Here is a 144,179-nt window from a genome sequence, read left to right on the forward strand (position 1 = left end):
ACTTTTCAAAAGCTTTTGATACGGTGCCACACAAAAGGTTGATACATACGTAACCCAGGACGTAGATCTGGGTATTTATTATGATGGAATATAGGCTGAACTGGATGGACAAATGTCTTTTTTCGGCCTTACTAACTATGTTACTATGTTACTATGTTACATAAAATGAGAATAATGGGGATAGGGGAAAATATGTGCAAGTGGGTTGAGAGCTGGCTCAGGGATAGGAAACAAAGGGTGGTTATTAATGGAGCACACTCGGACTGGGTAGCGGTTAGCAGTGGGGTACCACAGGGGTCCGTATTGGGCCCTCTTCTTTTTAACATATTTATTAATGACCTTGTAGGGGGCATTCAGAGTAGAATTTCAATATTTGCAGATGACACTAAACTCTGCAGGGTAATCAATACAGAGGAGGACAATTTTATATTACAGGATGATTTATGTAAACTAGAAGCTTGGGCAAATAAATGGCAAATGAGCTTTAATGGGGATAAATGTAAGGTCATCCACTTGGGTAGAAGTAATAAGATGTATAATTATGTGCTTAATTCTAAAACTCTGGGCAAAACAGTCAATGAAAAAGACCTGGGTGTATGGGTGGATGACAAACTCATATTCAGGGGCCAGTGTCAGGCAGCTGCTACAAAGGCAAATAAAATAATGGGATGCATTAAAAGAGGCATAGATGCTCATGAGGAGAATATAATTTTACCTCTATACAAGTCACTAGTTCGACCACACTTAGAATACTGTGCACAGTTCTGGTCTCCAGTGTTTAAGAAAGACATAGCTGAACTGGAGCGGGTGCAGAGAAGAGCGACCAAGGTTATTAGAGGACTGGGGGGTCTGCAATACCAAGATAGGTTATTACACTTGGGGCTATTTAGTTTGGAAAAACGAAGACTAAGGGGTGATCTTATTTTAATGTATAAATATATGAGGGGACAGTACAAAGACCTTTCTGATGATCTTTTTAATAATAGACCTGAAACAGGGACAAGGGGGCATCCTCTGCGTTTGGAGGAAAAAAGGTTTAAGCATAATAAAAGATGCGGATTCTTTACTGTAAGAGCAGTGAGACTATGGAACTCTGCCGTATGATGTTGTAATGAGTGATTCATTACTTAAATTTAAGAGGGGACTGGATACCTTTCTGGAAAAGTATAATGTTACAGGGTATATACACTAGATTCCTTGATAGGGCGTTGATCCAGGGAACTAGTCTGATTGCCGTATGTGGAGTCGGGAAGGAATTTTTTCCCCCAATGTGGAGCTTACTCTTTGCCACATGGTTTTTTTTTGCCTTCCTCTGGATCAACATGTTAGGGCATGCTAGGTTAGGCTATGGGTTAAACTAGATGGACATATAGTCTTCCTTCAACCTTAATAACTATGTATGTAACTATGTAAGCCTACCTCTCACACACAGCTCTGCACCATGCCCACCTCACACACAGCTCTGCACCATGCCCACCACACACACACAGCACTGCACCATGCATACCTAACACACACAGCTCTGCACCATGCACAGCTCACACACACAGCTCTGCACCATGCACAGCTCACACACAACTCTGCACCATGCACAGCTCACACACACAGCTCTGCACCATGCACAGTTCACACACACAGCTCTGCACCATGCAGTTCACACACACAAAACTCTGCACCATGCACAGTTCACACACAGCTCTGCACCATGCCCACCTCACACACAGCTCTGCACCATGCCCACCACACACACACAGCTCTGCACCATGTATACCTCACACACAGCTCTGCACCACGTACACCTCACACACAGCTCTGCACCATGTACACCTCACACACAGCTCTGCACCACATACACCTCACACACAGCTCTGCACCACGTACACCTCACACAGCTCTGCACCACGCACACCTGACACACAGCTCTGCACCACGTACACCTGACACACACAGCTCTGCACCACGTCCACATCACACACACACAGCTCTACACCACATACACCTCACACACACAGCTCTGCACCATGCATACCTCACACACAGCTCTGCACCACGTACACCTCACACACACAGCTCTACACCACGTACACCTCACACACACAGCTCTGCACCACGTACACCTCACACACACAGCTCTGCACCACGTACACCTCACACAGCTCTGCACCATGCATACCTCACACACAGCTCTGCACCACGTACACCTCACACACACAGCTCTACACCACGTACACCTCACACACACAGCTCTGCACCACGTACACCTCACACACACAGCTCTGCACCACGTACACCTCACACACACAGTTCTGCACCACGTACACCTCACACACACAGCTCTGCACCACGTACACCTCACACACACACACAGCTCTGCACCACGTACACCTCACACACACAGCTCTGCACCACGTACACCTCACACACACAGCTCTACACCACGTACACCTCACACACACAGCTCTACACCACGTACACCTCACACACACACAGCTCTACACCACGTACACCTCACACACACACAGCTCTACACCACGTACACCTCACACACACAGCTCTACACCACGTACACCTCACACACAGCTCTGCACCACGTACACTGTTGTGAATTCTGTTGTCAAGCTCCCTCCTGTGGTCATGAATGGTACTTCGGCTGGTTCTGTCCATGGGCTTCCTCTGGTGGTTGTGAGTGGGGCTGCGGCTTCTGAGTTTCCTTCCACAGGTGACGAGGTTAATTCGTTAGCTGGCTGCTCTATTTAACTCCACTTAGATCATTGCTCCATGCCACCTGTCAATGTTCCAGTATTGGTCTAGTTCGCTCCTGGATCGTTCTTGTGACCTGTCTTCCCAGCAGAAGCTAAGTTCCTGCTTGTTTTTCTCTGGTTTGCTATTTTTCTGTCCAGCTTGCTATTTTGATTTTTGTCTTGCTTGCTGGAAGCTCTGGGACGCAGAGGGAGCGCCTCCGCATCGTGAGTCGGTGCGGAGGGTCTTTTTGCGCCCTCTGCGTGGTCTTTTTGTAGTTTTTGTGCTGACCGCAAAGTTACCTTTCCTATCCTCTGTCTGTTCAGTAAGTCGGGCCTCACTTTGCTAAATCTATTTCATCTTTGTGTTTGTAATTTTCATCTTAACTCACAGTCATTATATGTGGGGGGCTGCCTTTTCCTTTGGGGAATTTCTCTGAGGCAAGGTAGGCTTTATTTTTCTATCTTTAGGGCTAGCTAGTTCCTTAGGCTGTGACGAGTTGCATATAGGGAGCGTTAGGAGCAATCCACGGCTATTTCTAGTGTGTGTGATAGGATTAGGGATTGCGGTCAGCAGAGTTCCCACGTTACTGAGCTTGTCCTGTATTATTATTAACTATCAGGTCTTTCCGTGTGCTCTTAACCACCAGGCCCATTATTGTCCTAACCACCAGGTCATAACAGTACACCTCACACACAGCTCTGCACCACGTACACCTCACACACAGCTCTACACCACGTACACCTCACACAAACACACAGCTCTACACCACGTACACCTCACACACACAGCTCTGCACCACGTACACCTCACACACACAGCTCTGCACCACGTACACCTCACACACAGCTCAACACCACGTACACCTCACACACACAGCTCTACACCACGTACACCTCACACACAGCCCTGCACCACGTACACCTCACACACAGCTGTGCACCACGTACACCTCACACACACAGCTGTGCACCACGTACACCTCACACACACAGCTGTGCACCACGTACCTCACACACACACAGCTCTGCACCACGTACACCTCACACACACACAGGTGTGCACCACGTACACCTCACACACACAGCTCTGCACCACGTACACCTCACACACAACTCTACACCACGTACACCTCACACACACAGCTCTGCACCACGTACACCTCACACACAGCTCTACACCACGTACACCTCACACACACAGCTCTGCACCACGTACACCTCACACACAGCTCTACACCAAGTACACCTCACACACACAGCTCTACACCACGTACACCTCACACACACAGCTCTGCACCACATACACCTCACACACAGCTCTACACCACGTACACCTCACACACACAGCTCTGCACCACGTACACCTCACACACACAGCTCTGCACCACGTACACCTCACACACACAGCTCTGCACCACGTACACCTCACACACAGCTCAACACCACGTACACCTCACACACACAGCTCTGCACCACGTACACCTCACACACAGCCCTGCACCACGTACACCTCACACACACAGCTGTGCACCACGTACACCTCACACACACAGCTGTGCACCATGTACACCTCACACACAGCTGTGCACCACGTACCTCACACACACACAGCTCTGCACCACGTACACCTCACACACACACAGCTGTGCACCACGTACACCTCACACACAGCTCTGCACCACGCACACCTCACACACACAGCTCTGCACCACGTACACCTCACACACACAGCTCTGCACCACGTACATCTCACACACACAGCTCTGCACCACGTATACCTCACACACACAGCTCTGCACCACGTACACCTCACACACACAGCTCTGCACCACGTACACTTCACACACACAGCTCTGCACCACGTACACTTCACACACACAGCTCTGCACCACGTACACCTCACACACAGCTCTACACCACGTACACCTCACACACACAGCTCTGCACCACGTACACCTCACACACACAGCTCTGCACCACGTACACTTCACACACACAGCTCTGCACCACGTACACCTCACACACACAGCTCTGCACCATGTACACCCCACACACACACAGCTCTGCACCATGTACACCTCACACACACACAGCTCTACACCATGTACACCCCACACACACAGCTCTGCACCACGTACACCTCACACACACACAGCTCTGCACCACGTACACCTCACACACACACAGCTCTGCACCACGTACACCTCACACACACACAGCTCTACACCACGTACACCTCACACACACAGCTGTGCACCACGTACACCTCACACACACAGCTCTGCACCACGTACACCTCACACACACAGCTCTGCACCACGTACACCTCACACAGCTCTGCACCATGCATACCTCACACACAGCTCTGCACCACGTACACCTCACACACACAGCTCTACACCACGTACACCTCACACACACAGCTCTGCACCACGTACACCTCACACACACAGCTCTGCACCACGTACACCTCACACACACACACAGCTCTACACCACGTACACCTCACACACACAGTTCTGCACCACGTACACCTCACACACACAGCTCTGCACCACGTACACCTCACACACACACACAGCTCTGCACCACGTACACCTCACACACACAGCTCTGCACCACGTACACCTCACACACACAGCTCTACACCACGTACACCTCACACACACAGCTCTACACCACGTACACCTCACACACACACAGCTCTACACCACGTACACCTCATACACACACAGCTCTGCACCACGTACACCTCACACACACAGCTCTGCACCACATACACCTCACACACACAGCTTTGCACCACGTACACCTCACACACACACAGCTCTACACCACGTACACCTCACACACACAGCTCTACACCACGTACACCTCACACACAGCTCTGCACCACGTACACTGTTGTGAATTCTGTTGTCAAGCTCCCTCCTGTGGTCATGAATGGTACTTCGGCTGGTTCTGTCCATGGGCTTCCTCTGGTGGTTGTGAGTGGGGCTGCGGCTTCTGAGTTTCCTTCCACAGGTGACGAGGTTAATTCGTTAGCTGGCTGCTCTATTTAACTCCACTTAGATCATTGCTCCATGCCACCTGTCAATGTTCCAGTATTGGTCTAGTTCGCTCCTGGATCGTTCTTGTGACCTGTCTTCCCAGCAGAAGCTAAGTTCCTGCTTGTTTTTCTCTGGTTTGCTATTTTTCTGTCCAGCTTGCTATTTTGATTTTTGTCTTGCTTGCTGGAAGCTCTGGGACGCAGAGGGAGCGCCTCCGCATCGTGAGTCGGTGCGGAGGGTCTTTTTGCGCCCTCTGCGTGGTCTTTTTGTAGTTTTTGTGCTGACCGCAAAGTTACCTTTCCTATCCTCTGTCTGTTCAGTAAGTCGGGCCTCACTTTGCTAAATCTATTTCATCTTTGTGTTTGTAATTTTCATCTTAACTCACAGTCATTATATGTGGGGGGCTGCCTTTTCCTTTGGGGAATTTCTCTGAGGCAAGGTAGGCTTTATTTTTCTATCTTTAGGGCTAGCTAGTTCCTTAGGCTGTGACGAGTTGCATATAGGGAGCGTTAGGAGCAATCCACGGCTATTTCTAGTGTGTGTGATAGGATTAGGGATTGCGGTCAGCAGAGTTCCCACGTTACTGAGCTTGTCCTGTATTATTATTAACTATCAGGTCTTTCCGTGTGCTCTTAACCACCAGGCCCATTATTGTCCTAACCACCAGGTCATAACAGTACACCTCACACACAGCTCTGCACCACGTACACCTCACACACAGCTCTACACCACGTACACCTCACACAAACACACAGCTCTACACCACGTACACCTCACACACACAGCTCTGCACCACGTACACCTCACACACACAGCTCTGCACCACGTACCTCACACACAGCTCAACACCACGTACACCTCACACACACAGCTCTGCACCACGTACACCTCACACACAGCCCTGCACCACGTACACCTCACACACAGCTGTGCACCACGTACACCTCACACACACAGCTGTGCACCACGTACACCTCACACACACAGCTGTGCACCACGTACCTCACACACACACAGCTCTGCACCACGTACACCTCACACACACAGCTCTGCACCACGTACACCTCACACACAGCTCTACACCACGTACACCTCACACACACAGCTCTGCACCACGTACACCTCACACACAGCTCTACACCAAGTACACCTCACACACACAGCTCTACACCACGTACACCTCACACACAGCTCTGCACCACATACACCTCACACACACAGCTGTGCACCACGTACACCTCACACACACAGCTGTGCACCACGTACCTCACACACACACAGCTCTGCACCACGTACACCTCACACACACACAGGTGTGCACCACGTACACCTCACACACACAGCTCTGCACCACGTACACCTCACACACAACTCTACACCACGTACACCTCACACACACAGCTCTGCACCACGTACACCTCACACACAGCTCTACACCACGTACACCTCACACACACACAGCTCTGCACCACGTACACCTCACACACAGCTCTACACCAAGTACACCTCACACACACAGCTGTGCACCACGTACACCTCACACACACAGCTGTGCACCATGTACACCTCACACACAGCTGTGCACCACGTACCTCACACACACACAGCTCTGCACCACGTACACCTCACACACACACAGCTGTGCACCACGTACACCTCACACACAGCTCTGCACCACGCACACCTCACACACACAGCTCTGCACCACGTACACCTCACACACACAGCTCTGCACCACGTACACCTCACACACACAGCTCTGCACCACGTATACCTCACACACACAGCTCTGCACCACGTACACCTCACACACACAGCTCTGCACCACGTACACTTCACACACACAGCTCTGCACCACGTACACTTCACACACACAGCTCTGCACCACGTACACCTCACACACAGCTCTACACCACGTACACCTCACACACACAGCTCTGCACCACGTACACCTCACACACACAGCTCTGCACCACGTACACTTCACACACACAGCTCTGCACCACGTACACCTCACACACAGCTCTACACCACGTACACCTCACACACACAGCTCTGCACCACGTACACCTCACACACACAGCTCTGCACCATGTACACCCCACACACACACAGCTCTGCACCATGTACACCTCACACACACACAGCTCTACACCATGTACACCCCACACACACAGCTCTGCACCACGTACACCTCACACACACACAGCTCTGCACCACGTACACCTCACACACACACAGCTCTACACCACGTACACCTCACACACACAGCTGTGCACCACGTACACCTCACACACACACAGCTCTACACCACGTACACCTCACACACACAGCTGTGCACCACGTACACCTCACACACACAGCTGTGCACCACGTACACCTCACACACACAGCTGTGCACCACGTACACTTCACACACACAGCTCTACACCACGTACACCTCACACACACACAGCTCTGCACCACGTACACCTCACACACACAGCTCTGCACCACGTACACCTCACACACACAGCTGTGCACCACGTACACCTCACACACACAGCTCTGCACCATGTACACCTCACACATACAGCTCTACACCACGTACACCTCACACACACAGCTCTGCACCATGTACACCTCACACAGGTCTGCACCACGTACACCTCACACACACACAGCTCTGCACCACGTACACCTCACACACACACAGCTCTGCACCACGTACACCTCACACACACACAGCTCTGCACCACGTACACCTCACACACACACAGCTCTGCACCACGTACACCTCACACAGCTCTGCACCACGTACACCTCACACACACAGCTCTGCACCACGTACACCTCACATGTAGCGGCACAGCTGGCGGGGCGCACGGTCTCCTGAGATAGCTGGGAGTCACTGACTGCCCGCTGTGAGTGTATCAGCCCCTGCAGCTTGTACATTCCCCACTGCCTCGCACTGTACAGCTCAGCACCAAAGCCCGCCACACACACAGCATGCACTGATTGTCTATGGGTGCAGTGCACCTGGTGGAGCTCTGTGTGACCAGGCGTGCACTAGTGTAGTGTTCGTGATTCCCGTGCTCCATAGTCCACGGACCTCTATTACCTGCTCGTAGGACACATCACACACACTACAAGAAACTAAGAGAAACTTCCCCAGCTGCAGCCGGACTCCGCCCACACAGGTTACTGGTCACATGGCGGTGATGTCACCAAAGGTCCTTTAGCTACGAGCATCCTGCCCCCGAGTCTGAGTGTGTAGTGTGAGGCGCGGACGGAGAGCGGAGCTGGGGCCAGGATGGAGCTGGAGAGCAAAGTGAAGAAGGTGAGAGGGGGCAGCTGTGTGTCACCCCTACCTGGGTATTATAGCACCACACCTACCTGGGTATTATGCACCCCCGCCTACCTGGGTATTATAGCCCCCCCTACCTACCTGTGTATTATATCCCCTCCACCTACCTGTGTATTATATCCCCCCCCACCTACCTATGTATTATAGCCCCCACCTACCTGGGTATTATAGCCCCCACCTGCCTGGGTATTATAGCCCCCACCTACCTGTATTATAGCCCCCACCTACCTGTGTATTATATCCCCTCCACCTACCTGTGTATTATAGCCCCCACCTACCTGTGTATTATAGCCCCCACCTACCTGTATTATAGCCCCCACCTACCTGTGTATTATATCCCCTCCACCTACCTGTGTATTATAGCCCCCACCTACCTGTATTATAGCCCCCACCTACCTGTGTATTATATCCCCTCCACCTACCTGTGTATTATAGCCCCCACCTACCTGGGTATTATAGCCCCCACCTACCTGTATTATAGCCCCACACCTACCTGTGGCCTGTCCCCTGCATTGTGCACTGTAGGGTGTGTGCACTGTGTGGTAGGTGCTGCAGTTGAGCCCATGTATATAGTATATGTCAGGCATGGCACACTGCTGCCCCTGTACCCGTCCCATCCAGGGGGCTCAGTCCCATGGGCTGGGTGGGTGTTAGAGCGGCCGGGTACACGCTCTGCACCAGTAATGACCTGTTGCGCTAATGGATCCTTATTCACATGTTTCATTTCTATAGGATTTTTTTCTGCAGGCCAAACCTGCTCTTTTCACAATAAGACACTTCCAAAAAGCAGGTTTTGCTTAGTTTTTTTGTCTTCATACTTTTGTCTCTTCTGCACACTGATTAAGTTTACTTCATAAAAAAAATCTGTTTCTGCTTCATCATTGTGGCACCAAAAACTGATACATGTGTTTTTGCAGCATTTTTTTGCACCACCCATTGAAAGCAACAAAAATGCTGAAAGAAGTGACATTCTGCATTTTGCAAAACCCAAGGTATTGGACAAAATACTGGGGACAAATAAAACAAGCGTCTGCATGAGATCTACTGGTATTATTATTATTACTGTAAAACACTGCTGAAAATCTGTATAAAAAAATCACTGAAAAAGGCAACATGTGAACATAGCCATAGTGGAAACTTCCTGGTAGCTTTTTCTGCAGCAGGCGGTGAGTAACAGTATTGACCCAGGGATGGTAACCCCGGCCATTGTGTCAGGCAGATCGGCTAATGGGGACATTTTTAACTGTTTTGCTGCCACAAACTTTCATTTTTCACCTTTTGTTAACCACTCAATAATTAATGTTTAGCTTGAGAATAGGCACAACTTCTGCCTTCAGACTTCGTGCACATATATTGAATTATAAAGGGTATATTGACTTGATTTTTGGTGCAAATTAGCAGAAAGTGTTCCACCTATGCAATATCTGGAGTGTAACATTTCCCTCCTCTCTATGGCTACGTTGACATTAGCGTTGTGCGCCGCTGCGTCGGCGACAAAACGCACGCAAAAACGCAGCGTTTTGCGACGCATGCGTCTTTTTTGCCGAAATTTGGACGCAAGAAAAATGCAACTTGTTGCGTTTTCTTGGTCCGACGCTTGCGGCAAAAAAGACGCATGCGTCGCACAACGCAACAAACAAAAACGCATGCGTCTCCCATGTTAAATATAGGGGCGCATGACGCATGCGTCGCCGCTGCGTCGCCCGACGCAAACTAGCATAACGCTAGTGTGAACGTAGCGAACCCAGTCTCTAAACTATATATATTTTCTGCTGTGAAGTACATTGAGGTGTATAGACAACCGTGATTTTACATACATGAGAATATCACATGGTCTCTGAGCCATTAAACCATTTTCACCTGAATCCTGGCATAAGACTGAAATGTCGCAAATGTTTTTGCAGCTCTTGCTGTCATTATGGCAGCCTTGCCAGCTTTATGAAAAGTCGGCAATCTTCAGATGGGGCACAGCCAACGCATTCATTTATGGCAAGTAATGGTGTAAATAATGTCAGGATGACTGGAGTACATTTCTTACTACTGGCACAAGGCAGGTGATAGAGCCACTAAATTCATGCAGAGATGCACATCTCAGCCAATTTCTAGACTTCTCAGAACCACAGTCCATGGACTGTGCCTCCTGAGCTGAATTTATCAGCCTCCATGCCTATGGCTGGGAACATGATACCCACAGTCCGTCCACACATCATGTTGTGTCACACCCTTAAAAACTAGTGTGCAGAACACAAGTCTTGACTCGGGACCATAGAGCCCGTTTCATCTTTTGCGATTTATTGAAGTTATATGGTTCACGAATTTGAAGCAAAATCAAAAATGCCTTTTTTTTTCATTTTTGCAGTTTTTGCTATTTATTTAACACCAAAATTTGCAAGTTCTCTAAAGAGTTACAAAAATGTGCAAAATTTAAAACTCCAGTAAGGTGTGTCCAAAAATGCAACATTTGGTTTGTCGCATTTCATGAATCTGTCTCAAGCATCTGGATATGCAAAATTGTCCTGGAAAAATAAGACTCATAAGGGCGTAGACAGACGGCTGCATAACTTCTGCGAGGATCGCGTTGCAATCCTCATACTGGCCCTGCACCTCTCCTAACCTGAGCTTGACTGCTGCATACAGATTTTTCACAGTAGCTACCCATATCGTTCCCTATTTACTTATGCATCACTTATATAGCGCCATCGTATGCTGCAGCGCTTTGCAGATAATATCTGCACTGTCCCCATGTGAAGCTAAGTTGTGCGCCCCAGTCCGTATGTCTTTGGAATGTGGGAGGAAACCCATGCAAACACGGGGAGAACGTGCAAACTCCTTGCAGATGTTGCCCTTGGTGGGATTTGAACCCAGGACTCCAGCGATGCAAAACAGTGCTAACCACCGAGCCAAAAGGCTGCTCAATGCAATGTAGAGATGCTTTTTTTTTTTTTTTAAAGAGGGATTTATAAGGGGGGTATTTATTATTCACCTATACACATGCCACATCACCAGTTTTTTTTGCAGCTAATCGCAGTAGGCAGCGCTTAATAGATGGGCATTACTCCTGCAGACAGATTTGTATATAGTGTGGCAGAAATTAGACAGAAATGTATTGAGCAGTATTGTGGACTCCACACCCATGACACATACAAGCAGGAAATGACTAACCGCCACAGATCTCCGCTGATAACTGAGAAGGAGTGTAACTACCGTATGTGGCCTTCTGTAATGTGGAGGGCAGGTATAATAACCTGGTGGCTGAAGTGTCCCATCCTGACTAATCCTCTGTCCACTACACTATTCTTATGTGGGGTGCAATTTAAAGAATATAGATTTTCTAGTTAACTATTCCATGTACCGTAATTGTTAGTTTATGTTGGCATCCTGTGATCTGGTGTATTACACACAGCTACATGAGCATAAGGGTCTTATTTCTGGCTATGTCAGGTTTTGTTGTGGGTATTTTTTTTTTCCCTTTAATTTGGAACACATAAATCAAGCTAAGTGCAGCTCTTGCATGAAGACTATAAAAGAGCCAAGTGTCTCTGGATATCCTAGAAAGTTGAAGTACCCTGAATCCCAGGACTCTTGACCGGGGCTTATTTTATACTATCATAGTTGTTTTTTTTTGTTTTTTTTCCAAGACCAGTAGTTAAAATACTATTAACCTCTTAATGACCGGGCCATTTAAAAGGAAGAAAAAAAAATCTGACTAGTGTCAATTTATGTGGTAATAACTCTGGAAGCTTCAACATATCCCATTGAGTTTGACTGTTTTTTTTGTGACACATTGTACTTTATGGTAACTGCAAATTTAGGTTGATATGTTTTGCATTTATTTATCAAAACGTTTAAAATTGTGCAATTTTCAAACTTTTAGTGTATTTTTCCACTGTCCGTAAACGCTGCGGCTTGGACACTGCCTACAACTGCAGCATCAAACCCGCGTCGCCCAGATGTTACAGCATAGTGGATGGGATTTCAAGAAATCCCATGTCCACTATGCGTACACGGATGCCTCCAGCTTAGGCTACGTTCACATTAGCGTTGCGTCAGGCGCAGCCGCGGCGACGCATGCGTCATGCGCCCCTATATTTAACATGGGGGGGGGCGCATGGAAATGCGTTGCACTTGCGTTTTGTGACGCATGCGTCACTGTGGCACATGCGTCAGGGCGCAGAGGACGCTGCATGATGCAGTTTTTTCTGCGCCAAAAACCATGCAAAAGTGGACACATGCGTCATAAAACGCTGTGTTGTGCATGCGTTTACATTTGCGTTGTGCGTTGCGTTGCCGACGCTGCACCGCACAGCGCAAATGTGAACGTAGCCTTACCTGCAAAGACTGACATGCAGTGCCTCTTTCTAGACCGCTGCATTTTTATTTATATAGCTGAGACGCTCGGTCCCCGCTGCGTAAATTACCCATTGACTTTCTAGTCACATGCGTACTAAGTGCGGGAATGCAGCTTACTACACATGTATAGCTAACATAGAAAAACTAAAAAAAAACGCAACATGAAGAGCAGACTCACCAGAACCTTGACAAATGCACTCGCAGGGTGCAGCAGACCCCTGATAATAAATGCTAAAGCAGCACAGGTGCAAGCTACTGATGAGAGCAACCACCCACTCGCCCAAACATTAGAGGGGTTGGCTGCCTAGTAGCAAAAATGCAAACAGGTAAGGCTTGCATAAAGGTACCTTCACACTCAGCGACGCTGCAGCGATACCGACAACGATGTTGATCGCTGCAGCGTCGCTGTTTGGTCGGCGTCACACACGCCGATTCAGCGATGTCTGCAGGGAGTCCAGCGACGAAATAATGTGCTGGACTTTCTGCAGCGACCAACGACATCACAGCAGGATCCTGATCGCTGCTTTGTGTCAAACTGAACGATATCGCTAGCCAGGACGCTGCAACGTCACGGATCGCTAGCGATATCGTTCAGTGTGACGGTACCTTAAGACACTATTCACACAGATAAATGTGATGCACAGTGTCTGGACAACCTATTGATCACGCCCATAGTATTAGCAGGCGGGCCATCCAGAGATAGATATATACTCGAGTATAAGCCGAGATTTTCAGCCCATTTTTTGGGGCTGAAAGTCCCCCTCTCGGCTTATACTCGAGTCATATACCGGGAGGTCGGCAGGGAAGGGGGAGTGGGGGCTGTGTAATTATACTCACCTGCTCCTGGCACGGTCCCTGCAGTCCCTGGCTTCCCCGGCGCTGCAGCTTTTTCCTGTACTGAGCGGTCACATGGCACCGCTCATTACAAAAATGAATATGCGGCTCCACCTCCCATAGGGGAGGAGCCGCATATTCATTGCTGTAAATAATCGGTAACTGACCGCTCAATTACAGGAAGAAGCTGCAGCGCCAGGGACTGCAGGGACCGCGCCAGGAGCAGGTGAGTATACGGGGAGCGCAGCGCTGCGCGATATTTACCTGCTCCTCGCTCCGGTGCGGCTCCGTCTGCAGCGTCCTCTAGCAGTGACGCTCAGGTTAGAGGGCGCAGTGACGTAGTCAGTGCGCGCCCTCTGCTGAGCGTCAGTGCTGGAGACGGATTTTTATTGCAGCACCAGCAGCATTCTATATGGCACAGCTTTATAAGGAGCATCTATGGGGCCATAATGAACGGTGCAGAGCAATATATATGGGGCACAGCTTTATAAGGAGCATCTATGGGGCCATAATCAACGGTGCAGAGCATATATATATATATATATATATATATATATATATATATATATATATATATATATGGGGCACAGCTTTATAAGGAGCATCTATGGGGCCATAATCAACGGTGCAGAGCAATATATATGGGGCACAGCTTTATAAGGAGCATCTATGGGGCCATAATCAACGGTGCAGAGCAATATATATGGGGCACAGCTTTATAAGGAGCATCTATGAGGCCACAATGAACGGTGCAGAGCAATATATATATGGCACAGCTTTCTATGGAGCATCTATGGGGTCATAATGAACGGTGCAGAGCATTCTATATAGCACAGTTGTATATGGAGCATCTATGGGGCAATAATGAACGGCATGGAACATCTATTTTTATTTTTGAAATTCACCGGTAGCTGCTGCATTTCCTACCCTAGGCTTATACTCGAGTCAATAAGTTTTCCCAGTTTTTTGTGGCAAAATTAGGGGGGCCGGCTTATACGAGATATATATATATTTGTATTAAATAATGGTGTGCCCTGTTTTAGTTGGAAGTACAGTACATGTGCATTGCAGGTCTTGCGATCAGCTGATTGTGAGAAACTGCAGTGCACGTGACCGCTGGGGCCCGAGCTATCTCCGGTCATCATCTTCAAGCTCAGCAGTGTTCTGGATGTCAGGCTGAATGGTAACATAATACCACCGTTGAGCCAAAGGCATCCAGATGTAGCTCAGTTGGACTCGTCATGGGACAGTATGTATATCTTCTCGGTGGACAGGTAAGGAATATTGCTGCTTTTTTATTCTAATTCTCTTCCAGGAGACAAGGGTGTCGGTGGAATAAGGCCGGGTTCACATTAGCGTTCAGGGGCTCTGCGGTGGACTGCATACTTCTCCGTTAAGCCTTGCCTATTTCCACATACTTTTTCATGCGTACCTATCTTTAACATTGGGAAAGCAAGTTGCTTTCCCGTGTGGGCGCGTCAAAGCGACACATCCGCATGTCCTGCGTACCCAATGTTAAAGATAGGTACCCGGGGTGCATGCAGAAGTAGGTGGACCCAAACGGATGAAGTGTGGAAGTGGGCGGAGCTTCAGGGAGGAAGTACGCAGCTGTCCGCAAAGCCCCGGTACGCAAGTGTGAACTTAGCCTTAAGGCCCCTTCACATTAAGTGACGCTGCAGCGATACCGACAACGATCCGGATCGCTGCAGCGTCGCTGTTTGGTCGCTGGAGAGCTGTCACACAGACCGCTCTCCAGCGACCAACGATACCGGTAACCAGGGTAAACATCGAGTTACTAAGCGCAGGGCCGCGCTTAGTAACCCGATGTTTACCCTGGTTACCAGCGTAAAAGTAAAAAAAAAACCAAACACTACATACTTACCTACTGCTGTCTGTCCCCGGCGCTCTGCTTCTCTGCACTCCTCCTGTACTGGCTGTGAGCACAGCGGCCGGAAAGCAGAGCGGTGACGTCACCGCTCTGCTTTCCGGCTGACCGACGCTCACAGCCAGTACAGGAGGAGTGCAGAGCACAGCGCCGGGGACAGACAGCGGTAGGTAAGTATGTAGTGTTTGGTTTTTTTTACTTTTACGCTGGTAACCAGGGTAAACATCGGGTTACTAAGCGCGGCCCTGCGCTTAGTAACCCGATGTTTACCCTGGTTACCAGTGAAGACATCGCTGGATCGGTGTCACACACGCCGATCCAGCGATGTCCACGGGAGATCCAGCGACGAAATAAAGTTCTGGACTTTGTTCAGTGACCAACGATCTCCCAGCAGGGGCCTGATCGTTGGTCGCTGTCACACATAACGATTTCCTTAACGATATCGTTGCTACGTCACAAAACAACGATATCGTTAACGATATCGTTATGTGTGAAGGTACCTTAAGCGATGCAGTAAGTATGGATTAATTAAGATCTATTCAAGGAGTCTGTGTCACTATTTGAATTAAAATACTTTATTCTGGGTGTCTGTGCTTATTTACCATGTTCATAGATTGTAAGATTGTGAGCAGGGCCCTCATTCCTCCTGGTATCTGTTTTGATCTGTGTTTGTTATGCTTAATGTCTATTGTCTGTACAAGTCCCCTCTAAAATGTAAAGTGCTGCAGAATATGTTGGTGCTATAGAAATAAAATTATTAATTATAGGATTAGTAATGGATAGGGGTCTTATAGACGCCTCTCCATTACTAAGCTGAAGAAAACCTAAAGTAGGAAACATTGCATGCATAGAGAAGAATTGATGCAGGAGATGAAGATGGCTGTCTATTTAGTGATTGCATAATTTCCAAAAGCAGCTAATTTAAAGCTTTGTGCAGAATCCATAAGATGCCATGACCCGGATTCGAATCCATAAGATGCCGTGGGCTTGATGTTACCTTACAATACAAAGGTGACATCAACCCCACAAATATGAACCCCGCTTGCGACCGCTACAGGGCAAGTGGGAAGAGCCGGGCAAAGTGGCACAATTTGCGTATCTTTGGATGTGCCAATTGTGGGGTGGCTGCCGGCTGCTATTTTTAGGCTGTTGAGGGCCAAAATCCATGGGCCTCGCCAGCCTGAGAATACCAGGCCGCAGGTCTTTGCTTTTTCCTTGGCTGGTTAACAAAAATGAGGGGGACCCCACTCAATATTTTTGGAGGGGATCCCACTATTTTTGCTAACCATCCAAGGTAAGTAGACTGGGCAGCCTGGTATTATCAGGCTGGTAAGGTTCATGGATATTGGATCCTGACCAGCCTGCTTTGCTCTGGCTGCTTAACAAATCTAAGGCGACTTCATGCTATTTTTTTTAAATGACTATTTATTTATTAAAAAAGGACTGGACCTTTCTCTGTGCTTTCCTCCACTTTGTGTCTTGTACTTCTGGCTGTGTCACAACATTCACCATTATGTAAATTAGCACATATGCGTAGTAAGCTGCATTCCCGCACTTAATATGCATGTGATTGGGAAGATAATGCGGTTTTGCCGCATCTAAAGGTACCTTCACACTGAGCAACTTTACAACGAGAACGACAACGATCCGTGACGTTGCAGCATCCTGGATAGCGATCTCGTTGTATTTGACACGCAGCAGCGATCAGAATCCTGCTGTGGCATCGCTGGTCGTAGCTGAAAGTCCAGAACTTTATTTGGTCGTCAGATCGGCGTGATTCGTCATGTTTGACAGCAAAAGCAACGATGCCTGCAATGTTTTTTCACAGAGCTAACAACCAGCGGGAACGATAAGTACGTCACTGGATCGCTCCTGCATCGTTCTGGAGTTGCTGTGTTTGACATCTCTACAGCGACCTAAGGCTACTTTCACACTGGCGTTTTTTGCCAGACGTCGCAATTCATCGTTTATGGCAAAAAACGCATCCTGCAAAGTTGTTTGCAGGATGCGTTTTTGCCCCAGAGATTAACATTAGCGACGCTTTGCCACACGTCGCAACCGTCGTGCGACGGTTGCGCCGTGTTGTGGCGGACCGCCAGGAGCAAAAAACGTTACATGTAACGTTTTTTGCTCCTGACAGACCGCTTTTTCCGACCGCGCATGCGCGGCTGGAACTCCGCCCGCACCTCACAATGGGGCAGCGGATGCGCCGGAGAAATGCATCCGCTGCACCCGTTGTGCAGTGCGTCAAAAGCTAGCGTCGGAATCTCTGCCCGATGCATTGCGACGGGGAGAGTCCGACGCTAGTGTGAAAGTAGCCTAACAGCGACGCTCCAGCGATCTAGTTTAGGTCGGATCGTTGTTTATATCGCTGGAGCGTCGCTAAATGTGATGGTACCTTAATGAAAGTATGGGTAATTTACACTGCGGAAACTGAGCGTCTCCACTACATAAATTAACATGCTGCAGTCTAGAAAGACGCACCGCATGTCCGTCTCTGTGGGTGAGCTGCGGGCATCAGTGCACGCATAATGGACGTGGGATTTCTTGAAATCCCATCCATTATGCTGTAACATCTAGCCGCTGTGGGTGGGACACTGTGGATGTATGCAGCGTCCAACCCGCATTGTTTACTGATCGTGTGCACATACCCTAATATATCTGCAAGACAGGAAATCTTTTTTTTTTTTTTTTTTTTCCCATTTCCTTCCCATAAGCCAACTTTCAACTAGCTTTATTTCAAGTGACAGAAAAAACTCATCAGAAACGCAGGTGACCTCCCAGTGACCTCAGATGCAGATTTGCGTCAAATTCTGAAGAAATACTTGGCACTCATATGTGTGTTCAAGAACTTTATTTATTGAGTGAAGAATTTCCAGACATGAATGAGACGTTTCAATCAATACCTGTCCACTTCTAAGACAGTGGACACTGCAGACACCCACACAGCGCGCTGCCACACAGATCTCCTCCTCTATCCAGTTACTGGTGAAGGTCAGGTATTGAACGAAACGTCTCATTTATGTTTGGAAATTCTTCACTCCAATAATTTCTTGAACATGCCTATACAAGTGCCAAGTATTTCTACATCACAGCTGACTGATTTGGTTATCCTACTTGTGCACCATCAGAATTCCAGAAGTGCCATGTTTTCTTAATTGCCTACATCCTCAAGAAACACTGAACCATTCCTGATCGTGTGCACATACCTTTAATGATTATCTCTTTAATCCAGATAGTCCTAACACACAAAAACATTAATAAATAACATTTCCCTCATGTCTGCTCTACATCATCACCTTTTGTAAAATATTCTTTTATTTTGTTCGCATTTTGCAAGGTTTAAAAATATAGCAGTAACTTTTAATTTTTTTTTTTTTTTCAAGGAAATTTACAAAACGCTTCTTTTAGTGACCTGTTCAGTTTTGAAGTGACTTTCCGGGTCCTATATTGTTATGTTTGCTAATGACAGGTGTTATGAAGGCAATCCAGAAACACAGTGTGCTTAGCGATCAGAGCGCACACAGTGATCTGACAAATACCCAAAAATACAAGAACGAGCTCTGAGACGTGGAAACTCTGTAGACTGCACACCTGATCCTATCCTAAACACAACTAAAAGCGGCTGTGGATTGCGCCTAACAACTACCTAGGCAACTCGGCACAGCCTAAGAAACTAGCTAGCCTGAAGATAGAAAAATAGGCCTGACTTGCCCCAGAGAAATTCCCCAAAGGAAAAGGCAGCCCCCCACATATAATGACTGTGAGTAAGATGAAAAGACAAAACGTAGGGATGAAATAGATTCAGCAAAGTGGGGCCCGATATTCTAGGACAGAGCGAGGACAGTAAAGCGAACTTTGCAGTCTACAAAAAACCCTAAAGCAAAACCACGCAAAGGGGGCAAAAAAAACCCACCGTGCCGAACTAACGGCACGGCGGTACACCCTTTGCGTCTCAGAGCTTCCAGCAAAACAAAAGACAAGCTGGACAGAAAAAAATCAACAAAAAAGCAAAAGGCACTTAGCTATACAGAGCAGCAGGTCACAGGAACAATCAGGAGAAGCTCAGATCCAACACTGAAACATTGACAAGGAGCAAGGATAGCAGCATCAGGCGCAGTTAAGTAATGAAGCAGTTAACGAGCTCACCAGAACACCTGAGGGAGGAAGCTCAGAAGCTGCAGTACCACTTGTGACCACAGGAGTGAATTCAGCCACAGAATTCACAACATATATATTGGAAAACCCCCAAAAGTGATACCATTTTAAAATCCACACCCCTCAACATATTCAAAATTGGTTTTGGGTAGTTCATTAATCCTTTCAGGTTCTTTTCAGGAATTATTGCAAAGTGGCATGACAGGAATGAAACAGTTTATTTTTACCACCTAAATGTTGCTAACTTCTGAACAGGCCGCTATAGCCGGCAGACTCTTAGGCCATTATTTGGCCATAAATTGCCTCAGCAAACATCAGTACCGCACAATCAATATCTCAGGGTGCAGATGGGGTTAAAGAGGGAGCCCCCACACTCTGCTAACCATCTAGATGTCGTAGTCACTATTGACAGCAGCATTTAAGGGGTTAAACCAGGGGTTTGAACCAGTTACAGAAGAAGTAATCAGGCTCCTTGCATCTTCTCGCCCGACCACTTGCACCAGTGCCCCCATTCCGTCACATCTCCTCCAGTCCCTTTCCCCGGCTGTCACCCCTCACCTAACAAAAATATTCAACCTTTCTCTCTCTTCCGGTATTTTTCCCTCCTCCTTTAAAGGGAAGGTACCGCGTTTGTAGATCATTAATAAATCACTGTAATGTAGCATAACATGCTGCTATAACCAAGTTTTAAATGCATGTGAAACAGATTTTGTGTGTTATGAGTTTAAAGAAGGCACTGGGGGCTGACATCTTGGTTTCACAGCAGTAGCAGGGCACTATCAGTGTCATAATATGGCACCCCATGGACATAGGGTCCACAGCGGTCTATTATCTCCTATCTCTAACATTGCAGCAGCATTAGCAGTGAGCTGGGCACGCCTCTGTGGGCTGCACAACTCACTGCTGTAGGTGTGACTAGCTGCCATTTTATTATAGTCCTGTGCTATCTGCCCAGCTCCACTTACTCTATCGCAGGACAGAAGAAGCGCTCACTGGAGCCGGAGGATGGAGAGTGGGGAGTGCGGCTGATTTACCCTGTGCTCCTCTGTACGCCAGGCACTGCACGTCCTGAGCAGACATCCTCTGCTCCTCACACACTGCTCTGTGTCCTCCTCCTCCTCCTCCTGCTGTCTCCACCTCCCCACTCACACACTGTCCCAGTGATCTCCGGTAAGCTGCACTCACAGCCTGCAGAGAGGGAGCTGACTCCTGCAAAGAGCAGGACAGCTGACAGGACCGTGATTAAGGTGGGGGAAGGGGGATGGCAATAATGTTAGTCACAAAACAGAAGAGAAGTCGCATGCACACAACAGGGATCACATACCCTTCCCCCATATATCTCTTCTGTGATCTCCCATAGGCCAGCACACTGCTCTCCTGAAATACTCTGTGCTGCAGTCACCCTGTTCCCCTCCCCATATATCTCCCTCTGTGACCCTGGAGGTGACTGTCTCACACCCCATGTGTGCTTTCCATCCCTCCGTGCCTGTTCGCGCTCTCCCCCTGCATGTCTCTCTCCCCATAGGTCGCTCTCGATCCTATGCACTCCTCTCCCCCTGCATGTCTCTCTCCCCATGAGTCGCTCTCCCTCTTCCGCTTGCATGTCTCACTCCCCATGGGTCGCTCTCCCCCTGCATGTCTCACTCCCCATGGGTCGCTCTCCCTCTTCCCCCTGCATGTCTCACTCCCCATTGGTCGCTCTCCCCCCTGCATGTCTCACTCCCCATTGGTCGCTCTCCCCCCTGCATGTCTCACTCCCCATGGGTCACTCTCCCTCCTCTCCCCCTGCATGTCTCACTCCCCATGGGGGGGGCCTTCCTAGGCTGTTTGCATAGCTTTTGCTGGTTATTATAGGGGGACCCCACGTAATTTTGTTTGGGGTCCCCCATTTTAATAGCCAGTAAAGGCTAAGTATACAGTTGTGTGAGTGTCAGCGTGCGCACACTCCCACCATAGACCACCACACTGCTCCACCGTATATCTCTCTCTGTGATCCCCCCCCCCCCCCCATAGACGAGCCATATGGATCACGCATAATGCTGCCATAGCTATCACATAATACTCCCATAAAGACCACACATTATACCGCCATATATATTTATGGCATAATACTGCCTGTTATGATTAGGTAATTCAGTACCACAATGGACATAGAAGTCAGAGCACATACAGTGACCTGACAATAACCCAAAAACATAGAACGAGCTCTGAGACGTGGAAACTCTGCTGACCGCAATCCCAACAACACTAGAGGCAGCCGTGGATTGCGCCTAACACTCCCTATGCAACTCGGCACAGCCTGAGAAACTAGCTAGCCTGAAGATAGAAAATAAGCCTACCTTGCCTCAGAGAAATACCCCAAAGGAAAAGGCAGCCCCCACATATAATGACTGTGCGTTAAGATGAAAAGACAAACGTAGAGATGAAATAGATTTAGCAAAGTGAGGCCCGACTTTCTGAACAGAGCGAGGATAGGAAAGGTAACTTTGCGGTCAACACAAAACCCTACAAACAACCACGCAAAGGGGGCAAAAGCCCCTCCGTACCGACTAACGGCACGCAGGTACACCCTCTGCGTCCCAGAGCTTCCAGCAAGCAAGAAAAACCAAATAAGCAAGCTGGACAGAAAAAACAGCAAACAAAAATAACACAAGAGCAACTTAGCTATGCAGAGCAGCAGGCCACAGGAACGATCCAGGAGGAAGCAAGTCCAATACTAGAACATTGACTGGAGGCCAGGATCAAAGCACTAGGTGGAGTTAAATAGAGCAGCACCTAACGACTTAACCTCAACACCTGAGGAAGGAAACTCAGAAGCCGCAGTACCACTCTCCTCCACCAACGGAAGCTCATAGAGAGAATCAGCCGAAGTACCACTTGTGACCACAGGAGGGAGCTCTGCCACAGAATTCACAACAACTGCCATATAGATCACACATGATGCCGCCATATATATTTTTTACATAGTACTGTCATATAGACTACACTTGATGCGGACAAGTATTGTGTGATTTTTATGACGGTATTATATGTGATCTGTATGGTGGTATGTTTGATAAGTATGGTGGATTAATGTAAAAAATATATAACTATTATATGATATCTATATTGTGGGATTATGTGTGATCTATGTGGCAATATGTGACAATTATATGGTGGTTTTATATGTGATCTACATGGTGGTGTGTGTGATCTATATAACGGTATTGTGTGTGATCTATATGGCGGTATTATGTGAGAAGTATATGGCGGTATTATGAGAACACTATGGCGGTATGTGGGATCTATATGATGGTATTATATGAGAACTAGATGGCGCCATTATGTGTGATCTATATGTCGGTATTATGTGAGAATTATATGTTTATAGCCTAAGAAGGAGTTAATACCCATGGATCTTCCCAGGCTATGAATATCAGCCCGCAGCTGTATATTTAGCCTTTACTGGCTATTAAAATAGGGGGACCCCCAAAAAACAACGTGGGGTCTCCCTATAATTAATAACCAGAAAAGGCTATGCAGACAGCTGCGGGCTGATGTTAATAGCCTAAGAAGGGGCCATGGATATTGCACCCACCCCCTTCCCCGGCTACAAACACCAGCTCAAAGCCACCCCTGAAATGGCACATCTCTAAGATAAGCCAATTCCAGCACTTAGGGTACCGTCACACTATAACATTTCGATCGCTACGACGGTACGATTCGTGACGTTCCAGCGATATCGTTACGATATCGCTGTGTCTGACACGCAGCAGCGATCAGGGATCCTGCTGAGAATCGTACGTCGTAGCAGATCGTTTAGAACTTTCTTTCATCGCTGGATCTCCCGCTGTCATCGCTAGATCGGTGTGTGTGACACCGATCTAGCGATGCGATCCAGCGATGCGTTCGCTTGTAACCAGGGTAAACATCGGGTAACTAAGCGCAGGACCGCGCTTAGTTACCCGATGTTTACCCTGGTTACAAGCGTTAAACTAAAAAAAAACAAACAGCACATACTTACATTCTGGTGTCCGTCAGGTCCCTTGCCGTCTGCTTCCCGCACTGTGACTGCCGGCCGTAAAGTGAAAGCAGAGCACAGCGGCTGTGCTTTCACTTTCACTTTACGGCCGACAGTCACTGAGTGCGGGAAGCAGACTGCAAGGGACCTGACGGACACCAGAATGTAAGTATGTGCTGTTTGGTTTTTTTTTTAGTTTAACGCTTGTAACCAGGGTAAACATCGGGTAACTAAGCGCGGTCCTGCGCTTAGTTACCCGATGTTTACCCTGGTTACCCAGGGACCTCGGCATCGTTGGTCGCTGGAGAGCTGTCTGTGTGACAGCTCCCCAGCGACCACACTACGATTTACCTACGATCACGGCCAGGTCATATCGCTGGTCGTGATCGTAGGTAAATCGTATAGTGTGACGGTACCCTTAGCCTCTCTCTTCCCACTACCTTGTAGAGGTGTTAATTGGGTAATATTTGTGGGGTTAATGTCACCTTTGTATTGTAAGGTGACACCAAGCCGGCTTAGTAATGGAGAGGCGTCAATAAGACACCATCCATTACTAATCCTATAGTTAAGGGGTTAAATAAACACACAGACAGAATAAAGTATTTTAATTAAATAAAACACCACACAGTTTCTCATCTTTGTTAGTCAGCTAATCCATGCAACCCTCAATCTCCTGAAAAAAAAATAAAAAAAATAAACCAGCTGTGTACTCCCTGTTCCCGCGCGCACACAATATACGCAGATACACACGGACACCCGCACACACATGCACATATTCACAGCTCACACAGTCTCCGCCCACACACTCTCCCTCCTCCCTATCTGCAACGTTTATCGCACGCAACTCCGCAGCAAAACCTCAGATTTTTACAACTGCAGTTTTGCTGTGGATTTGCCTAACTCAATGGTAGTCAATGGGTGCAGAAACATTGCAGATCCGCAAAAGAATTGACATGCTGCGGAAAATAAAACCCTGCAAATCCGGGCATATTTTGCCGCAACATGTGCACAACAATTCTCAATTTCCCATTGACTAACATTGGTTGTGCACTACACTGCGGGTTTGATGGAATTCCGCGCATCCAAAAACACTGCGGAAACGCATCAAAATCATCCAAGTGTCTCACCCCTGCTATTCCATGTGTATCTCTCTCCCCATCACGCTCCATGTGGCTCACCCCTGCTGTTCCATGTGTATCTCTCTCCCCATCACGCTCCATGTGGCTCACCCCTGCTGTTCCATGTGTATCTCTCTCCCCATCACGCTCCATGTGTCTCACTCCTGCTGTTCCATGTGTATCTCTCTCCCCATCACGCTCCATGTGTCTCACCCCTGCTGTTCCATGTGTATCTCTCTCCCCATCACGCTCCATGTGTCTCACTCATCATTCTACATGTCTCTCTCCCATCAATCTCTCTCGGCCATACCAATGTATCTCTCCCCTCCCTCCACAATGCCTGGCCATTCTTTGCAGACCTGGATCTCCTTGTTATCTTACTGATGGATGAGTCACAGACAGCTCTGCTCAGACAATGCTGCTCCATACACACCACATGTCATCACTCTTCCTCCAGTCCTCCATGCTGCTGAGCCCACTGTGTTCTGCTCCTCTGTAAACAAGCTGTGCTTCTGATGCAGTAACTGCTGGTGATATCAGGTTAGACTAGGTTCACACTTGCGTTGTGCAGTCCGTTCAACACATCCGTTAAACGGACTGCACTAACACAAGTGCCAACTTTGGCACTGCGCTAGCGCAGATAGAGCATCTGCTAGCTCCATCTGCGCTAGCAGTGATGGACCCGGAAACGCTGCAGCCCGCGTCTCGGGTCAGTCAGTCAATGACTGCACATCGCTAGCGCACGCCTATTGTGGGAATGCGCTAGCGATGCGTCCGCCATTGAAAGTAATGGCGGCGTTAACTGACTGCGCTACACCGTGTTATGCCGTGGTGTAACGTAGTCCATTAAAAGGGTCACACTAGCGCAGTGTGGACCCAGCCTTAGGCTACTTTCACACTAGCGTCATTTGGCCTCTGTCGCAATGCGTCGTTTTGGAGAAAAAACGCAACCTGCAAAGTTGCCCGCAGGATGCGTTTTTTTTCTCCATAGACTTTCATTAGCGACTCACTGCGACGGATTGCCACACGTCGCATCCGTCGTGCGACTGATACGTCGAGTTTTGGCGGACCATCGGCACAAAAACGCTACATGTAACTTTTTGTGCGTCGTGTCCGCCATTTCGGACTGCGCATGTGCGGCCGGAACTCCACCCCCTCCTCCCTGGACCTTACAATGGGGCAGCGGATGCGTTGAAAAACTGCATCCGCTGCCCCCGTTGTGCTTTTACTTCACAGCATGCGTCGGTACGTCGGCCCGACGCACTGCGACGGGCCCGTACCGACGCTAGTCTGAAAGTAACCTTACAGGGCAGTCACACACAAAATGGCGCTGCCCTGTGATTCTGCTCTTCATTCTGCCCCAGGGATATTAGACCACCCAAAAGGGAGGGAAATGGTGATGTCAGCAGTTACTGCCCCAATTTTGCTGCTAACAGTAAAGCTGGTAAGTCTTACTATAGCTGCTTGAAGTCTAAAACGGAAAATGCTCCCCCTAGTGGTAAATATATATATTTGTAAGAAAATATATAATATTTTTCATATAGAAATGTTTGCGAACATTAATAAATTTTATTTACTATTTTAAGCTTAATTTCACAAAAAAAAAACTACAAGAAAACTGGTGGCACCTTCCCTTTAAGCTTGCCATCATACAGCCATTACTTTAAAAAAATCCCTTGAGCAAAACTGTGCTGCTAATTATAGATCTGTCTCTAATCTTCCCTTCATCTCTAAACTCAAACACCTAGTCCACTCCCGTCTTATCCGCTATCAGATAACTCTTCTCGACCCTCTTCAATCTGGTTTCCGCTCTTTACACTCTACTGAAACTGCCCTCACTAAAGTCTCTAATGACCTACTAACAGCTAAATCTAATGGTCACTACTCCATGCTAATTCTCTTGGATCTGTCCGCAGCATTCGATACTGTGGATCATCAGCTCCTCCTCACTATGCTCCGCTCCATCAGCCTCAAGGACACCGTTCTCTCCTGGTTCTCCTCCTATCTCTCTGACCGATCCTTCACTGTATATTTTGCTGGTTCCTCCTCCTCTCACCTTCCCCTTACTGTTGGGGTTCCTCAAGGATCAGTCCTAGGCCCCCTCCTCTTCTCGTTGTATACTGCCCCTATTGGACAAATAATCAGTAGATTTGGTTTCCAGTACCATCTCTATGCTGATGACACCCAATTATACACTTTTCTCCTGATATCACACCTGCCTTTTTAGAAAACACCAGTGATTCTTACCACTGTCTCTATCATGTCCTCCCTCTATCTGAAACTGAATCTGTCAAAAACTAAACTCCTCGTGTTTTCTCCCTCTATTAACCTGCCTTTGCCTGACATTGCCATCTCCGTGTGTGGTTCCACCATTACTCCCAAGCAACATACCCACTGCCTTGGGGTCATCCTTGATTCTGAGCTTCCCTTCACCCCCCACATCCGATCATTGGCTCACTCTTCCTATCTCCATCTCAAAAACATTTGTAGAATTCGCCCTTTTCTTACTTTCGACACTGCAAAAACTCACTGTTTCACTCCTTCATTCTCGTCTGGACTATTGTAACTCTCTTAATTGGCCTCCCTCTTACCAAACTCTCCCCGCTCCAATCTGTCCTGAATGCTGCTGCCAGGATTATATTCCTCACCAACCGTTACACCGATGCCTCTACCTTGTGCCAGTCATTACACTGGTTACCCATCCACTGAAGAATCCAGTAGAAAACTATTACCCTCATCTACAAATCACTCTATGGCTCAACACCACTCTACATCTCCTCCCTGGTTTCAGCCTACCACCCTACCCGTGCCCTCCGTTCTGCTAATGACCTGTGGTTAACATCCTCAATAATCAGAACCTCCCACTCCCATCTCCAAGACTTTTTATGTGCTGCGCCAATTCTTTGGAATGCACTATCCAGGTTAATAAGATTAATCCCCACAGTTTTAAGCATGCCCTAAAAACGCATTTGTTCAGACTGGCCTAACGCGTTAACGTAACTATCTCTGTGTGGCCCATTTAAAAAAAAAAAAAAAAAACCTTCAGGTTCCTCACATAATGTTCTTATATATTTCATGCAGTTAATAGCCCTCTGTGTCTCTACTGTTATATATTTAGGCTGATAACCGGTTCATGCAGCTTTACATGAACACCCTATCCTTACACTATGGCTGGTCCAAACAACGAAAGCAATTGTTACCATCCACCTCTCGTCTCCTTTTCCTATAGATTGTAAGCTTGCGAGCAGAGCCCTCACTCCTATTGGTATCTATTTTGAACTGTGATTTTTGTTATGCTGTAATGTCTATTGTCTGTACAAATCCCCTCTATAATTTGTAAAGCGCTGCGGAATATGTTGGCGCTATATAAACAAAATTATTTAAACCAAAAATACCAATGATACCAATAAAAGTAACATTTAACTGAGACATCAGTAGGTTAAATGTTTTTGAATATCTATATTGAATCAGGAGCCCCATATAATGCTCAATACAGTTCATTATGGCCCCATAAGATGCTCCATATACAAATATGCCCCATATAATGCTCCATGCAGTTCTTTATGGCCCCATAGATGCCCCTTATAATGCTCCATGCAGTTCATTATGGCCCCATAGATGCCCCATATAATGCTCCATGCAGTTCTTTATGGCCCCATAGATGCCCCATATAATGCTCCATGCAGTTCTTTATGGCCCCATAGATGCCCCATATAATGCTCCATGCAGTTCATTATGGCCCCATAGATGCCCCATATAATGCTCCATGCAGTTCTTTATGGCCCCATATAATGCTCCATGCAGTTCCTTATGGCCCCATAGATGCTCCATGCAGTTCATTATGGCCCCATAGATGCTCCATATAACATTGAGCCACATGTAATGCTGCTGCTGCACTAAAAAAAAAAAGACATACTCTCCTCTCGTCGCTGCTCCTCAGCGTCCCGTTTCTCCGCAGTAACTGTCCAGGCAGAGGGCGGCGCGCACACTAATAAGTCATCGCGCCCTCTGACCTGAACAGTCAGTGCAGAGGATGCAGAAGACAGAGCGTCGGTGGAACGTGGAAATGTGAATATGAAATGCTCACCTGCTCCTGACACGGTCCCTGCATGTCCCACTGTCTCCGGGCGCGGCAGCTTCTTCCTGTAGTGAGCAGTCACATGGTACCGCTCGTTACAGTAATGAATATGCGCCCCCACCCCTATGGGAGTGGAGTCCATATTCATTACTTTAATGAGCGGTACCAGTGTCCGCTGAACAGGGAAAGAAACTACCGTGCCCGAAGACCGTGGGACATGCAGGGACCGAGTCAGGAGCGCCGGGAGTATAAGCTGAGAGGGGCACTTTCAGCCCATTTTTTTGGGCTGAAAATCTCGGCTTATACTCGAGTATATATTTTCCTCAAATCGACTGGTCTGCTCAAAATCGTGGAGACATGTCCGATACTGATGCAACTGTCGGATCAAACGCTAAAATGCATGTCTATGGGACCATGAAAAAAAATGGCAGCACATAGATGCCATTTGTGTTGTCTGTTTTTCATGGACTGATTGATAGAAGCTGGAGAAACCTCAATCAGGTTTTTTATTTTTTTGCATCTTCATCCAAAAATAACTGATGAAACTCAGTCCAAACTCTGATGCAGCGGCGTAACAACCACTGCCCCACTGGGACCAATGAGTAATGGGCCTGTCAACGCCAGCAGAAATTTCAACTGGATGTGTTTTTTCAGACACACATTCAGTTGAAGTGTATTGCAGTGCACAGACACACCTGGTCCTCACAAATGTCTCCTCGTGTACTGGCCTGTCTCCTGGTACCGTATCTGCTCCATACTCTGGACACTGTGCTGACAGACCCAGCTACCCTTCTTGTCACAGCGTGCATTGATGTGCCATCTTGGATTAACTGCACTACAAGAGCAACTTCTGTGGGTTGTAGGCATTGCCTCGTGCTACTGTACCTCTAGGGGTGAAAGCAATGACAAAATGCAAAAGTGGCCAAAATAGCCAAAATGATGGCAAAAGAGAAATAGTTCACTCCTTTTAGGCAGGTTTCACAAGTCCGTTATTTTCCAGTATCAGAAAAAAAAACTGTACCGGAGATGGCTGTGTGTAATACTTGCGGCACACGAGTAGCAACCGTGTGCCGCATCAGTACCCCACGGACGGACGCCAGGGAATAAGCAGTACAGTAAGCACTGTTCCCTGGCGCCGGGTGCTGAAGACGGCACTCATTCTCCCCTTCTCTGCCGAGGATCAGCGTGAGCAGGGGAGCATGATGAGTTAATATTTGACCAGTATATGAACTTTAACCCCCAAAACACATTTCAACATCATTGCAGTCCTGCCTTAAAAGGAGCAGCTAACATTGTTTTAGTGATTGATCCATTAACACAGGTGTGGGTGTTGATGAGGACAGGGCTGGTGATCAATCAGTCATGATTAAGTAAGAATGACATCACTGGACACTTTAAAAGGAGGCTGGTGCTTGGTATCATTGTTTCTCTTCAGTTAACCATGGTTATCTCTAAAGAAACACGTGCAGCCATCATTGCACTGCACAAAAATGGCATAACACGGAAGAGTATCGCAGCTACAAAGATTGTACCTCAGTCAACAATCTATCGCATCATCAAGAACTTCAAGGAGAGAGCTTCCATTGTTGTCAAAAAGGCTCCAGGGCGCCCAAGATAGACCAGCAAGCGCCAGGACCGTATCTTAAAATTGTTTCAACTGCAGGATCGGACTACCAGCAGTGCCGAGCTTGCTCAGGAATGGCAGCAGGCTGGTGTGAGTGCTTCTGCACGCACTGTGAGACGGAGACTCTTTGAGCAAGGCCTGGTTTCAAGGAGGGCAGCAAAGAAGCCACTTCTCTCCAGAAAAAACATCAGGGACCGACTGATATTCTGCAAAAGGTACAGGGATTGGACTGCTGAGGACTGGGGCAAAGTCATTTTCTCTGATGAATCCCCTTTTCGATTGTTTGGGACATCTGGAAAACCGCTTATTCGGAGAAGAAGTAGTGAGCGCTCCCACCAGTCTTGTCTCATGCCAACTGTAAAGCATCCTGAAACCATTCATGTGTGGGGTTGCTTCTCAGCCAAGGAAATCTGCTCACTCACAGTCTTGCCTAAAAACACAGCCATGAATAAAGAATGGTACCAGAATGTCCTCCAAGAGCAACTTCTCCCAACCGTCCAAGAGCAGTTTGGCGCCCAACAATGCCTTTTCCAGCATGATGGAGCACCTTGCCATAAAGCAAAGGTGATAACTAAATGGCTCATGGAACAAAACAGAGATTTTGGGTCCATGGCCTGGAAACTCCCCAGATCTTAATCCCATTGAGAACTTGGGATCAATCATCAAGAGACCGGAGGACAAACAAAAACCAAAAAATACTGGCAAAATGCAAGCATTGATTATGCAAGAATGGACTGCTATCAGTCAGGATTTGGTCCAGAAGTTGATTGAGAGCATGCCATGGAGAATTGCAGAGGTCTTGAAGAAGAAGGGTCAACACTGCAAATATTGACTTGCTGCATTAACTCATTCTAACTGTCAATATAACCTATTGGTACTCATAATATGATTGCAATTATATTTCTGTATGTGATATAAACATCAGACAAACACTAATAAAAACCAGAGGGCAGCAGATCATGTGAAAATATAATTTTGGTGTCATTCTCAAAAATTTTGGTCATGACTGTATGTAAATAATTAAAAAAAAAAAAGTGTGTTCCCCTGCATTTGCTATAACCAGCCAGGAAACCCCCCAACTGTCCGCGCAAGGCTGGTTATCAAGAATAGAGGGGCCCCACGCTGTTTTTTTGTTTTTGTTTTTCAATTTTTTTTTTTTCAAAACAGCGTGGTGTCTCGCCAATTTTTGACAAACAGCCTTTCTAAAGCTGACAGCTGGGGGGGTTGGTTTTCTCAGGCTGGTAAGGGGCCATTGATATAGGACCTTTTTAGCCTAAAAATAGCAGCCCACAGCTGCCCAGAAAAGTAGCATCTATTAGATGCGCCTATTCTGGTGCTTTGCCCGGCTCTTCCCACTTGCCCTGTAGGGGTGGCAAGTGAGGTTCATATTTGTTGTGTTGAAGTCACCTTAGTATTGTCAGGTGTCAAGCCCACAACTTAGTACTGAAGAAGCATCTATAACAGGGGTGTCAAACTGCATTCCTCGAGGGCCTCAAACCATGCGTGTTTTCCAGATTTCCTTAGCATTGCACAAGGTGCTGGAATCATTCTCTGCAGGTGATTAAATTATCACCTGTGCAATGCAAGGAAATCCTGAAAACATGACCTGTTTGCAGCCCTCGAGGAATGCAGTTGGACACCCCTGATCTATAAGACACCTATCCATTACTAATCCTATAGTTGTATTGTAAATAAACACACAGCCAGAATAAAGTCTTTTATTAGAAATAAAACAGAGGTTTCCACTTTTATTTAAAAATAACAAATGCAGTTATTCTCATCGAACGCCTAATTCTACTGAATCCCTCGTCTCCTGTAATAAAGCAAAAATAAAAAGCAACAATATCCGTCTGTCCCAAGCCGTAATCCATAACTGAGGGATAAATAGTTTTCACCCTGGATGGTGCAAGATGTGACCGTCCAGGCTGAGAACCACTGGTGAATGAGCTGCTGTGAGCACAGCCTCAATGACCAGCGGTAACATCATCTAGGTTACCGCCGATTAGTGAGGCTACATTCTCAGCAGGGCTGAACTGCGGGACTTCAGCACCATGGGAAAAAGTCAGTGATGAAGTCACCGCAGTTCAAGCGCAGTGTCTTCACAGCAGATCACCGTGAGAATTCTTTTTAATAGATTTCTAATGTTTTTGAAAACCTGAATTTTGGGCTTGTATGACTTTATATTAGTTATATCTTGGGCTAGAATTAAGATGAAGATATGGGAGAGGCATAATTTTGTTCAAAATTATGCAGGCTTTAATTTAGCAAATTGCAATACTATATATTTTTTTATTTTATTTTTGTGTTTTTTTGTTTTTTTTTTGAAGCGTCAAATTCTAATATTTTGATGGACATTTTCAGAATAACTATGCTATACATTTTTCAAAAAATGCATGTGTTCTTGGTTACATTTGTTCAGGGATTCAAGTTGGGATCTCGTATTTCAAAGCATAGTCTTAAACTATTATGGTAATAGTAAGTCATTAAACTTAACTTTTATCATCAATCTGTCTTTCTTACTGGGGAAATGTAATCTTATCAACAATCTCATGGTAACAATGGTCGTTTCCTTTTGTGTCAGAGTTTGTATGACTGTTATTAACTCAGGTGGACCCAAATCCCATATTTGATCTTTGTTTACTTTTAATACTGTATGTCTGGTTTGCTTGGATGCACAAAGGACGGTGATGGACCAGAGGGTGCAGAAAAGTCACTTCTACTTTTTCGTTGTTATAGTCTTTGAGTACATTAGCCAGCCATCAGTGCCTCTCGTATTCACAGGTTACAAAACCGGTTATGTCATTCGTTGGCAATCCAGTGCCATCTTCAAAAACTTTATGGACTGGTCGTTGCTTAGAGAAAAAATCCTTGTTTTCATTTCTGTTTCACTTCATGGAATGACAGTGTGCTATTGCCGAGTCCCTGTGATGGGTTCTGCTTCCTGTAACCGAGGTTTTAACAAACTCGACTCTTCTACATAGTCCTGGTTTGTACTGTACATAAACTGGATTTTAGAAATAGTTTTCTCACTCCAGTTGAAAAGTTGCTTGGATGTTAAGCTTTGGTGTGAATATGCCCTCTGGAGGCTAGCTCAAGCTGCAAGATGTTTCACTGTGCTTCCTAAATCATCATATTCACCTTTGGAACTAGCTGTGGCAAAAAAATGCCATTCAGCTTCCTCTCCAAAATCTTTCTTGTGATGGCATAAATTTACAAAGTTTTTCAAATTTTTATACTGTGCAGAAGAGCCATCCGAGAAGTAGCAGACCTTGCTCAAACTTGGTAGGATGTCCGTTTTTATCACTGAAATATATGCATGTGTGTATATATGTACTGTATTTACACTACCGTTAAAAGTTTAGGGTCACTTAGAAATTTCCTTATTTTTGAAAGAAAAACAGTGCTTTTCCAATGAAGCTAACATTAAATAATTTAGAAATACATTCTATACATTGTTAATGTGGTAAATGACTATTCTAGCTGCAAACGTTTGGTTTGTAATGCAATATCTTCATAAGTGTATAGAGACCCATTTCCAACAACCATCACTCCAGTGTTCTTATGGCACTTTGTGTTTGCTAACTGTGTAAGAAGGCTAATGGATGGTTAGAATACCCTTGAAAACCCTTATGCAAGTATGTTGGCACAGCTGAAAACAGTTTGGCTGATTAGAGAACCTATAAACCTGACCTTCCTTTGAGCTAGTTGAGAATCTGGAACATTACATTTGTTGGTTTCATTAAACTCTCAAACTGGCGAGAAAAAAAGAACTTTCATGTGAAACTCGACAGTCTATTCTTGTTCTTTGAAATGAAGGCTATTCCATGCGACGAATTGCCAAGAAACTGAAGATTTCCTACAACGGTGTGTACTACTACCTTCAGAGGAGAACACAAACGCTAACCAGAGTAGAAAGGGAAGTGGGAGGCCCCGCTGCACAACTGAGCAACAAGACAAGTACATTAGAGTCTGTAGTTTGAGAAATCGACGCCTCACAGGTCCTCAACTGGCAGCTTTATTAAATAGTACACGCAAACCGCCAGTGTCAACGTCTACGGTGAAGAGGCGACTCTGGGATGCTGGCCTTCAGGGCAGAGTGACAAAGAAAAATCCATATCTGAGACTGGCTAACAAAAGGAAAAGGTTAATATGAGCAAAAGAACACAGACATTGGACAGTGGAAGATTGGAAAAAAGTGTTATGGACAGACGAATCCAAGTTTGTGTTTGGATCACACAGAAGAACATTTGTGAGACGCAGAACAACTGAAAAGAAGAGTGTCTGATGCCATCTGTCAAGCATTGTGGGGGTAATGTGATGGTCTTGGGTTGCTTTGGTGCTGGTAAAGTGGGAGATTTGTACAAGGTAAAAGGGGTATTGAATAAGGAAGGCTATCATTCCATTTTGAAAGCCTATGACATAACCTGTGGACAGCGCTTGATTGGAGCTAATTTCATCCTACAGCAGGACAATGACCCAAAGCACACCTCCAAATTATGCAAGAATTATTTAGGGAAGAGGCAGGCATCTGTTATTCTATCTGTAATAGAGTGGCCAGCACAGTCACCAGATCTCAACCCCATTGAGCTGTTGTGGGAGCAGCTTGACCGTATGGTATGCAAAAAAGTTCCCATCAAGCCAAATCAACTTCTGGGAGGGGCTTCTGGAAGCATGGGGTGAAATTACTCCAGATTACCTCAGTAAATTAACTGCTAGAATGCCAAAGGTCTGCAATGCTGTAATTGCTGCAAAGGGAGCATTCTATGATGAAACCAAAGTTTGAAGGAGAAAATTATTTCAAATAAAAATATTTTTTCGAACCTTGTTAATGTCTGGACTAGATTTTCAATTCGCTTGGCAACTCATTTCATTAAAGTATGAGTTTTAATGGAAAACACAAAATTGTCAGGGTGTCCCTAAGCTTTTGAACGGTAGTGTGCATGGCTCCTCCGTCGTCCTCCATCCTTCTCTGTTTTTCCCAGTCCTTCTCATCCTGCTTGCGCTGTCGCTGCACGTCCCTGCATCTCTCTGTTGTCCCAGGACCAGCAGCATCTTCTTGTGTTCAGCGGTCACGTGATAACGCTCATTAAAGTAATGAATATGCGCTCCACGCCTAAGGGAGTGGAGTCGCGTCCATATTCATTTCTTTAATGAGCGGTACCACGTGACCGCTGAACACAGGAAGAAGCTGCAGAACCCGGGACAACAGTGATGCAGGGAGGACTTGCAGCGATTGCGCGAGGAGTGGGTGAGGATTTTGTGACAGCCATATATATAATATCCTGCGCCATCTTTGTGGAGACCTGTGTGTTGTTTATTTTTGTCTGTTTTTCTTTTTTCTCTCTAGCAAGGTGGCACCGCTTGTCCCTGCTCAGCAGAATCTATTGGATCGCCAATAGCTGCTACTGCACATTAAAATGCACATTATACATGTGATCATGCTGCAGCACAGGCGCCACCACTGGCGCCTGTCTGCTTAAGGTGATTTTTATTTTCAGTATGTGTGTATGTAAAAAATATATATATTCGGCTACGACCTGACACTGTCTGTAGGTTACTGTGCACAATCCTGCTGACAGGTTCCCTTTAAGTTTGAGTCACTCCCTTTTTTTTCATAGTTAAAAATAAAAAAAAATGCATATTTGGTAGTTCATACTTTTCATAAGCATGACATTACTTGAACCAAATGGTAAATGCCATCACTACACCTCTGAATAAAAAATGGTAACACTTTTTTTTTTTTTTTGTTTACAAAATGGTATCAATACAAATGTCAGGTTGCCACTCAAAAAAAACAAGTCCTTACGATGCTCCAATGATGTGGAGGGGGTGCAGGTCTCGGGAGATGGCTACATGAATAAGACTTTTTTTTTTTTTTTTATGTTTGGCATTTCACTTTTTTTTTTTTTTTTTCCTTACATGTTAAAATGAATGGTGTCTTAAAACTACAGCTTGTCCTGCTAAAAACTTATGTGGTTATATTGAAAGAAAAAGAAAAAACAAGTAGCTATGGCTTTTTAAAGTAAGGGAGAAAAGTGGAAAAAAATGAGAATTGGCTGTGGCGGGAGGTCATTAAAAAGCATGGTTGAGATTGATAAAGAATAAACCCTCTTCAGCATACAGAAGAATTTGGGGTACTGAATGAAGATGGTGTGATTTGGGAGTTTCAATTTATTGGCTTTCAACTGAATCTTTTAGTTCCAATAAAGATGATTTGGCACGTCAGTGATTTCCGTAATGTGTAACTGAGAACGTCATAGAAAATATTTGGCTTCAAGCTCTGTCTCGTATGTCTTAAGATGATGAAAGCAAATAATGCAGCCAGGGACCTTCCCGCTCTGTTGGCTGAGCATGTTTTATTTCATCTCTGCTATTCTTTTCAGCTCTGCATACAGATAAGTGCAGTGATTTACAGAGGCCCTTTCTAGCTAATGACTAGCATTGCATTTAACACTTTGCACATAATAGATGCACCACTTAAAAAATGCTTCAATGGTAGCCATCGGACAAGTTGTAACCAGGGCTGTGGATTTTGAGTCTGTCTATTTTGGTGTAGTTGTAGGATGTGTTTCCTGTAATGCCGGCATGTACGGATTATTATAGGGTCTCCCAGCCTCTAATGTTCCACTCAATGCTCTTAAGCTTACTGGCCATTATACCAGAATACAGTATGGAAAGGGAGTGCTTAGTCGGCCGCCAGTTATGTGGGCTCTCCTGCTTGAAGGGGTGAGAGAGGCCTGGGGTTGACATCGTGGGTGGACCGCGGCTATGGGAATCGCCTCGTCTGATTTGGCAAGATTTGTTTTGCAAGTTATGGTGGAAAATAAGTATTTGGTTACCTAAAAACATGCAAGTTTCTGGCTCCCACAGACCTGTAACTTCTTTAAGAGGCTCCTCTGTCCTCCACTCATTACCTGTAGTAATGGCACCTGTCTGAACTTATCAGTATAAAAGACACCTGTCCACAACCTCAAGCAGTCACACTCCAAACTCCACTATGGTGAAGACCAAAGAGCTGTTGAAGGACACCAGAAACAAAATTGTAGCCCAGGCTGGGAAGACTGAATCTGCAGTAGTCAAGCAGCTTGGTGTGATGAAATCAACTGTCGGAGCAATAATAAGAAAATGGAAGACATACAAGACCACTGATAATCTCCCTTGATCTGGGGCTCCACGCAAGATCTTACCCCGTGGGGATAAAATGATCACAATAACGGTGAGCAAAAATTCCAGAACCACACAGGGGGACCTAGTGAATGACCTGCATAGAGCTTGTACCACTGTAACAAAGGCTACCATCAGTAACACACTATGCTGCCAGGGACGCGGATCCTGCAGTGCCAGATGTGTCTACGTGCTTAAGCCAGTACATGTCCGTGCCCGTCTGAAGTTTGCTAGACAGCATTTGGATTATCCAGAAGAGTATTGGGAGAATGTCATATGGTCTGATGAAACCAAAGTAGAACTGTTTAGTAGAAACAAAACTCGTCGTGTTTGGAGGAGACAATGCTGAGTTGCATACAAAGAACACCATACCTACTGTGAAGCATGGGGGTGGCAACATCATGCTTTGGGGCTCTGCAAAGGGACCAGGACGACTGATTCGTGTGCATGAAAGAATGGGGTCATGTATCTTGAGATTTTGAGTGCAAACCTCCTTCCGTCAGCAAGAGCATTGAAGATGAAACATGGATGGGTCTTTCAGCATGATAATGGTCCCAAGCACACTGCCAGGGCAACGAAGGAGTGGTTTCGTAAGAAGCATATGAAGGTCCTGGAGTGGCCTAACCAGTCTCCAGACCTCAACCCCATAGAAAACCTTTGGAGGGAGTTGAAAGTCCGTGTTGCCCAGCGACAGGCCCAAAACATCACTGCTCTAGAGGAGATCTGCATGGATGAATGGGCCAACATACCAACAGTGTGTGCCAACCTTGTGAAGACTTACAGAAAACGTTTGACCTCTGTCATTGCCAGCAAAGGATATATAACAAAATATTGAGATGAACTTTTGTTAATGACCAAATACTTATTTTCCACCATAATTTGCCAAGTGGATCTTCCCGAACGGACTGGTGGTTTTCTGGATTTGTTTTTTCGTTTTGGCTTTCATGGTTGTGGTCTACCTGTGGTGTCGGTTGCAGGCCTCTCTCGTCTTTTTGGGTGGGAGAACATGCACAATTAGGGGCTGACTAGATGCTTTTCCCCCCCACTGTATATAAATTCAGTATTAATCTCATTATACCATTATAATACAAATATACCAGTCCACCACTCTCATCTCTTTTTCTCCCACAAGAATGTTCCAGGCCTGCCATAATGTGCCCCTCGGAGCACAAGTCTGCCTCTGTGACAAAGCCGCTGCTCCAAGTCCAGTGGAAGCGTAGGTCTCCATCTACTGAGCAGTACTCAGCGACCTGAGCGGAAGTACAGTTAGGTCCATATATATTTGGACAGAGACATCATTTTTCTAATTTTGGTTATAGTCCTTACCACAATAAATTTTAAGCAAAACAATTCAGATGCAGTTGAAGTTCAGACTTTCAGCTTTCATTTGTGGGTATCCACATTAAAATTAGATGAAGGGTTTAGAAGTTTCAGCTCCTTATCATGTGCCAACCTGTTTTTAAAGGGGCCAAAAGTAATTGGACATATTCAATAATTTTAAATAAAATGTTCATTTTTAGTACTTGGTTGAAAACCCTTTGTTGGCAATAACTGCCTGAAGTCTTGAACTCATGGACATCACCAGACGCTGTGTTTCCTCCTTTTTGATGTTCTGCCAGGCCTTCACTGCGGTGGTTTTCAGTTGCTGTTTGTTTGTGGGCCTTTCTGTCTGAAGTTTAGTCTTTAACCAGTGAAATGCATGCTCAATTGGGTTGAGATCAGGTGACTGACTTGGCCATTCAAGAATATTCCACTTCTTTGCTTTAATAAACTCCTGGGTTGCTTTGGCTTTCAGTTTTGGGTCATTGGTCGTCGTTTCATACTACAAATGGACAATCAGTTTGGCTGCATTTGGCTGGATCTGAGCACACACTATGTCTCTGAATACCTCAGAATTCATTCGGCTGCTTCTGTCCTGTGTCACATCATCAATAAACACTAGTAACCCAGTGCCACTGGCAGCCATGGATGTCCAAGCCGTGTTTTACAGATGATGGGGCATGCTTTGGATCATGAGCTGTACCACGCCTTCACCATACTTTTCTCTTTCCATCATTCTGGTAGAGGTTGATCTTGGTTTCATCTGTCCAAAGAATGTTATTCCAGAACTGTGCTGGCTTTTTTAGATGTTTTTTAGTAAAGTCCAGTCTCGCCTTTTTATTCTTGATGCTTATGAGTGGCTTGCACCGTGCAGTGAACCCTCTGTATTTACTTTCATGCAGTCTTCTCTTTATGGTAGATTTGGATATTGATACGCCGACCTCCTGGAGAGTGTTGTTCACTTGGTTGGCTGTTGTGAAGGGGTTTCTCTTCACCATGGAGATTATTCTGCGATCATCCACCACTGTTATCTTCCGTGGCCAGGTCTTTTTGCATTGATGAGTTCACCAGTGCTTTCTTTCTTTCTCAGGATGTACCAAACTGTAGATTTTGCCACTCCTAATATTGTAGCAATTTCTCGGATGGGTTTTTTCTGTTTTCGCAGCTTAAGGATGACTTGTTTCACCTGCATGGAGAGCTCCCCTGACTGCATGTTTACTTCACAGCAAAACCTTCCAAATGCAAGCACCACACCTCAAATCAACTCCAGGCCTTTTATCTGCTTAATTGAGAATGACATAAGAAAGGGATTGGCCACACCTGTCCATGAAATAGCCTTGGAGTCAATTGTCCAATTACTTTTGGTCCCTTTAAAAACAGGGTGGCACGTGTTAAGGAGCTGAAACTCCTAAACCCTTCATCCAATTTTAATGTGGATACCCTCAAATGAAAGCTGAAAGTCTGAACTTCAACTGCATCTGAATTGTTTTGTTTAAAATTCATTGTGGCAATGTCTATAGCCAAAATTAGAAAAATGTTGTCTCTGTCCAAATATATATGGACCTAACTGTATCTTGTCACCAAGTAATATAGAAGTCACCATTGTAACAAAACGCTCCAGACAACCTTGTGATTAGGATGACCAGTATGTCTCGGTCCCCTTGAAGGACCGTCGGCGGCCATCTAGCTGGGTCCTCTAAGAAGTGAGTAGTGCCGGATGCCACTACTTAGTTTGCACCATTGCATACTGGATATGGATATCACTACATCCAGAAGTTGATCTTTTCTGAGTTCCGGTGGTCTTGGAATGATGCAATTTTAGCCCCATTGATGGTGATTTCTAGTGCTCTTTGTAGTACATCGTCTCTAGCTCTGTATTCCAAATTTTTACCAGCACGGTGCGCACTCCCCGGCCCTCTGTGCGCTCTTTCTACAGCGTACAATTGTCTTTTTTTCCAAAGTCTGACTGTATCCATGCTTTATAGTATGTAGTGTGACGTGTTCCTTCAGCTTACTCCGGCACAACACCACACGTACATTGTTTAGCTGGAAGCGATTTTCAATCTTTTCCGCTTTAGTCGCCAATACAGATAGTGATTGATTGCGTCTGCGGAGCTTCATAGTTACGTATGGCCATACAGTACACACCTAGCAGGCGGCATTGCAGTATACAGCACTAATCTCTGAGACCCTCCATTTCTGATTCCTTCATTTTGATTGTAGACAATTTCTGCACAGTACCTACTGTATGTACCAGCCTGGCAAGTCATCATACTACTTGGAGGGGTATTTGGGGAGCTATTACACTGTTTGGAGGGCTACATTGTAGGCCATAATACTAATTGAAGGGTTATTTATACTATTTGGGGAGCATCATACTTAAAGTGCTATGTAGGGCTATAGTTATATTTGGAGGACGATGTGGAGGCCGTTATACTGTTTGGATGGGTAGTGAGGGTCATTATAATCAGTGCAGGTCATTATACAGTGTGGATGGTTGAATGGAGAGCCACTATACTGTATGGAGAGTCACTATACTATGTCCAGCTATCGCCCAATATCGCTGCTCCCATTCGCTTCCAAACTCCTGGGGCAGCACGGCCACACTGAACTTTCCTCCGCCTCTCATCTAACTTGCTCTTTTACAATCTGGTTTCCGAGCCCATCACTCAACTGAGACAGCCCTGACCAAAATTATTAATGACCTACTTACAGCCAAAGCTAATGGACAATTCTCCTCCTCCTAGACCTGTCCTCTGCCTTTGACACAGTTGACCACTGCCTCCTACTACAGATCCTCGCCTTCTTTGGCATCAAAGACCTTGCCCTATCCTTGATCTCCTCATCCCTTCCTACCGCACATTCGGCGTCTCCCACTCCCACACTACTTCCTCATCCCACCCTCTCTCTGTTCGAGTGCCCCAAGGCTCTGTTCTAGGACCTTTACTCTTCTAAATCTATACACTTGGCCTGGGACAACTCATAAAGTCCCATGGATTCCAGTACCACCTTTATGCTGATGACACTCAGATCTACCTCTCTGGCCCCAACGTCGCCTCTCTGCTGTCCTGAATCCCGGAGTGTATCAGCCATATCCTCCTTCTCCTCTCGCTTCCTCAAACTCAATGTGGACAAATGTGAATTCATCATCTTTACTCCATCTCACAGATCTTCCTTACCTGACCTATCTATCGCAATTAACGACATCATGCTCTCCCCCGTACCAGAAGTCCGCTGCCTCGGAGTAACCCTTGACTTTGCCCTGTCCTTCAAACCGCACATCCAAGCTCTTTTACCTCCTGTCGCCTCCAGCTCAAAAATATTTCCAGAATCCATCCTTTCCTCAACCATCAATCTACTAAAATGCTTGTGCATGCCCTCATCTCCCGCCTCGACTACTGCAATGTCCTTTTCTTTTTGCCTCTCTGCTAACACCCTTTCATCTTTCCAGTCCATCCTTAACTCTGCTGCTTGACTAATTAATCTCCTCGCTACTCTTCCCTTTCCCCCCCCCCCCCCTCTGCAAATCTCTTCACTGGCTCCCATTCCCTCAGCATATCAAGTTCAAATTTCTAATACTAACCTACAAAGCCCTCCATAACCTGTCTCCTCCATATATCTCTGACCTAGTCTCCTGATATCTTCCCTCACACAACCTCCGGTCCTCCCAAGACCTTCTCTCCTCCACACTTATTCGCTCCTCACCCAACCGCCTCCAAGACTTTTCCCGAATATCCCCCATCCTCTGGAATTCTTTGCCCCAACACGTCCGACTGTCAACCACATTCAGATCCTTCAGACGGAACCTGAAAACCCACCTCTTCAGGAAGGCTTACAGCCTGCAGTGACCCCGCTACCGCCTCACCAGCATCGGACCTGCCCAATCTACTGTCTCCTTCCTCACCATCCTGTAGAATGAAAGCCCGCAAGGGCAGGGTCTTCTCCCCTCTATCAGTCTGTAATTGTCAGTTTACTGTAAGTGATGTCTGTAATTTGTATGCAACTCCTTCTCATGTACAGCACCATGGAATCAATGGTGCTAGATAAATAATAATATAATAGTTGGTATACAATGGACTGATTCCGACTCCTAAAACATACAATAAATTGGGTTCAGTAGAGCAGAATGTGCTGTGAATGTTATCATAAGAATTTGGTAAAGTTCTGAAATTTCCTGTAAATGTCTGTTTCTGATCTAAAGATCTTCGCTTTTAGTTGAGATAAATCTGTGCTGCACTTTGTGTACTTGCTCAGTAGTGAAGAATTGCTGTGGGGCTGGAGTTGGAAGTCAGGTAAAATGAGGAGTCTGAGTCGGTGGGTTGGCTTACCAACTCCACAACCCTGGTTGTTACTCACTCTTAGACCAAGTTCACGTGTTCAGTAAAGTAACACTCTGAACTGTGATTAAGAACCAGTCGTTTGAAATGTGCAACGCTTTGCTTTTCCCGGGTTACTTGCCTTTTTTCTAAACTAATGGTTTTACACCGTAATTTTAACTGTTATACATTCTACTTAAGATTTTTGTTATTAATTATTTACCAATGGATCTGTTGCTGGATGCCTTTCCTTTTTTGATATTGCTTGTTTGCTGCTAACACAAACTTCTTTCCGTGCACGGCCATTGGATTCCACTGCGGTGAGCTGGATTTTTTTCTACATAGTTTTGTTATTCATTCTACACTTAGGCTACACAAGTCTTCTCTGCACTGTATGGTCCTGGACAGTAGTCTCTGTACGATATATCTTCTACCATCTGCACCAGCTCATCATGTAGCTGCATGTGTATTTTTATATTATTGCCATATTAGCTGGTTTTCAGCTGAAATCATCAATCTAAATGGGCAAATTTGTTTGATCCCTCTGTTTACTTGCCCATCAGGGGATAATACATTATATCTACACACACCTGCTCTGATGCATACCACACATCTAATGGGCAGATACACATTTGTTAGGCCCGTAGGTACCTTTAAACTGACTAGTGTAGGAGAAAGATCTACAAGGCAAAGGATGGATTGTAACACTACGAAATATTCCAGAAGTTTTGATCATCTACTTCTGAAGATCAGTGACTTAGATGTGACCTAATAAATGCATACAAATATTTCAGTAGACAGTGGTGGAGAGAAGCTGGGATTGTGATCTTGTCGTCTTTGAAGGAGTTTTTCCTTTTTCATTTCAAGTTTGGAAGAAATGTTTTACTTTTTCCTACCAATTTATGAGGCAATTACATCTTGTGCGGGGGGTGGGGGGGCTTAGTCTTTCACAGTGGGAATTAATTTTTTTCTTTCTTTATTAAAGATGGGCACTATATATCCTGAATAGAAACACTGAAATAATGTATCAATCTGTTCAGGCTATATCTTAGTTATTTTGTGGGTTCGCTTTGTCAAATCGGACTTGTATAATAATAGTTCTGGCACACCATTAACTTGTTGACTTTGAGAACAAGGAATAAAGCAGCCTCTTCACATTCCATTGTGGAGTTGTTTATTCATGGTGTATACTCGACATCAGAATATGACAACTAACAGAGCTAATGTATTATAGTAGTTAGCAGTAACATTATAGCCTCCTGCCTAATGTTGTAAGTACAGGATACTAATTGCACCTAAGCTGCACTGAGCTATGGACTCCATATACCTCTTAAGATGCCCTGTATTATGTGGTACAGGAGCATTATCCTGCTGAAAACGGCCTCTGCTGTTATGGAATTTTATTGGTAGGTAAGGGGTGTATGTGTACTTGGTCCTCAGCTATGTTTAGGTATGACATAACTAGGACCCGTGGGTTCCCAACAGAACAGTTCTCAGTGCATTACAATGCCACTGCTAGTTTATCCTTTTCCCATACAGCATCCTGGTACCATCTTTCTCCAGGTACAGTGACCTGTGAAAATATTCACCAACACCCCACCCCCCCCTTGGCTTTTTAACTATTTTGTTATTTTACATCCTGTGTTCACATTTTTTTGTAATCCAATTTGTGTGCGATGCATCAGCACTAAAGAGTCCAGGTTGGCAAAATGAGAAAAATATGGGCATAAATCAAATTCATGTTCTCAAAAAACTAAAAATTGGCATGTGCATATGTATTCACCCCTTTTGCGATATGAAGCCCCTAAACATTTTTGGTGCAAGCAATTATCTTCATAAATCATATGCTTAGCAAAAGGAAGTCCGCCTGTGTGCAATCTACCGTAAGTGTCACATGGTCAGTCGGTGTATATACACACACAGGCCACAGAAGCTGCAACAAGAAGCACCAATAACCAAACACTGTGACAATATAATCCATTATCTTCAAGTGGAAAGAACATGGTACCACAACAAACCTGCTGCACACCCAAGAGAGAGCCGCCCACCAAAACTCTCAGCCCGGGAAAGGAGTGCATTATTCAGAGCAGCACAAAGACAAAAGGCAACACTGAAGGAGTGTAGAGTTCCCAAGCAGAGTGTGGAGTACCTGTCCATATGATCACAATAAGCCGTACACTCCAATGAAGGTGGCTTTTATGGAAGAGTGGGCAGGAAAAAGCCTTTGTTTACATACACAATTTGTAGGGCTTGGTGAATGTTATGTCTGGCGTCAAACCAACACAGAACACTATCCCAGAGTGAAACATGGTGGCAGCATCATTTATCGGTTGCAGGGACAGAGAAAACTGTCCTAGTTGAGGGGAAGTTGGATGGTGAGAAATACGGGTATATTCTTGAGCAAAACCTGTTTCAGTTTGTCAGTGACTTGAGACTGGGACGGAGGTTTACCTTCCAACAAGACAGTGACCCAAAGCATAGTGCTAAAGCAACATTCAAGTAATTTAAGATACGTAAATTTATTGCTGTGACCTAGTCAAAGCCCTGTCTGTGGATACACTCCCTGACAAATTATGTCACTTATCCACCTTATGTAAATAAAAGCTTATGGCCTGACGTCAAATTCATCCATTGGTTGAATAAATTATTCTTTTGAAAGCTGAAACTATCCGAAATGTGGTTTAGGTTAAGAAAATTAAATGGCATCAATGCAGAAGTAATGATCAGTTAATGGACACAGAATGGATAAATTTTGCAAGACAAAAGTTTTGTCGCCCACAGAAAGTAATGTGATATTCAAACAAATAATTAACTTAAAATACATATATGTTGCATAACATTGGTGAATGAAGTTGTGGTGCTATTAGTCATTTAATATTTTGTGTGACTTCCATGAGCTTGAAGGACTGCGTCCATGCGGTTCAAGAATGATTCATACAATTTATTAATGAAGTCATCGGGAATAGCAAAAAATGCCTCCCAGAGTTCATCTAGATTCTTTGGTTTTGTCTTCCAAGCTTCCTCTTTCATCCTACCCCAAACATGCTCAACGATGTTATTGTCTGGTGACTGGGCTGGCCAGTCCTTGATCACCTTGATCTTTTTTGCCTGGAGGAACTTTGTTGTAGAGATGGATGTATGAGATGGAGCACCATCCTGCTGCAGAATTTGACCCCTTTTATGATTTGGAATGTAAGAGGTAGCTAATACTTCTTGATATTTTAGGCTATTGATATTGCCTCCCACCTTGCAAATGTTTTGCCACCCCCACACTGAATGTAACCCCAGACCATGATCTTTCCACCACCAAAATTAACTGTTTTCTGGGTGTATTTTGGATCCATACGGGCTCCAGTAGGTCTCCTGCAGTATTTGCAGCGGCTGTGGTGTAATTCTACTGAAGATTCATTAGAGAAATCCACTTTTCCAGCGTCCATCTGTTTAGCAGGCTGTGGGACTTTGCAAATGCCACGTGGTTTTTTATTTGACCTTTGTTTAGTACTGGCTTCTGGGCACTGATTCGACCATGGAGGCCATTTCGAGACAGAATCCTACAAACTGTTCTAGTTGACACAGGGACTTGAGGTGACCAGGCCTGTTGGAGCTCTGCTGCACTGGAAGAGGGGCTTGCTTTGGATTTTCTAACCAACAAACGTTCCTCCTGAGCAGTTGTCTTGCGGGGTCTGCCGCACCTGGACTTGTCAAACACCTCTCCAGTCTCCTCAAATCTTTTTTGAATTCTTTGTACTTGATGCTGAGACACATTAAAGGTACCAGCCAGCTCTGCAGTGGATCTGTTCTTCAGCCTCTTGATAATCCAGGCTTTGGTCGTAAGGTGGATGTTTGGCTTGTTGTCAGAGCTCAAGTTGCAGTTCGTGAAGGTCTGGGGCGCTGGGTTTCTTTTTATACACACACTAATCGATCATTTACTGAACACAAGTGAGGATGTAAACTAGGATTGGGTGCATTATATGACCAGGCGACAAAACTTTTGTCTTGCCAAAATCTGACCATTCTGTGTCCATTAACCCCTTCATGACCCAGCCCATTTTGACCTTAATGACCTGGCCGTTTTTTGCAATTTTAACCAGTGTCCCTTTGAGGTAATAACTCAGGAATGCTTCAACGGATCCTAGCGGTTCTGAGAATTGTTTTTTTCGTGACATATTGGGCTTCATGTTTGTGATAAATTTAGGTCGATAATTTTTGCGTTTATTTGTGAAAAAAATGGAAATTTGGCTACAATTTTGAAAATTTCAAATTTTGAATTTTTATTCTGTTAAACCAGAGAGTTATGTGACACAAAATGGTTAACAAATAACATTACCCACATGTCTACTTTACATCAGCATAATTTTGGAAACAAAATTTTTTTGCTAGGAAGTTATAAGGGTTAAAATTTGACCAGCGATTTCTCATTTTTACAACAAAATTTACAAAACCAATTTTTGTTAGGGACCACCTCACATTTGAAGTCAGTTTGAGGGGTCTATATGGCTTAAAATACCCAAAACTGACACCGTTCTAAAAACCGAACCCTTCAAGGTGCGCAAAACCATATTCAAGAAGTTTATTAACCCTTCAGGTGCTTCACAGCAGCAGAAGCAACATGGAAGGAAAAAATGAACATTTAACTTTTTAGTCACAAATGATATTTTAGCAACAATTTTTTTTTATTTTCCCAAGGGTAAAAAGAGAAACTGGACCCAAAATGTTATTGTACAATTTATCCTGAGTACGCCGATACCTCATATATGGGGGAAACCACTGTTTGGGCGCACGACAGGGCTCGGAAGGGAAGGAGCGCCATTTGACTTTTTCAATGAAAAATTGGCTCAAATCGTTAGCGGACACCATGTCGCGTTTGGAGAGCCCCTGTGTGCCTAAACATGTTACCCCATTTTGGAAACTAGACCTCCCATGGAACTAATCTAGATGTGCGGTGACCACTTTAAACCCCCAAGTGCTTCACAGAAGTTTATAATGCAGAGCCGTGAAAATAAAAAATCATTTTTCTTTCCTCAAAAATTATTTTTTAGCCCACAATTTTTTATTTTCACAAGGGTAACAGGAGAAATTGGACTCCAAAAGTTGTTGTCCAATTTGTCCTGAGTACGCTGATACCCCATATGTGGGGGGGAACCACTGTTTGGGCACACGTTGGGGCTCGGAAGGGAAGTAGTGACTTTTGGAATGCAGACTTTGATGGAATGGTCTGCGGGCGTCACGTTGCGTTTGCAGAGCCCCTGGTGTGCCTAAACAGTAGAAACCCCCCACAAGCGACCCCATTTTGGAAACTAGACCCCCCAAGGAACTTATCTTGATATGTGGTGAGCACTTTGAACCCCCAAGTACTTCAAAGAAGTTTACAATGCAGAGCCGTGAAAATAACTTTTGAGGAAAGGAAAAAATGATTTTTTTTTTTTTGTTTTAGTAAGCAATTTTTTATTTTCACACTGGTAACAGGAGAAAATGGACCCCAATAATTGTTGCCCAGTTTGTCCTGAGTATGCTGGTACCCCATATGTGGGGGTAAACCACTGTTTGGGCGCACGTTGGGGCTCGGAAGGGAGGGAGCACAATTTTGACTTTTTGAATGCAAGATTGGCTGGAATCAATGGTGGCGCCATGTTGCGTTTGGAGATGCCTGATGTGCCTAAACCGTGGAAACCCCTCAATTCTACCTCCAACACTAACCCCAACACACCCCTAACCCTAATCCCAACTCTAGCCATAACCCTAATCACAACCCTAACCCCAACACACCCCTAACCACAACCCTAATCCTAACCCCAACACACCCCTAACCATAACCCTAACCACAGCCTTATCTTAACCCTATTTCCAACCGTAGCCCTAATTCCAACCCTAACCCTAAGGCTATGTGCCCACGTTGCGGATTCGTGAGATTTTTTCGCACCATTTTTGAAAAATCCACAGGTAAAAGGCACTGCGTGTTACCTGCTGATTTACTGCAGATTTCCAATGTTTTTTTTGTGCGGATTTCACCTACGGATTCCTATTGAGGAACAGGTGTAAAGATTTGACATGCTGCGCCAAATACAACACAGTGTTTCCGCGTGGTATTTTCCGCACCATGGGCACAGCGGATTTGGCTTTCCATAGGTTTACATGGTACTGTAAAATAAATAAGGCAGCACACTGCGGCACTAAAACATGAAACATGAAAATTGAACTGCATTACCTCACTAGAAATATGAAAAAATGAAAGCGTTTAGCGCATCAATTGGCCAATTCATGTGTACCTGGTAGGCCACATTAGAGCATCTCTCGTATACCAGGTCCTACACTTTCCTTTCCTCGCTGAGAATAAACGTCTTCAACTGAATGGGTACCTGTGAAACTGAGATTAAATTTCTCTCTCTGTGGAGGGGTAATGGACCTGCTGCGATTAAAACACCTGTGGCTAAGAGGCGGAGTGCTCAGTCAGGAGGCTAGTGAATACAAATTTAAAAAACATACATGGTACTGTAAACCTGATGGAAAACTGCTATGAATCTGCAGCGGCCAATCAGCTGCGAATCCGTAGCAAAATCCGCACCGTGTGCACATAGACTATTTCTAACCCTAATTCTAGCCCTAACTCTAACCCTAGTTCTAACCCTAGTGGGAAAAAAAATATATATTTTTTCTTTATTTTATTATTGTCCCTACCTATGGGGGTGATAAGGGGGGGGTTATTTATTTTTTTTTGATCGCTGTGATAGTGTGATAGGTTCTATCACAGCGATCAAACTGTACCTGTAACGAATCTGCCAGCCGGCAGATTCCGCGGGCGCACTGCGCATGCGCCCACCATTTTGGAAGATGGCTGCGTCCATGGAGCACACAGACGGACACCGGGAGGGACACCGAAGGTCGGTAAGTATGGGGGGGGGGGGATCAGACAGCGGGGGGTGGAGATCGGAGCACGGGGGGAGCTGACAGGAAGGCGGAGGACAGCAGATGACCGGACGGAGGGGAGGAGATCGGTGGCGGGGCAGATCGCGGTCTCCAGCCATGGCTGATGCTATTGCAGCATTGAAAAAGACAAAACACGGCACTCAAGGATCCTGTGTGGTGCCCAAGTCAGGTTTCCAGCCCGTCAATCCAATAGTAATAAATCACTTGGCACTCAAATGGTTTCTTTCAGATGAAAAAGTGAACATCCCATTTATTTGTGCATCCAGTTCAAAGATTATTTAAACGTTTTCGGTCAAATCACAAGACCTTCATCAGAAATATCTTTAACAAAACTGGAAGCATAGGACAATGGGGTAGAAGGAGGGAGTGTATCCGCCGCTGCATATGGCGCTCATAGACGTCCGGTCCGTCTTGCTGTGTGGAGTAGTCCCAGCGGCCCCCGGACTACTCCACACAGCGCGACGGACCGGACGTCTATGAGCGCCATATGCAGCGGCGGATACACGCCCTCCTTCTCCCTTCAGGATCTGTGAGACTTTCCAGGTGCGCTTTCCATCCCGGGTTGCCTAGGCTCATATACCCCATTGTCCTATTACTATCGCTCTGATTGAAAGTGAAAGTGAAACATCACTTTCAACAGTCAATCGGAGCGATCGTAGCAACCCGCCCCCTCCCCCTCCCCCCCCATCCCCGGGCTCAAGTACCATTCCACCTGTCCCTGCAGGACGGGTGAAATTATAGTTAATCCTTTCACCCGACCTGCAGGAGCGCGATCCGACCATGACGCATATACTGCCTCACAGGTCGGATTGGCACAGGTTTTCATGATGCATACGCTGCGTCGAAGGTTGGGAAGGGGTTAACTGATCAATATTTCTGCATTGATGCCAGCTTATTTTCTTAACCTGCACATTTCAGAGGGTTTCAGCTTTCAAAAGAATAATTTATACAACCAATGGATGAATTCTGTCAGGGAGTGTAGTTACTGGTCACTAGAGGAAATTGTCCAACTTGAAGTAGCTGAAGCAGTTTTTCCTTGAGGAAAGGGCAAAAATCCCAGTGGCAAGATGTGGAAAGCTCATAGATTTATCCAAAGCTACTTGCAGCTGAATTACCGCAAAAGGAGGCTCTACAAAGTACTGACTTTAGGGGAGTGAATAGTTAAGCACACTGAAGTTTTCATTTAATTTGTCCTATTTGTTGTTCGCTACACAATACAGAGAAAATCAAATGTTCACAGTTGTAGGCATATTCTTTACATGAAGTGATGCAAACCCTCAAAAAAGAACTGTGAAATTACAGGTTGTGAGGTAGTGAAATACAAAAAATGCCAAGGGTGGGTGAATATATTCGCATGCCACTGTGAATGATAATCATGCACTTTGTCGGCAATTCATTAGACCTGACCACCTTCTATTGCTGCATGGTCTTGTTCTGATACTCATATGCTCATTGTAGGTACTTTGAATTTTGAGCAGGGATCACTATAAGCTTTGGTTTGTGGTTGTAGTGCACTGTGTGTTCTAACACCATTGTATTATAGCCTGCATTAACTTTTTCAGCAACTTTTGTACTAGGTAACTCTTTTGTGGGATGAGACCTGACCCGATATGCTTCACCGAAACTTTGACTAAAATAGACCTTATTATTAGTCATTGGGGTCTGTTTGTGACCATTAACTGACCATATGTTAACCCCTTCACGACATTTGATGATGTACCTGTACATCTTGGTCAGATAGGGGTTCCAGACCTTTGACTTATGGATACGGCATGGGGATCATGCACGGCACAGGAGCTATACCTGCATGATCGCTGCCGGGAGCTCAGTTTACATGATAGCCAAGCCCTGGCAGTCGCTGCCAGGAGTGGTGAGGGCAGCATTTGTGATGCCTGCCCGATTGCAGAATTTGGGAGGCTAGGAAAGGGGGGGTAATCGCGCTCCATTCTGATTGGCATCCCCTCAACATCCTTGCGAGGGCCTAATCGTTGCCATGGCAACCCGAGGTCAGCATGACTACCTCCGGGTCAGCCAGCCAAGAGCATAGCCTAACAGCCTTCCGTCAGTGTAATACTGATAACTATAATGCATTAAAATACTGGTGCATTGTGATGCATTACATCCGCAATAAGAGTAATGAAAGTTATAGTTCCATTGAAAGACTAAGGGTGTTTCCACGGTCGGTCAGGATTTGACGCAGGTGAAATCTGCATCTGAGGTCACTGGCATGTCCCCTGCGTTTTTGATGCTTTTTTTTTTTTACATGCGTATTTGAAGCATTTTTTCATTGCATGCGGATTTTTTTTTTTTGTCACTAGAAATAAAGCTAATTGAAAGTTGGCTTCTCTGAAGGGAAAAAAAAAATTAATTTCCTGTTTGCAGATATATTGTGGATATGTTCACACGGTCAGTAAATGCTGCGGGTTGGACACTGCATACATCTGCAGCATCAAACCTGCAGCGTCCAGCTGTTACAGCATAGTGGATGGGATTTCAAGAAATCCCATGTCCATTATGCGTACACCAATGACCGTGGCTCACCCGCGGGACAGACATGCAGAGCGTCTTTCCAGACTGCTTCATGTCTATTTATGCAGTGGAGACGCTCAGTCCCCACTTCGTAAATTACCCATAATGGGTATGTTTCCACAGTCAGGACCCGGCATCGCTTTGGACGCAGCACATGTCCACTGTGTCCAAAGCGCTGCAGGCTTTTGAACGCAGGTGAGGCTTTTGAACGCAGGTGATTCCACATGTGTTCACTGAACGGTGGAGAATCACCGCACCCTATACATTGGACAGGAAATTTACCACAAGGTAAGACATTATTTAAATTATTTATGTATAGACATGCTGCGGTCTGGAAAGACGTAGCACATGTCCCTTTATGCAGGGATGCTGCTGACGTCTTTTAACACATAGTGGACATGGGATTTCTTGAAATCCCATCCTCTATGTTGTAACATCTGGCCGATGTGGGTTTGACGCTGCGGATGAACGCAGGGTCAAACCCGCAGTGTTTTACTGACAGCGGAAAGATACCCTAGTTGTGGTAATAAAAATGTTAAAATATCTCTAAAGAAAAATAAAAAAAAATATTCTGCTAATAAATAGGTATACAGTGTGTCTGTAGAGTCATGGTGCACTTTTGACCAGTCACTGGAAAGCAACAAAAAGTGATAGAAATGTGAAATCTGCTCCAAATAAAAGAAAAACTCTCCCAGTTTCATACCTATTCAGTGCAGTTCAATGTGGGCTCCATTTGTTGCCCTACAAACACCGAAACGATAGTGAAGTTCTTGCCACACACGGTTAAGGCCGTCTGTTTTAAGTGATTAATGTCGTTGAAAAAATATTTAGAATTGAGTCCTCAGTGGTTGATACATTTTAATGGCTAACTGAAAAGATGGTAACAAATTGCAAACTTTCGAGACTACACAGGTCTCTTCATCAGACAAAGACTAAAAGAAATTCTGAAGAATCACATATGTACAACATGGCACAGAAAAAAAAAGGAAAAACCATGGATAAGACAGGTGACATGAAGCAGAATTACCATGGATGATACAGTTATGTCCATAAATATTGGGCTAGTTCTTAGATAAGGATTGTTTTATTGTCCTCTGATTAGGGTCTCTGTTGTGATGACCCCTCATAGTCTAAGGGGCAAGTTCCTTAGTTGATGTAAAAAGACATAAGTCTGTGCGACACATTCATTCCTGCATTAAAGGGACACTGTCACCTGGATTTGGAGGGAACAATCTTCAGCCATGGAGGCAGGGTTTTGGGGTTTTTGATTCACCCTTTCCTTACCCGCTGGCTGCATGCTGGCTGCAATATTGGATTGAAGTTCATTCTCTGTCCTCCATAGTACACGCCTGCGCAAGGCAAGATTGCCTTGTGCAGGCATGTAATACGGAGGACAGAGAAATTGATTAAACCGTTCATGGAACGTCTTTAGCTGTGGCTCAGACCCCGTCCAGATGATTAAAATGTCATCAATGTAGCGGTAGTACTCCAGAGGCCTGATGGGACATGAGGACAAAAAAGTCGCTTTCAAGCTTTGCCATGAAAAGATTTGCATACTGTGGGGCCATTTTACTTCCCATTGCTGTGCCAGTCTCCTGTAGATAGATCTTCTTGTCAAATTCAAAGTAATTGTGGGTGAGGTTGAATTTTATAAGTTTCACCACAGAATATGCATCAGTCCCTCTGTTTTCCAGGAAGAATTTGCAGACATTTAATCCATCCTGGTGTGGAATATTGGAGTACAAAGATTCCACATCCATGGTGGCCAGGATGGTTCCTTCTGGTAGAGGACCTATTGCTGATAGTTTATTCAATAGGTCAGTTGAGTCCTGAATGAAGCTGGGTGTATCCTTTACCCAGGGGTTCAAGAATACCCTCTAGCCATCCAGATACCTGCTCAGTAAGGGTGCCCACACATGAAATAATTGGTCTTCCTGGATTTCCAGATTTGTGGATTTTGGGAAGCATGTAGAATGTCCCTGTTCTTGGACTTTCTGGTATCAGGTCATTGGCTCTTATGAATTCGTCGGGCAGACAAGATACCAACTTGTTTAGTTCCTTGTAATAGTCCTTTGTAGGATCCGACTCCAATTTTTTTGTAGTAGTGTGTGTCCATAAGTTGTCTGTTTGCCTCCCTCATATAGTCTGATGTGTTCATCATGACTATTGCACCTCCCTTGTCAGCACGTTTGATGATGATTTCTTTGTTGGTTTTCAGAGACTGTATGGCATTTCTCTCCTGGGCACTGATGTTGGATGCTTGTCTCCTGTTAGTATCTATGATGGTAGATTTTATCAAATGTCTGAAGGAGAGTCTATATAGTTATCCAAATGAGGGTTGCGTCCAGGTGAAGGTGTCCAGTCTGACCTCTTCTTTGTTGTTAGACAGTCCAGGTGGGTTCTGAATCTTCTGTATCATTGAAATATTCCCTCAGGCGCAGTCTCCTGAAAAAAATGTTCCATATCACTGCAGAGTTCAGTTTTATCCAGGGCCTTAAGGTACCGTCACACTCAGCGACGCTGCAGCGATATAGACAACGATCGCTGGAGCATCGCTGTTTAGGTCGCTGTAGAGACGTCAAACACAGCAACTCCAGAACGATGCAGGAGCGATCCAGTGACGTAACGGCGACTCACTTCTCGTTCTCGCTGGTTGTTAGCTCCATGTCAAACAGCCGGAGTGTACCGATCCGACACACATCTAGGGGGCCCTATGCTCGTTGCTGGCGTCGTTGCTTTTGATGTCAAACATGACGATACACGCCGACCTGGCGACGAAATAAAGTTCTGGACTTCTAGCTCCGACCAGCGATGGCACAGCGGGATCCAGATCGCTGCTGCGTGTCAAACACAACGAGATCGCTATCCAGGACGCTGCAACGTCACGGATTGTTGTCGTTCTCTTTGCAAAGTTGCTGAGTGTGACGGTACCTTAAGTAGGACAAAATGAGAGTCCTCTGGAAAGCACGGCCAGCTCCACTTTGTTGGGTTTATAATCTGAGAGATTAATGACAGTTATATGCTTTTGTGTCTGGAATGGAGTGGTTGTCCAAGTTGTCAGGTTTTGGCTTTGTTTTGTATCTGTTTGTATATACAGTCCTGAATTGAGGTGCAATCTGTGCAGTTTCTTTTCCTTGATATGAATCAGAAAGGTCCGTAGTTTGTTGTAATATTGTTGTAATTTTTGCTCTGTGTCTTCTGTAAGTGTTTTCCTCAGAGATTCAAATTGCCCTTGGACTTCACTCTTTATGCTGGAGCAGACATGCAAAAGGTGATTCCTTAATCTCTCAGAAGTCCTGTGACACAGGTTTTGTGCAAAATGGGTATTGTAGGTATGAAGAATTGGGTTTGTTATCCAGAGTCCTTTGGGAATTAGATTCTCCTTTTTGCATTTAGATAGGAAAAAAATGTCGCTGTCCATTTGTGCACCTTTCTTCAGAAGTGGTTTTAGTTCCATAAATGTCGTTGATACGTTCAATGTACACATGTTGCTTCACATAACCCCAAAAGTAAAAGTTTAAGGGCGTCAGATCCGGGGATCGTGGTGGCCATGGCTTGACTGATCCCCTGCTTACCCTTCTGGGGGAATGTTCTATCCAGAAACGAACAATGGTGGCGTAGTGTGGAGGAGCGCCGTCCTGTTTAAAGATACCTGCTGGAAATTGTGGCACTGCATGCAATTCCAATATGTCAAGATACGTGTTTGCCGTCACAGACCGCTCTTCGAAAAAATAGGCCTATCACTTTATCATTGCATCAGGCCACACCACACGTTCACTTTAGGGGTGTTACATTCGTACTCAATGTAGGCATGAGGATGTTCAGCAGCCCATATTCGGACGTTATGGCTATGAACATGTCCACAGATATGGAAGGTCGCCTCATCGCAAAACACAATCTTCTGCAAAAATTTTGCATCATTGTCTATCTCATGAACCTTATCTGTAGCAAACGTGCAACGTTTGGGTTTATCCACCATTTGATATCATGCAACAGCTGCAATTTGTACCCCGTAAAACAGCGAAATTTCTTTAACACCTTGTGAACTGTAGTCTTACTTGGGTTTAATTGTCGAGCACACTCACGCACAGATTTTTTTTTTAGGGCTCCTTAGGTAGCTATCCCGTGTAGCCTCTACAGGCGCCCAAATGTAAACTATAAATAGATCCTGTGACTGGTCAAAAGTGCGCCATGACTTTACGGACACACTTTATTTATGTAAAAACACAAATAAAAAAAAGTACACATTTGGTATTGCCGCTTACGGAATGACCCGACATATTAAACTGCCACACTGGTTAACCCCATAAGTCAGGGGTGGGGAATCTTTTTTTTTTTTTTTTTTTTCTTTTTCTTCTTTTTTTCTTCTACCAAGGGCCATTTTGTATACTTATACCATCCCTTGGGGGGCGTACGAACTCCGCCCACAAAGTACACCCTGACTCTGGCACTGGTTTCCAGACGTAATCTTTCATTGCATGCCCTTCAGTGTTCATTAGTGAACACTGTATGTGTGTGCTAACAGAGCAAGAAGAAATTAATGAGCTTGTGGCAATCAAAATACAGCTCCCTGCCCAAGAATGCGGTCCCTGAGAATCTGCCTGGGGGCCTGATAAAAGGTCATCGAGAGCCGTTAATGGCCCTGAGGCTTGAGGTTCCCCACCCCTGCCTTAAGTGAACACCACAAACGGTGCAGTTTTATTCCAATTTTTTTATGAAAAAGCAATCAGTCGAATGTAAATAAAAATGGTATACCTGAAAACTTCCTCTTGTCCCTTTAAAAATAAGCTGCAATCAGCAGATAATTAAAAAAGCTATAGCACTCAGAGTATAGCAATGCATCAATAATTCTTTTTTTCAATAAAAGTTTGTGTAAGGGCAAGTTCACACAGGACCTTTTTTGCTGCGTTTTTTTAATGCTAATTTAGGTGCGTTTTTGGTGCATTTTTTTTTCTCTTTTTCCAGGCTAATGTCCTTGGATTTTCTGCGTTTTTTTCCAACACCCATTCAAGTCAATGGGTGAAAAAACGCAGCAAAAACGCTGAAAGAAGTGACATGCTCTGTCAAAGCGCAGCAAAGCACAAAATACTGATCAAACAAAAAACCAATGTGTGTGCATGAGATTTCTGAAATCTCATAGGCTTTGCTGGTACTGTAAAAAGCAGCTGAAAATTAGCATAAAAAAACAGCAAAAATGCGCAGCAAAAAAGTCCTGTGTGAACTTACCCTAAAAGCGACAAAACTTCTGATCTTCAGCCACGGCTCCGGCGCAGGCGTACTTTGCTCTGCCCTGTTGAGGGCAGAAAAAGTACTGCAGTGCGCAGGCGTCGGGCCTCTGACCTTTCCGGCGCCTGCGCTCTGCAGTACTATCCTCTGCCCTCAACAGGGCAGAGCAAAGTACGCCTGCGCCGGAGCCGTGGCTGAAGATCAGAAGAGGACGTCTTGTAATAAAGATAGGAGGTGCCGGAGCGGACCAGAGACGCCCATCCGACCTGACCAGCAGCGGGACCTCCCCTGGGTGAGTATAATATAACGTCTTTTTCTCCTTTTTCAGGTAACATCGGGGGCTTATCTACAGCATTACATAATGCTGCAGATAAGCCCCTGATGCAGGTGGGCTTACCTCACCCGCGATTTTCGGGGTGACAGGTTCCCTTTAATATCGACCCTTTAACCCCTTAATTTCATAACCTGGGGTTTTTTCGTTTTTCGCTCCCCTCCTTCCTAGAGCCATAACATTTTTATTTTTCCATTTAATATGGCCATGTGAGGGCTTTATTTGCAGGACGAGTTGTACTTTTGAACAGCATCATTCATTTTGGTATATCATGCACTAGAAAACGAGAAAAAAATTCCAAGTGCGGTGAAATTGCAAAAAAAAGTGCAATCCAAAAATTGTTTTTTGTTTGGCTTTTTTGCTAGGTTCACTAAATGCTAAAACTGACCTGCCATTATGATTCTCCAGGTCATTACGAGTTCATAGACACCAAACATGTCTAAGTTATTTTTTATCTAAGTGGTGGGAAAAGAATTCCAAACTGCAAAAAAAAAAAAAATTGTTCTTTTCTGATACCCGTAGCGTCTCCATTTTTCTTGATCTGGGGTCGGGTGAGGGCTTATTTTTTTTGAATGCCTAGCTGACGTTTTTAATTATACCATTTTGGTGCAGATACATTCTTTTAATCGCCCGTTAATGCATTTTAATGCAATGTCGTGGCGACCAAAAAATTTAATTCTGGCAGTTCGATTTTTTTTTTTTTTTCTTGCTACGCTGTTTAGCGATCAGTTTAATCCGTTTTTTATTGATCAGGCGATTCTGAACGCGGCGATATGAAATATGTGTATATTTGAATTTTTTTTGTTTGTTTTGTTTATTTTTTTTTTACATAGGAGCGAAGGTCAGATCGCTCCTACAGTCATGGCCAAAAGTATTGACACCCCCTGCAATTCTGTCAGATAATACTCAGTTTCTTGCTGAAAATGATTGCAAACACAAATTATTTGGTATTATTATCTTCATTTAATTTGTCTTAAATGAAAAAAACACAAAAAGAATTGACCTAAAGCCAAATTGGATATAATTCCACACCAAACATAAAAAAGGGGATGGACAAAATTATTGGCACTGTTCGAAAAATCATGTGATCTTCTCTAATTTGTGTAATTAACAGCACCTGTAACTTACCTGTGGCACCGAACAGGTGTTGGCAATAACTAAATCACACTTGCAGCCAGTTGACATTTTTGCCACAAAAAACTGGGAAAACTTATTGACTCGAGTATAAGCCTAGGGTGGAAATGCAGCATTTACCGGTGAATTTCAATAATAAAAATAGATCATTATTTCCCCATAGCTGTGCCATATAGTGCTCTGCGCCGTTCATTATTGCCCTATAGCTGTGCCCCATATAGTGCTCTGCGCCGTTCATTATTGCCCTATAGCTGTGCCCCATATAGTGCTCTGCACCGTTCATTATTGCCCTATAGCTGTGCCCCATATAGTGCTCTTGCACTGTTCATTATTGCCCTATAACTGTGCCCCATATAGTGCTCTGCGCCGTTCATTATTGCCCTATAGCTCTGCCCCATATAGTGCTCTGCGCCGTTCATTATTGCCCTATAGCTCTGCCCCATATAGTGCTCTGCGCCGTTCATTATTGCCCTATAGCTGTGCCCCATATAGTGCTCTGCACCGTTCATTATTGCCCTATAGCTGTGCCCCATATAGTGCTCTTGCACCGTTCATTATTGCCCTATAACTGTGCCCCATATAGTGCTCTGCGCCGTTCATTATTGCCCTATAGCTCTGCCCCATATAGTGCTCTGCGCCGTTCATTATTGCCCTATAGCTGTGCCCCATATAGTGCTCTGCACCGTTCATTATTGCCCTATAGCTGTGCCCCATATAGTGCTCTTGCACCGTTCATATTGCCCCATAGAAAGCTCTCCCATTTGTCGCTGCTGCTGCAGTAAAAAAAAAAAAAAAAAACACATACTCACCTCTCTTGCTTGCAGCTCCCGGCGTCTCGTTCCGGCGTCCGGTCCCAGCGTCTCTCTGCTCTGACTGATCAGGCAGAAGGCGGCGTGCACACTATATGCGTGATCGCGCCCTCTGACCTGAACAGTCAGAGCGCAGAGACGCTGGGAAGATGGAGCGGCGCCCGGCGGCTGGAACGTGGACAGGTGAATATGCGATACTTACCTGGTCCTGGCGTCCGGCTCCTTCCCCCAGACATCTGTCTTCGGTGCCGCAGCTTCTTCCTCTATCAGCGGTCACCGGCACCACTGATTAGAGAAATAAATAGGCGGCTCCACCCCTATGGGAGGTGGAGCCGCTTATTCATTTCTCTAATGAGCGGTCCCACGTGACCGCTGATAGAGGAAGAACTGCAGCACCGAAGACCGTGGGACGGCAGGGGGAGCGCCAGGATCGCTGGAAGCAGGTAAGTATGCCTCAGCGCCCTCACCCGCCGACCCTGCCACCCACCTTGACTCGAGTATAAGCCGAGAGGGGCACTTTCAGCCCAAAAATTTGGGCTGAAAATCTCGGCTTATACTCGAGTATATACGGTAACTAAAAAAGCCGAAAACCTTTTGGAAGAATGTTCTCTGGTCAGATGAGACAAAAGTAGAGCTTTTTGGGCAAAGGCATCAACATAGAGTTTACAGGAGAAAAAAAAGAGGCATTCAAAGAAAAGAACACTGTCCCTACGGTCAAACATGGCGGCGGTTCCCTGATGTTTTGGGGTTGCTTTGCTGCCTCTGGCACTGGACTGCTTGACCGTGTGCACGGCATTATGAAGTCTGAAGACTACCAACAAATTTTGCAGCATAATGTAGGGCCCAGTGTGAGAAAGCTGGGTCTCCCTCAGAGGTCATGGGTCTTCCAGCAGAACAATGACCCAAAACACACTTCAAAAAGCATTAGAAAATGGTTTGAGAGAAAGCACTGGAGACTTCTAAGGTGGCCAGCAATGAGTCCAGACCTGAATCCCATAGAACACCTGTGGAGAGATCTAAAAATGGCAGTTTGGAGAAGACACCCTTCAAATATCAGGGACCTGGAGCAGTTTGTCAAAGAAGAATGGTCTAAAATTCCAGCAGAGCATTGTAAGAAACTCATTGGTCGTTACCGGAAGCGGTTGGTCGCAGTTATTTTGGCTAAAGGTTGTGCAACCAAGTATTAGACTGATGGTGCCAATACTTTTGTCTGGCCCATTTTTGGAGTTTTGTATGAAATGATCAATGTTTTGCTTTTTGCTTCATTCTCTGTTGTGTCTTTTTATTTAAGACAAATTAAATGAAGATAATGATACCAAAGAATTTGTGTTTGCAATCATTTTCAGGTAGAAAATGAGTATTATCTGACAGAATTGCAGGGGTGTCAATACTTTTGACCATAACTGTATGTAATAGAATTACAGACTTGCTATGAGCGCCGACCACAGGATGGTGCTCATAGCAATCCGGCATCAACAACCATAAAGGCCTCAAGGAAACCTCTGGTTGTCATGCCGACGCATCCCTGACCCCCGATAACGTGACGGGGGTCAGCGATGCGCGCATTTCTGGCCGGATGCGCTAGTTAAATGCCACTCTAAGCGTTTGACAGCGGCATTTAACTAGTTAATAGTGGCGGGTGAATTGCGGGCACATATCAGCTGTTCAAAACAGTTGACATGTCCTGGCTTTGATGCGGGCTCACCGCCGGAGCGCACATCAAAGCAGGGGGGATCAGTACGCACCTGAGGTCAATCACGTCTGATGTCAAAAAGGGGTTAACGAGTCTTGCCATGTGACATAAGATAAAAGCCAAATCGGAATATCAATTTGCAGGCACAGTGTTTCGGGTATTGTACCTTATCAGTGCAAAGCAGGAGATCTGATTTGGCTAGGTGAGAGAATTCAGTCATAAGCCTAAGGGTTAACGTTTTTCTTTGTACAGAATGACGAGCCAGGCCTGGCGTGTCCGAGTGAGAAGGCTTTTATATTTGCCATATGTGCGCCTCTGCGAAATTAAATATGCAAATTGCCTCTTCAGAAGAATAAGACTATATAACTAATGCAACTCATTGGAAGTAGCAATCCTAAAAGTCATATGGCAAGACTCGTTAAAGGGTTGATATTGACTTTTAGGATTGCTACTTCCAATAGGTGGCACTAAATATGCAAAATAACGTGTGAAAAATTAACGGAAAATATTTGACCACTAAAAATGCTGTTTTATGTAAAAGAAAAAAGACCTGTACCATTATCCATGTAATAAACATCATTTATCATTTAACATCATCCATGACCTGAGGGATTTTAGTTTTTACATTTTTGTTTTTTTGCTCCCCTTCTTCCCAGAGCCATAACTTTTTTTTTTTTTTTTTTCCAGCCAAAATGGCCATGTGAGGGCTTGTTTTTTTGCAGGACAAGTTGTACTTTTGAACCGCACCATTGGTAACATATAGTGTGCTGGAGAACGGGAAAATAATTCTAAGTGCGGTGAAATTGCAAAAAAAAGTGCAATTCCACAGTTGTTGTGGTTTTTGTTTTTTTTTGTTTTGTTTTTTTTTTTTTGTACCATGTTTACTAAATGCTAAAAGTGACCTGCCATTATGATTGTCCAGGTCATTACGCGTTCATAGACACCAAACATGTCTAGGTTATTTTTTATTTAAGGGGTGAAAAAAAAAAGACGCAATTTCCGAGACCTGTAGCGTCTCCATTTTTCATGATCTGGGGTTGGGTGAGGGATTATTTTTTGCGTGCCAAGCTGATGTTTTTATTGATACCATTTTGCTATAGATACAATTTTTTTGATCTACCGATGTAGCAGTGACCTAAAAAAAACGTAATTCTGGCGTTTTTTTTATTTTTTTTCTCGTTATGCCGTTTACTGAATGGGTTAATTCTTTTTATAGCTTAATAGATCGGATGATCCTGAACCCGGCGATACCAAATGTGTTTTGTTTGTTTTTTGTGTTTTTTTTACTTTTTGCATGCTTCAATAGTCGTCATGGGAGACTAGAAATTGCCGTTGTCTGATCGCCTCTGCTACACACAGGCGATGATCAGATCGCCTGTGTGTAGCAGAAATGCTCACTTGCTATGTGCGCCGACCACTGGGCGGCGCTCATAGCAATCCGGCAATGACAACCACAGGGGTCTCCTGCAGACCTCTGTTTGTCATGCAAACCCATCTCCAACCCATGGTCATGTGATATGGGCAGGATTAGTCACACGCTTCTGTTTCGTTCACATTAAATGCTGGCATAAAAGCTTTGATGAATCAAAGTGCATCCTGTAGTCCTTTTTATAATGTTATGAAGAGTTTCTGAATGTATTTATTTTTTTTTCTTTTTCCTTTTTCACAGATGACATTAGGACATGAAGAAGGGTCTGGAGCGCCTTGCTTCAAGTGTAAAGACAAATGTGAGGGATTTGAACTTCATTTTTGGAGGTGAGTATTGCATCTCTTTCGCATTGCGTCACGGTCTCCAATCAACCCAACTGCTCGAACACTGCACAAATCATAACTAGACCTGATTGTTTGGATGTGTCATATGACAAATTATAATTTCTGCCCGGCGCTCCAATTAAGGGTGCACAAATAAGATTCTACTCCACAGTAAGTAAAAAATGAATTTTGCACTCCGGAATTGATGCAAAGATTATCAACTTTAATTTCACAGATTATCCACTGTTTGCAATTTCTGTGTTATATGGACTCCTTTAGAATTAAGGATACAACACAAAACATAAAAAGCGTATGATATAGGCTGTGTGAACACGATGCGGATTTGCAGCGTTTCTGCATGGAAAAATCAGCTGCGGTGTGATGTACAGTACAATGTAAATCAATGGGTTAAAAAAAATAGCTGTGCAGAAAAATTAGTGCGGAATTGCTGCGGATTTCAAAGAAGTGCATGTCACTACTTTTGTGCGGATCTGCAGCGTTTCTGCACCCCTCCATGTTAAAAATCCGCAAAAACCGCATCAATTCCGCATAAAAACTGCACAAAATACGCATAAAAACCGCAGCTGCGGATTCTGCCAGGAGATGCGAATTTTGTGCAGAAAATTCTGCACCTCTTTTCTTACGTGTGCACATACCCTTACAAGAGAAGACAAAAAAGTCTTTATACAAATTGCATGGATCACAAATGTATAACAATGTAAATTATATAAGTGACTTTACAAATGGCAGAAAAGTGTCAAGCGAAAAATAGCGTCAGGAACATCATGAAGTGCCAGCCTAATATAGATCAATGAACTTGACTAGATCTATATCTACAAAAGAAAAAATAATCGGGTAGATTACATGTACATCTCAGGACAAGGATGGCCCAATAGTTATATAAGAAAAGAGGTACAAGAAAAAAACTGGTTTACCATTATACGGCTCAGTAGGAAAAGCATGGCTTTGAGGGCTGCAAAGGAAATAAATAAATCCTATCTGAGGTTATAGCAATAAAACACTGGACTGTATAACAATTAAAACAGATCATTAGCTTACCAGGGATACCTTGGTACAGTGTTTACTGGCCCATAGAGCGGCGCAGGGGAAATGACCAACCGTGCGAAGGATCTGGGGTCGTCAGTCTTTTATATAGTAAACTGCCAGAGAATGACATGTGCAGTGTTCCCTGATAATGACGTACTTCCAGCCATGGCATGCCACTAGCATGTGCGCACCTGATTATTTATTCTTTTGTACATATAGATCTAGTCAAGTTCATTGATCTATATTGGGCTGGAACTTCATGATGTTCCTGGCGCTATTTTTCGCTTGACGCTTTTCTGTTATTTGTAGTCATTTATATTGTTTATACATTTGTGATCCATGCACTTTGTATAAAGACTTTTTGGTCTTTTGTCTGTTCATGTATACCTTGTACTTTTTCAGTTTTTTTTATTGTATCCTCAATTCTGAAGAAGGCCATATAATCTGCTGAAACATCATAAATATTGCAAACAGTGGATAATCTGTGAAATAAAAGTTTATAATCTTTGCATCAATTCCAGAGTGGAAAATTCATTTTTTACAAACTATAACTTCTGAATTGAATGAAGCATATAATGTCTTTTGCATTATCTTTGATAAAAATATTATTGATATACCAATAATGATGATGTATAAAGCCTTCCATTAAAATTAAAAATGCATGTTTGGCCAATCCAAGTTTGCAGCTTTTTGGGAGTTATCTTGTGTGAGTATAGCCAGCTTTATCCCTTTATAAGGAACATGACCCCTGTTAAGAAGGGGGTATCCAGTAGTGGACAAACCCTTTAAGACTCTGTCCTAAATAATATGAAAACAGTAAAAGAAAATCCGAAAATGCCAATTCTACTTTAGTATTATTTATTCATGTGTTGAGAAATACGCCTTGGTTCTAAGCAGCGCTCCAACTGCTCCTTATATAGGTTACTGCTTTATTGTGAAAGTAATAATGTATGTCTTTATTATAACAGATTAGAATACAGACTGTGTTCAATCTTTCTTAATGTTGTCCACAATTCATAGTATGGCTAGTGTTCAGATGAAAAACAAATTGTATCCAAAGAAGGCTAAAATATGCCATGCATGTGATAGGTCTCTGAGACACTAAACATCCTAACAGAAAACAGATTTTTCCACATTGATAACATTTGTACAACTAGGTCAAGATATCCTGAACAATAGCAGCTACTCCAAGACTTTCTAGAACAGTGGATTTATGGCAAATGACCCGTTCCCTGAAGACAAGCTATATATTCCAAGTCATTATCAGGATTTCTAAAATGTTAATAATCTGGGAATTCTTGTAAGAGTTGAGCACTGGACTGTCTTACTCCAAGAAGTCTACAACGGTCTGAATTTTCCAATACCCAATTCAAGTTTTTGCTACGTTTTTTCTAATGTATCTAAGTCACGTTTCCAAAGACACTTTTGATTTTGATTTTTGAAAATTAGAGAGGAGTGAAACAGAAAAAATTTACGATTTTCTATATTACAGTGTATGTCGCATAAAGGTTGAGGGTAGCTGAAATCTAGATTCACATTTGAAGTTTAAAAAAAGATTTTATATAGAAATATATACAACTGTTTTGTCCTGTATTGAGCATAATGACATTTTGGAAATTGCTTTATTTGGAGATTTGTCTTCATTTCTGTACAAAAAAAAAAAAAGCTTGCAAGTGGCTTCCAAACTTCTGCTTTTCCCCAGTCTATATGTCTTCCTATAGCTGCATTGATGTCAGAATGTACTCATTTGGAGTACTGATGATGGAAGTGATATGGTCAGTACCAGTCTCCTTCTCCCGAGTGTTGTACTTATCAGGGTCAGCGCCCGTCTCCTCCTCAGAGTGTGGCGCTTATCAGGGTAAGTACCAGTCTCCTCCTCTGAGTGTTGTACTTATCAGGGTCATCGCCCGTCTCCTCCTCCGAGTGTGGTGCTTATCGGGGGCAGTACCAGTCTCCTCCTCCGAGTGTTGTACTTATCAGGGTCAGCGCCCATCTCCTCCTCCAAGTGTGGCACTTATCAGGGTCAGTACCAGTCTCCTCCTCCAGGTGTGGCACTTATCAGGGTCAGCGTCCATCTCCTCTAAGTGTGGCGCTTGTCTCCTCCTTCGAGTGTGGCGCTTATCGGAGTCAGTACCAGTCTCCTCCTCTGATGGTTGTTCTTACCCAAGCAATCTACTGCAGCATCTTCTCCCCAGATTTAGGACATGCTCAGATGTCCTTGTAAATCTGTTAGTCAGACCACAATGCATGAACTGTCCGCGGGTCTCCTGACCTGAACGAGATAGCTTCATCTATTTCTATGAGGCTGTCCTGCTCAGATCTGGAGGTCTGCGGTCAGTCCATGCAGCGAGGTCCGTTCTCGTACCGGTTTACATGGATTTTTGAGTGCGCTCTTAATGAAACACTGGTGCAGAACTGACGTTTTCACTGTTATCTGTACTCCAAATGAATATATTCTGATATCCATGCATCTAGAGTCTGACAAATGGCTGAGAAGAATCAGGGGGTTTGGAAGTCACATACTTTTTTTTTTTCTTTTTTTTTAACAGAACTAAAGATGTTAAAGTGTTATGCAAACGTCCAAAACTTTCCATGCTACACATTATTATTAAAAAGAAAAAAAAAAAGTTTAGTCGTTCTTTTAATTGTTTTAGAAGCCCAGCAAATTCCTTCCATGCCAGGTTAAAGAAGGCTGTCTGTACTGAATCCTATAGGGGTAGCTACTCTGTAAGTCATTTTCTGACTTTATACCAAGACTGTTACCAAATCAGCTGTTGATTTCTTTTGACTAAATATCCCAATCTTACATGCTGCGAGGCTACCCCAAGAGGTGGCACTAGAGACACAGCGTTCTTTCTGTTGGAGAAGCCTTTACGTAGATGCTTTTCTCAAGGAGCTTTGATAAACTAATAAGTAAGTCTTCCGACACCAGTGGCTCACTTATAGGTGTTTGTGGAAAATCGGTAATTTAGAGCAAAGATTTGCAAATACAATTTTTTTTTATATTTAACCCCTTCATGACCCAGCCTGTTTTGACCTTAAAGACCTTGCCGTTTTTTGCAATTCTGACCAGTGTCCCTTTATGAGGTAATAACTCAGGAACGCTTCAACGGATCCTAGCGGTTCTGAGATTGTTTTTTTCGTGACATATTGGGCTTCATGTTAGTGGTAAATTTAGGTCAATAAATTATGCGTTTATTTGTGATAAAAACGGAAATTTGGCAAAAATTTTGAAAATTTCGCAATTTTCACAATTTGAATTTTTATTCTGTTAAACCAGAGAGTTATGTGACACAAAATAGTTAATAAATAACATTTCCCACATGTATACTTTACATCAGCACAATTTTGGAAACAAAAATTTTTTTTGCTAGGAAGTTATAAGGGTTAAAATTTGACCAGCGATTTCTCATTTTTACAACGAAATTTACAAAACCATTTTTTTTAGGGACCACCTCACATTTGAAGTCAGTTTACGGGGTCTATATGGCTGAAAATACCCAAAAGTGACACCATTCTAAAAACTGCACCCCTCAAGGTGCTCAAAACCACGTTCAAGAAGTTTATTAACCCTTCAGGTGCTTCACAGCAGCAGAAGCAACATGGAAGGAAAAATGAACATTTAACTTTTTAGTCACAAAAATTATCTTTTAGCAACAATTTTTTTGATTTCACAATGGTAAAAGGAGAAACTGAACCACGAAAGTTGTTGTCCAATTTGTCCGGAGTACGCGGATACCTCATATGTAGGGGTAAACCACTGTTTGGGCGCACGGCAGGGCTTGGAAGGGAAGGAGCGCCATTTGACTTTTTGAATGAAAAATTGGCTCCACTCTTTAGCGGACACCATGTCACGTTTGGAGAGCCCCCGTGTGCCTAAAAATTGGAGCTCCCCCACAAGTGACCCCATTTTGGAAACCCCCCAAGGAACTTATCTAGATGCCTAGTGAGCACTTTAAACCCTCATGTGCTTCACAAATTGATCTGTAAAAATGAAAAAGTACTTTTTTTTCACAAAAAATTTCTTTTCGCCTCAATTTTTTCATTTTCACATGGGCAATAGGATAAAATGGATCCTAAAATTTGTTGGGCAATTTCTCCCGAGTACGCCGATACTTTATATGTGGGGGTAAACCACTGTTTGGGCACATGGTAAGGCTCGGAAGGGAAGGCGCGCCATTTGACTTTTTGAATGGAAAATTATCTCCATCGTTAGCGGACACCATGTCGCGTTTGGAGAGCCCCTGTGTGCCTAAACATTGGAGCTCCCCCACAAGTGACCCCATTTTGGAAACTAGACCCCCCCCAAGGAACTTATCTAGATGCATATTGAGCACTTTAAACCCCCAGCTGCTTCACAGAAGTTTATAACGCAGAGCCAAGAAAATAAAAAATAACTTTTCTTTCCTCAAAAATGATTTTTTAGCCTGGAATTTCCTATTTTGCCAAGGGTATTAGGAGAAATTGGACCCCAAATGTTATTGTCCAGTTTGTCCTGAGTACGCTGATACCCCATATGTAGGGGTAAACCACTGTTTGGGCGCAGGGCTCGGAAGGGAAGGCACGCCATTTGGCTTTTTAAATGGAAAATTAGCTCCAATCATTAGCGGACACCATGTCACGTTTGGAGAGCCCTTGTGTGCCTAAACATTGGAGATCCCCCACAAATGACCCCATTTTGGAAACTAGACCCCCAAAGGAACTAATCTAGATGTGTGGTGAGCACTTTGAACCCCCAAGTGCTTCACAGAAGTTTGTAACGCAGAGCCGTGAAAATAATAAATACGTTTTCTTTCCTCAAAAATAATTATTTAGCCCAGAATTTTTTATTTTCCCAAGGGTAACAGGAGAATTTTGACCCCAATATTTGTTGTCCAGTTTCTCCTGAGTACGGTGATACCCCATATGTGGGGGTAAACTACTGTTTGGGCACATGCCGGGGCACGGAATTGAAGTAGTGATGTTTTGAAATGCAGACTTTGATGGAATGCTCTGCGGGCGTCACGTTGCGTTTGCAGAGCCCCTGATGTGGCTAAACAGTAGAAACCCCCCACAAGTGACCCCATTTTGGAAACTAGACCCCGAAAGGAACTTATCTAGATGTGTGGTGAGCACTTTGAACCCCCAAGTGCTTCACAGAAGTTTATAACGCAGAGCCGTGAAAATAATAAATACGTTTTCTTTCCTCAAAAATAATTATTTAGCCCAGAATTTTTTATTTTCCCAAGGGTTGCATGAGAAATTGGACCCCAAAAGTTGCCTTCCAGTTTCTCTTGAGTACGCTGATACCCCATGTGTGGGGGTAAACCACTGTTTGGGCACACGTCGAGGCTCAGAAGTGAAGTAGTGACTTTTGAAATGCAGACTTTGATGGAATGGTCTGCGGGCGTCACGTTGCGTTTGCAGAGCCCCTGGTGTGCCTAAACAGTAGAAACCCCCCACAAGTGACCCATTTTAGAAACTAGACCCCACAAGGAACTTATCTAGATATGTGGTGAGCACTTTGAACCCCCAAGTGCTTCACAGATGTTTACAACGCAGAGCCGTGAAAATAAAAAATCCTTTTTCTTTCCTCAAAAATGATGTTTTAGCAAGCATTTTTTTATTTTCACAAGGGTAACAGGAGAAATTGGACCCCAGTAATTGTTGCGCAGTTTGTCCTGAGTATGCTGGTACCCCATATGTGGGGGTAAACCACTGTTTGGGCACACGTCGGGGCTCGGAAGTGAGGGAGCACCATTTGACTTTTTGAATACAAGATTGGCTGGAATCAATGGTGGCGCCATGTTGCGTTTGGAGACCCCCGATGTGCCTAAACAGTGGAAACCCCTCAATTCTACCTCCAACACTAACCCCAACTGTAGCCATAACCCTAATCACAACCCTAACCTCAACACACCCCTAACCCTAACCACAACCCTAATTCCAACCCTAACCCTACGGCTATGTGCCCACGTTGCGGATTCGTGTGAGATTTTTCAGCATCATTTTTGAAAAATCCGCGGGTAAAAGGCACTGCGTTTTACCTGCGGATTTACCGCGGATTTCCATTGTTTTTTGTGCGGATTTCACCTGCGGATTCCTATTGAGGAACAGGTGTAAAACGCCGTGGAATCCGCACAAAGAATTGACATGCTGCGGAAAATACAACGCAGCGTTTCCGCGTGGTATTTTCCGCACCATGGGCACAGCGGATTTGGTTTTCCATAGGTATACTTGGTACTGTAAACCTGATGGCACACTGCTGCGGATCCGCAGCCAAATCCGCACCGTGTGCACATGGCCTAATTCTAAAGGTATGTGCACACGCTGCGGAAAACGCTGCAGATCCGCAGCAGTTTCCCATGAGTTTTCAGTTCAATGTAAACCTATGGAAAACAAAAATCGCTGTACACATGCTGCAGAAAAACTGCACGGAAACGCAGCGGTTTACATTCCGCAGCATGTCGCTTCTTTCTGCGGATTCCACAGCGGTTTTACAACTGCTCCAATAGAAAATCGCAGTTGTAAAACCGCAGTGAAATGCGCAGAAAAACCGCGGTAAATCTGCCATAAATCCGCAGTGGTTTAGCACTGCGGATTTATCAAATCCGCAGCGGAAAAATCCGCAGAGGACCAGAATACGTGTGCACATACCGAAACCCTTCCCCTACCCCTAACCCTACCCCTAACCCTACCCCTAACCCTAACCCTAATTCTTACCCCAACCTTAGTGGAAGAAAAAAAAAAATCTTTATTTTATAGTTGTCCCTAACTATGGGGGTGACAAAGGGGGGGGGTCATTCAGTATTTTTTTTATTTTGATCACTGCGATAGGTTTTATCGCAGTGATCAAAATGCACTTGAAACGAATCTGCCGGCCGGCAGATTCGGCGGGCGCACTGCGTATGCGCCCGCCATTTTGGAAGATGGCGGCGCCCAGGAAAGAAGACCACGGACCACGGGAGGCTCGGTAAGTATGATGGGGTGGGGGTGGGAGCACGGGGGGGTGGATCGGAGCATGGGGGGGTAAATCGGAGCACGGGAGGGTGGATCGGAGCACGGGGGGGTGCATTGGAGCATCGGGGGGTGGATCGGACTGCAGGGGGGTGGATCGGACTGCAGGGGGGGTGGATCGGAGTGCAGGGGGGGTGGTTGGAGCACGGGGGGGTGATTGGAGCACGGGGGTGAGCGGACAAGAGCACGGGGGGGAGCGGACAGGAGGACGGAGGGGAGCGGAGCTGTGTAAAGGACAGATCGGGGGGCTGGGGGGGCGATCGGTGGGGTGGGGTGGGGGCACATCAATGTTTCCAGCCATGGCCGATGATATTGCAGCATCGGCCATGGCTGGATTGTAATATTTCACCCGTTATAATAGGTGACATATTACAAATCGCTCTGATTGGCAGTTTCACTTTCAACAGCCAATCAGAGCGATCGTAGTCACGAGGGGGTGAAGCCACCCCCCCTGGGCTAAACTACCACTCCCCCTGTCCCTGCAGATCGGGTGAAATGGGAGTTAACCCTTTCATCGGATCTGCAGGGACGCGATCATTCTGTGACACAGCATATGCGTCACAGGTCGGATTGGCACCGACTTTCATGACGCATACGCTGTGTCACAGGTCGGGAAGGGGTTAATGGAACATTTAAAGCCTTATATACATGGTCATATTGAGAAACTACATTACTATTGTAATATGTAGCATGTGAATTTGCCCATTATGTATGTTTTAAAATGCTATGTGTTTCTATCGATCATTATTATATGATTTTGATGTGACTAATCCTGTTTTCTGAAATTTAGGAAGATCTGTAGAAATTGCAAATGTGGGCAAGAAGAACATGATGTTCCTTCAAACAACGAAGATGATCGTAAAGTTGGCAGGCTGTTTGAGGACACAAAATACACAGCTATGATTGCAAAGCTGAAAACAGATGGCATTCCCACGTACAAGAGGAATGTAATGATCCTGACTAGTCCAGTGGCGGCAAAGAAAGATGTGTCCATCAATACTGTGACCTATGAATGGGCACCACCAGTGCAGAACCAAACGCTAGTAAGTACCGACACAGACGCTTTTCATGTCTAAGCCTGGGGGGTGCATCATTACTAAGAGGTATATAGAGCATGCAATTTCAGGATTGGCATTCTGTTGTTCAGATCCTTTGCAGAATAATAAGAGGTGTCCTGAACTGATGGTAGTCTGTATAAACCGTGCTGCAATGGGAAATGTGTGATTATATAATCTACTGCTACTGAGCCTAATGTTGAGTGAAGGAGCTGCAGCATGCATGACCATCGAGTCATCCTGATATGTAAAAGATCATACAATCTCATTCAGTCTTACTGTCTGGCATCATTTATTGTGTATACGGTATTTTTTTCCATTAATCCCTATTTTTGTTGAATTTTTAGGCCAGGCGTTACATGGAACTTATTCCAAAAGACAAGCAGCCTGTAGCTGGTTCGGAGGGAGCCCAGTACAGGAAGAAACAGTTGGCTAAGCAGCTGCCCGCTCACGATCAGGATCCTTCTAAGTGTCATGAGCTGTCTCCTAACGAAGTGAAGCAGATGGAGCAGTTTGTGAAGACCTACAAAAATGAAGTCCTTGGTGTCGGAGATATCAAGCTGCCTAAAGAAGTGGGGACACAGGCTGGAGAGGCTGCTAAGCCAGACAATGGGAATCGAAGCACACTTGCTACTGTAAAGAATGTGGAAAACAAGGCAGCTGCACCATCGGGATCCACTTATGTAAGTTACGGACATAGCATTACATCTGATGACTCTTATGTGTCAGCTGAACTGTCTTTTATCTTACACCATGTTGAATGGGCAAATCTTGCTTGTTTCATGTGATTAAAGGGGGTTTCTCATCTTCTAAATTGAGTTAAATTGCAGAGCGTTTGTTAAAACCAGCTCCTTTGTAATTTGCCTCTTATTGAATTTCTTCTGTACTCTCAAGAACAGAGGGACTTTTAATTTTGGTCACTGCTCCTTGCCTTGATTACTGACCACCCATGGAGTCTATCATAGGTGGCCAGTCCTGTAGGCAAGGAGCGCAGTTTGTAAGCACTCCTCTGAAGCTGACCAGATCGCACTAGCTTCAGTACAGCTGATCCAAAATGTAAAGCTGCTTCTGCTTAAAGCATCAGAGAGCTCACAGTTTGGCCCAGCATCATGGTTGGGCTGCTGGCCCGAAGTCTGCCATCAAGCAGGAGAACAGTGCACTCCAGAAGAGTGAAGATGGGACAAACCCTTTAATGATGTCCATATATATTAGTGGTCCCCAACCTTTCTGACCTTGAGAGCCATATTCCGCTCTGCAAGAGGGTCACAAGCCACATCCAGCTCCTGCTCCCCTCACAGTAGTGGCGACCAAAGCCCCTATTACGGGTATAATGATAGCCAAAGCTTTTCCACACAAATGACCCCAAAGCAGTATACCAAGATCCAGGGGTTCCCACCAAACCCCCATTCAGCTATCTTCCATCACGCACTCCCAACACAGTCACATCCATCTTCACGCACCTCCTCTGACCGGTAGTATCATCCTGTCTCCAGCGTACCATACGTACATTATCTCTAAACCCCCAAGACCAGTAGATGTGTACCCAAATCAGCTCTTCTGTGCAGGGCTACTCACAAAGTTCACCATTTTGACATGTGCTCTTCATACCAGTTTACTAAATCTGGAGCTAATGCACAAAGCTGGCAGACAGCCACGAGCCACAATTCATGGAACCTCGAGCCACATGTGGCTCCCGAGCTACAGGTTGGGGACCCCTGCATTACAGGAACATTGATGGGTGGGAGCTGCCAATTATCTTGTGTATCGGGTGTTCGGCCTTTTCCTTGAACAGTGGTAGGATCCCTGCAGCACCCAATCCTTTGTGTGTGTGGGGGGTATAAGCCACCAGAATTGTCTGACAAAGACTGGCTCCATTCTCCTTATTTGAAAGCTCATGCATACTCATCTGAACGACTGACCCCATAAAGTCTTACCTCAAGTTTGCACTAGATTATCCTAGTCTGTTCTTAAAACAGCTCGGAGTCCATCATTGGTCTGCTATAGTAGATTTCACTTTCCAAAATTTATTATTATTTATATTTTACAAACCATTTGTTTTCTTCCTTGTGAGCATTGGTTTATACACTGTGCAGGAGACAAAGTGGGAAGACTAACTGCAGGAAAAACAGATTTCCCCATATACAAGGCGTCTGTGCAGGTCACTGGAAGGTTAATTCATTCCTAGCTTTTCATACCATCTGTAGCTATTCTTCCACACCGAGCTTCCGGGAGGTCTCTTAGTCAGCTCTACACCGATCTAATTTTTAGCTGCCTGACCTTTACCCCCAATCTGTAGTGTCAGTATGGTAGAGAGTCGTATCCTCTTCACTTCCCAAATATATTTTCCCTTTGCTGCAGGCAGGACAGATCGGGGTCCAGTGTAAATCTGCCTCCAAGAAATCCCGCTTTCTGTACCATTCTGAAATATAATTTATTGTATTTACTGTACTGCTGATTCTCCCATTATGACTGTTTGTACTTTGCCAGAACCAAACATACAGAGTATATGCCAAGGTGATGCTCCCATATCTACAGAGGTTAAGAGTGTCCTTATGGCCCACAATGGGGTTATATGCATCTGCAAGAGAAGATGCCATGTGATACACAATCTTTATTCTCTCCTGACAATGGCACCCAATATGTCACTATATCCCTGTACGTTGGTAAATACGTCTGCAGCTTTTACCTCCGACAAAAGGCTCTGATACTGTGTGTGGGCTCGGAGCCTTGCAGATGATAACACTGACTTTATGGAGAACATGTGAAGTGTCCACAGCCGCACCTAGCTTACATGCAGCCTAATAAAAAAAACTCGACTAAGTCCACTGCGTTCTGTTCATTAGTAGCTGATCTGCAGTACCTGGCAATGGCCACTAAGCAGTGCGTGGCGCTGTGTTCATCCACTCCTTCACTGTTTGTGAAGGCCCCTGATGGAGGAGATTGCAAGCTGATCAGGGGGTGCAGAGAAGTTTAGTGTCAGATCCCACCCATCTGATATTGGTCAGATATGTCCTCAGTATATTGGTCAGATATGTCCTCAGGGCAGCACGGTGGCTCAGTGGTTAGCACTGCAGCCTTGCAGCGCTGGAGTCCTGGGTTCTAATCCCACCTTGGACAACATCTGCAAGGAGTTTGTATGGTCTCCCCGTGTTTATGTGGGTTTCCTACGGGTTCTCCGGTTTCCTCCCACATTCCAAAGACATACTGATAGGGAATTTAGATTGTGAGCCCCATTGGGGACAGTGATGATAATGTGTGCAAACTGTAAAGTGCTGCAGAATGTTAGCGCTATATAAAAATAAAGATTATTATCTACTGTATAATTGTCCAAGGGTCACTTCCGTCTTTGTCTTTCTATCTGTCACGGATTCATTGGTCGCGGCTTCTGTCTGTCATGGAATCCAAGTCGCTGATTGGTCTCGCCAGCTACCTGTCCTGGCTGCCGCGACCAATCAGCGACTGCCACAGTTCGATTAGTCCCTCCCCTACTCCCCGCAGTCAGTGCCCGGCGCCCCCGCTCCATACTCCCCTCCGGTCACCGCTCACACAGGGTTAATGCCAGCGGTAACAGACCGTGTTATGCCACGGGTAACGCACTCCTAACCGCTGCTATTAACCCTGTGTGACCAAGTGTTTACTATTGATGCTGCCTATGCAGCGTCAATAGTAAAAAGATCTAATGTTAAAAATAATAAAAAACAAAAAACCTGCTATTCTCACCTTCCATCGTCGGACGATACGCTCGCGCCGGCCGCCATCTTTCATTCCCAGAGATGCATTGTGAACTTACCCAGAAGACTTAGCGGTCTTGCGAGACTGCTAAGTCATCTGGGTAATTTAGCAATGCATCCTGGGAACGGAAGATGGCGGCCGCATCACACATCTTTGCTGGATCCCAGGGGTGAGTATATAACTTTTTTTTTTTTTTTTAACTGGGATATGGTGCACACACTGCTAAATACTGCGTGGGCAGTGGTATATACCTACGTGGCTGGGCAATATACTACGTGGCTGGGCAATATACTACGTGGCTGGGCAATATACTACGTGGCTGGGCAATATACTACGAGGCTGGGCAATATACTACGTGGCTGGGCAATATACTACGTGGCTGGGCAATATACTACGTGGCTGGGCAATATACTAACGAGGCTGGGCTATATACTACGTGGCTGGGCAATATACTACGTGGCTGGGCAATATACTACGAGGCTGGGCTATATACTACGAGGCTGGGCAATATACTACGTGGCTGGGCAATATACTACGAGGCTGGGCTATATACTACGAGGCTGGGCAATATACTACGTGGCTGGGCAATATACTACGAGGCTGGGCTATATACTACGAGGCTGGGCAATATACTACGTGACTGGGCAATATACTACGTGGCTGGGCAATATACTACGTGACTGGGCAATATACTACGAGGCTGGGCAATATACTACGTGACTGGGCAATATACTACGTGACTGGGCAATATACTACGTGACTGGGCAATATACTACGAGGCTGGGCAATATACTACGTGACTGGGCAATATACTACATGGCTGGGCAATATACTATGTGGCTGGGCAATATACTATGTGGCTGGGCAATATACTACGTGGCTGGGCAATATAAATCCTATATATGAAAAAAAGGGAACTCCAGACCCATATACCATCTGAGATTTAGTAACCACATCACAAAAATGAAGTCCAATAAGACATAATTTTATTAAATATATAACAAACCTCAGAAATATTTAATATATAAACAATAACAATATGGACGAGTATACCACTAGGGAAAAGCAAAAAAGCAAGATACACAGTGAGATGGAGCAGGTCATCCCTACACAAACAGGCCAAAAGGAGTATCTAGCCACTAGAGTACATGGGCTATAGGCCCTGTCACATTAAACCAAATGTCGAGGGTCACACTAGTATAGCAGGCCGGAAACAAACAGTCCGGATACCTGCAGACCACACAGCCAGCGCCGCTAATAGCACAACATGTATTAAACAAGAAAAAAGGTGCTAGTGCAAAAAAGTGCCAATAGTGCCAAGTAGCAGCAATCGGTTATGATCGTAACTTACCCATGTGGGGAGGAGATGACACTGTCACCGTGTATCCGCACTGCCCCCTGTGGCTGGGCAATATACTACGTGGCTGGGCAATATACTACGTGACTGGGCAATATACCACGTGGCTGGGCAATATACTACGTGGCTGAGCAATATACTACGTGGCTGAGCAATATACTACGTGGCTGAGCAATATACTACGTGGCTGGGCAATATACTACGTGGCTGGGCAATATACTACGTGGCTGGGCAATATACTACGTGGTTGGGCAATATACCACGTGGACATGCATATTCTAGAATACCCGATGCGTTAGAATCGGGCCACCATCTAGTTATTAATATAAAAGGACTGGACAACCCCTTGAATTTTGTTTTTCATGTGCTGATTTCTGCCCTTAATCGGCACCAATGAGCAATATAACCAGTTGATTAACGTCACTTTGAAAGCCCTTTTTGTGAGGTCATTGCGACCTGTACACGGTCCGAGCGATCCTTAGCAGGAGTGATGCCCTCAGATGGTCGGATGAGATCTGATAAGGTGGTCAGCTTGTTTGTTGGCTGCCATACTAACACAGGCCAGTGACTGGGAACAAGCTTTTTCCAGTGATATAAATGCCCGTTCAGGTGATTAGAATTGATAATTATCGGGCCGTGTAATGGAGCCTTTATTGTGCGTTCTTGAAGATGTCCCCATTCTGTATTTTATGGTCTGTGCCAGAAAGTCTGCTATTCTGAAGCTTTTGCTTACAGCCCTGACTCCAAATCCTTTTCTCCTAATTTATGGTCCATGGTCAGGAATTCTTTGCATAAACCTTGCTATTTTTTTTTTTCTTTGTTTCTACAGACTTGATCTGAGAGGCAGCAAACGTGAAGTGTAAAGCTGTGTTATCTGTGCGGAGCAGCCTGCTCTGCTTGTATTTACTCTGCCGGCTCCATGCTTGGACGCGATTCATGTGTCATAAAACATGTTCATTACTCACAAAACTCCATCACAATCACATCTCCAGTTATGGGAAAGCAACCGACACGGCTGAGGCAATCTTTCCATCAGAGGCGTTCCTTTCTGCGGACAATGGGTTGTTTGTCGCGGCTGGGAAGGGTTAAAAGATTGAGAGGGCGAAGAATGCACTGTGACCCGACTCACAATTGGATTGTTAATTATCATTTTATCGTTGCGTAGAGAGGGAGTGTTGGGACATTAGGGATCTCTGTGGAAATAGCTGTGGCATGCCTGCTCCATTCCTGCTCAGCCCAACTTGTCCCTGTCAGCGCAGGATTGTTAATTGCTGGTCCATGTCACTGTCTACATGGCATTATGGAGCTGGGATGCATGTAGGTTTCCGGCCAGCATATGTTTCTGTTGGCACGCTGCCAGGCATGCTCTGTAGTCCAGCGCTGACTGTCCTTCGGTTTTGCTTCCTTCCCATCGCTCTATATTAAACACCATCTACCTGTGTCTTGTTGTAAGATCGATGCGATTATAAACTGTCTTCCCTTGTGTCCACAGTACTGCTTCCGGTGCAAGGAGAACATGAAGGAGGGTGACCCTGCGGTGTATGCCGAGCGGGCCGGCTACGACAAGCTGTGGCATCCTTCGTGCTTTGTCTGTTTCACCTGCAGTGAGCTTCTAGTAGACATGATCTACTTCTGGAAAAAGGGAAAACTCTATTGTGGCAGACATTACTGTGACAGCGAGAAGCCGCGGTGCGCAGGCTGTGATGAGGTAATTCCTGTTCACTTCTTCAGTATCCTTGATCCCTCACGTACTATACGACATGCATGTAGGCGAATACCTTTATGGGGTTAAGCCAAGTCTAGACCTTCTTCTCTATCCATAGGATAGGGGACAACTTCCCAAGCGCTGAGATCGGGTCTCTGAAGAGCCGTGTGTGAATCCAGCGGTGATCGTTCAAGCATTCATTCCTAATAGGAGTGTCGAACACCAGCCAAGCGCAGTGTTTGGCCATCTCTGGCGGCCCCATTGAGAAGGAGTGCACTTGCTCGACCTCCACTCTTTTCACATGGGGCTCTTCACAGCTCCATTCTCTGTATTGATGGGGGTTCCAGTGGATGGGAAGTTGGCCCCTATCCTGTCGTTGAAGGATAATTTCCAAACTTGGCACGATTCTTAAGAGCAATTCTAGTAACCATGCAATTTTAAGGTATGTTTTTATTTTAGATATTGCTTCCATCACCAGATCTTGTAAGACTGTAGCTTGCTAAAGTCACCACAATTATGGACCCTTTTAGTTCTTGGCTTTTTCCGCCCTCTGAGCCAGAATATAAAGCCACTCTATAGAGCTGTGGTTGCAGAACTATAGTGGCTTCCTTTCTGCTTGCCTCATTCATCTGACATGGTGTCTGGCTGATATACCTGATATGGTCGGTGCACTATTCCTTTAGTGCACATGTTTAACCCCTTAGTGACAGAGCCAATTTGGTACTTAATGACCGAGCCAATTTTTACAATTCTGACCACTGTCACTTTATGAGGTTATAACTCTGGAACGGATCCCGCTGATTCTGAGATTGTTTTTTCGTGACATATTGTACTTAATGTTAGTGGTAACATTTCTTCGATAATACTTGCGATTATTTATGAAAAAAACGGAAATATGGCGAAAATTTTTAAAATTTTGCAATTTTCAAACTTTGTATTTTTATGCCATTAAATCAGAGAGATATGTCACGAAAAATAGTTAATAAATAATATTTCCCACATGTCTACTTTACATCAGCACAATTTTGGAACCAAAATTTTTTTTTTGTTAGGGAGTTAAGGGTTAAAAGTTGACCAGCAATTTCTCATTTTTACAACACTATTTTTTTTTTAGGGACCACATCACATTTGAAGTCATTTTGAGGGGTCTATATGATAGAAAATACCCGAGTGTGACACCATTCTAAAAACTGCACCCCTCAAGGTTCTAAAAACCACATTCAAGAAGTTTATTAACCCTTTACGTGCTTCACAGGAACTGAAACAATGTGGAAGGAAAAAATGAACCTTTAACTTTTTTTTGCAAACATTTTAATTCAGAACCATTTTTTTTATTTTCACATGTGTAAAAACAGAAATTTAACCATAAATTTTGTTATGCAATTTCTCCTGAATACGCCAATACCCCATATGTGGGGGTAAACCACTTTTTCGGCGCACCGCAGAACTTGGAAGTGAAGGAGCGCCGTTTGACTTTTTCAATGCAGAATTGGCTGGAATTGAGATCGGACGCCATGTCACGTTTAGAGAGCCCCTGATGTACCTAAACAGTGGAAACTCCCCACAAGTGACACCATTTTGGAAACTAGACCCCTTAAGTAACTTATCTAGATGTTTGGTGAGCACTTTGAACCCCCAAGTGCTTCACAGAAGTTTATAACGTAGAGCCGTGAAAATAAAAAATCGCTTTTGTTTACACAAAAATGATCTTTTCGCCCACAAATTCTTATTTTCACAAGGGTAACAGGAGAAATTAGACCACAAAAGTTGTTGTGCGATTTCTCCTGAGTATGTCGATACCCAATATGTGGGGGTAAACCACTGTTTGGGCGCACCGCAGAGCTTGGAAGAGAAGGAGCGCCGTTTTACTTTTTCAATGTAGAATTGTCTGGAATTGAGATCGGACGCCATGTCGCGTTTGGAGAGCCCCTGATGTGCCTAAACAGTAGAAATCCCCCACAAGTGAACCCATTTTGGAAACTAGACCCCCCATGGAACTTATCTAGATGTGTGGTGAGAACTTTGAATGCCCAAGTGCTTCACAAAAGTTTATAATGCAGAGTCATAAAAATAAAAAATATTTTTTTTTCCACAAAAAAGATATTGTAGCCCCCAAGTTTTTATTTTCACAAGGGTAACGGGAGAAATTGGACTGCAATAGTTGTCCAATTTATCCAGAGTACACTGATGTGCCATATGTGGGGGTAACCCACTGTTTGGGCGCACGGCAGAGCTCAGAAGGGAGGGAGCACCATTTGACTTTTTGAGCGCAAAATTGGCTGTCGTGTTTGGAGACCCCCTGATGTAACTAAACAGTGGAAACCCCCCAATTCTAGCTCCAACCCTAACCCCAACACACCCCTAACCCTAATCCCAACCCGATCCATAATCCTAATCACTAACCCTAATGATAATCACAACCCTTACCCCAAAACAACCCTAATGTCAACCCTAACCATAACCCTAATCAAAACCCTAAATCCAACACACCCCTAATCCTAATCTCAACCCTAACCTCAAACCTAACCCTAATCCCAATACACCCCTAATCACAACCCTAACCTTAACCCTAATCCCTAACCTTAACCCTAATCCCAAGCGTAACCCTAATGCCAACCCTAATACCAACTCTAATCCAAACCCTAATCCCAACTCTAACCCTAACCTTAGCCCCAACCCTAGCCCTAACTTTAGCTCCAACCCTAACCCTAGCCCTAAGGCTACTTTCACACTTGCGTCGTTTGGCATCCGTCGCAATCCGTCGTTTTGGACAAGAGACGGATCCTGCAAATGTGCCCGCAGGATGCGTTTTTTGCCCATAGACTTGTATTGCCGACGGATGGCCACACGTCGCGTCCGTCGTGCACTGGATCAGTGTTTTGGCGTACCGTCAGCACAAAAAAACGTTCAATGTAACGTTTTTTTGTACGTCGCATCCGCCATTTCTGACCGCGCATGCGTGGCCGTAACTCCGCCCCCTCCTCCCCAGGACATAGATTGGGCAGCGGATGCGTTGAAAAACTACATCCGCTGCCCACGTTGTGCACAATTTTCACAACATGCGTCGGTATGTCGGGCCGATGCTTTGCGACGGCCCTTTACCGACGTTAGTGTGAAAGAACCCTAACCCTAAATTTAGCACCAACCCTAACCCTAAATTTAGCCCCAGCCCTAACCCTAATTTTAGCCCCAACTGCTCTTCGCCGGCCGGCCAGCCGGCAGATGGAGACAGATGGCGGGCGCACTGCGCATGCGCCCGCCATTTTCTTTTGCCCAGAAGATGCCGGCGGCCAGGAGGAGCATCAGGAGGACCCAGGGACACCGGTAAGTATAATAGGGTCCCCAAATCCCCCTATTTCTCTGTCCTCTGATGTGCGATCACATCAGAGGACAGAGAATTACACTTTGCGTTTTTTTTTGTTTTTTTTTTGCGGTCGCCGGTCAACAGTTAGTTAATTACCGGCGATCGCAAAACAGGGGTCGGTAAAACCGACCTCGATCATGCTCTTTGGGGTCTCGGCTACTCCCGGCAGCCGAGACCCCAAAGATTCTCCCGGGGCCGGCGGGCGCACTGCGCATGCGCCCGCCATTTTGAAGATGGCGGCGCCCACCGGGAGCCACAAGGAGCACCGGGGGAGATAGGTGAGTATCGGGGGGTTATCTGGGACCCCCTTTCTCTGTCCTCTGATGTGCGATCACATCGGAGGACAGAGAAATTAAAAAGAGATTGCGTTTTTGTTTTTTATTTGCGATCGCCGGTAAACGGTTAATTACCGGCGATCGCAAATGCGGGGTCGGTAAAAAAAACCCCGAATCATGTTCTCTGGGGTCTCGGCTACCCCCGGCAGCCGAGACCCCCGAGAAAATCCGACTCCGGGGGGTGCTATTCACTTTTTCCACAGCGCCGTTAATTAACGGCGCTGTGGTTTAAGTACCCTTAGCGGCCGCCGTTAAAAGGCGTATCGGCGGTCGCTAAGGGGTTAATCTTTACTGCGTGTTTCCGAAACTAAGCAGACCAATGCTTATTCTTCTGTATATAAGGATTGTCTGTCTGCTGTCTCTAACATCATGTCCTCCCTCTATCTGAAACTAAATCTCTCCAAAACGGAACTTCTTGTGTTTCTCCCTTCTACTAACCTCACTCTACCCAACATCGAAATTACCCTGGAGGGTTCAACCATAACTCCCAAGCAGCATTACCGCTATCTTGGGGTCATATTCGACACGGAACTTTCCTTTACTCCCTATATCCGATCACTCACTCGCTCCTGTCACCTGCATCTTAAAAACATCTCCACAATCCGACCTTTTCTCACCGTTGAAACTACTAAGACTCTTACTGTCGCTCTCATTCATTCCCGTCTGGACTACTGCAACTCTCTTCTGATCGGTCTCCCTCTTACCAAACTTTCTCCTCTCCAATCCATCTTGAATGCGGTAGCCAGGGTTATATTTCTCTGGAATGCACTTCCCCAGACGGTCAGACTGATACCTAGCCCCGACCTATACAAGCATGCTTAAAAACCCGTCTCTTCAAACAAGCCTACCACATCAACTACTACTCAGTAAACTAACTTTGACCTATTCCCTTCTTCCAAATATTATCTGCATGTGAATCTGCACCCTACTATTCATCTGTCTCCACACCCTCCATGCACACGATAACTGCACTTGATTCTTGACTATTGCACTTAAACACACGGGCTGATGACCGGATCATGCAGCTTTATATGAAAATCCCTATTTATTATAATTGCCAGACCTGAAATAACAAGCACTTTTCACCTATTGTGTCCCCCCTATTTCCTTGTAGATTGTAAGCTTGCGAGCAGGGACCTCACCCCTAATGTCACTGTTTAAATTGTCTTAACTCATACCGAATTTGTCTGTACATGTCCCCGCTTAATTGTAAAGTGCTGCGGAATATGTTGGCGCTATACAAATAAAATATTATTACTATTATTATATAGCGTCTATCGATTATGAATGAGCGCTGTATGCAGATCAGTCTCTCTGTTAATAGCAAGAAGCAGTTGGATTTTCCTGTGAAGAACAGAGGAAGGTTTCTGTATAATATAGAAACTTCTTTGTACCATTGTACTGTATATTCTACTCCCAGCTGTAAATTTCAAGTCTTGATTCCCTAGTTTATTACTACTTTTTATGTGTTAATCAGTCATTTATGCTAAATATGTATGTTTCAACTTTTTATTAGTTTTATATAAATGAGTGATTAAGATTTTTGCAGTTTTACCAATTAATAGAAATGAACATCCTGGTTGAAGATACGATGGCATTTATTTAGTAGTTCCATGTTACAGGCGTTCACTCTAGAACTTTGTTGCATTTCTACTAAATGTACACTAGGTGGCAGAAATCATTGGTTAAAAAGTAAGGATCCAGTGACATCTAGTGGTCAGATTTGAAATCCGTGACCTTACGGTACTACATGATAAATCACCACAAACATATTTATTTTTTTTCTCTTTTCTCTTATTAGTTGATTTTTAGCAATGAATACACTCAAGCAGAAGGTCTAAACTGGCATCTGAAGCACTTCTGCTGTTTTGACTGTGATTGTGTCCTGGCTGGAGAAATTTATGTGATGGTGAATGACAAGCCAGTGTGCAAGCCTTGCTATGTGAAGAATCATGCCGTGGTAAGACAGTGCGACTCCTTTATTAATCCTGAAAAAAATTGAAACGGTCTTCTGTAGTCTTCTAAAGGCTGCTATATTTCGTCCTGACTGAAAGTGACAGCACACTGCAATCATAGAAAGACTTTAATTTTGCTTCATTTGTACCAGGGAAAATTATTTCATCTTTGTGTGTCAGTTCATACAGTGGTTTTAAAGAAAAACATCTATATAATTGTGCCTTCTTAACAAATGTAGTTATCAGGAGGCTGTCACTCAGAAAGCCCTACATCTTGTCTGCTTTGACTGCCTGCTACCATGTCATCTTGATCATTTTTCGGACACTGTCCAGGCACTTGCTGGACTTCCTTGCCTCATATCCCTAATCTGAGCTTATATTTCCCTGCATTTTATTTAAATAAAAAGGATTTGCATTCGGCACAAACATGAGGTGAATTTACCTCCCTAGAAGCCTCAAAGCTTTGTCACGACTGCACATAGAGAATATGTTATTTATCAAGCAGTAGCAAAAATGTTCCCATTCACAATAAGTCATACCCATTGGCCGTGCCTCCATGCCGATAAAGACGGAAAAAGTCTCTGAGGCTACACTCGCACATCAGCGTATACTGACCCATGTTTTATTGATCCATATACCTTACCAGTTTTAAAAACTGAAATTATCAACCAATATAGTCCAAAATAAGATTGTGGTATGTTACAAACATCTAGAATCCAACAATATGTCCTAAAACTAACACATAGGGACATATAGCAATAACCAGTGTTATCAATGTGTTTAAAAATGACAATTTATTGAAAAAATATTAAAAACCACATGTAAATATAATTCACAAAATTCAACAAGGTGTCTTTTCATGTGAGGGAAGCAGTATCAGTCACTGCAGATGTAATAACAAGTGTCCAAATAGTTTTTAGCTGGATAATATCTACTATATAATTGTCTAAGGGTCACTTCCGTCTTTGTCTGTCTTTCTGTCTGTCATGGATATTCATTGGTCGCGGCCTCTGTCTGTCATGGAATCCAAGTCGCTGATTGGTCTCGCCAGCTGCCTATCATGGCTGCCGCGACCAATCGGCGACGGCCACAGTCCGATTAGTCCCTCCCTACACCCCTGCAGTCAGCGCCCGGCGCCCGCTCCATACTCCCCGCAGTCACGGCTCACACAGGGTTAATGCCAGCGGTATCGGACCGCGTTATGCTGCGGGTAACTCACTCCGTTACCGCCGCTATTAACCCTGTGTGACCAAGTTTTTACTATTGATACTGCCTATGCAGCGTCAATAGTAAAAAGATCTAATGTTAAAAAAAAAAATCATTATATACTCACCTTTCGCGACGCTCCGGTGACCGCTCCATGCAAGCGGCAGGTTCCGGTGCGAAGGATGGTCATGTGACCGCGATGTCATCACAGGTCCTGCACGAGAAGGACCTGCCATGACGTCACGGTCATGTGACCGCGACGTTCTCACACCCTGGGACCGGAAGCTGCCGCGTGCACCGCGCACAGGCGACAGAACTACAAGGGGCCCTCGGATCGGAAGGTAAGTATATGTTTATTTTTTAACCTGTGACATACGTGGCTGGGCAATATACTACGTAGCTCTGTGCTGTATACTACGTCGCTGTGCAATATACTACATCACTGACGTGGCTCTGTGCTGTATACTATGTGACTGGGCAATATACTATGTGACTGGGCAATATACTATGTGACTGGGCAATATACTATGTGACTGGGCAATATACTATGTGACTGGGCAATATACTATGTGACTGGGCAATATACTACGTGGTTGGGCAATATACTATGTGACTGGGCAATATACTACGTCGCTGTGCAATATACTACGTCGCTGTGCAATATACTACGTGGCTGGGCAATATACTACGTGGACATGCATATTCTAGAATACCTGATGCGTTAGAATCGGGCCACCATCTAGTCCAATCATACACGGGTTTATCCACCATTTAACCCCTTCATGACCTTGGGATTTTTCGTTTTTCCGTGTTCGTTTTTCACTCCCCTCCTTCCCAGAGCCATAACTTTTTTATTTTTCCGTCAATTTGGCCATGTGAGGGCTTATTTTTTGCAGGACGAGTTGTATTTTTGAACGACATCATTGGTTTTAGCATGTCGTGTACTAGAAAACGGGAAAAAAATTCCAAGTGCGGTGAAATTGCAAAAAAAGTGCAGTCCCACACTTGTTTTTTGTTTGGCTTTTTTGCTAGGTTCATTAAATGCTAAAACTGACCTGCCATTATGATTCTCCAGGTCAGTACGAGTTCATAGACACCTAACATGACTAGGTTATTTTTTATCTGTGGTGAAGAAAAATTCCAAACTTTGCTAAAAAAAAAAAATTGCGCCATTTTCCGATACTCGTAGCGTCTCCATTTTTCGTGATCTGGGGTCGGTTGAGGGCTTATTTTTTGCGTGCCGAGCTGGCGTTTTTAATGATAGCATTTTGGTGCAGATACGTTCTTTTGATCGCCCGTTATTGCATTTTAATGCAATGTTGCGGCGACCTAAAAAACGTAATTCTGCCGTTTCGAATTTTTTTCTCGCTACGCCGTTTAGCGATCAGGTTAATGCTTTTTTTTAATTGATAGATCGGGCGATTCTGAGCGCGGCGATACCAAATATGTGTAGATTTGATTTTTTTTTTTTTATTGATTTATTTTGATTGGGGCGACAGGGGGTGATTTAAACTTTTATATTTTTTTTATTTTTTTCACATTTTTTTTAAACTTTTTTTTTTTTACTTTTGCTATCCCGTCCGAGGTCAGATAGGGGTTAAATATGAGTTGAGTTGCCACACTACCTGGTCTAAATTCAGGCAAAACGCCAGGGAAGCAAAGGTACAAGTGCGTATGTTAAATAAACAATATAAACCATAATGTGACGTAGTGCAGGTAAGAATTTATAAAAAAAAAAGGCAGATTTACCTATAACTAAGAGTGTTCAAGTATGGAATCCAGCTTGTTAATGCGGAGCTGATGGTGTTCCCAGTTTTAAAAACTGATCTGTCTTTCCGGTCCGTGAGACTCGGAACTTGCACTCTGATCATTCATTTTGCCGATGAGACTCTGCCATTAAAGTCCATAAGCATCTGTGACACAAGGATGAAAAAAACACATACTGTTTATTACAGTTTTCCAATCGTGTTTCATCAGTCTTTATCTGATCCATTGCTTAATGGATGAATTAATTCAGCCAGTCAACCTCAAAAAAAAAAAAAAAAAAAAAATCATCTGAATCATAGATGACGCAATATATACTATATACTTACTGAATAATGGCACTTTGCACTTTAATTTTTATGCAATAGATCACTTGAAGGTTTTATGTCTTATTGACTGGTACGTCACATAGTTCGTTGCATGCTGTGAAGCAAACACTTACTTCATGGATATATGCTTAGCTTTCCATGATTCATAGCTTGACCATTGTTTTCTAATTAGTGCTGTATCACTTCTAATTTTTGCTTTGGTTTATACCAGAATTGTGGCACATTTGCTATGATAAAGGTCTTCATTTGGAAAGGCTTGGCTGTCCACATGGATGTGGATATGTGTTAACCTTAAGACAAGTTGTGACAAAAGCGCTATAATTTTCTATAGAATTGGCTTCAATTATTTTTTCCTCCTTTCAGACGTGCCAGGGATGCCACAATGCCATTGATCCCGAGGTTCAGCGTGTGAGCTACAGTGGATTCCATTGGCACGCCTCATCCGACTGCTTCTTGTGCTCCTGTTGCAGCAAGTGTCTGATCGGCCAGAAGTTCATGCCAGTAGAGGGGATGGTGTTCTGCTCCGTGGAGTGCAAGAAGAAGATGACCTCCTAGAGAAGACAGGAACACAATGTTTTACATTTCACAATCGGGTAGAACTCTTCCAAGATGAATCTCCAAGCAGTAATGGAATAAATCTACATGAGGTCTTAATTGTGTTTAGAATTGAAAATGATCTTAAGGGAAAATATTTTCATGCTTTATGCAAGTTTATCAAAACTGAAAATGTTGCTTTGCTTGATTATAAAACTCCACATCACTTTTACTGCCCGAGTACTATGTCCTTGTATCATATCCTGTTCCATCCGCTGGCGTTTGATTTGCTGCACTTTATAGTGAATGTAAGGCATCAGCAGTAAAGTTATTTACTGTCGCGGCATTGAAACTCCATTCTGGGCAAGCAATATGGCCATCCATAGGTCTGGTAATTAAATTCTCTCAACAGTTTGGATCTTCCAGAATATATATGGTTTCTGGAGGGGGATGTAATGCTGCCTAAAATGGGATTTCCAGGACTCTAACCAATGTTGTACTCCCTAAGAATATCTTACAGACTTGCCCAGTTCTCAGAAGAGCATTTGCTCAAAGAAATGATCATAAAGATTTTCAACAACTTTATTCGTTATAAATCGGGTATGTCAAACTCAAATACAGAGGGACGAAATGTAAAGCTTGGACAAACTCGCAGGCCAACTTTGAGGTTTAAAAAAAAAAAAAAGTCTACAATTGAGGAAGTTTTTCCTTAAAGGGAACCTGTCACACCATCCCCCCTCCCCACAGGCGTTTTTAACTAAAAGAGCCACCTTGTTCAGCACTAATGCTGCTTTGTCAAGGTGGCTCTTTTAGTTGGGGTCCCTTCCAACGCTGAAATAATCACTTTTTAATGTGCCCCTCATACCTGAATTTGTCAGGGGGGCATGTATTTACCCCCCTAACACAAACTCCTCCCAGCCGTCACTCACTGCTTCCGGGCACCGCCTTCATTTCCTTCCTGAACGTCCCTGCGCATGCGCTGTAAGTTTTTTTTTTTTTTTGTTTGTTTGTTTTTTTTCGGGCATGTACAGTTTGCGCTGCCCTTCGAACAATTTTAAGTGTTTGGCTACTCCTGTATATGCTGCTGCTTACTGTTTTAATGATAGTAGCTAAACATCAGGAGTTTGAGAAGCCGGACCCATGTCTTCTAAAATGGGGTCTGTGAGAAATGGGATATTGAAATACTTCTTACACTGAGACCGATGTTACGGGTGTCATAACTCATGAAAAGAAAGCGGCTTTCAACATTTCAACCTCCACTATAGCAGACTAAGAAGAGAAACTGTATGTGATATATGTAGTGATGCCATTTGCCAAGCAAGGAGTTAATCTGTTCTGTAAATCCTCCAGGTCTCTTTTGTAGTTGGAAGGAAGCAGCATGTTTCCTGCTGGTGTTTAAACCCATTGTATGGCTATGTAAGTCGTACAGAAGCTTTAGGTGCATGCTGTTTACCAGGTTTAACTATGCAAACCTATCTATAGCCTTAGGAACTGTTGACGTTCACACTTCTGTCAGCAAATAATAAAAAGATACTTTTGATAACCCAGGTTTGTGTCATGATACATTTTTTTTCTGACTTGATTTTCCAAAGATCCTGCAGAGGGAGATCACTTCAAAGATTTCTTTGTATTCTTCTGAATGGTATGCATTATATGCAAAGATATTCTAGCAAGGGAAGGTGTGTAAAGGTTCCTCACCCATTGTGCTTCTCCAAATCAAAGCCATTCTTCTACCAGCTCTATGTAAATTAAAACATACACCCTTTAAAATAAATCACTGTCAAATTGTGATAGTCCTGTGGCAATGGTGCAGACATTTTACAAGTCCTCCTTCCACTGTTAGTTACTGTACTTTACCGTTCTTCATCCTAATAGTGTCCTTTTTTGCACCTGAATAAGGCGTACATTCATGTGTTACAATAGATGATGTTGATTTTACCCATGGATATTGCATTAAAAAAAATGTCCAACCCTATTCACACATTTTAGGGTCAAATGCCTGGGCTCAATAGTTTCCCTTTGACATTCAGTAAAAAGAAAAGAAAGGTCATATCAATTGATGATCACAAACAAGAGGTGAACTGAGGACATAGGTATTCCGTGACCTAAACACATGCCAACAATTTACTATATATGGAAAACCCAGCAGAAATAAAATGCTGGGAGATTGATAGGCCTACATTGCTTTTTAAATATATATGACTAGTCAACTTAATGAGATCTTTCCCAAGCTAAATCAATAGTATTGATTTATTTATTTTTCTAGCCTCAGACAATTGCTGAAGGTGTGTGTGTGTATGTAATATATATATATATATATATATATATATGTGCTTCTCACTAAATTAGAATATCATCAAAAAGTTAATTTCAGTTCAATACAAAAAGTGAAACTCATTATAGTTATCACAAACAGACTGATCTATTTCAAGTGTTTATTTCTGTTAATGTTGATGATTATGGCTTACAGGCAATGAAGACCCCAAAATCATTATCTCAGTAAATTAGAATCATTTATAACACCAGCTTGAAAATTGATTTTAGAATCCGAAATGTTGGCGTACTGAAATGTATGTTCAGTAAATGCGCTCAATACTTGGTCAGTGCTCCTTTTGCATCAATTACTGCATCAATGCGGCGTGGCATGGGGGCGATCAGCCTGTGGCACTGCTGAGGTGTTGTGGAAGCCCAGGTTGCTTTGATAGCAGCTTGTCTAAATTGTTGGGTCTAGTGTCTCTCATCTTCCTTTTTCTGCCTTTTTCCTTCCACTTAACAATGCTTGGATACAGCACTCTGTGAACAGTCAGCTGATTTAGCAATGAACTTTTGTGGCTTACCCTCCTTGTGGAGTGTCAATAACTGCCTTCTGGACATCTGTCAAGTCCCATGATTGTGGAGCCTACTGAAACAGACTAAGGGACCTTTTTAAACTCTTAAGAAGCCTTTTCATTGGCTGTAAGCCATAATCAACAACATTAACAGAAATAAACACTTGAAATATATCACTCTGTAATGACACTATAAAATGAGTTTCACTTTTTGTATTGAACAACTGATAATAAATTAGAATATCAAAAAGTTAATTTATAAGATGCACCTGTATATACACACACACATCACATACCAGTAATATAAATAAATGTAGATCTATTTGTTTACAGAGGGTAAACTGAAGAATTTATCTAATGCATATTGAAATTTGCAAGCATAGAGTTGCTGGACATTGTAGAAATGAGGTCAGTTGACCAAGTGCAGGTCCCAGTGCCAGAAGTGATCAAACACAGTAGATAGAAGTGGACTGATGGTTGTACAAATAAACGTTTTCTCAACTCAGCCATCATTTGGTCCTTAACAGTGTATGGCTATTTCTCCTGACTTTTCCACACATTGGTACGCTGGCTTTATTGAGCACTCCAGTGTTCTTTATGAGACGGCCGCTGTCATTAGACTGTTGTGTGAGCCTGTCTTTGTTGGCTGCCTAGGCTGATATTAGTATAATTTGGATAGGGGCCTCTAGTCCATGTTGCTGTTGGTTATTCAAGCTATCCAATGATCTTTCAGGAAATTTTTTTTTTGTAGAGAGATATTTCAAAAAACTATAAGATAAAGGATACAAACATGGTGGACTTCCTTACTGACTTTCGGACAATGGCAGTATGTTACTCTTTGTCTAAAATGATTGTTCATAATGTTTGTACGGTCAGCTTTAAGTTGAAACCAGTTTGGATCCCTATCGTACTAAATGAAACTGGAGAAGGATCAAAAATACATGCCATCTTAAATCAATGGCCTTTTGTTGAGCAAAACTGGTACAAATCTCTCTACTGGAGATTTCCTCAACAACAAAAAAAAGTTGGATAATGGTGACTAGACAAAACTACCCTCAAGGTATGTTCTTGAAGAGGGAAAAAAAAAGAGCGTCATGTAGATTGCAGAAACAAAAAGACATACGGTTCACAGCGTTTGCCTGCTTTTGACAACTCCTCAGGATTCTTGACCATCTGTAAACTAAGCGCTTGATTTGCTCTAGTTAGATTTCAAGAGCACTGACCACCAAATGTCTGTCATTTAGGCAACGTTCCACACCAACATCCACATTAAAAACTTCTACACATACTCTTTGAAGAAACTTCATATTGTTTTTGAGAAAACCACATTGCTGCTCATACAGCAGGGTTTTTTATTTCGGATGAGGGTTTTAAAAACTGTTGGACATACAAGTGACTTTTTTCACTTCTTTTAATGGGGATTGCTTAAAAAATTCTTAATGCTGTCTCAAAAGCAGCAACAAAAAGTGCCTGAACTGAAAACCTCATCAAAAACTGCATAGATTCTGACGTTGATCTCTCTTGAAAAACATGCTGGGTTTTTCCATCTCAGACTATTTGAATATACCCTTAAGGTAAGTCTTTTTCAGGTGGATATCGCTACAGAGAATATCCTGCTCAGCAATGTCAAAACATCTTGTGCATGTGTTCCATATTTTGTCACTTTTTAACCACTTTGAGACTTTGAAAGCTGTAAAGCAACTAGAAGAACTGACCTGCTCGTTCTTGAGGCCTCTGACACCATTTTATATATAGAATGTGTAAAAAAAAAAAATGTAGGTGCCTGAGCTACCATCAAAGCGGTCACTAAAGATGCTTCTGGAAAAACGGCAGAGGTGCTTTTCTGAAGAATCTTCATCTTGGAAAACTCATTATGTACACCGCCGTGATGAAGATCTTGTGTGTACATTCTCTTACTATGTGTAGTTTTAAACAGGATAAACTGAGCACGTAATCTTGGTGCTCTAAAAATCTCACCTTTTTCGTGTTTTAATTGCTGACCAAGAGGACCATTCCGCCCTGGTTTTGCATGCTTCGCCTCACTTAACGGTTGATGAACAGCTTGACTGATCTTTCTCTGCAGGCTTCTTGATCCAGACAGTGCTGTTAATCACCAGTGAAGGAGACTGGAGCATGCACAGCAGTGGATGGAGCTATACATTGAGATTCTTGGCCATGCCAAGGGTGCACCGAGCAGCCAAATTAGGATATTATTACATTTCAGTACTTGCAAATGGAGGCAGTAATTAGACCACTAAGGCTACATTTACACAACTGTGAGACTCCTGGTGACGTCGTGGCGCATCGATGGGCGGGTGGAATGACACGGACTGCCGACGAGATTGACAGCAACATTTACCAGGTTATCACAATAGTGTCAAAGGGTATTGACTGTAAGCCATTTAACATGATAAAATCCGTGCGCAAAGCTCTGCTCCACCCACGGCTGTGAAAAACATGATGGTTGAACTTGAGCCATCATGTTCCTGGAAAGATGCGGGCACTGTGTGCAAGCTCACATCAGTCAGGGAGCTGGCATATGACATACCAGTTTTTCTTTAACCCCTAACTGACATACCAGGTTGAGAGCCATTTCATGTAAGGGCAGAAACCCTTATTCTGGCGATTGTATCATTTCTTGGGCTGCTTTGCTGTAGTATTGATAAAATCACTTAGATCTGCAGCAGATATCAGTTCTCTGAATTCTGAGCTCTGTATAATCTCACCCACATCACTGAGTGGCAGCTTTCTGTGTACACTGTGCATCTTGGGCAGCCCTTCACTGAGAGCGGTCATTCCGGGACGCAGCTCACTATAGTTGCCCCGGACTTGCTGAGCGGTTACTTCGGGACGCAGCTTATTATAGCTTCCTCGGTCCGCTAGAGGCCCCACTCCTTACCCTGATGAACCCTGGTGCATTAACCTGGGGGGAAACGCGTCGGGATGGGCGGCAGCATATGGATGAGTACATCCTTTATTTTTTGACCATTGTTTAATTATCTGAGAGGTGCTAGTGTTTGATATGTTGGCATAAGACTGTCTTTGTAGCACATTTGCTAACATAAGGTATATTCCTGTGGATACACTGTGCCTATGATTAGGGCATACCATGAGGTATTGACAAAAGGCTAATGATTATTGTATATTGCAACTGATTATTTTGCCTCTATACATTAGACACCTTGTGCACCTTTATATAAAGATCAATAGAAGGGTAACAGTCTGCATGACCCTCTTCTTGTGGAAACCATCCCACATTAGATCTTTACAACTATCTTTTTACACCTTATAAGTATTTGTACACTTTATATTAAGTTATGGTGTGGTGGTGGTTTCATTTTGGATAAGATCCTGTAGGGTCACAAGGGAGAGCCATCGACGAGTGGGGGCGCCACATCGATTTTAGGGTGAGGTAGGGTGAGTGAGGGAAAGATCACGCCCCCCCCCCCCACCGTTTAGTCTCTATCCTTTCATATATTGTTTGTGTTAAGATAGATTAAGGTGTTACTGTCTCCTGACCTGGTTTTATGGGTATTTTTACTCAGTATTTATTAAAAGTTATATTTTAAAGGGTTTTTTCGGAACATACCATTTATTTAGTGGACCCATGTGGGAGGATAAGATTTGTAGTTGGTGTATTCACAAAATTAAAATGAACCTGTCAGCAGGATTGTGCTCAGTAACCTACAGACAGTGTCAGGTTGGTGTCGTTCTACTGAGTAAAATGATACATTGATGAAATCTGTCTTGTGGTTGTTGTGTAATCTTTATTTGTAGTTTTCAGTTAAATACAGATTAAACAACCACAAGACGGATTTCATCAATCCAAGTATCATTTTAATCAGTATAACGGAGCTGACCGGACAGTGGCTGTAGGTTACTGAGCATAATCCTGCTGACAGGTTCACTTTAAATATTGCCTTTTAATATATGAAACCACCACATCCCACAGGGCAATTTGGGTCATAATTTGCCTTGGCTGTTGTGAATTCTGTTTTGGAACTCCCTCCTGTGGTCATGAATGGTCTTTCTTCGAGTTCTGTCCATGGACTCCCTCTGGTGGCTGTGAGTGGAGCTGCTGGTTCTGAGATTCCTTCCACAGGTGACCTGGTTTATCCTTTGGCTGGCTGCTCTATTTAACTCCACCCGGATCGTTACTCCATGCCACCTCTCAATGTTCCAGTACTGGTTCAGTTCGCTCTTGGATCTTTCTGGTGACCTGTCTACTCCAGCAGAAGCTAAGTCCCTGCTGGTTTATTTTGTTGTTCTTGTTTTCTTGTCCAGCTTGCTAATATTATTCTGTCTGGCTAGCTGGAAGTTCTGGGAGGCAGAGTGGCACCTCCGCACCGTGAGTCGGTGCGGGGGTCTTTTTGCACACTCTGCGTGGTCTTTTGTAGTTTTTTGTGCTGACCGCAAAGTTACCTTTTCTATCCTCTGTCTATTTAGGTAGTCTGTCTTCCCTTTGCTGAAACCTCTTTCATTCCTGTGTTTGAGTTAAGATGAAATACACACAGTCATTATTTGTGGGGGGCTGCCTTTTCCTTTGGGGAATTTCTCTGAGGCAAGGTAGGCTTTACTTTCTATCTCTAGGGGTAGCTTAGCTCTTAGGCTGTGCCTAGGCGTCTATGCCTGTTAGGTACGCTCCACGGCTATTTCTAGTGTGTGTGATGGGATTAGGGATTGCGGTCAGCAGAGTTCCCACTTTCCAGAGCTTGTCCTGTGAGTTTAACCATCAGGTCTTTTCGGGTGCTCCTAACCACCAGGTCCATAACAGTACAGGTGGCCCAAAGTGTTAATGCATCTCAATAGAGGGATAAGAGAAGTTCTGAGACCATTTTTTTTTCTCTGCAGTGTGTTTTGTCTTTCTTTTCCCCTTTACCTCTGGGTGATTCAGGACACAGGTGTAGATATGGACATTCAAGGTCTGTCCTCTTGTGTGGATCATCTCACTACAAGGGTACAAAGCATTCAAGATTTTGTAGTTCGGAATCCAATGTTAGAGCCTAGAATTCCAATTCCTGATTTGTTTTCTGGGGATAGATCTAAGTTTCTGAATTTCAAAAATAATTGTAAATTGTTTCTTGCTTTGAAACCCCGCTCCTCTGGTGACCCAGTTCAACAAGTAAAAATCATTATTTCTTTGTTACGTGGTGATCCTCAAGACTGGGCATTTTCCCTTGTGCCAGGAGATCCTGCATTGCGTGATGTTGATGCGTTTTTTCTGGCGCTTGGATTGCTTTATGATGAACCAAAATTAGTGGATCAGGCAGAAAAAAACTTGCTGGCTTTGTGTCAGGGTCAGGATGAAGCGGAGGTATGTCAGAAGTTTAGAAAGTGGTCTGTGCTTACTCAGTGGAATGAGTGTGGCCTGGCGGCAATTTTCAGAAAAGGTCTTTCTGAAGCCCTTAAGGATGCTATGGTGGGATTTCCCACGCCTGCTGGTCTGAATGAGTCTATGTCCTTGGCCATTTAGATCGATCGGCGCTTGCGTGAGCGCAAAGCTGTGCACCATTTGGCGGTATTCTCTGAGCATAGGTCTGAGCCTATGCAGTGTGATAGGACTTTGACCAGAGCTGACCGGCAAGGACACAGACGTCAGAATGGGCTGTGTTTTTACTGTGGTGACTCCACTCATGCTATCTCTGATTGTCCTAAGCGCACTAAGCGGTTCGCTAGGTCTGCCACCATTGGTACGGTACAGCCTAAATTTCTTTTGTCCATTACTCAGAATAGGACGACAAAGAGCAAATCAGTTATGGCGTTTGTGGATTCAGGCGCTGCCCTGAATTTGATGGACTTGGAGTTTGCCAGGCACTGTGGTTTTTTCTTAGAGCCCTTGCAGTGTCCTATTCCATTGAGAGGAATTGATGCTACGCCTTTGGCCAAGAATAAGCCTCAGTACTGGACTCAATTGACCATGTGCATGGCTCCTGCACATCCGGAGGATATTCGCTTTTTGGTGTTACATAATCTGCATGATGTGGTCGTTTTGGGGTTGCCATGGCTACAGGTCCATAATCCAGTATTGGATTGGAAATCTATGTCTGTGTCCAGCTGGGGTTGTCAAGGGGTACATGGTGATGTTCCATTGCTGTCAATTTAGTCTTCCACTCCTTCTGAAGTCCCTGAGTTTTTGTCGGATTACCGGGATGTATTTGATGAGCCCAAATCCAGTGCCCTACCTCCTCATAGGGATTGTGATTGTTTTTGTGATTGGTGTCCATATAGGCATTTTTCCTATTGGGTATATCCTGTTTTGCTTTAGCGCAGGTGCAGGCCTTATTATGGGCTCTGTTTCAAAGGAACAAGTGTGTTGCCTTTTTTAATTGTTTTTAAACTGTCTGTTTTCTGTATTGCTTGTTTCATGTATATTGCAGTGTAATAAAAATTGTTCTATTTTGGCTAAATCCAATGCGTGGTGATCCCCATCTGTATGACCTTCGCTTTTTTTCTTTTGTTTTTGTTTGAGGGATTGTGATTGTGCTATTAATTTGATTCCTGGTACTAAGTTTCCTAAGGGCCGACTGTTCAATTTATCTGTGCCAGAACACGCCGCTATGCGGAGTTATATAAAGGAGTCCTTGGAGAAAGGGCATATTCGCCCGTCGTCGTCACGGTTGGGAGCAGGCTTCTTTTTTGTGGCCAAGAAGGATGGTTCTTTGAGACCTTGTATCGATTACCGCCTTCTTAATAAGATCACGGTCAAATTTCAGTACCCTTTGCCGCTACTGTCTGATTTGTTTGCTCGGATTAAGGGGGCTAGTTGGTTCACCAAGATAGATCTTCGAGGGGCTTATAATCTTGTGCGTATTAAACGGGGCGATGAATGGAAAACAGCATTTAATACGCCCGAGGGCCATTTTGAGTACCTGGTGATGCCATTCGGGCTTTCTAATGCTCCATCTGTGTTTCAGTCCTTTATGCATGACATCTTCCGAGAGTATCTGGATAGATTCATGATTGTATATTTGGATGATATTTTGGTCTTTTCGGATGATTGGGAGTCTCATGTGAAGCAGGTCAGAATGGTGTTCCAGGTCCTTCGTGCTAATTCCTTGTTTGTGAAGGGGTCTAAATGTCTCTTTGGAGTTCAGAAGGTTTCATTTTTGGGTTTCATTTTTTCCCCTTCTACTATCGAGATGGACCCTGTTAAGGTCCAGGCCATTTATGATTGGACTCAGCCTACATCTGTGAAGAGTCTGCAGAAGTTCCTGGGTTTTGCTAATTTTTACCGTCGCTTCATCGCTAATTTTTCTAGTGTTGTTAAACCGTTGACTGATTTGACCAAGAAAGGTGCTGATGTGGTCAATTGGTCTTCTGCGGCCGTTGAGGCTTTTCAGGAATTGAAGCGTCGTTTTTCTTCTGCCCCTGTGCTGTGCCAGCCAGATGTTTCGCTCCCGTTTCAGGTCGAGGTTGATGCTTCTGAGATTGGAGCAGGGGCTGTTTTGTCTCAGAGAAGTTCTGATGGCTCAGTGATGAAACCATGTGCTTTCTTTTCTAGAAAGTTTTCGCCTGCCGAGCTTAATTATGATGTTGGCAACCGAGAGTTGTTGGCTATGAAGTGGGCATTCGAGGAGTGGCGACATTGGCTTGAAGGAGCCAAGCATCGCGTGGTGGTCTTGACGGATCACAAGAATTTGACTTATCTCGAGTCTGCCAAACGGTTGAATCCTAGACAGGCTCGATGGTCGCTGTTTTTCTCCCGTTTCGATTTTGTGGTTTCTTATCTTCCGGGCTCTAAGAATGTGAAGGCTGATGCCCTTTCAAGGAGTTTGGTGCCTGACTCTCCGGATGTTCCTGAGCCGGATGGTATTCTCAAGGAGGGGGTAATTTTGTCTGCCATCTCCCCTGATTTGCGGCGGGTGCTGCAGAAGTTTCAGGCTGATAGACCTGACCGTTGTCCAGCGGAGAAGCTGTTTGTCCCTGATAGATGGACTAGTAGAGTTATCTCTGAGGTTCATTGTTCGGTGTTAGCTGGTCATCCCGGAATCTTTGGTACCAGAGATTTGGTGGCTAGATCCTTTTGGTGGCCTTCCTTGTCACGGGATGTGCGTTCTTTTGTACAGTCCTGTGGGACTTGTGCTCGGGCTAAGCCCTGCTGTTCTCGTGCCAGTGGGTTGCTTATGCCCTTGCCGGTCCTGAAGAGGCCCTGGATCATATTTCCATGGATTTTATTTCGGACCTCCCTATCTCTCAAAGGATGTCGGTCATCTGGGTGGTTTGTGATCGCTTCTCTAAGATGGTCCATTTGGTGCCCTTGTCTAAATTGCCTTCCTCCTCTGATTTGGTGCCATTGTTTTTCCAGCATGTGGTTCATTTGCATGGCATTCCGGAGAACATAGTCTCGGACAGAGGTTCCCAGTTTGTTTCGAGGTTTTGGCGGTCCTTTTGTGCTAAGATGGGCATTGATTTGTCTTTTTTTTTTTCGGCTTTCCATCCTCAGACAAATGGCCAAACCGAACGAACCAATCAGACTTTGGAAACATCTGAGATGCTTTGTTTCTGCTGATCAGGATGATTGGGTGTCTTTCTTGCCTTTGGCTGAGTTCGCCCTTAATAATTGGGCCAGCTCGGCTACTTTGGTTTCGCCTTTTTTCTGTAATTCTGGTTTCCATCCTCGTTTTTCTTCAGGGCAGGTTGAGCCTTCGGACTGTCCTGGTGTGGATTCTGTGGTGGACAGGTTGCAGCAAATTTGGACTCACGTAGTGGACAATTTGACATTGTCCCAGGAGAAGGCTCAACGTTTCGCTAACCGCCGTCGCTGTGTTGGTCCCCGACTTCGTGTTGGGGATTTGGTTTGGTTGTCATCTCGTTATGTTCCTATGAAGGTTTCCTCTCCTAAGTTTAAGCCTCGTTTCATTGGTCCTTATAAGATTTCTGAAGTTCTTAATCCTGTGTCATTTCATTTGGCCCTTCCAGCTTCTTTTGCTATCCATAATGTGTTCCATAGGTCGTTGTTGCGGAGATACGTGGCGCCTATGGTTCCCTCTGTTGACCCTCCTGCCCCGGTGTTGGTCGAGGGGGAGTTGGAGTATGTGGTGGAGAAGATTTTGGATTCTCGTGTTTCGAGACGGAAACTCCAGTACCTGGTCAAGTGGAAGGGTTATGGTCAGGAAGATAATTCCTGGGTTGTTGCCTCTGATGTTCATGCTGCTGATCTGGTTCGTGCCTTTCATTTGGCTCGGCCTGGGGGTTCTGGTGAGGGTTCGGTGACCCCTCCTCAAGGGGGGGGTACTGTTGTGAATTCTGTTTTGGAACTCCCTCCTGTGGTCATGAATGGTACTTCGGCGAGTTCTGTCCATGGACTCCCTCTGGTGGCTGTGAGTGGAGCTGCTGGTTCTGAGATTCCTTCCACAGGTGACCTGGTTTATCCTTTGGCTGGCTGCTCTATTTAACTCCACCCGGATCGTTACTCCATGCCACCTGTCAATGTTCCAGTACTGATTCAGTTCGCTCTTGGATCTTTCTGGTGACCTGTCTACTCCAGCAGAAGCTAAGTCCCTGCTGGTTTATTTTATTGTTCTTGTTTTCTTGTCCAGCTTGCTAATATTATTCTGTCTGGCTAGCTGGAAGCTCTGGGAGGCAGAGTGGCACCTCCGCACCGTGAGTCGGTGCGGGGGTCTTTATGCACACTCTGCGTGGTCTTTTGTAGTTTTTTGTGCTGACCGCAAAGTTACCTTTTCTATCCTCTGTCTATTTAGGTAGTCTGGCCTCCCTTTGCTGAAACCTCTTTCATTCCTGTGTTTGTGTATTTCATCTTAACTCAGTCATTATTTGTGGGGGGCTGCCTTTTTCTTTGGGGAATTTCTCTGAGGCAAGGTAGGCTTTACTTTCTATCTCTAGGGGTAGCTAGCTCTTAGGCTGTGCCGAGGCGTCTAGGCCTGTTGGGTACGCTCCACGGCTATTTCTAGTGTGTGTGATGGGATTAGGGATTGCGGTCAGCAGAGTTCCCACTTTCCAGAGCTTGTCCTGTGAGTTTAACCATCAGGTCTTTCCGGGTGCTCCTAACCACCAGGTCCATAACACTTGGCCCCTGATATGAGCATCTTGTGCAGAGCCCTGATAACCGGCCCAGATTATAGTGTACAGTTTTTAAAATATGTTCAGAATTGAGAGTCCTCAGTGGTTGATACCTTTTTTAGCTAACTGAAAAGATGGTAACAAATTGCAAACTTTCGAGACTACTCGGGTCCCTTCATCAGGCATTAACTAATAAAAATTCTGAAGAATCACTTATTTATGCACAATACAGCCCAGAAATAATGCCATCGATAAGGCAGGTGACGTGAAGCAGAACTACCATTATGTGAGGGTGATAAACAGTTGTATTACTTGTATTAAAGGATCATTTCAAATCTCAGAGAGACAGAAGAGCCTGGGAATATAAACTGATGATGACCTTTGACCCACTCAGTGCAGGAATGAATGTGTCGCATGGATTTATGTCTTTTTACATCAAGTAAGGAATTTGATCCTCAAACTGTGTGGGGGCATCATAACCCAGAACCAGACCCCAATCAGAGGACAATAAAACATTCACACTCCTTATCTATTAACTGTTCCAATATTTCTGGACACAACTGTTTATCACTCTCACATAATGGTAACATAGTAACATAGTTAGTAAGGCCGAAAAAAGACATTTGTCCATCCAGTTCAGCCTATATTCCATCATAATAAATCCCCAGATCTACGTCCTTCTACAGAACCTAATTGTATGATACAATATTGTTCTGCTCCAGGAAGACATCCAGGCCTCTCTTGAACCCCTCGACTGAGTTCGCCATCACCACCTCCTCAGGCAAGCAATTCCAGATTCTCACTGCCCTAACAGTAAAGAATCCTCTTCTATGTTGGTGGAAAAACCTTCTCTCCTCCAGACGCAAAGAATGCCCCCTTGTGCCCGTCACCTTCCTTGGTATAAACAGATCCTCAGCGAGATATTTGTATTGTCCCCTTATATACTTATACATGGTTATTAGATCGCCCCTCAGTCGTCTTTTTTCTAGACTAAATAATCCTAATTTCGCTAATCTATCTGGGTATTGTAGTTCTCCCATCCCCTTTATTAATTTTGTTGCCCTCCTTTGTACTCTCTCTAGTTCCATTATATCCTTCCTGAGCACCGGTGCCCAAAACTGGACACAGTACTCCATGTGCGGTCTAACTAGGGATTTGTACAGAGGCAGTATAATGCTCTCATCATGTGTATCCAGACCTCTTTTAATGCACCCCATGATCCTGTTTGCCTTGGCAGCTGCTGCCTGGCACTGGCTGCTCCAGGTAAGTTTATCATTAACTAGGATCCCCAAGTCCTTCTCCCTGTCAGATTTACCCAGTGGTTTCCCATTCAGTGTGTAATGGTGACATTGATTCCTTCTTCCCATGTGTATAACCTTACATTTATCATTGTTAAACCTCATCTGCCACCTTTCAGCCCAAGTTTCCAACTTATCCAGATCCATCTGTAGCAGAATACTATCTTCTCTTGTATTAACTGCTTTACATAGTTTTGTATCATCTGCAAATATCGATATTTTACTGTGTAAACCTTCTACCAGATCATTAATGAATATGTTGAAGAGAACAGGTCCCAATACTGACCCCTGCGGTACCCCACTGGTCACAGCGACCCAGTTAGAGACTATACCATTTATAACCACCCTCTGCTTTCTATCACTAAGCCAGTTACTAACCCATTTACACACAATTTCCCCCAGACCAAGCATTCTCATTTTGTGTACCAACCTCTTGTGCGGCACGGTATCAAACGCTTTGGAAAAATCGAGATATACCACATCCAATGACTCACCGTGGTCCAGCCTATAGCTTACCTCTTCATATAAACTGATTAGATTGGTTTGACAGGAGCGATTTCTCATAAACCCATGCTGATATGGAGTTAAACAGCTATTCTCATTGAGATAATAAAGAATAACATCCCTCAGAAACCCTTCAAATATTTTACCAACAATAGAGGTTAGACTTACTGGCCTATAATTTCCAGGTTCACTTTTAGAGCCCTTTTTGAATATTGGCACCACATTTGCTATGCGCCAATCCTGCGGAACAGACCCTGTCGCTATAGAGTCCCTAAAAATAAGAAATAATGGTTTATCTATTACATTACTTAGTTATCTTAGTACTTGTGGGTGTATGCCATCCGGACCCGGAGATTTATCTATTTTAATCTTATTTAGCCGGTTTCGCACCTCTTCTTGGGTTAGATTGGTGACCCTTAATATAGGGTTTTCATTGTTTCTTGGGATTTCACCTAGCATTTCATTTTCCACCGTGAATACCGTGGAGAAGAAGGTGTTTAATATGTTAGCTTTTTCCTCGTCATCTACAACCATTCTTTCCTCACTATTTTTTAAGGGGCCTACATTTTCAGTTTTTATTCTTTTACTATTGATATAGTTGAAGAACAGTTTGGGATTAGTTTTACTCTCCTTAGAAATGTGCTTCTCTGTTTCATTTTTGGCAGCTTTAATTAGTTTTTTAGATAAAGTATTTTTCTCCCTATAGTTTTTTAGAGCTTCAATGGTGCCATCCTGCTTTAGTAGTGCAAATGCTTTCTTTTTACTGTTAATTGCCTGTCTTACTTCTTTGTTTAGCCACATTGGGTTTTTCCTATTTCTAGTCCTTTTATTCCCACAAGGTATAAACCGCTTACACTGCCTATTTAGGATGTTCTTAAACATTTCCCATTTATTATCTGTATTCTTATTTCTGAGGATATTGTCCCAGTCTACCAGATTAAGGGCATCTCTAAGCTGGTCAAACTTTGCCTTCCTAAAGTTCAGTGTTTTTGTGACTCCCTGACAAGTCCCCCTAGTGAAAGACAGGTGAAACTGTACAATATTGTGGTCGCTATTTCCTAGATGCCCAACCACCTGCAGATTTGTTATTCTGTCAGGTCTAAAGTATAGTATAGTATTAGGTCTAAAAGTGCTGCTCCTCTGGTTGTATTCTGCACCAATTGTGAAAGATAATTTTTCTTGGTTATTAGCAGAAACCTGTTGCCTTTATGGGTTTCACAGGTTTCTGTTTCCTAGTTAAAGTCCCCCATAACCAGGACCTCATTATGGGTTGCAACTTCATCTATCTGCTTTAGAAGTAGACTTTCCATGGTTTCTGTTATATTTGGGGGTTTGTAACAGACCCCAATGAGAATTTTGTTACCATTTTTCCCTCCATGAATTTCGACCCATATGGACTCGACATCCTCATTTCCTTCGCTAATATCCTCCCTTAAAGTGGACTTTAGACAAGACTTTACATAGAGACAAACCCCTCCTCCTCTCCGATTTTTACGATCCTTTCTAAACAGACTGTAACCCTGTAAGTTAACTGCCCAGTCATAGCTTTCATCTAACCATGTCTCGGTTATTCCCACTATGTCAAAGTTACCTGTAGATATTTCTGCTTCTAGTTCTTCCATCTTGTTTGTCAGGCTTCTGGCGTTTGCGAGCATGCAGTTTAGAGGATTTTGTTTTGTTCCAATCTCCTCGCTGTGGATTTTTTTAGAAATGTTCTTACCTCCCTTCTGAGTATGTTTTCCTGGGTCTTCTTTGTTCGAGTCTAATGTTTTTCTTCCCGTCCTCTCTTCTTCTAGTTTAACGCCCTCCTGATGAGTGTAGCGAGTCTTCTGGCGAATGTGTGTTTCCCAGGTTTGTTGAGGTGTAGTCCGTCTCTGGCGAGGAGTCCATCGTACAAGTAATTCACACCGTGGTCCAGGAATCCGAATCCTTGTTGTCTGCACCATCGTCTTAGCCAGTTGTTTGCATCAAGGATCCTGTTCCATCTCCTGGTGCCATGCCCGTCTACTGGAAGGATAGAAGAAAAAACTACCTGTGCATCCAGTTCCTTTACTTTCTTCCCCAACTCTTCAAAGTCTTTGCAGATTGTCGGTAGGTCCTTCCTTGCCGTGTCATTGGTGCCAACATGTATCAGAAGAAATGGGTGGACATCCTTGGAGTTGAAGAGCTTTGGTATCCTATCGGTCACATCCTTGATCATCGCACCTGGAAGGCAGCATACTTCTCTTGCAGTTATGTCCGGTCTGCAGATGGCTGCTTCTGTGCCTCTCAGTAGTGAGTCTCCCACCACCACCACTCTTCATTGCTTCTTGGCTGTACTTTTTGCTGTCACTTGTTGCTGTGTGCCCTTTTCTTTTTTGCTTGCTGGTATTGCTTCATCCTTAGGTGTGCCATCTTCATCCTCTACAAAGATTTGATATCGGTTCTTCAGTTGTGTGGTTGGTGATTTCTCCATGGTCTTCTTGCTTCTTTTGGTCACATGCTTCCACTCATGTGCTTTTGGAGGTTCTCTGACACTTTTTTCACCTTCTGTGACCAGTAGAGATGCTTCTGTTCTGTCTAGAAAGTCTTCATTCTCTTTGATGAGTTTCAAAGTTGCTATTCTTTCTTCCAGACCTCGCACCTTTTCTTCTAAAAGGGCCACTAGTCTACACTTCTGACAGGTGAAATTTAATTCTTCTTCTGGTCGATCTGTGAACATGTAGCACATGCTGCAGCTCACCATGTAGGTTGTCACATGTAGGTTGTCACATCTGCCATGTTGCTCCTAGATCCTGCTGACTTGCTGTGTGTTTTCCTTCTTGTGTAATCTACTCAGCCAAGCTCTCTTGCAATAATGTCCTACAGGCAAAAATTACGGCGCGCGGTTTGGTGATTCTTTCCAAGCAGCTGGTCCCGGCTGTACCCAACGATCATCTAGCTTAGGGAGACTCTTCGCTTTTCCCAGAAGGCACCTGGAATATGCAAATTAGCCTCCTCAAGCTTGAATCCCTGGTTTGGTGATTCTTTCCAAGCAGCTGGTCCCGGCTGTACCCAACGATCTTCTAGCTTAGGGAGACTCTTCGCTTTTCCCAGAAGGCACCTGGAATATGCAAATTAGCCTCCTCAAGCTTGAATTCCTGGTTTGGTGATTCTTTCCAAGCAGCTGGTCCCGGCTGTACCCAACGATCTTCTAGCTTAGGGAGACTCTTCGCTTTTCCCAGAAGGCACCTGGAATATGCAAATTAGCCTCCTCAAGCTTGAATCCCTGGTAGTTCTGCTTCACGTCACCTGTCTTATCTATGGTGTTATTTCTGGGCTGTATTGTGCATAAATATGTGATTCTTCAGAATTTCTTTTAGTCTTTGCCTGATGAAGGGACCGGAGTAGTCTTGAAAGGTTGCAATTTACCATCTTTTCAGTTAGCCATTAAAAGGTATCAACGACTGAGGACTCTCAATTCTAAATATTTTTCTATCTACTGGCTAACACGGTACCAATATATATTTCTTTTCTATATTAAAAGATGTTCAGCAGTCAAATACATTGTAAGGCATTCAGCTGAACGTATATACGTCCATAGTAAACCTATAAGGAATGCATGCAATGCTGCAGAGTGGGGCAGGTTCACACGAAGTTCATACCTACTGGAGATGATGTATTTTACTGTAACCTGATTAACTGCCATCTAGCTGTAGTGTTGTCCAAACTAATGGTGCTGAAAAATTAAACAGAGTAGATAAGTTCACATATCTAATCCTGCTTATTAATAGTACTTTGCTGTAAAATAACTTGTTATTGCTTTCATCATAAGAGTGCCGTTAGTATATATCACAGGTTCATGCTCTCGAGCAGGATTTCCAGCATTGATTGTAGCTTGTATATCTTTTTTGTTTCTTTTCTATAACTTGCATTAGTGTATGTGGGTGCTATCTGATTTCACAATCATATTGTTTGGATTGTAAGTACATATATAAACATACTTTTGTCAGGTGAAAGTGAGTAGAAAAGGGAACTTTCCCCAATCTATCATTAGAGACAATGATAGAACAATGTGTGGAAAGCATAGACGATGCCTAATGTGACAGTGACTATCATATGATCGTTAATAAGATAAATCCTTTCCAAAAAAATATTCTGTCTTCAACTAGCGCAAAAAAGAAACGCATTTTACAAAATGTTACAAAAATGTTTCAAAATCGCCTCATACATAAAATCACTCTGGGGAAGACTAGAGTTGATTTCCTCATTGTTCAACTTTTTTTCAGAAAGCTGTATTTTATGGATCAGTCTAAAGCATCTGCAGAGGTTACATTGGAAAGTGATCTTGTCACAAATCCTACAGTCACTAATTGTGGAGTATTCACACCAAAATAATAGCGGAAATTCATTGACTGTGGCCCATGGTGTTTAGAGCTTTGATGACCTCACTTGAAAAAGTTGTCCAAACTGGTGCTTACCAGTTCAAGAAAAAAATATCAAAGAGCTAGGAGGTGTAATTTATTCTCTAGAGATGAGAAGATATGTATAGCAGGTGAAATAAGTATTGATCACTTCTAAAGGTGCTACAGACATGAAATTCTCACCAGATGTCAGTAACAACCTATCCACTTCACACAGGCAAATAAATCATACCATTGATGTATTGTCCATAAATTAAGTTTTGTGATCTTGAGAATTTACTCAGGGAAAAAAGTATTGGACACGCTTACTGAAATGTAATTAATACTTCACACATAAGCCTTTGCGGATTATGATGTCTTTAAAACGCCTTTTCTAAGGAGAAACTAGTTGCATACATTGCTCAAGTGTGATTTTGGCCCGCCCATTCTTCCACAAAAACACTGTTCAGATCCAGAAGGTTCGGTGGGCTCGTTCACAAGTGTTTGTGTGTGTATCTCTGCACATGGTGCTTATATTTGATACACAATAAACAAAGTTTTCATGTTTTTTCATGATTTGCATGTCATTAACATGTATGTGAGTTCCCCAGTTCCACAAATTTGCATTCTTTGTATTGCAATTTAAATGTTGAGTTTATATTCAGTGAAGGCTGTCCCTTATAAACCCTAACATGCCCTACAGCAGGGGTCCCCAACCCTTGGCTCACAAGCCACATGTGGCTCGCCGATGGTCACAGAAAAGAGGTCCCCAGGGAGCCGCCCCACTGCCTGTAATACCTGCCCAGGGCTGGCATCAGCACCCGGGCAAGTGCTGGGGCCCTTAGCAGGCAGGGGGCCCACTAGCCGTTGTAAAGTGGTGGTCTTTTTTCTATCATAAACAGTGTTGATACAGTAACTGTGTTCAGCCACTGGAGGTCACCCTTGAGTAATAGGATAATTACAATGTTGTTGCAGTAATTTTGTTCAGCCACTGGAGGTCACCCATGAGTTAAAGACAAGAAGATTCTGGAAACAGGACAGTTACCTCAGAGAGAGTTTCTGGGCGTTTGAGAAGAAGCAGCGCGCGGTGATGGAGAGTGGGGAATCTAGATCTTGAGGCATTCCTGTTTTGGGACTGTGTGACTTCAAGAAAGCTATTCTTGTGAGTAAACAGAGAAGTGTGACCGGTCACCGACTGTGTAATTAGCTAGGGATAGCTAGATAGGAATCACAGCCTAATTAAGGACAGTCTTGCATTAAGAATTGCATGATAACTAATAGACACTGTGTGGATTCCTGCGCTTCACGATTCTGGCTATGGGATATACCTGGAATTATTTGTGAACTTTATCTGGATCTGCATCAGAAGATTTGGTGGCTCAAATACCTATTTAATCCGCTGCTGGACATCTGTATAACAAATTCAGTTATTTACCGTTGAAGCATATATTGCAAAAGAGTGCACTCTGAGCACTCAACAATAAGACAGTGCACTGCGTATTCATTGAGTATATACTGTGATATATATATGTTGGTAAAAAATGGGTACCCGTGATCTATTGTAAATTAGGCGGGAGGCAGGTGTAAGATTGTATTCCTGAGAGGACCACGTGTCACAGGCACAGTATAACCCTGTGTAGGCCCATTACACATAAGGGAGGGAGTGGTATAGTTGTGGGGTAGACTGATTCCTGTCTGTGAAGCTGGCACTTGGGGTCTCTCAGGCTGCATAACTTGTATTCTGTGAGTTGTGGCTCTTGTGGCCCATATTGTGTTGGGAGAGAAAATTATGTAATTTTTTGCATAAGTTATAAAGAAAAGTTGGTTTAATATCATATTGTGCCCTGAGTCATTCATAGCAGCGCCGTATTCTGTTCTCGAGCAGCGACCGGCATAACGGTCGGTACACCGTTGGGGACACTGTTGTACTATGGTGCCTGACCCTGACACAAACCCCCTCCCCCCCCCCCCCTCCCGCCTGCTCCGGCACTTGCGATATTTACCTCTCCCGGTTCCAGCGCTGCAGCGTCTTCTATCCTCTGACTGTGACGTTCAGGTCAGAGGTGGCAATGACGTCACCAGTGCACGCCCTCTCCCTAGCAGTCACAGCACAGAGAGCAGGAAGACGCTGAGGAGTTCAGAGCAGTGACCAGCAATGAGAGGGGAGTATTTCATATTATATATATATATATATATATATACATATATATATATGTATATATATATATATATATATATATTTGGAGCAATATATGGGGACCATCAGAAGGGGCCCATATATGGAGCATTATATGGGGCTAATTCTATATGGAGCATCTTATGGGGCCAATTACACATGGAGCAGTATATGGGGCCAATGATATATGAAGTATCTTATAGGACTGTTAAAGGGTATTTACTTTTAAGATTGCTACTTCCAACAGGTGGTACTAGAGTTCAAGTCCTCTTTGACTAAGCAATTTACATAACAATAATGTAAAATACATAAGGATAGAGTGAAAGTGAAAATCTGCATGTTATTTGCCTTCTCTAGGTTTTTATATGACTTTATCTGCATTGTAGCTCTCGACCAACTTTCATAGCGGAATGTGGCTCTCAAGGTAAGAAAGGTTGGGGGGACCCCTGCCCTACAGACTAGACAGCGTCCTGCAGTGAAAGGAGAAAAAAATGTATACACGGAAAGCTAATTTCAAATGTACAGCTACTGGTCAACAGTGTAATCCGTGCATTATTGTAATGAAGTTCATATGATAAAGGTCTCGGATGTCTTAAAAACCCTGAGTGCATGGTCTGACAAGTTTGTGTGAGAGCATACTGACAGTTATAATGCATTGGATTGCTGGTGCATTGCAATACATTATAACAGTGATCAGACTACTGAAAGTCCCAAAGAGTGACTAAGTAAAACAAAAAACTTGTAAAAAAAATAAATTATATGCATATAGTATCCATAAATTTATATCTTTATGTAAAAAAAAAAAAGAAACAAAAAAGTACACGTTTGTTATTGCTGTGTCTGGAATGACCTGCTGGATAAAATTGTCACACTAGTTAACCCCTTCAATGAACACCTAAATAAAAAAAGGCAAAAAATTGTTTTTTCAACATATCGACAAACAAAAAGTGGAATAAAATGTGATTAAAAAGATTAAGTAAAATATCACTGAAAAGTCATCTTGTCCCACAAAAAGCAAGCTGCCATACAGCTCTATCAACGGAAAAATAAAAAAAGCTATAGCCCTCAAAACGTACAATAATTTTTTTCTATAAAAGTTTTTACTGTGTAAAAGCGTCAAAACCTAAAAAAAAGGTATAAATGTGGCTTACTGACCCAAATAATAAAATTGCCTTATGAATTTTACCACAGGCCGAACAGCATAACCCCCGCCACACACACACAAAATAAACAATTCCTGAATTGCTGGTTTCTGTTCATTCTGCCTCCCAAAAACGTTGTGTTAAAAAATGCTCCTCATAAAAACCTCAACTCATAGTAACATAGTAACATAGTTAGTAAGGCCGAAAAAAGACATTTGTCCATCCAGTTCAGCCTATATTCCATCATAATAAATACCCAGATCTACGTCCTTCTACAGAACCTAATAATTGTATGATACAATATTGTTCTGCTCCAGGAAGACATCCAGGCCTCTCTTGAACCCCTCGACTGAGTTCGCCATCACCACCTCCTCAGGCAAGCAATTCCAGATTCTCACTGCCCTAACAGTAAAGAATCCTCTTCTATGTTGGTGGAAAAACCTTCTCTCCTCCAGACGCAAAGAATGCCCCCTTGTGCCCGTCACCTTCCTTGGTATAAACAGATCCTCAGCGAGATATTTGTATTGTCCCCTTATATACTTATACATGGTTATTAGATCGCCCCTCAGTCGTCTTTTTTCTAGACTAAATAATCCTAATTTCGCTAATCTATCTGGGTATTGTAGTTCTCCCATCCCCTTTATTAATTTTGTTGCCCTCCTTTGTACTCTCTCTAGTTCCATTATATCCTTCCTGAGCACCGGTGCCCAAAACTGGACACAGTACTCCATGTGCGGTCTAACTAGGGATTTGTACAGAGGCAGTATAATGCTCTCATCATGTGTATCCAGACCTCTTTTAATGCACCCCATGATCCTGTTTGCCTTGGCAGCTGCTGCCTGGCACTGGCTGCTCCAGGTAAGTTTATCATTAACTAGGATCCCCAAGTCCTTCTCCCTGTCAGATTTACCCAGTGGTTTCCCGTTCAGTGTGTAATGGTGATATTGATTCCCTCTTCCCATGTGTATAACCTTACATTTATCATTGTTAAACCTCATCTGCCACCTTTCAGCCCAAGTTTCCAACTTATCCAGATCCATCTGTAGCAGAATACTATCTTCTCTTGTATTAACTGCTTTACATAGTTTTGTATCATCTGCAAATATCGATATTTTACTGTGTAAACCTTCTACCAGATCATTAATGAATATGTTGAAGAGAACAGGTCCCAATACTGACCCCTGCGGTACCCCACTGGTCACAGCGACCCAGTTAGAGACTATACCATTTATAACCACCCTCTGCTTTCTATCACTAAGCCAGTTACTAACCCATTTACACACAATTTCCCCCAGACCAAGCATTCTCATTTTGTGTACCAACCTCTTGTGCGGCACGGTATCAAACGCTTTGGAAAAATCGAGATATACCACATCCAATGACTCACCGTGGTCCAGCCTATAGCTTACCTCTTCATATAAACTGATTAGATTGGTTTGACAGGAGCGATTTCTCATAAACCCATGCTGATATGGAGTTAAACAGTTATTCTCATTGAGATAATAAAGAATAACATCCCTCAGAAACCCTTCAAATATTTTACCAACAATAGAGGTTAGACTTACTGGCCTATAATTTCCAGGTTCACTTTTAGAGCCCTTTTTGAATATTGGCACCACATTTGCTATGCGCCAATCCTGCGGAACAGACCCTGTCGCTATAGAGTCCCTAAAAATAAGAAATAATGGTTTATCTATTACATTACTTAGTTATCTTAGTACTCGTGGGTGTATGCCATCCGGACCCGGAGATTTATCTATTTTAATCTTATTTAGCCGGTTTCGCACCTCTTCTTGGGTTAGATTGGTGACCCTTAATATAGGGTTTTCATTGTTTCTTGGGATTTCACCTAGCATTTCATTTTCCACCGTGAATACCGTGGAGAAGAAGGTGTTTAATATGTTAGCTTTTTCCTCGTCATCTACAACCATTCTTTCCTCACTATTTTTTAAGGGGCCTACATTTTCAGTTTTTATTCTTTTACTATTGATATAGTTGAAGAACAGTTTGGGATTAGTTTTACTCTCCTTAGAAATGTGCTTCTCTGTTTCCTTTTTGGCAGCTTTAATTAGTTTTTTAGATAAAGTATTTTTCTCCCTATAGTTTTTTAGAGCTTCAATGGTGCCATCCTGCTTTAGTAGTGCAAATGCTTTCTTTTTACTGTTAATTGCCTGTCTTACTTCTTTGTTTAGCCACATTGGGTTTTTCCTATTTCTAGTCCTTTTATTCCCACAAGGTATAAACCGCTTACACTGCCTATTTAGGATGTTCTTAAACATTTCCCATTTATTATCTGTATTCTTATTTCTGAGGATATTGTCCCAGTCTACCAGATTAAGGGCATCTCTAAGCTGGTCAAACTTTGCCTTCCTAAAGTTCAGTGTTTTTGTGACTCCCTGACAAGTCCCCCTAGTGAAAGACAGGTGAAACTGTACAATATTGTGGTCGCTATTTCCTAGATGCCCAACCACCTGCAGATTTGTTATTCTGTCAGGTCTAAAGTATAGTATAGTATTAGGTCTAAAAGTGCTGCTCCTCTGGTTGTATTCTGCACCAATTGTGAAAGATAATTTTTCTTGGTTATTAGCAGAAACCTGTTGCCTTTATGGGTTTCACAGGTTTCTGTTTCCCAGTTAAAGTCCCCCATAACCAGGACCTCATTATGGGTTGCAACTTCATCTATCTGCTTTAGAAGTAGACTTTCCATGGTTTCTGTTATATTTGGGGGTTTGTAACAGACCCCAATGAGAATTTTGTTACCATTTTTCCCTCCATGAATTTCGACCCATATGGACTCGACATCCTCATTTCCTTCGCTAATATCCTCCCTTAAAGTGGACTTTAGACAAGACTTTACATAGAGACAAACCCCTCCTCCTCTCCGATTTTTACGATCCTTTCTAAACAGACTGTAACCCTGTAAGTTAACTGCCCAGTCATAGCTTTCATCTAACCATGTCTCGGTTATTCCCACTATGTCAAAGTTACCTGTAGATATTTCTGCTTCTAGTTCTTCCATCTTGTTTGTCAGGCTTCTGGCGTTTGCGAGCATGCAGTTTAGAGGATTTTGTTTTGTTCCAATCTCCTCGCTGTGGATTTTTTTAGAAATGTTCTTACCTCCCTTCTGAGTATGTTTTCCTGGGTCTTCTTTGTTCGAGTCTAATGTTTTTCTTCCCGTCCTCTCTTCTTCTAGTTTAACGCCCTCCTGATGAGTGTAGCGAGTCTTCTGGCGAATGTGTGTTTCCCAGGTTTGTTGAGGTGTAGTCCGTCTCTGGCGAGGAGTCCATCGTACAAGTAATTCACACCGTGGTCCAGGAATCCGAATCCTTGTTGTCTGCACCATCGTCTTAGCCAGTTGTTTGCATCAAGGATCCTGTTCCATCTCCTGGTGCCATGCCCGTCTACTGGAAGGATAGAAGAAAAAACTACCTGTGCATCAAGTTCCTTTACTTTCTTCCCCAACTCTTCAAAGTCTTTGCAGATTGTCGGTAGGTCCTTCCTTGCCGTGTCATTGGTGCCAACATGTATCAGAAGAAATGGGTGGACATCCTTGGAGTTGAAGAGCTTTGGTATCCTATCGGTCACATCCTTGATCATCGCACCTGGAAGGCAGCATACTTCTCTTGCAGTTATGTCCGGTCTGCAGATGGCTGCTTCTGTGCCTCTCAGTAGTGAGTCTCCCACCACCACCACTCTTCATTGCTTCTTGGCTGTACTTTTTGCTGTCACTTGTTGCTGTGTGCCCTTTTCTTTTTTGCTTGCTGGTATTGCTTCATCCTTAGGTGTGCCATCTTCATCCTCTACAAAGATTTGATATCGGTTCTTCAGTTGTGTGGTTGGTGATTTCTCCATGGTCTTCTTGCTTCTTTTGGTCACATGCTTCCACTCATGTGCTTTTGGAGGTTCTCTGACACTTTTTTCACCTTCTGTGACCAGTAGAGATGCTTCTGTTCTGTCTAGAAAGTCTTCATTCTCTTTGATGAGTTTCAAAGTTGCTATTCTTTCTTCCAGACCCCGCACCTTTTCTTCTAAAAGGGCCACTAGTCTACACTTCTGACAGGTGAAATTTAATTCTTCTTCTGGTCGATCTGTGAACATGTAGCACATGCTGCAGCTCACCATGTAGGTTGTCACATGTAGGTTGTCACATCTGCCATGTTGCTCCTAGATCCTGCTGACTTGCTGTGTGTTTTCCTTCTTGTGTAATCTACTCAGCCAAGCTCTCTTGCAATAATGTCCTACAGGCAAAAATTACGGCGCGCGGTTTGGTGATTCTTTCCAAGCAGCTGGTCCCGGCTGTACCCAACGATCATCTAGCTTAGGGAGACTCTTCGCTTTTCCCAGAAGGCACCTGGAATATGCAAATTAGCCTCCTCAAGCTTGAATCCCTGGTTTGGTGATTCTTTCCAAGCAGCTGGTCCCGGCTGTACCCAACGATCTTCTAACTTAGGGAGACTCTTTGCTTTTCCCAGAAGGCACCTGGAATATGCAAATTAGCCTCCTCAAGCTTGAATCCCTGGTTTGGTGATTCTTTCCAAGCAGCTGGTCCCGGCTGTACCCAGCGATCTTCTAGCTTAGGGAGACTCTTCGCTTTTCCCAGAAGGCACCTGGAATATGCAAATTAGCCTCCTCAAGCTTGAATTCCTGGTTTGGTGATTCTTTCCAAGCAGCTGGTCCCGGCTGTACCCAACGATCTTCTAGCTTAGGGAGACTCTTCGCTTTTCCCAGAAGGCACCTGGAATATGCAAATTAGCCTCCTCAAGCTTGAATCCCTGGTAGTTCTGCTTCACGTCACCTGTCTTATCTATGGTGTTATTTCTGGGCTGTATTGTGCATAAATATGTGATTCTTCAGAATTTCTTTTAGTCTTTGCCTGATGAAGGGACCGGAGTAGTCTTGAAAGGTTGCAATTTACCATCTTTTCAGTTAGCCATTAAAAGGTATCAACGACTGAGGACTCTCAATTCTAAATATTTTTCTATCTACTGGCTAACACGGTACCAATATATATTTCTTTTCTATATTAAAAGATGTTCAGCAGTCAAATACATTGTAAGGCATTCAGCTGAACGTATATACGTCCATAGTAAACCTATAAGGAATGCATGCAATGCTGCAGAGTGGGGCAGGTTCACACGAAGTTCATACCTACTGGAGATGATGTATTTTACTGTAACCTGATTAACTGCCATCTAGCTGTAGTGTTGTCCAAACTAATGGTGCTGAAAAATTAAACAGAGTAGATAAGTTCACATATCTAATCCTGCTTATTAATAGTACTTTGCTGTAAAATAACTTGTTATTGCTTTCATCATAAGAGTGCCGTTAGTATATATCACAGGTTCATGCTCTCGAGCAGGATTTCCAGCATTGATTGTAGCTTGTATATCTTTTTTGTTTCTTTTCTATAACTTGCATTAGTGTATGTGGGTGCTATCTGATTTCACAATCATATTGTTTGGATTGTAAGTACATATATAAACATACTTTTGTCAGGTGAAAGTGAGTAGAAAAGGGAACTTTCCCCAATCTATCATTAGAGACAATGATAGAACAATGTGTGGAAAGCATAGACGATGCCTAATGTGACAGTGACTATCATATGATCGTTAATAAGATAAATCCTTTCCAAAAAAATATTCTGTCTTCAACTAGCGCAAAAAAGAAACGCATTTTACAAAATGTTACAAAAATGTTTCAAAATCGCCTCATACATAAAATCACTCTGGGGAAGACTAGAGTTGATTTCCTCATTGTTCAACTTTTTTTCAGAAAGCTGTATTTTATGGATCAGTCTAAAGCATCTGCAGAGGTTACATTGGAAAGTGATCTTGTCACAAATCCTACAGTCACTAATTGTGGAGTATTCACACCAAAATAATAGCGGAAATTCATTGACTGTGGCCCATGGTGTTTAGAGCTTTGATGACCTCACTTGAAAAAGTTGTCCAAACTGGTGCTTACCAGTTCAAGAAAAAAATATCAAAGAGCTAGGAGGTGTAATTTATTCTCTAGAGATGAGAAGATATGTATAGCAGGTGAAATAAGTATTGATCACTTCTAAAGGTGCTACAGACATGAAATTCTCACCAGATGTCAGTAACAACCTATCCACTTCACACAGGCAAATAAATCATACCATTGATGTATTGTCCATAAATTAAGTTTTGTGATCTTGAGAATTTACTCAGGGAAAAAAGTATTGGACACGCTTACTGAAATGTAATTAATACTTCACACATAAGCCTTTGCGGATTATGATGTCTTTAAAACGCCTTTTCTAAGGAGAAACTAGTTGCATACATTGCTCAAGTGTGATTTTGGCCCGCCCATTCTTCCACAAAAACACTGTTCAGATCCAGAAGGTTCGGTGGGCTCGTTCACAAGTGTTTGTGTGTGTATCTCTGCACATGGTGCTTATATTTGATACACAATAAACAAAGTTTTCATGTTTTTTCATGATTTGCATGTCATTAACATGTATGTGAGTTCCCCAGTTCCACAAATTTGCATTCTTTGTATTGCAATTTAAATGTTGAGTTTATATTCAGTGAAGGCTGTCCCTTATAAACCCTAACATGCCCTACAGCAGGGGTCCCCAACCCTTGGCTCACAAGCCACATGTGGCTCGCCGATGGTCACAGAAAAGAGGTCCCCAGGGAGCCGCCCCACTGCCTGTAATACCTGCCCAGGGCTGGCATCAGCACCCGGGCAAGTGCTGGGGCCCTTAGCAGGCAGGGGGCCCACTAGCCGTTGTAAAGTGGTGGTCTTTTTTCTATCATAAACAGTGTTGATACAGTAACTGTGTTCAGCCACTGGAGGTCACCCTTGAGTAATAGGATAATTACAATGTTGTTGCAGTAATTTTGTTCAGCCACTGGAGGTCACCCATGAGTTAAAGACAAGAAGATTCTGGAAACAGGACAGTTACCTCAGAGAGAGTTTCTGGGCGTTTGAGAAGAAGCAGCGCGCGGTGATGGAGAGTGGGGAATCTAGATCTTGAGGCATTCCTGTTTTGGGACTGTGTGACTTCAAGAAAGCTATTCTTGTGAGTAAACAGAGAAGTGTGACCGGTCACCGACTGTGTAATTAGCTAGGGATAGCTAGATAGGAATCACAGCCTAATTAAGGACAGTCTTGCATTAAGAATTGCATGATAACTAATAGACACTGTGTGGATTCCTGCGCTTCACGATTCTGGCTATGGGATATACCTGGAATTATTTGTGAACTTTATCTGGATCTGCATCAGAAGATTTGGTGGCTCAAATACCTATTTAATCCGCTGCTGGACATCTGTATAACAAATTCAGTTATTTACCGTTGAAGCATATATTGCAAAAGAGTGCACTCTGAGCACTCAACAATAAGACAGTGCACTGCGTATTCATTGAGTATATACTGTGATATATATATGTTGGTAAAAAATGGGTACCCGTGATCTATTGTAAATTAGGCGGGAGGCAGGTGTAAGATTGTATTCCTGAGAGGACCACGTGTCACAGGCACAGTATAACCCTGTGTAGGCCCATTACACATAAGGGAGGGAGTGGTATAGTTGTGGGGTAGACTGATTCCTGTCTGTGAAGCTGGCACTTGGGGTCTCTCAGACTGCATAACTTGTATTCTGTGAGTTGTGGCTCTTGTGGCCCATATTGTGTTGGGAGAGAAAATTATGTAATTTTTTGCATAAGTTATAAAGAAAAGTTGGTTTAATATCATATTGTGCCCTGAGTCATTCATAGCAGCGCCGTATTCTGTTCTCGAGCAGCGACCGGCATAACGGTCGGTACACCGTTGGGGACACTGTTGTACTATGGTGCCTGACCCTGACACAAACCCCCTCCCCCCCCCCCCCTCCCGCCTGCTCCGGCACTTGCGATATTTACCTCTCCCGGTTCCAGCGCTGCAGCGTCTTCTATCCTCTGACTGTGACGTTCAGGTCAGAGGTGGCAATGACGTCACCAGTGCACGCCCTCTCCCTAGCAGTCACAGCACAGAGAGCAGGAAGACGCTGAGGAGTTCAGAGCAGTGACCAGCAATGAGAGGGGAGTATTTCATATTATATATATATATATATATATATACATATATATATATGTATATATATATATATATATATATTTGGAGCAATATATGGGGACCATCAGAAGGGGCCCATATATGGAGCATTATATGGGGCTAATTCTATATGGAGCATCTTATGGGGCCAATTACACATGGAGCAGTATATGGGGCCAATGATATATGAAGTATCTTATAGGACTGTTAAAGGGTATTTACTTTTAAGATTGCTACTTCCAACAGGTGGTACTAGAGTTCAAGTCCTCTTTGACTAAGCAATTTACATAACAATAATGTAAAATACATAAGGATAGAGTGAAAGTGAAAATCTGCATGTTATTTGCCTTCTCTAGGTTTTTATATGACTTTATCTGCATTGTAGCTCTCGACCAACTTTCATAGCGGAATGTGGCTCTCAAGGTAAGAAAGGTTGGGGGGACCCCTGCCCTACAGACTAGACAGCGTCCTGCAGTGAAAGGAGAAAAAAATGTATACACGGAAAGCTAATTTCAAATGTACAGCTACTGGTCAACAGTGTAATCCGTGCATTATTGTAATGAAGTTCATATGATAAAGGTCTCGGATGTCTTAAAAACCCTGAGTGCATGGTCTGACAAGTTTGTGTGAGAGCATACTGACAGTTATAATGCATTGGATTGCTGGTGCATTGCAATACATTATAACAGTGATCAGACTACTGAAAGTCCCAAAGAGTGACTAAGTAAAACAAAAAACTTGTAAAAAAAATAAATTATATGCATATAGTATCCATAAATTTATATCTTTATGTAAAAAAAAAAAAGAAACAAAAAAGTACACGTTTGTTATTGCTGTGTCTGGAATGACCTGCTGGATAAAATTGTCACACTAGTTAACCCCTTCAATGAACACCTAAATAAAAAAAGGCAAAAAATTGTTTTTTCAACATATCGACAAACAAAAAGTGGAATAAAATGTGATTAAAAAGATTAAGTAAAATATCACTGAAAAGTCATCTTGTCCCACAAAAAGCAAGCTGCCATACAGCTCTATCAACGGAAAAATAAAAAAAGCTATAGCCCTCAAAACGTACAATAATTTTTTTCTATAAAAGTTTTTACTGTGTAAAAGCGTCAAAACCTAAAAAAAAGGTATAAATGTGGCTTACTGACCCAAATAATAAAATTGCCTTATGAATTTTACCACAGGCCGAACAGCATAACCCCCGCCACACACACACAAAATAAACAATTCCTGAATTGCTGGTTTCTGTTCATTCTGCCTCCCAAAAACGTTGTGTTAAAAAATGCTCCTCATAAAAACCTCAACTCATAGTAACATAGTAACATAGTTAGTAAGGCCGAAAAAAGACATTTGTCCATCCAGTTCAGCCTATATTCCATCATAATAAATACCCAGATCTACGTCCTTCTACAGAACCTAATAATTGTATGATACAATATTGTTCTGCTCCAGGAAGACATCCAGGCCTCTCTTGAACCCCTCGACTGAGTTCGCCATCACCACCTCCTCAGGCAAGCAATTCCAGATTCTCACTGCCCTAACAGTAAAGAATCCTCTTCTATGTTGGTGGAAAAACCTTCTCTCCTCCAGACGCAAAGAATGCCCCCTTGTGCCCGTCACCTTCCTTGGTATAAACAGATCCTCAGCGAGATATTTGTATTGTCCCCTTATATACTTATACATGGTTATTAGATCGCCCCTCAGTCGTCTTTTTTCTAGACTAAATAATCCTAATTTCGCTAATCTATCTGGGTATTGTAGTTCTCCCATCCCCTTTATTAATTTTGTTGCCCTCCTTTGTACTCTCTCTAGTTCCATTATATCCTTCCTGAGCACCGGTGCCCAAAACTGGACACAGTACTCCATGTGCGGTCTAACTAGGGATTTGTACAGAGGCAGTATAATGCTCTCATCATGTGTATCCAGACCTCTTTTAATGCACCCCATGATCCTGTTTGCCTTGGCAGCTGCTGCCTGGCACTGGCTGCTCCAGGTAAGTTTATCATTAACTAGGATCCCCAAGTCCTTCTCCCTGTCAGATTTACCCAGTGGTTTCCCGTTCAGTGTGTAATGGTGATATTGATTCCCTCTTCCCATGTGTATAACCTTACATTTATCATTGTTAAACCTCATCTGCCACCTTTCAGCCCAAGTTTCCAACTTATCCAGATCCATCTGTAGCAGAATACTATCTTCTCTTGTATTAACTGCTTTACATAGTTTTGTATCATCTGCAAATATCGATATTTTACTGTGTAAACCTTCTACCAGATCATTAATGAATATGTTGAAGAGAACAGGTCCCAATACTGACCCCTGCGGTACCCCACTGGTCACAGCGACCCAGTTAGAGACTATACCATTTATAACCACCCTCTGCTTTCTATCACTAAGCCAGTTACTAACCCATTTACACACAATTTCCCCCAGACCAAGCATTCTCATTTTGTGTACCAACCTCTTGTGCGGCACGGTATCAAACGCTTTGGAAAAATCGAGATATACCACATCCAATGACTCACCGTGGTCCAGCCTATAGCTTACCTCTTCATATAAACTGATTAGATTGGTTTGACAGGAGCGATTTCTCATAAACCCATGCTGATATGGAGTTAAACAGTTATTCTCATTGAGATAATAAAGAATAACATCCCTCAGAAACCCTTCAAATATTTTACCAACAATAGAGGTTAGACTTACTGGCCTATAATTTCCAGGTTCACTTTTAGAGCCCTTTTTGAATATTGGCACCACATTTGCTATGCGCCAATCCTGCGGAACAGACCCTGTCGCTATAGAGTCCCTAAAAATAAGAAATAATGGTTTATCTATTACATTACTTAGTTATCTTAGTACTCGTGGGTGTATGCCATCCGGACCCGGAGATTTATCTATTTTAATCTTATTTAGCCGGTTTCGCACCTCTTCTTGGGTTAGATTGGTGACCCTTAATATAGGGTTTTCATTGTTTCTTGGGATTTCACCTAGCATTTCATTTTCCACCGTGAATACCGTGGAGAAGAAGGTGTTTAATATGTTAGCTTTTTCCTCGTCATCTACAACCATTCTTTCCTCACTATTTTTTAAGGGGCCTACATTTTCAGTTTTTATTCTTTTACTATTGATATAGTTGAAGAACAGTTTGGGATTAGTTTTACTCTCCTTAGAAATGTGCTTCTCTGTTTCCTTTTTGGCAGCTTTAATTAGTTTTTTAGATAAAGTATTTTTCTCCCTATAGTTTTTTAGAGCTTCAATGGTGCCATCCTGCTTTAGTAGTGCAAATGCTTTCTTTTTACTGTTAATTGCCTGTCTTACTTCTTTGTTTAGCCACATTGGGTTTTTCCTATTTCTAGTCCTTTTATTCCCACAAGGTATAAACCGCTTACACTGCCTATTTAGGATGTTCTTAAACATTTCCCATTTATTATCTGTATTCTTATTTCTGAGGATATTGTCCCAGTCTACCAGATTAAGGGCATCTCTAAGCTGGTCAAACTTTGCCTTCCTAAAGTTCAGTGTTTTTGTGACTCCCTGACAAGTCCCCCTAGTGAAAGACAGGTGAAACTGTACAATATTGTGGTCGCTATTTCCTAGATGCCCAACCACCTGCAGATTTGTTATTCTGTCAGGTCTAAAGTATAGTATAGTATTAGGTCTAAAAGTGCTGCTCCTCTGGTTGTATTCTGCACCAATTGTGAAAGATAATTTTTCTTGGTTATTAGCAGAAACCTGTTGCCTTTATGGGTTTCACAGGTTTCTGTTTCCCAGTTAAAGTCCCCCATAACCAGGACCTCATTATGGGTTGCAACTTCATCTATCTGCTTTAGAAGTAGACTTTCCATGGTTTCTGTTATATTTGGGGGTTTGTAACAGACCCCAATGAGAATTTTGTTACCATTTTTCCCTCCATGAATTTCGACCCATATGGACTCGACATCCTCATTTCCTTCGCTAATATCCTCCCTTAAAGTGGACTTTAGACAAGACTTTACATAGAGACAAACCCCTCCTCCTCTCCGATTTTTACGATCCTTTCTAAACAGACTGTAACCCTGTAAGTTAACTGCCCAGTCATAGCTTTCATCTAACCATGTCTCGGTTATTCCCACTATGTCAAAGTTACCTGTAGATATTTCTGCTTCTAGTTCTTCCATCTTGTTTGTCAGGCTTCTGGCGTTTGCGAGCATGCAGTTTAGAGGATTTTGTTTTGTTCCAATCTCCTCGCTGTGGATTTTTTTAGAAATGTTCTTACCTCCCTTCTGAGTATGTTTTCCTGGGTCTTCTTTGTTCGAGTCTAATGTTTTTCTTCCCGTCCTCTCTTCTTCTAGTTTAACGCCCTCCTGATGAGTGTAGCGAGTCTTCTGGCGAATGTGTGTTTCCCAGGTTTGTTGAGGTGTAGTCCGTCTCTGGCGAGGAGTCCATCGTACAAGTAATTCACACCGTGGTCCAGGAATCCGAATCCTTGTTGTCTGCACCATCGTCTTAGCCAGTTGTTTGCATCAAGGATCCTGTTCCATCTCCTGGTGCCATGCCCGTCTACTGGAAGGATAGAAGAAAAAACTACCTGTGCATCAAGTTCCTTTACTTTCTTCCCCAACTCTTCAAAGTCTTTGCAGATTGTCGGTAGGTCCTTCCTTGCCGTGTCATTGGTGCCAACATGTATCAGAAGAAATGGGTGGACATCCTTGGAGTTGAAGAGCTTTGGTATCCTATCGGTCACATCCTTGATCATCGCACCTGGAAGGCAGCATACTTCTCTTGCAGTTATGTCCGGTCTGCAGATGGCTGCTTCTGTGCCTCTCAGTAGTGAGTCTCCCACCACCACCACTCTTCATTGCTTCTTGGCTGTACTTTTTGCTGTCACTTGTTGCTGTGTGCCCTTTTCTTTTTTGCTTGCTGGTATTGCTTCATCCTTAGGTGTGCCATCTTCATCCTCTACAAAGATTTGATATCGGTTCTTCAGTTGTGTGGTTGGTGATTTCTCCATGGTCTTCTTGCTTCTTTTGGTCACATGCTTCCACTCATGTGCTTTTGGAGGTTCTCTGACACTTTTTTCACCTTCTGTGACCAGTAGAGATGCTTCTGTTCTGTCTAGAAAGTCTTCATTCTCTTTGATGAGTTTCAAAGTTGCTATTCTTTCTTCCAGACCCCGCACCTTTTCTTCTAAAAGGGCCACTAGTCTACACTTCTGACAGGTGAAATTTAATTCTTCTTCTGGTCGATCTGTGAACATGTAGCACATGCTGCAGCTCACCATGTAGGTTGTCACATGTAGGTTGTCACATCTGCCATGTTGCTCCTAGATCCTGCTGACTTGCTGTGTGTTTTCCTTCTTGTGTAATCTACTCAGCCAAGCTCTCTTGCAATAATGTCCTACAGGCAAAAATTACGGCGCGCGGTTTGGTGATTCTTTCCAAGCAGCTGGTCCCGGCTGTACCCAACGATCATCTAGCTTAGGGAGACTCTTCGCTTTTCCCAGAAGGCACCTGGAATATGCAAATTAGCCTCCTCAAGCTTGAATCCCTGGTTTGGTGATTCTTTCCAAGCAGCTGGTCCCGGCTGTACCCAACGATCTTCTAACTTAGGGAGACTCTTTGCTTTTCCCAGAAGGCACCTGGAATATGCAAATTAGCCTCCTCAAGCTTGAATCCCTGGTTTGGTGATTCTTTCCAAGCAGCTGGTCCCGGCTGTACCCAGCGATCTTCTAGCTTAGGGAGACTCTTCGCTTTTCCCAGAAGGCACCTGGAATATGCAAATTAGCCTCCTCAAGCTTGAATTCCTGGTTTGGTGATTCTTTCCAAGCAGCTGGTCCCGGCTGTACCCAACGATCTTCTAGCTTAGGGAGACTCTTCGCTTTTCCCAGAAGGCACCTGGAATATGCAAATTAGCCTCCTCAAGCTTGAATCCCTGGTAGTTCTGCTTCACGTCACCTGTCTTATCTATGGTGTTATTTCTGGGCTGTATTGTGCATAAATATGTGATTCTTCAGAATTTCTTTTAGTCTTTGCCTGATGAAGGGACCGGAGTAGTCTTGAAAGGTTGCAATTTACCATCTTTTCAGTTAGCCATTAAAAGGTATCAACGACTGAGGACTCTCAATTCTAAATATTTTTCTATCTACTGGCTAACACGGTACCAATATATATTTCTTTTCTATATTAAAAGATGTTCAGCAGTCAAATACATTGTAAGGCATTCAGCTGAACGTATATACGTCCATAGTAAACCTATAAGGAATGCATGCAATGCTGCAGAGTGGGGCAGGTTCACACGAAGTTCATACCTACTGGAGATGATGTATTTTACTGTAACCTGATTAACTGCCATCTAGCTGTAGTGTTGTCCAAACTAATGGTGCTGAAAAATTAAACAGAGTAGATAAGTTCACATATCTAATCCTGCTTATTAATAGTACTTTGCTGTAAAATAACTTGTTATTGCTTTCATCATAAGAGTGCCGTTAGTATATATCACAGGTTCATGCTCTCGAGCAGGATTTCCAGCATTGATTGTAGCTTGTATATCTTTTTTGTTTCTTTTCTATAACTTGCATTAGTGTATGTGGGTGCTATCTGATTTCACAATCATATTGTTTGGATTGTAAGTACATATATAAACATACTTTTGTCAGGTGAAAGTGAGTAGAAAAGGGAACTTTCCCCAATCTATCATTAGAGACAATGATAGAACAATGTGTGGAAAGCATAGACGATGCCTAATGTGACAGTGACTATCATATGATCGTTAATAAGATAAATCCTTTCCAAAAAAATATTCTGTCTTCAACTAGCGCAAAAAAGAAACGCATTTTACAAAATGTTACAAAAATGTTTCAAAATCGCCTCATACATAAAATCACTCTGGGGAAGACTAGAGTTGATTTCCTCATTGTTCAACTTTTTTTCAGAAAGCTGTATTTTATGGATCAGTCTAAAGCATCTGCAGAGGTTACATTGGAAAGTGATCTTGTCACAAATCCTACAGTCACTAATTGTGGAGTATTCACACCAAAATAATAGCGGAAATTCATTGACTGTGGCCCATGGTGTTTAGAGCTTTGATGACCTCACTTGAAAAAGTTGTCCAAACTGGTGCTTACCAGTTCAAGAAAAAAATATCAAAGAGCTAGGAGGTGTAATTTATTCTCTAGAGATGAGAAGATATGTATAGCAGGTGAAATAAGTATTGATCACTTCTAAAGGTGCTACAGACATGAAATTCTCACCAGATGTCAGTAACAACCTATCCACTTCACACAGGCAAATAAATCATACCATTGATGTATTGTCCATAAATTAAGTTTTGTGATCTTGAGAATTTACTCAGGGAAAAAAGTATTGGACACGCTTACTGAAATGTAATTAATACTTCACACATAAGCCTTTGCGGATTATGATGTCTTTAAAACGCCTTTTCTAAGGAGAAACTAGTTGCATACATTGCTCAAGTGTGATTTTGGCCCGCCCATTCTTCCACAAAAACACTGTTCAGATCCAGAAGGTTCGGTGGGCTCGTTCACAAGTGTTTGTGTGTGTATCTCTGCACATGGTGCTTATATTTGATACACAATAAACAAAGTTTTCATGTTTTTTCATGATTTGCATGTCATTAACATGTATGTGAGTTCCCCAGTTCCACAAATTTGCATTCTTTGTATTGCAATTTAAATGTTGAGTTTATATTCAGTGAAGGCTGTCCCTTATAAACCCTAACATGCCCTACAGCAGGGGTCCCCAACCCTTGGCTCACAAGCCACATGTGGCTCGCCGATGGTCACAGAAAAGAGGTCCCCAGGGAGCCGCCCCACTGCCTGTAATACCTGCCCAGGGCTGGCATCAGCACCCGGGCAAGTGCTGGGGCCCTTAGCAGGCAGGGGGCCCACTAGCCGTTGTAAAGTGGTGGTCTTTTTTCTATCATAAACAGTGTTGATACAGTAACTGTGTTCAGCCACTGGAGGTCACCCTTGAGTAATAGGATAATTACAATGTTGTTGCAGTAATTTTGTTCAGCCACTGGAGGTCACCCATGAGTTAAAGACAAGAAGATTCTGGAAACAGGACAGTTACCTCAGAGAGAGTTTCTGGGCGTTTGAGAAGAAGCAGCGCGCGGTGATGGAGAGTGGGGAATCTAGATCTTGAGGCATTCCTGTTTTGGGACTGTGTGACTTCAAGAAAGCTATTCTTGTGAGTAAACAGAGAAGTGTGACCGGTCACCGACTGTGTAATTAGCTAGGGATAGCTAGATAGGAATCACAGCCTAATTAAGGACAGTCTTGCATTAAGAATTGCATGATAACTAATAGACACTGTGTGGATTCCTGCGCTTCACGATTCTGGCTATGGGATATACCTGGAATTATTTGTGAACTTTATCTGGATCTGCATCAGAAGATTTGGTGGCTCAAATACCTATTTAATCCGCTGCTGGACATCTGTATAACAAATTCAGTTATTTACCGTTGAAGCATATATTGCAAAAGAGTGCACTCTGAGCACTCAACAATAAGACAGTGCACTGCGTATTCATTGAGTATATACTGTGATATATATATGTTGGTAAAAAATGGGTACCCGTGCTCTATTGTAAATTAGGCGGGAGGCAGGTGTAAGATTGTATTCCTGAGAGGACCACGTGTCACAGGCACAGTATAACCCTGTGTAGGCCCATTACACATAAGGGAGGGAGTGGTATAGTTGTGGGGTAGACTGATTCCTGTCTGTGAAGCTGGCACTTGGGGTCTCTCAGGCTGCATAACTTGTATTCTGTGAGTTGTGGCTCTTGTGGCCCATATTGTGTTGGGAGAGAAAATTATGTAATTTTTTGCATAAGTTATAAAGAAAAGTTGGTTTAATATCATATTGTGCCCTGAGTCATTCATAGCAGCGCCGTATTCTGTTCTCGAGCAGCGACCGGCATAACGGTCGGTACACCGTTGGGGACACTGTTGTACTATGGTGCCTGACCCTGACACAAACCCCCTCCCCCCCCCCCCTCCCGCCTGCTCTGGCACTTGCGATATTTACCTCTCCCGGTTCCAGCGCTGCAGCGTCTTCTATCCTCTGACTGTGACGTTCAGGTCAGAGGTGGCAATGACGTCACCAGTGCACGCCCTCTCCCTAGCAGTCACAGCACAGAGAGCAGGAAGACGCTGAGGAGTTCAGAGCAGTGACCAGCAATGAGAGGGGAGTATTTCATATTATATATATATATATATATATATATATATATATATATATATGTATATATATATATATATATATATATTTGGAGCAATATATGGGGACCATCAGAAGGGGCCCATATATGGAGCATTATATGGGGCTAATTCTATATGGAGCATCTTATGGGGCCAATTACACATGGAGCAGTATATGGGGCCAATGATATATGAAGTATCTTATAGGACTGTTAAAGGGTATTTACTTTTAAGATTGCTACTTCCAACAGGTGGTACTAGAGTTCAAGTCCTCTTTGACTAAGCAATTTACATAACAATAATGTAAAATACATAAGGATAGAGTGAAAGTGAAAATCTGCATGTTATTTGCCTTCTCTAGGTTTTTATATGACTTTATCTGCATTGTAGCTCTCGACCAACTTTCATAGCGGAATGTGGCTCTCAAGGTAAGAAAGGTTGGGGGGACCCCTGCCCTACAGACTAGACAGCGTCCTGCAGTGAAAGGAGAAAAAAATGTATACACGGAAAGCTAATTTCAAATGTACAGCTACTGGTCAACAGTGTAATCCGTGCATTATTGTAATGAAGTTCATATGATAAAGGTCTCGGATGTCTTAAAAACCCTGAGTGCATGGTCTGACAAGTTTGTGTGAGAGCATACTGACAGTTATAATGCATTGGATTGCTGGTGCATTGCAATACATTATAACAGTGATCAGACTACTGAAAGTCCCAAAGAGTGACTAAGTAAAACAAAAAACTTGTAAAAAAAATAAATTATATGCATATAGTATCCATAAATTTATATCTTTATGTAAAAAAAAAAAAGAAACAAAAAAGTACACGTTTGTTATTGCTGTGTCTGGAATGACCTGCTGGATAAAATTGTCACACTAGTTAACCCCTTCAATGAACACCTAAATAAAAAAAGGCAAAAAATTGTTTTTTCAACATATCGACAAACAAAAAGTGGAATAAAATGTGATTAAAAAGATTAAGTAAAATATCACTGAAAAGTCATCTTGTCCCACAAAAAGCAAGCTGCCATACAGCTCTATCAACGGAAAAATAAAAAAAGCTATAGCCCTCAAAACGTACAATAATTTTTTTCTATAAAAGTTTTTACTGTGTAAAAGCGTCAAAACCTAAAAAAAAGGTATAAATGTGGCTTACTGACCCAAATAATAAAATTGCCTTATGAATTTTACCACAGGCCGAACAGCATAACCCCCGCCACACACACACAAAATAAACAATTCCTGAATTGCTGGTTTCTGTTCATTCTGCCTCCCAAAAACGTTGTGTTAAAAAATGCTCCTCATAAAAACCTCAACTCATAGTAACATAGTAACATAGTTAGTAAGGCCGAAAAAAGACATTTGTCCATCCAGTTCAGCCTATATTCCATCATAATAAATACCCAGATCTACGTCCTTCTACAGAACCTAATAATTGTATGATACAATATTGTTCTGCTCCAGGAAGACATCCAGGCCTCTCTTGAACCCCTCGACTGAGTTCGCCATCACCACCTCCTCAGGCAAGCAATTCCAGATTCTCACTGCCCTAACAGTAAAGAATCCTCTTCTATGTTGGTGGAAAAACCTTCTCTCCTCCAGACGCAAAGAATGCCCCCTTGTGCCCGTCACCTTCCTTGGTATAAACAGATCCTCAGCGAGATATTTGTATTGTCCCCTTATATACTTATACATGGTTATTAGATCGCCCCTCAGTCGTCTTTTTTCTAGACTAAATAATCCTAATTTCGCTAATCTATCTGGGTATTGTAGTTCTCCCATCCCCTTTATTAATTTTGTTGCCCTCCTTTGTACTCTCTCTAGTTCCATTATATCCTTCCTGAGCACCGGTGCCCAAAACTGGACACAGTACTCCATGTGCGGTCTAACTAGGGATTTGTACAGAGGCAGTATAATGCTCTCATCATGTGTATCCAGACCTCTTTTAATGCACCCCATGATCCTGTTTGCCTTGGCAGCTGCTGCCTGGCACTGGCTGCTCCAGGTAAGTTTATCATTAACTAGGATCCCCAAGTCCTTCTCCCTGTCAGATTTACCCAGTGGTTTCCCGTTCAGTGTGTAATGGTGATATTGATTCCCTCTTCCCATGTGTATAACCTTACATTTATCATTGTTAAACCTCATCTGCCACCTTTCAGCCCAAGTTTCCAACTTATCCAGATCCATCTGTAGCAGAATACTATCTTCTCTTGTATTAACTGCTTTACATAGTTTTGTATCATCTGCAAATATCGATATTTTACTGTGTAAACCTTCTACCAGATCATTAATGAATATGTTGAAGAGAACAGGTCCCAATACTGACCCCTGCGGTACCCCACTGGTCACAGCGACCCAGTTAGAGACTATACCATTTATAACCACCCTCTGCTTTCTATCACTAAGCCAGTTACTAACCCATTTACACACATTTTCCCCCAGACCAAGCATTCTCATTTTGTGTACCAACCTCTTGTGCGGCACGGTATCAAATGCTTTGGAAAAATCGAGATATACCACGTCCAATGACTCACCGTGGTCCAGTCTATAGCTTACCTCTTCATAAAAACTGATTAGATTGGTTTGACAGGAGCGATTTCTCATAAACCCATGCTGATATGGAGTTAAACAGTTATTCTCATTGAGATAATCCAGAATAACATCCCTCAGAAACCCTTCAAATATTTTACCAACAATAGAGGTTAGACTTACTGGCCTATAATTTCCAGGTTCACTTTTAGAGCCCTTTTTGAATATTGGCACCACATTTGCTATGCGCCAGTCCTGCGGAACAGACCCTGTCGCTATAGAGTCACTAAAAATAAGAAATAATGGTTTATCTATTACATTACTTAGTTCTCTTAGTACTCGTGGGTGTATGCCATCCGGACCCGGAGATTTATCTATTTTAATCTTATTTAGCCGGTTTCGCACCTCTTCTTGGGTTAGATTGGTGACCCTTAATATAGGGTTTTCATTGTTTCTTGGGATTTCACCTAGCATTTCATTTTCCACCGTGAATACCGTGGAGAAGAAGGTGTTTAATATGTTAGCTTTTTCCTCGTCATCTACAACCATTCTTTCCTCACTATTTTTTAAGGGGCCTACATTTTCAGTTTTTATTCTTTTACTATTGATATAGTTGAAGAACAGTTTGGGATTAGTTTTACTCTCCTTAGCAATGTGCTTCTCTGTTTCCTTTTTGGCAGCTTTAATTAGTTTTTTAGATAAAGTATTTTTCTCCCTATAGTTTTTTAGAGCTTCAATGGTGCCATCCTGCTTTAGTAGTGCAAATGCTTTCTTTTTACTGTTAATTGCCTGTCTTACTTCTTTGTTTAGCCACATTGGGTTTTTCCTATTTCTAGTCCTTTTATTCCCACAAGGTATAAACCGCTTACACTGCCTATTTAGGATGTTCTTAAACATTTCCCATTTATTATCTGTATTCTCATTTCTGAGGATATTGTCCCAGTCTACCAGATTAAGGGCATCTCTAAGCTGTTCAAACTTTGCCTTCCTAAAGTTCAATGTTTTTGTGACTCCCTGACAAGTCCCCCTAGTGAAAGACAGGTGAAACTGCACAATATTGTGGTCGCTATTTCCTAAATGCCCAACCACCTGCAGATTTGTTATTCTGTCAGGTCTATTAGATAGTATTAGGTCTAAAAGTGCTGCTCCTCTGGTTGGATTCTGCACCAATTGTGAAAGATAATTTTTCTTGGTTATTAGCAGAAACCTGTTGCCTTTATGGGTTTCACAGGTTTCTGTTTCCCAGTTAATATCCGGGTAGTTAAAGTCCCCCATAACCAGGACCTCATTATGGGTTGCAGCTTCATCTTTCTGCTTTAGAAGTAGACTTTCCATGCTTTCTGTTATATTTGGGGGTTTGTAACAGACCCCAATGAGAATTTTGTTACCATTTTTCCCTCCATGAATTTCAACCCATATGGACTCGACATCCTCATTCCCTTCGCTAATATCCTCCCTTAACTCGTCCCAAAAAAACAAGCCGTGGCATGACTGTCTGCCGAAATATGGAATGGAAGAACTATAGCTCTGAAAATATGGCAATGCAAGTTTTTGGAATAAAAGGCACTTTTTAGAGTGTGACTACAGCCAAACATAAAAAAAGATATGTCTGATATATCTGTTATTGCACCGACCCAAAGAATAAAGTTGTTTAATCACGTATACAGCACGAGGAGCAGCATACAAATTAAATAAAACCAATACTTGACTTACTATTAATTTGTTCATGCTGCCTCCCAAAGATCGCAGTAAGGCTCGGCACACATTTATTCTGCACTCTACCCTGAGCGCTTACATAGAGGTTTTCTGTGTAAATCTCTTAAATACGTGATTCAGAAGGAACCCCCAGCAGAAGATTCCATATAATGAGGCAGATGAAGGCACTGTGGCCACTGTCTGGCCTCTGATCTGGCAGTGACTGTCTTTTAAGGCATGCATAAAACTGCTGTCGGCCGTAGTCTTGTGCACTTCTGAAAAGAAGGACCCCGCTGAACAGAGGCCATATGGAGTCCAGATTAAAGGTACCGTCACATTTAGCGACGCTGCAGCAATCTAGACAACGATCCCGATCGCTGCAGCGTCGCTGTGTGGTCGCTGGAGAGCTGTCACACAGACAGCTCTCCAGCGACCAACGATGCCGAAGTCCCCGGGTAACCAGGGTAAACATCGGGTTGCTAAGCGCAGGGCCGCGCTTAGTAACCTGATGTTTACCCTGGTTACCAGTGCTAATGTAAAAAAAAACAAACACTACATACTTACATTCCGGTGTCTGTCCCCCGTCGCTGTGCTTTCCTGCACTGACTGTGAGCGCCGGCTGGCCGTAAAGCACAGCGGTGACGTCACCGCTGTAATCTGCTTTACAGCTGGCCGGCGCTGACAGTGCAGGGAAGCAGAACGCCGAGGGACACGACAGACACCGGAATGTAAGTATGAAGTGTTTGTTTTTTTTTACATTTACACTGGTAACCAGGGTAAACATCGGGTTACTAAGCGCGGCCCTGCGCTTAGTAACCCGATGTTTACCCTGGTTACCAGTGAAGACATCGCTGAATCGGCGTCACACACGCCGATTCAGCGATGTCTACGAGAGATCCAGCGACAAAATAAAGTTCTGGACTTTCTGCTCCGACCAAGGATGTCACAGCAGGATCCAGATTGCTGCTGCATGTCAAACACAACGATATCACTATCCAGGATGCTGCAACGTCACGGATCGCTAGCAATATCGTTGTGAAGTTGGTCAGTGTGAAGGTACCTTAACTCTGCTGCCTCATTATAGTGAATGGATCTTTCAGGGATTTCATCTCCGTAATGTCTCTCGGAGATTTAGATGGAAACCGCATGGTAAGTGCTCAGTATAGAGCTACAGATAAATGTGATCCAAAATGTTAAAAAAACAAGTCCCCACTCGGGTCCATCATCTGTTAATGGAAATATAGGGGGCTTCCACGTTACTAGAAATACAAAGGCACTCAAAGTGAAATGTCTCCTTGCCCCTCCAAAACAAATTTAGCAAATTCTGTGCTCCCCTCAATACACCCCTCAATTCTAAGGATAAGTGTGCCTAAACCAGATTTAGCATCCACATGTTTCGCATTTCTGTAGCGATGAGAGCCCAACTAATTTACAGGTGTGCGTCTCCAGAAGTACAAGCTGGGCACTACAACATACTGGGTAGTACAATGGCAGTTTGGAATTTTCACTCCGCAACTTCCACTGCTGCTTGTTTCTGGAAAACACCCATGGAGTCAAAATCGTCACTAAACCTGTAGATAAATTCCCAAAGGGGTATAATTTCCAAAATGGGGCAAATTGAGGGGGAAATCTTATCTTCTAGCACTTAGGGGCTTTGTATATGGAGTCCACAAATTATTCTAGGAAAATCTGCTCTCCAGCTGTCAAATAGAGCTCCATCGCTCCCGAGTCTCGCCGTGTGGCTAAGTAGTACTGTACAGCCACATATGGGGTATTTCTACATTCGTAGGACAAATTTTGGTGCCATTTTTACCCATTTTGCCTTGTGAAAATGTAAAATTTAAAGCTGAAACAAAATTTTGGTGGTAAAAATTTTATTATTTTTTTCTTCACTGCACAATGGTATAAAATTCTGTGACACACTTGTGTCAATATGATCACTGCACCCCTAGATTAATTCAATGGGGGGTGTAGTTTTTAAAATGGCGTCACTTATGGTTTTGGGTTCCATTCTCTTCTGTTACAGTTTTGCAGGAATGTTTTTTTTTTTTTCACAGCTCTACGTTCTAAACTTTTGTGAAGCACCTGTGCAGTCAAGGTGCTCACCACACATCTAGATACATTCCTTCAGGGGTCTAGTTTCCAAAATGGGAACATTTTTGTGGAGGTTTCACCATTTAGGCACATCAAGGGCTCTTTTTTGTGTGTGTGTGTCATCAGAATATAGTCTTCATAGTGAGTGCAGTAGTTTCAATTCCAATCTAGATCAATTAAAAATAATAACATTTAAAATACCGTAATCTTTAACCCCTTCCCGACCCATGACGCCACGTAGGCGTCATGAAAGTCGGTGCCATTCCGACCCATGACGCCTATGCGGCGTCATGGAAAGATCGCGTCCCTGCAGATCGGGTGAAAGGGTTAACTCCCATTTCACCCGATCTGCAGGGACAGGGGGAGTGGTAGTTTAGCCCAGGGGGGGTGGCTTCACCCCCTCGTGGCTACGATCGCTCTGATTGGCTGTTGAAAGTGAAACTGCCAATCAGAGCGATTTGTAATATTTCACCCATTATAACGGGTGAAATATTACAATCCAGCCATGGCCAATGCTGAAATATCATCGGCCATGGCTGGAAATACTAGTGTGCCCCCACCCCACCCCACCCCACCGATCGCCCCCCCAGCCCCCCGATCTGGCCGGTACACTGCTCCGGCTCCCCTCCGTCCTGTGCTCCGCTCCCCCCCGTGCTCGTGTCCGCTCCCCCCGTGCTCCAATCACCCCCCCGTGCTCCAATCACCCCCCCTGCACTCCGATCCACCCCCCCCCGTGCTCCGTTCCACCCCCCCGTGCTCCATTCCAGCCCCCCCGTGCTCCGTTCCACGCCCCCCGCGCTCCGTTCCACCCCTCCCGCGCTCCGATCCCCCCCCCCCCCGTGGTCCCCCCCCACCCTATCATACTTACCGATCCAGCCGTGGTCCCGTCCGTCTTCTCCCGGGCGCCGCCATCTTCCAAAATGGCGGGCGCATGCGCAGTGCGCCCGCCGAATCTGCCGGCCGGCAGATTCGTTCCAAAGTGCATTTTGATCACTGAGATATAATCTATCTCAGTGATCAAAATAAAAAAAATAATAAATGACCCCCCCCCTTTGTCACCCCCATAGGTAGGGACAATAAAAAAAATAAAGAAATTTTTTTTTTCCACTAATGTTAGAATAGGGTTAGGGGTAGGGTTAGGGGTAGGGGTAGGGCTAGGGTTAGGGTTAGGGGTAGGGTTAGGGCTAGGGTTAGGGGTAGGAATGTGCACACGTATTCTGGTCCTCTGCGGATTTTTCCGCTGCGGATTTGATAAATCCGCAGTGCTAAACCGCTGCGGATTTATGGCGGATTTACCGCGTTTTTTTCTGCGCATTTCACTGCGGTTTTACAATTGCGATTTTCTATTGGAGCAGTTGTAAAACCGCTGCGGAATCCGCACAAAGAAGTGACATGCTGCGGAATGTAAACCGCTGCGTTTCCGTGCAGTTTTTCCGCAGCATGTGCACAGCGATTTTTGTTTCCCATAGGTTTACATTGAAATGTACACTCATGGGAAACTGCTGCGGATCCGCAGCGTTTTCCGCAGCGTGTGCACATACCTTTAGAATGAGGCCATGTGCACACGGTGCGGATTTGGCTGCGGATTCGCAGCAGTGTTCCATCAGGTTTACAGTACCATGTAAACATATGAAAAACCAAATCCGCTGTGCCCATGGTGCGGAAAATACCGCGCGGAAACGCTGCATTGTATTTTCCGCAGCATGTCAATTCTTTGTGCGGATTCCGCAGCGTTTTACACCTGTTCCTCAATAGGAATCCGCAGGTGAAATCCGCACAAAAAACACTGGAAATCCGCGGAAAATCCGCAGGTAAAACACAGTGCCTTTTACCCGCAGATTTTTCAAAAATGGTGCGGAAATATCTCACACGAATCCGCAACGTGGGCACATAGCCTTAGGGTTAGGGTTGGAATTAGGGTTGTGGTTAGGGTTAGGGGTGTGTTGGGGTTAGTGTTGTGGTTAGGGGTGTGTTGGGGTTAGGGTTGTGATTAGGATTATGGCTACAGTTGGGATTAGGGTTAGGGGTGTGGGGGGGTTAGTGTTGGAGTTAGAATTGAGGGGTTTCCACTGTTTAGGCACATCAGGGGTCTCCAAACGCAACATGGCGCCACCATTGATTCCAGCCAATCTCGTATTCAAAAAGTCAAATGGTGCTCCCTCACTTCCGAGCCCTGACGTGTGCCCAAACAGTGGTTTACCCCCACATATGGGGTACCAGCATACTCAGGACAAACTGCGCAACAATTACTGGGGTCCAATTTCTCCTGTTACCCTTGTGAATCTAAAAAAATGCTTGCTAAAACATAATTTTTGAGGAAAGAAAAATGATTTTTTATTTTCACGGCTCTGCGTTGTAAACGTCTGTGAAGCACTTGGGGGTTCAAAGTGCTCACCACATATCTAGATAAGTTCCTTGGGGGGTCTAGTTTCTAAAATGGGGTCACTTGTGGGGGGTTTCTACTGTTTAGGCACACCAGGGGCTCTGCAAACGCAACGTGACACCCGCAGACCATTCCATCAAAGTCTGCATTTCAAAAGTCACTACTTCCCTTCTGAGCCCCGACGTGTGCCCAAACAGTGGTTTACCCCCACATATGGGGTATCAGCGTACTCAGGAGAAACTGGACAACAACTTTTGGGGTCCAATTTCTCCTGTAACCCTTGGGAAAATAAAAAATTCTGGGCTAAATAATTATTTTTGAGGAAAGAAAACGTATTTATTATTTTCACGGCTCTGCATTATAAACTTCTATGAAGCACTTGGGGGTTCAAAGTGCTCACCACACATCTAGATAAGTTCCTTTCAGGGTCTAGTTTCCAAAATGGGGTCACTTGTGGGGGGTTTCTACTGTTTAGGCACATCAGGGGCTCTGCAAACGCAACGTGACGCCCGCAGAGCATTCCATCAAAGTCTGCATTTCAAAACGTCACTACTTCAATTCCGAGCCCCGGCATGTGCCCAAACAGTGATTTACCCCCACATATGGGGTATCACCGTACTCAGGAGAAACTGGACAACAAATATTGGGGTCAAATTTCTCCTGTTACCCTTGGGAAAATTAAAAAATTCTGGGCTAAATAATTATTTTTGAGGAAAGAAAACGTATTTATTATTTTCACGGCTCTGCATTATAAACTTCTATGAAGCACTTGGGGGTTCAAAGTGCTCACCACACATCTAGATAAGTTCCTTTGGGGGTCTAGTTTCCAAAATGGGGTCACTTGTGGGGGGTTTCTACTGTTAAGCCACATCAGGGGCTCTGCAAATGCAACGTGACGCCCACAGAGCATTCCATCAAAGTCTGCATTTCAAAACGTCACTACTTCACTTCCGAGCCCCGGCATGTGCCCAAACAGTGATTTACCCCCACATATGGGGTATCAGCGTACTCAGGAGAAACTGGACAACAACTTTTGGGGTCAAATTTCTCCTGTTACCCTTGGGAAAATAAAAAATTGCAGGCTAAAAGATCATTTTTGAGAAAATAATTTTTTTTTTTTTTTCATGGCTCTGCGTTATAAACTTCTGTGAAGCACTTGGGGGTTCAAAGTCCTCACCACACATCTAGATTAGTTCCTTTGGGGGTCTAGTTTCTAAAATGGTGTCATTTCTGGGGGATCTCCAATGTTTAGGCACACAGGGGCTCTCCAAACGTGACATGGTGTCCGCTAATGATTGGAGCTAATTTTCCATTTAAAAAGCCAAATGGCGTGCCATCCCTTCCGAGCCCTGCCGTGCGCCCAAACAGTGGTTTACCCCCACATATGGGGTATCAGCGTACTCAGGACAAACTGGACAACAATATTTGGGGTCCAATTTCTCCTATTATCCTTGGCAAAATAGGAAATTCCAGGCTAAAAAATCATTTTTGAGGAAAGAAAAATTATTTTTTATTTTCATGGCTCTGCGTTATAAACTTCTGTGAAGCACCTGGGGGTTTAAAGTGCTCAATATGCATCTAGATAAGTTCCTTGGGGGGTCTAGTTTCCAAAATGGGGTCACTTGTGGGGGAGCTCCAATGTTTAGGCACACAGGGGCTCTCCAAACGCGACATGGTGTCCGCTAACAATTGGAGCTAATTTTCCATTCAAAAAGTCAAATGGCGCGCCTTCTCTTCCGAGCCCTGCCGAGTGCCCAAACAGTGGTTTACCCCCACATATGAGGTATCGGCGTACTCGGGAGAAATTGCCCAACAAATTTTATGATCCATTTTATCCTACTGCCCATGTGAAAATGAAAAAATTGAGGCGAAAAGACTTTTTTTGTGAAAAAAAATTACTTTTTCATTTTTACAGATCAATTTGTGAAGCACCTGAGGGTTTAAAGTGCTCACTAGGCATCCAAATTAGTTCCTTGGGGGGTCTAGTTTCCAAAATGGGGTCACTTGTGGGGGAGCGCCAATGTTTAGGCACACAGGAGCTATCCAAACGCGACATGGTGTCCGCTAACGATGGAAATAATTTTTCATTCAAAAAGTCAAATGGCGCTCCTTCCCTTCCGAGCCTTACCATGTGCCCAAACAGTGGTTTACCTCCACATGTGAGGTATTGGTGTACTCAGGAGAAATTGCCCAACACATTTTAGGATCCATTTTATCCTGTTGCCCATGTGAAAATGAAAAAATTGAGGCTAAAAGAATTTTTTTGCGAAAAAAAAGTACTTTTTCATTTTTACGGATCAATTTGTGAAGCACCTGGGGGTTCAAAGTGCTCACTATGCATCTAGATAAGTTCCTTGGGGCATCTAGTTTCCAAAATGGGGTCACTTGTGGGGGAGCTCCAATTTTTAGGCACACGGGGGCTCTCCAAACGTGACATGGTGTCCGCTAAAGAGTGGAGCCAATTTTTGATTCAAAAAGTCAAATGGCGCTCCTTCCCTTCCAAGCCCTGCCGTGCGCCAAAACAGTGGTTTACCCCCACATATGAGGTATCAGCGTACTCAGGACAAATTGGACAACAACTTTCGTGGTTCAGTTTCTCCTTTTACCATTGGGAAAATAAATAAATTGTTGCTAAAAGATAATTTTTGTGACTAAAAAGTTAAATGTTCATTTTTTCCTTCCATGTTGCTTCTGCTTCTGTGAAGCACCTGAAGGGTTAATAAACTTCTGGAATGTGGTTTTGAGTACCTTGAGGGGTGCAGTTTTTAGAATGGTGTCACTTTTGGGTATTTTCAGCCATATAGACCCCTCAAACTGACTTCAAATGTGAGGTGGTCCCTAAAAAAATGGTTTTGTAAATTTCGTTGTAAAAATGACAAATCGCTGGTCGAATTTTAACCCTTATAACTTCCTAACAAAAAAAAATTTTGTTTCCAAAATTGTGCTGATGTAAAGTAAACATGTGGGAAATGTTATTTATTAACTATTTTGTGTCACATATCTCTCTGGTTTAACAGAATAAAAATTCAAAATGTGAAAATTGCGAAATTTTCAAAATTTTCGCCAAATTTCCGTGTTTATCACAAATAAATGCAGAATTTATTGACCTAAATTTACCACTAACATGAAGCCCAATATGTCACGAAAAAACAATCTCAGAACCGCTAGGATCCGTTGAAGCGTTCCTGAGTTATTACCTCATAAAGGGACACTGGTCAGAATTGCAAAAAACGGCAAGGTCTTTAAGGTCAAAATAGGCTGGGTCTTGAAGGGGTTAAATAAAGCATGGAACATGCAAATATTGGAGACCATACAGTACATTTACAGCTTTGCTCATTGGACCTAAATTTAAATGCAATTGGCACAATGATAAAAAAAAATGTAATTGTTGATGCGTATAATTAGGTTACTGTACATAATGTGGAACATTTTAGTGTCAAGAACAAAAATGCCATTTTCCTTAAGACACAATGCACAATCACAGGATAAGTGAAGCAAGAGATTAAAAGGCCTGCAAACATCAGAGCCAAGTTTATGATAAACAATGCCTTATCAGGGGATGTCACTACATATGACCACAACTAAAAAAAATGGGGGTCACCACACCATTCAAAGTGGGTATTCTTGGCTACCTCTGTACAAACTTATTGCCAGCCAAGAATCAATCATTTTACCATGTATTATTTTCGGTAACTTAATAATTAAATATTTGATTTGTCCTCTACTTTTGTAAAACTTTGGAAGATAAGCAGAACTAATCAAGTTATGCCGCTTTGCTCATTTTTTCCATGTGGAACACCAATGGCCAGCTGGGGTATATTACGAGGCCTCATTCAGATGTCCCTTTTTTGGGTGCAGGGAAAAAAAAATCGATGTTTTCATTAGTGTGTAGAGTTGAGCAACCTTGACCTTTTTAGAGTCGAGCCGGGTTTCGCGAAACCCGACTATCTCAAAAGTCGGGTCGAGTGAAATCGGCCGATTATGACGTAAAGTCGGGATCGACCGAAACACGAAACCCAATGCAAGTCAATGGGGCAGCATAGTCGGCAGTGAGTGGGGGCCAGGAAAACACCTAGAGTGCCCATTTTAATGTCAAAACCATCCATTCTTCTTAATGAAGCTTGTCAAGCGTAATTTACCTTATAATAATTGGAAGGCATTTGAAATTGGGGGTCATTTGGCTAAAGTTGTGGTGGGTAGGGCTGGTTCAAGTAATTAGTGGGCCCAGGAAATCTGGACCACGTCACGGCAGTGGAGCAGGGAGAGGTAAGTATTTCAACTTTGCAAGTGCTGTGAACCTGAGCAAGCAGGGTGGGCCCACTTGTTGGCATTGGCACTGGCACAGGGCCCCTCAAAGTACAGCGGTGTGTTTGCACGGCGGGGGCGCCTCCCACCGGCAGCAACACTTTTGCGTACTATGAGAGGCCCTGTGCCAGTGACGTCGCCAACTAGTATTCCTCCCCCCACCTGATGAAGGAACCTGCACTTTCATCTGCACCTTCCTCTTTGTCCCCGTGTAAGGTGGTATGGTATGCGGGAAGAGCAACCTGACTTTCAGCAGGGTCACAATGTTGTTGTGTAGCGTGCACGGGGAATGTTGCGTTATGTGTCAATGTACCAGCAGACTCATCTATCACTGGCTGGGCAATGGGCAGGATGAGGAGGAAACACAGATATAGGCCTAAAGAATAAAGTTGGCTAAATGCAGTTCAAAATTGGTAACACAGGAATAACCAGGGGGCATTGCAGTGGAGGACAACTGGAATGAGAGGCTGACACAGAGAGTAGGCCCAAATCAGTAAGTAGTCGAAATGCAGTTCAAAATTGGCAACCGTAGTAAACAGGCGGCACAGCTTTGTTCAGTGGAGGAGAACAGCAAGGAGTGGCAGACACCGATAGTAGGCCCCAACCCAACTAGTAGGCCAAATGCAGTCTAACATTAACAACTACTTAACGAGCGCCTGAAAACGGAATTTCAGGACAGGAAACCAGGAGAACAGCAAGGAGGGGCAGACACCGATAGTAGGCCCCAAACCAACTAGTACGCCAAATGCAGTTGTTCCGTTTAACCACAATTTAATGAGAGCCTGAAGATAGAAGTTCAGGAAAGGCAACCTGGAGAACACCTTGGAGTGGAACACACCATCTCTCTACACCCCATACCCAATTTGTAGGCCTAATGCAGTGTAGTTTCCAAGAACTACTAAACGAGAGCCGGAAGATCGAAGCTCAGGAAAGGCAACCTGGAGAACACCTTGGAGTGGAACACACCATCTCTCTACACCCCATACCCAATTTGTAGGCCTAATGCAGTGTAGTTTCCAAGAACTACTAAACGAGAGCCGGAAGATCGAAGCTCAGGAAAGGCAACCTGGAGAACACCTTGGAGTGGAACACACCATCTCTCTACACCCCATACCCAATTTGTAGGCCTAATGCAGTGTAGTTTCCAACAACTACTAAACGAGAGCCGGAAGATCGAAGCTCAGGAAAGGCAACCTGGAGAACACCTTGGAGTGGAACACACCATCTCTCTACACCCCATACCCAATTTGTAGGCCTAATGCAGTGTAGTTTCCAACAACTACTAAACGAGAGCCGGAAGATCGAAGCTCAGGAAAGGCAACCTGGAGAACACCTTGGAGTGGAACACACCATCTCTCTACACCCCATACCCAATTTGTAGGCCTAATGCAGTGTAGTTTCCAAGAACTACAAAACGAGAGCCGGAAGATCGAAGCTCAGGAAAGGCAACCTGGAGAACACCTTGGAGTGGAACACACCATCTCTCTACACCCCATACCCAATTTGTAGGCCTAATGCAGCGTAGTTTCCAACAACTACTAAACGAGAGCATGAAGATCGAAGCATTGGCGAGGAAACCTGGGGAACACCTTGGAGTGGAACACACCATCTCTCTACACCCCATACCCAATTTGTAGGCCTAATGCAGTGTAGTTTCCAACAACTACTAAACGAGAGCCGGAAGATCGAAGCTCAGGAAAGGCAACCTGGAGAACACCTTGGAGTGGAACACACCATCTCTCTACACCCCATACCCAATTTGTAGGCCTAATGCAGTGTAGTTTCCAAGAACTACTAAACGAGAGCCGGAAGATCGAAGCT

General features: G+C 43.8%; 1 protein-coding gene across 1 annotated transcript; it reads left to right on the forward strand.

Annotated features, from left to right (window-relative positions):
- Window positions 1–8,977: 8,977 nt before the first annotated feature.
- On the forward strand, window positions 8,978–91,308 carry TES (testin LIM domain protein). The gene is made up of 7 exons (XM_069764839.1): window positions 8,978–9,110; window positions 64,300–64,385; window positions 73,216–73,468; window positions 73,828–74,163; window positions 80,062–80,277; window positions 85,775–85,933; window positions 89,591–91,308. The coding sequence occupies exons 1-7, from the start codon at window positions 9,084–9,086 to the stop codon at window positions 89,780–89,782; spliced, it is 1,269 nt and encodes a 422-aa protein (XP_069620940.1). The 5' UTR covers window positions 8,978–9,083; the 3' UTR covers window positions 89,783–91,308.
- The last annotated feature ends 52,871 nt before the right edge of the window (window positions 91,309–144,179 follow it).

Source organism: Ranitomeya imitator, chromosome 4 (genome assembly GCF_032444005.1).
Source record: "Ranitomeya imitator isolate aRanImi1 chromosome 4, aRanImi1.pri, whole genome shotgun sequence".
Classification (NCBI taxonomy): Eukaryota; Metazoa; Chordata; class Amphibia; order Anura; family Dendrobatidae; genus Ranitomeya; species Ranitomeya imitator.

Bases quoted from the DNA above. Each gene is read 5' to 3' on its own strand.
- TES (XM_069764839.1), top strand. From the start codon at position 9,084: ATGGAGCTGGAGAGCAAAGTGAAGAAG. The intron at 74,164-80,061 runs GTAAGTTACGGA...TTGTGTCCACAG, and splicing joins CACCATCGGGATCCACTTAT to TACTGCTTCCGGTGCAAGGA. The intron at 80,278-85,774 runs GTAATTCCTGTT...TTCTCTTATTAG, and splicing joins GGTGCGCAGGCTGTGATGAG to TTGATTTTTAGCAATGAATA.